The 130,556-nt window shown below is 44.2% G+C and overlaps 3 protein-coding genes across 6 annotated transcripts; 2 read left to right on the top strand and 1 right to left on the bottom strand.

The window, feature by feature from the left end:
* Nucleotides 1–38,684: 38,684 nt before the first annotated feature.
* UPB1 (beta-ureidopropionase 1) lies at nucleotides 38,685–82,856 on the top strand. The gene is made up of 10 exons (XM_030217378.1): nucleotides 38,685–38,809; nucleotides 43,794–43,965; nucleotides 45,640–45,727; nucleotides 56,739–56,833; nucleotides 58,337–58,498; nucleotides 61,343–61,512; nucleotides 66,425–66,506; nucleotides 69,883–69,925; nucleotides 81,468–81,622; nucleotides 82,665–82,856. Exons 1-10 carry the CDS (start codon nucleotides 38,709–38,711, stop codon nucleotides 82,746–82,748), a joined length of 1,152 nt encoding a protein of 383 aa, XP_030073238.1. The 5' UTR covers nucleotides 38,685–38,708; the 3' UTR covers nucleotides 82,749–82,856.
* LOC115479465 (protein GUCD1-like) lies at nucleotides 81,553–100,538 on the bottom strand. 4 transcript variants are annotated; one of them, XM_030217380.1, is made up of 7 exons: nucleotides 100,328–100,538; nucleotides 99,991–100,075; nucleotides 98,731–98,896; nucleotides 98,497–98,588; nucleotides 96,485–96,726; nucleotides 93,622–93,732; nucleotides 81,553–81,630 (listed from the first exon to the last, which is right to left on the bottom strand). In XM_030217380.1, the coding sequence occupies exons 1-6, from the start codon at nucleotides 100,383–100,385 to the stop codon at nucleotides 93,641–93,643; spliced, it is 735 nt and encodes a 244-aa protein (XP_030073240.1). In that variant the 5' UTR covers nucleotides 100,386–100,538; the 3' UTR covers nucleotides 81,553–81,630; nucleotides 93,622–93,640. The 4 variants fall into 4 exon arrangements, with proteins under 4 accessions (XP_030073240.1, XP_030073241.1, XP_030073239.1 ...); XM_030217381.1 differs by having other exon boundaries at nucleotides 81,570–81,638; XM_030217379.1 differs by lacking the exon at nucleotides 81,553–81,630 and having other exon boundaries at nucleotides 93,295–93,732.
* Nucleotides 100,539–118,382: 17,844 nt separating this feature from the next.
* Nucleotides 118,383–128,446, top strand: LOC115480920 (small nuclear ribonucleoprotein Sm D3-like). Its single transcript, XM_030219905.1, has 4 exons — nucleotides 118,383–118,505; nucleotides 120,223–120,378; nucleotides 120,733–120,925; nucleotides 128,382–128,446. The coding sequence occupies exons 2-4, from the start codon at nucleotides 120,253–120,255 to the stop codon at nucleotides 128,444–128,446; spliced, it is 384 nt and encodes a 127-aa protein (XP_030075765.1). The 5' UTR covers nucleotides 118,383–118,505; nucleotides 120,223–120,252.
* The last annotated feature ends 2,110 nt before the right edge of the window (nucleotides 128,447–130,556 follow it).

Genomic DNA, 130,556 nt, shown 5'->3' with positions numbered 1-130,556 from the left:
CAACATCCATTTCCCCTTCCCTTATGTCCTTCACCCAAGCTGCAAAGTTATACCGCTGTCTTTTAGGGTTGTTTTATTATTATTGATTTTCTTTTATTTGAATGCTTTGTATTTCTTTGATGCACATAGTTTTCTGTTTATACAAATGCTGTGAGAACAAGGGACAAACAATAGTCATAAATGAATGAATGAACCTTCACTTCTACTGTAGCTGTAAGCCTGCATATACACCTATGCACCTGAGCATGTGGGTATGTACATTTACAGCTTTGCATGGGATAGAAAGCTTCAGCTTTAATGTCTGGAACAGGTTGCTGTGTGTAAGATACGTCTGTAGTGGGTGAGTGGCTGTCTCTCCTCTTTGGTTTCCTGAGCTCTGTTTTTGGCCGCCCAGGGCCAGTTAAACAAGTAAGCACATAGAATACAATAAATACAATGTAATAACATAAAATCCTACAATATAGCATATAATACCTAATAGATACACTTATAACATAACCCAATAAAACCACTCATTAAAACACAGGTAAGTGCAGGTAATACAAAAAAAACCAACATAATAACATAAAATCCCACCAGTATAGCACATTACATGTGACCAATATGCTTGTAATAAAACTCACGAAAATCTCCCATGACAATCCAAGTAAGCACATAGAATACAATAAATAAAATCTAATAGCACAAATCTTACCAAGACAACATATTATACCTAAGAAATACCAGCTAAATTGTCCCTATTAAATCTACCACTTCCAATTTACATTATAGTTTGTCGACCTGAATGACCATTCAAAATGGACACCTTAACTATAAAACAGAATAAAAACAGAAAGGATAATAGAATAGTACTAAGAAACAATAAATTAAATCCTAAAATTTCACATGATGGTAAAAACATGGCCTGTTGCACAGGTTTAAGGGAAATCATAATATGTCAGAAAGCATAAGCCACTTGTGTGGCATAGAGGTTAGGGCTATGGCCCCTCAATGTACAGGACATGGATTTGATGCCCACTGTGGGCCTTTCTGTTTACACTCATAGTCTGTTATTCAGATAGGTATGGGGGAAGCCATTGTATGGAATGTTGCTATTATTTGGATTTCTGCCAGGTACTTGTGACCTGGAATAGTCACTGTTGGAAGCAGGATACTGGTTTAGATGGACCATTGGTCTGTCACAGTATGGCTTTACTTATGCCTTACAGAGCTAATATGGTAAAATTGGGGGTTAAGACATTTTTCAGATATGTAAGTGACAGGAGAAAGTGCCAAAATAGCATTATGAGACTCAAAGCAGAAAGGGAGGAATACGTGGAAGCTGGTAAGGATAAAGCTGAACTGCTTAACAATCATTTCTGTTCTGTGTTTACAGATGAAAGGCTGGGGGGAGGACTGCAGAAAACAAATGCAAAAGGGGATGGATGTGTAATAGACCAGGACCCATTCTCGGAGGACAGTGTTCATGAGGAGCTAACTAAACTAAAAATAGACAAAGCGATGGGGCCTGATGGGATATATCCGAGGTTGCTCAAGGAACTTGGAGAAGTTCTTGCGGCTCCGCTGACTGACCACTTCAATGCTTCCTTAGAGTCTGGAATGGTCCTGGAGGACTGGAGAAGGGTGGATGTGGTCCCTTTGTACAAGAGTGGAAGTAAGTAGGAGGTTTGGAATTACAGACCTGTCACTCTGACCTCGGTGGCAAGTAAACTAATGGAAATGCTTCTAAAGCGGAGAATTGTGAGTTTTCTTGAACTGAATGGAATGCAGGACCCGAGGCAGGTCATGTCAGATGAATCTGATTGATTTTTTTGACTGGGTGAGCAAACAGTTGGACGTGAGAGGGGCTCTGGATGTGGTGTATTTGGATTTCAGCAAGGCCTTTGACACGGTTCCGCACAGGCGACTCATAAATAAACTGAGTTCCCTTGGTATGGGACCTAGAGTAACTGACTGGGTTAAAAATTGGTTGAACGGAAGAGGACAGAGGGTAGTGGTAAATGGAACTTGCTCTGAAGATAAAGATGTTATCAGTGGAGTACCACAGGGACCGGTCCTAGCGCCAGCTCTTTTTAACATCTTTGTGAATGGTATTGCGGAAGGGCTGTCTGGTAAGGTTTATCTCTTTGCGGATGATACCAAACTCTGCAACAGCGTGGACACCCCGGAGGGTGTGGATGACATGAGGAAGGACATAGCGAAGCTTGAGGAATGGTCCAATATTTGGCAACTAAGATTTAACGCTAAAAAATGCAAGGTCATGCACTTGGGTCACAAGAATCCAAGAGAACGGTACAATATAGGAGGTGAAGTGCTTCTGTGTACAAAGGAAGAAAGGAACTTGGGGATGATTGTGTCTGATGACCTTAAAGTGGCCAAACAGGTAGAAAAAGCGACGGTCTAAGCCAGAACGATGCTTGGGTGCAAAAGGAGAGGGATGACCAGCAGTAAGAAAGAGGTGATTGTGCCCTTGTATAAGTCTGTGGTGAAGCCCCATTTAGAGTACTGTGTGCAATTCAGGAGACTGCACCTATTGAAAGATATAAACAGGATGGAGTCAGTCCAGAGGGCGGCTACAAAATTGGTAAGCGGTCTTGGACATAAAACATATAGGGACAGGCTTATGAACCTCAACATGTATACACTGGAAGAGAGGAGGGAAAGAGGAGATATGATAGAAACATCTAAATATCAGAGGCATTAATGTACAAGAAGAGGGTCTTTTTCAAATGAAGGAAAACTCTGGAATGAGGAGGCATACGATGAAGTTAAGAGAAAATAGGCTTAGAAGGAATCTAAGAAAGTATTAATTTAAGGAAAGGGTGGTGGAAGCATGGAATGGCCTCCATGTGGAGGTTGTGGAGATGAGGACTGTGTCAGAGTTTAAGAAAGCATGGGACAAGCATGTGGGATCCCTTAGGAAAAGGAGGACTTAAGGGTTACGGAGGATGGACAGACTGGATGGACCATTTGGCCTTTATCTACCATCATATACTCATATCACCCCTCTCCTCATGACACTTCACTGGCTTCCAATCAGGTACCGCATACAATTCAAGCTTCTCCTATTAACCTACAAATGCACTCTATCTGCAGCCCCTCCCTACCTCTCTACCCTCATCACCCCTTACGTTCCTACCTGTAACCTCCGCTCTCAAGACAAATCACTCCTCTCAGTACCCTTCTCCTCCACCGCCAACTCCAGGCTCCGCCCTTTCTGCCTCGCCTCACCCCATGCTTGGAATAAACTCCCTGAGCCCATACGCCAGGCCCCCTCCCTGCCCATCTTCAAAGCCTTGCTCAAAGCCCACCTCTTCAATGTCACCTTCGGCACCTAACCACCATACCTCTAATCAGGAAATCTTGACTGCCTCATCTTGACACTTGACATTTCGCCCATTAGATTGTAAGCTCTTTTGAGCAGGGACTGGCCTTTGTTGTTAAACTGTACAGCGCTGCGTAACCCTAGTAGCGCTCTAGAAATGTTAAGTAGTAGTAGTAGTAAGTAGTATCATATTTCTATGTATCTGTTTCCAAAAGAAGAGGCTCGTATACTGCTTTAAGCCACAGAAGGTTGGTGTTCTACACAGGGGTCCTACGATTTCTTTCACATGCCTGTGACCAAGTGGACTGTGGTCCTCAAAAGCTCAGACATCAATGAATTGGACAGTCTTATAAAGTGTTGCCTGCCTCTGTCCTTTCAGTCTCTATTAATCCCGTGGAACTGACAGTAATAATATTGAGAATATTGTAACCATTGTGGTGAGGCACTGAGAGAGGGACCTTAGCAAATTTTACCATTCAAGACCTCAATGGTAAAGAAGATTCAGGAGAAACAGGCAATACATGTTGTGGCTCTTTTTTTGTTACACCTTCAGTACTATATAGATGCTCATGTGTGTTTAAATCATTTAACTCCTGCCTTCTAGGCACTGCAGAGGGTTCTGCGTTTTGTGATCCTTTGACTGGAGTTTGGAAATGGGGAATCCAGTCCTCGGTTATCCCTCAGACTTCTCTGTGCCATAACTATGTGTGTTTGAAAAGTGTCTCAGGACAGACAAATTATGCAGAAAAGGAATCGTGATGCCTTCTGATTCAGACTTTTTTCCCTATTGTACCAAGGAAAAGGAAGGCCAAGCTGTGAGACTTTGAAGGGTCTGCCAGTGACCTGAGGTCACGGCTGCTTTGCTTTGCTGTGGCCTGACCCTGGTGAGCCTCATATCCTGTCTCAGGGACTGACAGAGAATACAAGTGCTGGAAACGTGTTGTACGTGATGTCAGACTGTGGGAGAGAAGTCACTGAGCACCAAAGAGACCAGGCAGGGATATAAAGGCGGAGAGAGCTCAGGAGGGAATGTGTGGACAGACAGAGGACTGACAGTACCTGGCTGTCCAGTACCTTCTTGTAGAGGAGTGGCAGTGCCTGGCTGCCCTGTACTCTCTTATAGGAGGAGTGGTGATACCTAACTCCCCCTGTACCCTCTGAGAGGAGAGATGGCAGTGCCTGGCTAAACTGTACCCTCTGATAGGAGGAGTGGCAGTGTCTGGCTCCCCTGTACCCTCTCGGAGGAGTGGCAGTGCCTGGTTCCCCTGTACCCTCTCGGAGGAGGAGTGGCGGTGCCTTGTTCCCCTGTACCCTCTCGGAGGAGGAGTGGCAGTGTCATTCTCCCCTGTACCCTCTTGTAGGACGAGTGGCGGTGTCAGGCTCCCCTGTACCCTCTCGTAGGAGGCCTGACAGTGTCTGGCTCCCCTGTACCCTCTCGTAGGAGGCGTGGCGGTGTCATTCTCCCCTGTACTCTCTCGTAGGAGGAGTGGCGGTGCCTGGCTCCCCTGTACCCTCTCGTAGGAGGCATGGCAGTGCCTGGCTCCCCTGTACCCTCTCATAGGAGGAGTGGTGGTGTCTGGTTCCCCTGTACCCTCTTGTAGGAGGAGTGGCGGTGTCATTCTCCCCTGTACTCTCTCGTAGGAGGAGTGGCGGTGCCTAGCTCCCCTCTACCCTCTCATAGGAGAAGTGGCGGTGTCAGGCTCCCCTGTACCCTCTTGTAGGAGGAGTGGTGGTGCCTGTTTCCCCTGTACCCTCTCGTAGGAGGAGTAGCGGTGTCAGGCTCCCCTGTACCCTCTCATAGGAGGAGCGGCGGTGCCTGATTCCCGTGTACCCTCTCGTAGGAGGAGCGGCGGTGCCTGGTTCCCCTGTACCCTCTCGTAGGAGGAGTGGCGGTGTAATTCTCCCCTGTACCCTCTCGTAGGAGGAGTGGCAGTGTCAGGCTCCCCTGTACCCTCTCGTAGGAGGCGTGGCGGTGTCATTCTCCCCTGTACTCTCTCGTAGGAGGAGTGGCGGTGCCTGGCTCCCCTCTACCCTCTCATAGGAGAAGTGGCGGTGTCAGGCTCCCCTGTACCCTCTCGTAGGAGAAGTGGTGGTGCCTGGTTCCCCTGTACCCTCTTGTAGGAGGAGTGGCGGTGTCAGGCTCCCTTGTACCCTCTCGTAGGAGGAGCGGCGGTGTCAGGCTCCCCTGTACCCTCTCGTAGGAGGAGTGGTGGTGCCTGGTTCCCCTGTACCCTCTCGTAGGAGGAGTGGCGGTGTCAGGCTCCCCTGTACCCTCTCGTAGGAGGAGCAGCGGTGCCTGATTCCCGTGTACCCTCTCGTAGTAGGAGCGGCGGTGTCAGGCTCCCCTGTACCCTCTCGTAGGAGGAGTGGTGGTGCCTGGTTCCCCTGTACCCTCTCGTAGGAGGAGTGGCAGTGTCAGGCTCCCCTGTACCCTCTCGTAGGAGGCGTGGCGGTGTCATTCTCCCCTGTACTCTCTCGTAGGAGGAGTGGCGGTGCCTAGCTCCCTTCTACCCTCTCATAGGAGAAGTGGCGGTGTCAGGCTCCCCTGTACCCTCTTGTAGGAGGAGTGGTGGTGCCTGTTTCCCCTGTACCCTCTCGTAGGAGGAGTAGCGGTGTCAGGCTCCCCTGTACCCTCTCATAGGAGGAGCGGCGGTGCCTGATTCCCGTGTACCCTCTCGTAGGAGGAGCGGCGGTGCCTGGTTCCCCTGTACCCTCTCGTAGGAGGAGTGGCGGTGTAATTCTTCCCTGTACCCTCTCGTAGGAGGAGTGGCAGTGTCAGGCTCCCCCGTACCCTCTCGTAGGAGGAGTAGCGGTGTCAGGCTCCCCTGTACCCTCTTGTAGGAGGCGTGGCGGTGTCATTCTCCCCTGTACTCTCTCGTAGGAGGAGTGGCGGTGCCTAGCTCCCCTCTACCCTCTCATAGGAGAAGTGGCGGTGTCAGGCTCCCCTGTACCCTCTTGTAGGAGGAGTGGTGGTGCCTGTTCCCCCTGTACCCTCTCGTAGGAGGAGTAGCGGTGTCAGGCTCCCCTGTACCCTCTCATAGGAGGAGCGGCGGTGCCTGATTCCCGTGTACCCTCTCGTAGGAGGAGCGGCGGTGCCTGGTTCCCCTGTACCCTCTCGTAGGAGGAGTGGCGGTGTAATTCTCCCCTGTACCCTCTCGTAGGAGGAGTGGCAGTGTCAGGCTCCCCTGTACCCTCTCGTAGGAGGAGTAGCGGTGTCAGGCTCCCCTGTACCCTCTCGTAGGAGGCGTGGCGGTGTCATTCTCCCCTGTACTCTCTCGTAGGAGGAGTGGCGGTGCCTGGCTCCCCTCTACCCTCTCATAGGAGAAGTGGCGGTGTCAGGCTCCCCTGTACCCTCTCGTAGGAGAAGTGGTGGTGCCTGGTTCCCCTGTACCCTCTTGTAGGAGGAGTGGCGGTGTCAGGCTCTCCTGTATCCTCTTGTAGGAGGAGTGGCGGTGTCAGGCTCCCTTGTACCCTCTCGTAGGAGGAGCGGCGGTGTCAGGCTCCCCTGTACCCTCTCGTAGGAGGAGTGGTGGTGCCTGGTTCCCCTGTACCCTCTCGTAGGAGGAGTGGCGGTGTCAGGCTCCCCTGTACCCTCTCGTAGGAGGAGCGGCGGTGCCTGATTCCCGTGTACCCTCTCATAGTAGGAGCGGCGGTGTCAGGCTCCCCTGTACCCTCTCGTAGGAGGAGTGGTGGTGCCTGGTTCCCCTGTACCCTCTCGTAGGAGGAGTGGCAGTGTCAGGCTCCCCTGTACCCTCTCGTAGGAGGCGTGGCGGTGTCATTCTCCCCTGTACTCTCTCGTAGGAGGAGTGGCGGTGCCTAGCTCCCTTCTACCCTCTCATAGGAGAAGTGGCGGTGTCAGGCTCCCCTGTACCCTCTTGTAGGAGGAGTGGTGGTGCCTGTTTCCCCTGTACCCTCTCGTAGGAGGAGTAGCGGTGTCAGGCTCCCCTGTACCCTCTCATAGGAGGAGCGGCGGTGCCTGATTCCCATGTACCCTCTCGTAGGAGGAGCGGCGGTGCCTGGTTCCCCTGTACCCTCTCGTAGGAGGAGTGGCGGTGTAATTCTCCCCTGTACCCTCTCGTAGGAGGAGTGGCAGTGTCAGGCTCCCCCGTACCCTCTCGTAGGAGGAGTAGCGGTGTCAGGCTCCCCTGTACCCTCTCGTAGGAGGCGTGGCGGTGTCATTCTCCCCTGTACTCTCTCGTAGGAGGAGTGGCGGTGCCTGGCTCCCCTCTACCCTCTCATAGGAGAAGTGGCGGTGTCAGGCTCCCCTGTACTCTCTCGTAGGAGGAGCGGCGGTGTCAGGCTCCCCTGTACCCTCTCGTAGGAGGAGCGGCGGTGCCTGATTCCCGTGTACCCTCTTGTAGGAGGAGTGGCGGTGTAATTCTCCCCTGTACCCTCTCGTAGGAGGAGTGGCGGTGCCTTATTCCCGTGTACCCTCTCGTAGGAGGAGTGGCGGTGTCAGGCTCCCCTGTACCCTCTCGTAGGAGGAGTGGCGGTGTCAGGCTCCCCTGTACCCTCTCGTAGGAGGAGCGGCGGTGCCTTATTCCCGTGTACCCTCTCGTAGGAGAAGAGGCGGTGTCAGGCTCTAAGACCCCTCCTGTGTTTCAGACAGTAAGGTGTGTGCCAGTGAATGAAATGGTGATTAGCTGTTTGGAGCTCATGTATTTAAAACATTTTGGTGAGACAGCTCAGGATGAATAAAATGGTATGTGTGGGCTGTAACGGTCAATAATTGTTAAGAGTAATGTTCTCCCAAATGAAGAAAAACAATCTTTCTGCTTCAGTTGCCACCAGAGTATCTGCTCTCTCTGAATGTAACTTGCTTGAACTAAGTTCAAAAAAAATAAATACAAATGAAATAATGGCATGTTAGTGACTGGTTCTAATTAAGGCACTGGGATTATTCTGAACCAATAATAATTGCAGTGACTCCGGGGGGGGGGGGGGGGGGGGTCTGCAAGACTAGTGTCCGAGGGAAAGCTGTAGTCCAGGATGCATTAATGTGACATGCACATGTGATTTGACACAACTCAGCACTGATTCCTGTGACATACATGTGGTTTGAGACAGCTCAGAGTTCATTCCTGTGGTTTACACAAGGTCTGAGACAGATCTGAACTCATCATTGTGACATGTACACATGATGTGAGACAGCTCAGGACTCATCACAGTGACATGCACAGATGGCTTGAGACAGCTCCAGTCAGTGGGAAAAGTAGTGTGGCCAACACAATCCTTCCAAGAAAATGGGGAGATGATGTAAACTCAAAATTATAGTTATTTCATAAAAAGATTTTTTATACAAGGACTTGACTGGGCACCGTGTTTCGGCTAAGTGCCTGCCTCAGGAGTCTTATGAGATACAATCAGTTTGTTCGATAGCAATGCAATGTATAAAAAGACAAAGGAATGATTGCAGTCTTGAGAAAGACGTGATTTTGTGATGCCAAAATGGCTAAATGAGCAAGTGAAAGATACACAAAGAAGCTGTGCTACCAAAGTGTTAAGTCCTTTTATGAAGAATCTTTGTATGAAATAAATATATTTTTCAGTTTACATCTTCTCCTGTTTTCTTGGAAGGGTTGTGTTGGCTATACTACTTTTCCTGCTGTCTCTTTGCCTGTAGTGTTTCATGTTCCTCCACTTTTGTGGCCTTTCTGCATTGAGACAGCTTCGGACATTGTTGTGACATGTACCTGTGGTTAGAGACAGCTCAGAACTCATCATAGTGACATGCACATGTGGCTTGAGACAGCTCCAGAAATTGCTGTGACATGTACATGTGGTTTGAGACAGCTCAGAACTCATCACTGTGTTTATGTTTATTTGTATTTGCTAAAATTGCCTTGTTTAGAAATCAAATCCAGGCCATTTACAATAAAACCACAAGAGAAAAGTGATAAAGTAACTCAATTATAAAAGGAAAGAAACCCAAGCCGGCTGAGAGCACATTCAGCAAATAACATTGACTGCTCACTGTTCCTTAGATAGATACCATTTGCCTTCAGGCCTGGGGTGGGGGGTACTCTAAAAAGCATTGACGGCTTCATCAATCTTAATGTTTTTAAAAGACGGTTCTGAACAAAGAGAAAGGGGCAGGGCAGGCATTCCAGAGAAAAAGGCTAAAAAAGAAAAAAGTACTTCTAGCTGACTCCCAAGAAGCACGTGAAGGACTAGAATGCACACATGGTTTGAGACAGCTCAGAATTCAGTACTGTGTCATGCACATATAGTTTGAAACAGCTCAGAGGGTATTGCTGCAACATACTGAGAAAGCACCAGGAGTAGCAGCTTAATATTCAGAGCCCCAGGCTGATCACTGCTGCTCCTTGTGATCTTGGGTAAGTCATTTAACTCTCCATTGCCTCAGGTCTAAATTAGATTGTGAGCCCTTCAGGGACAGGGAAATACCCAGTGTACCTGAATGGAAGGTACCTTGAGCTACTACTGAAAAAGGTGTGAGCAAAATCCAAATGAATAAATACACTTAATCCTGAAGCTGCTCCCACCATAGAACATTGACCCCTAATTCTATAAACATCGCCAAAAATTACACATGTTCAATTTGCGCACACAATTTAATTGAACAATGAGCCAATTAGTGCTAAGAACTGGCTTTTTAACAAGCAATCACTGGCACCAATTAGATTTATTTGGAATTTACCTGTGTAAATTTAGGCGTGGGATTGCACCTAAATTTTACACATGAGTTAAAAAAAATACAGTGGTGCAGAATGGGGGCATTCCTGGTATTTATGCACATAGTTATAGAATAACACGGATAAGCGCCTAATTCAGGCATGTTAATTTGCACCGCATTTCAGTTGGTGCAAATGGCTACACCATAAAGGAATCCTGTTCAGAAGAAATGGATCCTCAGGAGCTTAGCCGAGATTGGATAACAGAGCCGGTAGTGGGACGCCAAACGCCTCTGGTGGAAATCTCGGGCCCTTGCTGATTTCTTACACTTTAAGTTCATGCTGACCTCCTTCCAATCTGCTCTTTTACGCGCCAAACAGGATTATTATATCCAACTGACCAACTCTCTTGGCTCTAACTCTCGACTTCTCTTCACCACATTGAACTCTCTCCTCAAGGTGCCCCCTCCCCCAACTCCCCCTTCATTATCTCCTCAGATCCTTGCTGAATTCTTTCACAACAAGGTTCAAAAGATAAACCTTGCATTCTCTACCTCGCCACCTCTCCCTCCACTAGTCCGTTCCCCCCCTCTCCTCCCCCTCATTCCTTTTCCTCCTTTCCTGAAGTTACTATTGAGGAAACTACACTTCTCCTTTCTTCCTCAAAATGTACCACCTGTTCCTCCAATCCCATTCCCACCCATCTTCTTAATGCCATCTCTCCTGCTCTTATTCCTTTTATCTGTCACATTCTCAACCTCTCACTTTCCACTGCGACTGTCCCTGCTGCCTTTAAACACGCTGTGGTCACACCTCTCCTTAAGATGCCTTCAGTCGACCCTACTTGTTCCTCTAATTACCGACCCATCTCTCTCCTTCCCTTTCTCTCCAAATTACTTGAGCGTACTTTTCATCGCTGCTGCCTTGATTTTCTGTCCTCACATGCTATTCTTGACCCACTACAATCTGGTTTTCGCCCTCTCCACTCAACCGAAACTGCGCTTACTAAAGTCTCCAATGACCTATTACTGGCTAAATCCAGAGGTCTATATTCCATCCTCATTCTTCTTGATCTTTCTGCTGCTTTTGACACTGTTTTTTTTTTTTTTACATTGAATCATTTTATTAAATTTTCAAATTTTACAAGCTTAATACTTGAAACAGGAAAAAACAGATTAAATAATAGCAGGAAATAACAAGTAATATTGAATTACAATATACATAGGAAAATCTTTTGCCCTCTTGTATTAGACCACCATACAGAGAAGACTAATCCATATATCTCAGGAGACAATTTTAAACAAAGAAATATGTAAAAGCAATTGCTTAACACTAAATCCACTTAAATTTTTCTTATTTTATAAACCCATGGTCAAGTTGCTTTTCCCAACTAGGTTCGTAATACTTGTTTCTGTTCCATAAATTGCTTTAAATGTTCAGGCTTAAAGAAAATATATTTTATCCCCATATATTTAACATTGCATTTGCAAGGATAGTTTAAATTAAACGTTGCACCCTAAGCTACTGTAGCAGTTCTTAAAGCTAAAAATTCCTTCCTCCTAAGTTGGGTCTGTTTAGTCACATCTGGGAATACCCAGATCTTCCCACCATAGAATGGTACTTGTAAGTTCTTTAACACCATTTTTCTGACTGCTTCTAGATCCTGATGGAAAATAAATGATATTAAAAGTGTTTGTCTTTCCATTATAGCTGTTGATAAGGAAATATCTAATAATTCTGATACATTCAATTCTCCCTGTGGTTGTGCAATCTGTTGTTCTTCCTCTTTATTCTTTTTCATTGGTAAATAATATATCTTGTTCAGGGGTGGTATATTTTCATGCAAAAATTTTAAATTTTCAACCAAATATCTTTTAAAGATTTCTTGAGGCGAATAAACTGATGTTCTTGGAAAATTTAACAACCAGAGGTTCAATCTACGATTATAGTTTTCAAAAGTTTCCAATCTATTGTGTATCAGGGTGTTATCTTTAATAAGTTTCAGTGAAATTTCTCTTAGTTTTATATTTTCTTCCATTATAGAATTTACTTTCTCATTTATCTCTACTTTCATCTTTGCAAATGCATCAGTCAATTCTTGAACATTTTTCGATAAAGTTTCTACTTTACCCGTGGAAGTTTTCACAGCTTGATCCACACTCTGGAGCGTTTCCCAAATAGCTTCCAGAGTAACCTTCGTCAGAGAAGCCTTAGTTGTTCCTGTTCTCGACGCCATTACAGCGGTTACAACCTCAGTTGGAATTGAGGTGTCAGCTGATAGCCCAGCGGTAGAGCCCCGGCACGGCGCTCCTAACTCCGACTTGCGGTTCAGGGAAGCTTCGTCCCCGCTGAATACAGCTGGTTGCGGAAGTGGGGGTCTAACCGGAGGGGACAACGATGTATCCTGCCCCTGAATCTCGGCGTCTCCTTGCACCGTCGAGTCAACGGGGTCTCCGGTCACTATAGAAGTGGATTGCCTCGTTATGAAACCCTCAAGAGTTTGCTGGATCGGCGTTGATGTTAGTGTCGGCGGGGCTCCGACTCTAACGGCTCCCTTCCTCTTATGCGGCATATCAACCAAGAAAATAATAACAGGCAAAACTTTTCGCTACTATAGCAAGAGGAAAAGAGGATATCTCCAGCAGACTGAGTTGAGTCATTCACGAGGGATCGTTCGTGCCGCCATCTTGATCAGCCCTCGTCCTCTGCTTTTGACACTGTTGATCACAGCATACTCCTCGATACCCTGTCCTTACTTGGATTCCAGGGCTGTGCCCTTTCCTGGTTCTCTTCCTACCTCTACCTCCGCACCTTCAGTGTTCACTCTGGTGGATCCTCTTCTACTTCTATCCCTCTGCCCGTCGGCGTACCTCAGGGTTCTGTTCTTGGTCCCCTCCTCTTTTCTATCTACACTTCTTCCCTTGGTTCATTAATCTCATCCCATGGCTTTTCCTACCATCTCTATGCTGATGACTCCCAAATCTACCTTTCTACCCCTGATATCTCACCTTGCATCCAAACCAAACTTTCAGCGTGCTTGTCTGACAATGCTGTCTGGATGTCTCAACGCCACCTGAAATTAAACATGACCAAAACCAAGCTTCTCATTTCCACCCCCCCCCCAAACCCACCTCCCCACTCCCCCCATTTTCTATTTCTGTTGATGGCTCTCTCATTCTCCCTGTCTCCTCAGCTCGAAACCTTGGGGTCATCTTTGACTCTTCTCTCTCCTTCTCTGCTCATATCCAGCAGATCGCCAAGACCTGTCGTTTCTTTCTTTACAACATCCGTAAAATCCGCCCCTTTCTTTCTGAGCACTCTACCAAAACCCTCATCCACACCCTTGTCACTTCTCGTTTAGACTACTGCAATCTGCTTCTTGCTGGCCTCCCACTTAGTCACCTCTCCCCTCTCCAATCGGTTCAAAATTCTGCTGCCCATCTCGTCTTCTGCCAGGGTCGCTTTACTCATACTACCCCTCTCCTCAAGTCGCTTCACTGGCTCCCTATCCGTTTTCGTATCCTGTTCAAACTTCTTCTACTAACCTATAAATGTACTCATTGCTGCTCCCCAGTATCTCTCCACACTCGTCCTTCCCTACACCCCTTCCCGTGCACTCCGCTCCATAGATAAATCCTTCTTATCTGTTCCCTTCTCCACTACTGCCAACTCCAGACTTCGCGCCTTCTGTCTCGCTGCACCCTACGCCTGGAATAAACTTCCTGAGCCCCTACGTCTTGCCCCATCCTTGGCCACCTTCAAATCTAGACTGAAAGCCCACCTCTTTAACATTGCTTTTGACTCGTAACCACTCGCCTCCACCTACCCTCCTCTCCTCCTTCCTGTACACATTAATTGATTTGATTTGCTTACTTTATTTTTTGTCTATTAGATTGTAAGCTCTTTGAGCAGGGACTGTCTTTCTTCTATGTTTGTGCAGAGCTGCGTATGCCTTGTAGCGCTATAGAAATGCTAAATAGTAGTAGTAGTAGGCGGGGCTGGTGGTTGGGAGGCGGGGATAGTGCTGGGCAGACTTGTACGGTCTGTGCCCTGAAAAAGACAGGTACAAATCAAGGTAAGGTATACACAAAAAAGTGGCACATTTCTTGGGCAGACTGGATGGACCGTGCAGGTCTTTTTCTGCCGTCATCTACTATGTTACTATGTAAAGTTAAGCAAAAAGGAGGAGAAAATTGAAAACCTCATGAATGTGTGGACAGCAGGGCTGTTGAGAGGTGGGGCAGGGGGGACAAAATTCCCTGGGCCCGGGCCTCCAAGGGGGGCCCGGCGCCGGGGTCAGGCTGCCGGCGCTGCAGTTCCCGGTCTCACCTGCCTGCCTCCTCAGCTCCGGGCCCCCTGCATGCGAAGCGGCAGTCACAGATCACCTCCCTTTGGGCCTTCCCTCCCTGTGTCCCGCCGTCGCGGAAAACGGAAGTTACATCAGATGAGGGCGGGACACAGGAAGGGAAGGCCAGAAGAGAGGCGATCTGTGACTGCCGCCTTGAATGCAGGAGGCCCAGAGCCGTGGAGGCAGGCAGGTGAGACCCCGGACTGCAGTGGCAGGGGGAGTGATGGGGGCGGCCGTGGTGGGGGGAGCAACAGGGAGCGGTAGCGGCGGGGGGCGGCCTTGCCCCGGGCCCAGCCTAGTCTCTGCGGCCCTGGTGGACAGCAACCAAATAGTGAGGTAAAAGATAACAAGGATTTCCAAAGTTTAAGGATCTTTAATGTAGTCACAAATTCAACACATCTGAGACCCTACACGGCCGTGTTTCAGTGTGTGAGCCTGCTTCAGGGGTCGACAAACCTGTGAGCATGTGTCAGTGTGAACACAGGTAAACATATGTAGAAAGAATCTGCTCCAGTGCTAAATAGTCACAGTGCTCGTGTTGAAATTGTCACAAACATGCACAACACGAGTGCCTTAACACTGGCAGTGCAACTATTTAACACTGGACCAGATTCTTTCTACATATGTTTACCTGTATTCACACTGACATACTCCCAGGTTTGTTGACCCCTGAGGCAGGCTCACACACCGAAACACGGCCGTGTCTGGTCTCAAATGTGTTGAATTTGTGACTACGTTAAAGGCCCTTAAACTTTGGAAATCTTCATTGTCTTTTACTTTACTATGTGGTTGCTGCAACTCAGTGGCGTAGCCAGACCTGACATTTTGGGTGGGCCCAGATACTGGGCTGATACTGGGCTACAGGGATAGATGTGGAGGGGATGGGGTAAGGTAGCAAAGGGAAGGCATTATTTTGTAGTATCCCAAGAAACACTACTCATACTTATATACATAGTGTTTCTTGGGATACTACAAAATAATGCCTTCCCTTTGCTACCTTACCCCATCCCCCCACATCTATCCCTGTAGCCCAGTATCAGCCCTTCCTTTCCCCACCATCCATTCCATAGCTAGGTATCGGCCCTGTCCTACCCCCTACACATCCCCATTAAATATAAGACTTTTTTTTTAATGTCCTGGGCACTGCAGAGCCCATCCCCACCCAAAAACCCACCAACATGAGAAATAGACAACCTTTTTTAAAAATGTTAACCTAGCTAATATTCAAATTTATTGTTGGTGGGTTTCTGGGTGGGGATGAGCTCTTCACTGCCTAGGGCAAAAAAAAGTCATATTTAATGATTACATATAACTTTTTTTTTGCCCTAGGCAGTGAGGAGCTCACGCCCACCCAGAAGCCCACCACCAGCCAGCATTATGATTACACCCTGTACACGTTAAAAAATAAAATTTAAAAATATATTTATTTTACCTGGACAGCTGCTTGCGAATGGTGGCAGGTGGTGCAGAGCACTGTGCAGGCTTATGTGCCTGTTGTGTGGGGCTGCAGGAAAGTGCTGCTGGGGGGGGGGGGGGAATCGATGAGGCTGATCGCATCCAGCGAAGGCAACCATCACCCATGAGCCAGCACAGTGCGGAGGAGCCGCGCCCGTGACACAGCCAGCAGCTGAAACAAACAGCAGGCTGGCAGCGCTTGAACCGGGATGGAGAGAAGAGGAGCGGACGCGGAGCCAGCCACCTGGAGGAAGGCGCACGAGCAGGGCAGAGGCCAGGAGGAAGGTGTTGACGGAGGGGAGTTACAGTCGGGAGTCTCACAAGAAGCCGCGGCGCTAGGAGGAGACGCAGTGACCGAGGACCGATGGAGCAGAACCCCCCCCCCCCCCCCATTGATTGCACCCGGGGCGGTCCGCCACTGCATTTGACAGGCAGGTAGGAGCCTAGGCGGGAGCAGAAGGATTGGGAGAGCTGCCGCTGCCTAAAAGCAGGTGGGAGGTGGCTGAGGCATGGCAGAAAGGCTTTTGTATAATTCAGTGCCTAACTGGGCGGGCCTGAGCCAAGATCGGGTGGGCCTGGGCCCACCCAGGCCCACCCGTAGCTACGCCCCTGCAGTGCAACTAAAGTTAGGCACAAGGTCCTGGAAGTAATTTCCTTATCCCTTATCTGTCCTGTTTGTCTATCCTAGTTAGATTGTAAGCTCTTTCGAGCAGGGACTGTCTCTTTATGTCCAGTGTTCAGCGCTGCGTACATCTAGTAGCACTATAGAAATGAGAAGTAGTAGTAGTATGTAAGTGCTATTCTATAAACAACGCCTAACTTTAAGCGCAGCTTATAGACTAGCGCTTTTTTGGCGTCATATATAGAATTCATCCCTAAAGGGTTAACCTTTTCTGTTTAGAGAATTGTTTTGGCTCTTAACCCTCCAATTCACATTCATTTACCAGATGTGTTCCTGCTACAGGTTGACCTCCTGTTGAATTTTAACTTCTAGGAAGGGGAATGTTTTTGTCTTCTGTGTGACTGGTTAAAAGCCCCAGGACTAGAGATCTCCATTCAGATATTAACCTGCTTCACATGATTCCCTCTCACCACTGAATTATTCTACTCTTTCATTCCTAAAATCCCAGGAAGCTTGCACAATATGACCATGTATATAGCTGCACATTATAATTGCTTATATAAAATGGATTTTTATAACAGAAAAAGGGAAAATCTCTCCTGCAGGTAAGGGTGAACAATCTGCTGTTGCTTATAGAAAGTTACCCAGGCAAATTTTGATGTTTTAATCTCCCCCCAAGGCCAATCACATACATTTTGTCTGGGCAGAATATATTTAGTTATGTTGAGGCAGTGTTAAACATATGTTGCATTCATTTCTACATCATTTCAGGTGTTTTAAACCCCAAATTATGGGACACCCCCCCCCCCCCCCACACACACACACAATTTTTCATTTTTTTCCCATGTCCTCAATACTGTGAACAGATAAAGTGGCCCCACAATGAAAAAAAAAATAAAGGTAAAACACAGAATAAAATGAAAAGTCCTATAAATGGACCACTAAACAAAAGGAAAGTTTTTGGCTTGCGCACATCAATGCCAGGATGCGTTTTAGTTATCCGGAGAGCGCTCTCCTGTTAAACTTAACCAGGTAAGTCAGACCACACAAAGAACCGGCCTGAAGTTATCCCAATATACTTAACCTGGTTTTGTCCCACAGGTTCACTTATCTGATGCCCTCTAGTGGAAGATCCAGATAACTTTACCCAAATTCCTGCCCATAAATCTTCTCCCCTTAGAAGAAAAAATGACCAATTGGCCCATCCAGTCTGTAGTCTGAACACTTGTGGGTTATCGCTCCTCATCCAGTCCATGTTTTATTTTCTTAGAGAATCCCATACTTAATCCATAACCCAGATCTCTCTCATCCCCCCTCCCCCAAGTTTTACATGTAAGTGTTGGAATCATCTAGATAGTTACCCAAACTAGAAAGATAGTGCCCTAGACATCAGGCCTCCTAGGTCCCCCAACCTTACTGGACAGTCTCCACCACTGCTGAACTCCTAGTATCAACACGGTTGGTTTCTGGGGCACCATAGTCTGCTGGTAATAACCTTGCTATCCAATGACCCTGCAGTATCACATCATGATCTTGGTTCTTTTATCATCCTTATCACCTCCACTCCTGAGGCAGTGAAAGATGACTTGTTTGCAGCCCTGTTCCTATGAGAGCAGACGAGGAGCATCACACGCATGCAACTTGCCCTCCCTCCCTGGTGTTGATCCCCTGTTTCCCCCTGACCTCATCATCATAAGGGACTCCCTGTGCTTATCTCAGATTCTCTTGACCACCTGACCTATCTGCCACCTCTACTGGGAGGTGGTTCCGTTTATTTTTATTTGTTTTTATATTTTTGTTGCATTTGTACCCCGCGCTTTCCCACTCATGGCAGGCTCAATGCGGTGGGCAATGGAGGGTTAAGTGACTTGCCCAGAGTCACAAGGAGCTGCCTGTGCCGGGAATCGAACTCAGTTCCTCAGGACCAAAGTCCACCACCCTAACCACTAGGCCACTCCTCCACTCATTCACTACCTTTTCCATGATGAAATATTTCCTAATGTTATTTCTGAGTCGAATCCTTTGCACTTTCATATCATGACTCTTTGCTCTAGAGTGTTTTTTTCCTTTTGTGTTTCTTTTGTATCTTTGGGGTGTTTGAGTGTCTCTTTCCTATCTGCCTTTAGTCTAGGACTTTAGGTTATTATACATACTTTAGGTCCTTCAGTCGTATGTCACATGGCTTTTGATGCAGCCCACATCATTTTGATAGTCCTCTGGAAGCCCTTGGGCTGGAACATGTATGGACTTTCTCAATCAAGATGCCAAAATTTAGCCCAACCACTGCTTTGTTTATGGTTGTTACATTTATCTTCCAAAAAAATCTTAATTTATTTTCCTAAATAAATGTTAGAGGCCAGCCTCACATTTTCTCCCATTCTGGGGCCAATGCTGAAAACTACCGTGGGTAGAAACATGTGATTACAAGTGATCTATATACTTGCTACTGGCAGCATGATGCAGAAAGGGTTTTATCGTTGTAGTTAATTCACATAGTAGACATAAAATGTATGGTAAGGAGGCTATTAGCTTGATGTCTACCATGTGATAATCGTACCATCAAGTTTGAGGTAGTTTAGAAGGGTATGGAATCCCCCCAAACCCCAAAACCCTGCTCCCAACATATAGCTTTCTGTATTGGCCCCACATGCCTGGTAGTTCACATGCCTGGTAGTCTAGCAGCCCCCCTAACTTAAAAATATAAATTCCCTGTTGTACAGCAGTATCTCTCACCCCCAACATGAACCCCCTCGCCACAATTTAAAAATAAAAAATTCTCTGGTGTCTGGCAGCACCATTTAGCACCTCAACTTAAACCCTGGCCCCCCAGATTCTCCAGGCCTCCTACCTCAGGGAGGCAGAAGTGATGCCTACTCACTCCTGACACAGGTTCCAACATCTTGGAAAATGGTGGTGCCTGACCCCGCTTGGTGCATTCCAAGGTGCACCAAGTGGGTCAGACTGCCAAATAAGGAACTATTTCCCTTATTTGGTGTTCTAGGTGTGGGCTACCAAATAAGGGAAAAAATTCCTTATTTGGTACCAAGTAGGGTCAGACACCACCATCTACCAAGATGGTGGCACTGGAGGCAGGAGCGAATGGGGATTGTATATCCTAAGAGATGCACAAAATAAACCAAAGGCCAGAAAAGATAAACAATAATCATCATCAAAGAAACTCTCTTCTGTAAAAACTGACAAGTCTTAAGATTCAACACACAAACAAACTGAACATAGGGAGGAAAAAGCCTCAGAACCCCACCTTCATATTAGTCTTATTAGTGGTAGGATTTCTTGGGTAGTGACCTCATAGGCACCATGCAGGATCAGGAGCCCGGGTGGGATGCAATGGGGGGGGGGGGGGGGGTTCTAATAGTCACTAAGAACCAGTGCATGTTTTCTAGCAAAAAAAGGTGCCTGTACTCAAATGCCAGGCTACCCTTCAGGGGTGGGGTGATCAATGAGGGACCCACCCCACAATAGCCAGGCCCCCTGCAACCAGTCACAGAATCTATGACAAGGCATAATTGGTTTGTAGAGCCTGAGCTCTTTCTTTAAAACTTGGGGACCATGGGTCAATTTTAGCAGACAATGGAAAAGGTGCTGGTACTCAGTACCCCCAAGTACCCCCCTCAAAAAAAGCCCTGCAAAGAACACTTCTGAGGGAAATGGGATTGAGGGTGGGGGTTCACTAGACACACACCAAGGATATTTTCTGGGGAATTGGGGAATCAGGGTGGGGTACTAGAGCATGGGAGGCCTTTCTGGAGTGGGGATCAGGGGATTGGGGGTCTGAGAGACCCAGGGATGGGGGTTATTACATATTCTGTCCCAAAGTAACTGATGCAGAACGACAAGCTAACCCTTCTACTTTCCTCAGATCTGTTGTTCAGATTCTCACATTGTGCTTGCCTTAAAGTGTTCTGCAACAGTTCTCTGCATTGGGAAGAAATACCTAGCTGTCTCCATTTTTATATGCTGTGCACTGATGACTAATGCAAGGTTTTGCTTCTGCACAAAACCTTTTTCTACATTGGGTGTACAGAAAATTGAGCACAGGCATTGATCTAACCATGTGCTTCCATCTATGCTAGCTTAATGCATCAGCCCCTCAGAGAGCAAAAGTTTCACATTAGGTTCACTCAGCCATTGGCACACGGCTCTAACACCTGGCTTTCTGTATCAGAACCAGAGTGTGCTCAAGGAACCAGGAGGAGCAGTTACACCGGCTAAGTCTAAAAGTGCGGGTCTCTATATCAACTTTCTAATCCAAATTGTAATTTGGTTTACAATCATATATTTATTCCAGAAGTCTGGCTAAGCACAGCTGACAGAGTGGTGGTGGGGGACTGGGGAGACAGGTCAGCTGGAACGGGAAGAGAAGCAGAAAGAGATTAAGGAGGATTTCCCTTCCAGACTTCACCAGTGGTCAGATTTTAGTTTCCTAAAGTTTATTGTCCTTTATTTTTAGTTTTCCTCTTACAGAAACTGAGGTCTTAATGTTCAGAAGCTGAGAAAGGCAAAGAGAGCCCCCTACTGGAAGAGAAAGGGAGCAGCTGGGGCTTTCCCTGAAGCTCCGGTGGCTTAAAGGTCCCTTAAGGAAAGCTGAGCTCCAGGAAGGCTGCAAGGTTGTATTTACTTTGAATTTCACATCACCAATTCTCAGCACACATTAGTGATGTTTAAAGTTCCTGAAACCAAGTGTAATGAGTGGCAGAACTGTTTATTATCTATTTATCAGGTAGATTTGATAGATGGACTTGATTAAAGAAAATTTGCAGCTACAATATAAGGTGGAAAACTTGGAAAATCAGCAAAGAGCTAAAACTTTGCATTTGATAAACTTTCCTAAAGTGTTTTCTACTGCTTCTCTTATTACCTTAAAAAAATATCTATCAGAGATACTGAAGATCCCGGAATAAGCTTTTGCTCCAGTCTCCAAGATATACTATTTGTCATTATATACAAAGAAAGATACGAATCAACCTATAGCTGAAGGAGCTGATGTCTCGTTTGATGCTTTAAACCTTACGCAATTCTTGAAGAGGATGAGCTGGGCTCCAAACCAGCAACTCTAATAGTAACTTTTGTATTACAACCAGATCGAGACTGGATATTAAAACAATTTTTCCGGCATAGAGAAGAACTTTTTATGAATTATAAGATTAGTGTGTTTCTGGATATTGTTAGAGTAACTGAAAAGCGAAGGCAACTTTTTCGTAAACTTCACCCTCGGGTCACACAAATGGATGATCTGTTTTGGTTGAATTTCCCTTGTAAATGTATATTGAAAGTAAATTCAGTAAAATATGTTTTTTATGATCCTACACATTTAATTTCCTTTCTAGGCTCCAAGACTGTTGTAACTCCAACTACGCAACCTATTGTAATATCTTCGTCCACTCCATAATTAATTTAATAGTCTGAGTTTCTCTTCTATTTGCTTAACCTAGTTAATATAATTTATATTTCCTAGAATTTGATAAGATATAACACAGCCAGAGACCCCCACTGGAATGGTGGAGGGCTGAGCCATAGAGCTTATTCTCTCTCTCTATTGTGGACTAAAGATTGGATAGATTATATATTACCTGTAATAAATTTGAGTAATATGATGTTTAATATTATTAATTCTTTCTGTATCTTTTCACTGTCAAGTATGTTCTTGATTTAGTTTTTGAAAGTTTAATAAAAAAAAAGGTCTGATAGATGGCCATTCCAAAAACGATATCAAAGCACTTCACAAAACCAACAACTACAAAAAAAGAAAAAAAAATCAATACGGTATATCACAAAAGTTGAATTAAACATTCAAGACCAGACCAACCAGAAAAGGAAGGGGTATATAGTGCACAATAATTACTCCCAAGAAATAAACATGTAGCTGTAAACAAAAAAGGAGTGACTCACGTTCAACTGGAAGATACCCTGATTAAGGCCCCTTTTTACCAAACCATGTTGGCGATTCATGGTGCGGCAATGCTAACAAAGCCCATTCACTTTCAATGGGCTTCATCATCACTGCCGCATGGGAATCGCTAACGTGGTTTGGTAAAAGAGGCCCTAAATTAGAAGCTTGATTAAAAAGCCATGTCTTCTCCAACAACTTTAAATTTCTTCAAAGAACGCTCCAATTTTAAATCTACTGGAAGTGCATTCCAAAGTGAAGCTGCTCTATTTGAATGTACCACACCTTGAGCTACAACTGAAAAGGTGTGAATCAATTCCAAATAAATGCAATATTATTGGATAAGAACATAAGAGTAGCCACACTGGGTCAGGCCAATGGTCCATCTAGCCCAGTATCCTGTTTTCCAAACAGTGGCCAAGCCAGGTCACAGTACCCAAATTGTGGCAACACTCCATACTATAAATCCCAGGGCAAGCAGTTGCTTACCATGTCTGTCTCAACAGCAGATTACGGACTTTTCCTCCAGGAATTTGTCCAAACCTTTTTTTAAACCCAGATACGCTAACCACTGTTATCACATCCTCTGGCAAAGAGTTCCAGAGCTTAACTATTCGTTGACTGAAAAAAATATTTTATCCTATTTGTTTAAAAGAATTCCATGTAACTTCCTCGAGTGTCCCCTAGTCTTTGTACTTTGGAGCGAGTAAAAAAATCGATTTACTTCTACTCGTTCTACACCACTCAGGATTCTGTAGACCTCAATCATATCTTCCCTCACCCGTCTCTTTTCCAAGCTGATGAGCCCTAACCTTGTTAGTCTTTCCCCATACGAGAGGAGTTCCATCCCCTTTATCATTTTGGTCGCTCTTCTTTTAACCTTTTCTAATTCTGCTATATCTTTTTTGAGATACGGTGACCTGAACTGAATGCAATACTGAAGGTGCGGATGCACCATGGAGCGATACAAAGGCATTATAGTATTTTCAGTCTTATTCACCATCCCTTTCCTAATAATTCCCAGCATCCTGTTTGCTTTTTTGGATGCCACAGCACACTGAGCAGAAGATTTCAGCGTATTTATTTATTTAAAAATGTATAGCCCGCCTAAACCTAAGTGGCTCGCATCAAAACATACATAATAAAAACATAATAAATTACATACATATCACATAAAACCATGCAACTCATCCAACATCATTGGTGTGGATCATACATTTGGGATAACAATGCACAAACCCTACATCCCTCACAAAAAGGCCTGTACAGAAAAAAAAAAGTTTTCAATAGCTTTTTAAAATGGGTCTTATTTGCATATAAACGCAACTGCCCTGACAACCTGTTCCAGAGCAGTGGACCAGCCACTGAAAAAGCTGAAGCTTATGTACTCTTGTTGGACTCTTGTTGATTAAAGGAGAGAACACAAATACGTCGCTGCAAGGCGGACAGGCAATGGAACAATGCAAATATGAGAAGGCAGTTGATTGTAGCTAGAAGGAGAGCCAATCGACTTCAATCGACAGAACATGATAAGTGCCTCTTTGATGCTTAGATGCTTAGACCCTTATCAGGTCATTTTTTGATATTAGAGCGATAGAGGATAAGTGGAACAAGAAGTAGAAGTGTGTGTTTTTCACATTTAAAGTTATTTTTGAACACTTATTAGAGCACTTCAGAATGGTGTATATAATATACAAAAAAACCTTGGAGAGGTTCTATGATTGAGAAGCTCAACCACCCCTAGAGACTAATAACACAAGGAGTTTAGCGTCTCATTTGGGTGAGTTAATACTCTGAGAACTCTCAAAAAAATAAAAATAATAATAATATATGTTCCAGCTTTTAATTACATGTGAAAACACCCTTCTACCTTGAGAATATATCCACTTTAAGAACCTCTAGTTTATATTTTGTTGAAGCTTATGTACTAGCATAATGAACTCCGGATAGCGCCTCCACCATAAGCCGCATTGCGGTCTCTGATCTCAATGACCGGGCAGGATGATACACATGCAAAACATTAGTAAATACCAAGGCACTTTCCCATGGAAAACTTGGTGAATAATAGACAAAACCTTGTACTGTATCAAAATTGGGGCCCTGTTTACTAAGTTGCGCTATAGGCGCGCTAGCATTTTTAGCGTGTGCTAGAGACACCCATAGGAATATTTTACCTTATTTTTTTCTTTTCCAAAAGGCGGCAGCAGCAGTGATTCCCATAGGCTGCCCTGCAGCCGGCACCGGCCTCTTCTCCCTACTGCGACCCACCTCGTGACGTAAGTTCCTGTTTCCTCAGAGGTGGGGTGCAGTAGAGCGAAGAAACTGGTGCCAGAGGCCATTTGGAAAAGAATAAAATAAGTTAAATACAGGGAAGAGGGTTGAAGAAAGAAAGGGGGAGATGCCAGACCGGGCGGGGTGGGGGTAGGGCAGGGGCAGCATCTCATCCCTGCCTCTGGTGGCAGATTGCCTTGGGCCGCCCCTGGGGAGGCCATCCCTACTTTTTTGCTTTTAATTAAATACATCGGGTTGTTTTGTCCTCGGTTTTTTTTTTGTCATTTTATAAAGTCATTTAGCACAGATGTGGCAATAAAACTTAGATTGTGAGCCCACTAGGGACAGAGAAAGTACCTGAATGCAATACGTAAACCACTTTGATTGTATCGCAGAAAGGGGGTATACAGATGAATCTAATAAAAAAAAATAAAAGGCCTTTTATAAAATGAGATCAGATGTAAAAGTATGCATGTTGGCATGAATGCAAGTCTGGCTACTGTAGGCCCTGCTGGGGGCACACTCTGGGCATAGCATGGGCAGAGTTGATTATAAAATACACTAATCTGGGTTCTGTCCATGGTAACATTTACATTTGCTCTCCTGCAGGCATAATGTCCGCATCTTCAATGTAGGTGCTATTGCTGCTGGAATTGCACTGGTATCTTATAGACACATCAGCGCCTATGTGCCTCTATAAAATAGGACCAAAATAGGTGCCTTTTTATCTGCTAAACTTAGACCCCTTGTAATAAAATTACTCTCTATCCATAGAATGGGTATAGTATAGGGGGGTGAAGCACTTCTGTGTATGAAAGAAGAACGGGACTTGGGGGTGATCGTATCTGATGATCTTAAGGTGGCCAAACAGGTAGAAAAGGTGAAGATCAATGCCAGAAGGATGCTCGGGTGCTCTCTCTCTCTATCTTTAACCCCTCTCTTTTTCTTCCTCTATCTTTCCTTGTCTCTTTATTTATTTATTTCTCTCTCTCTCTCTCTCTCGTTTCTGATCCTTCAAATAGATGTTTGGTCATATTATCGACCTCTGTCTTTTTCCTGGTTCCATATTCTACATGCAATAGGTTTCATTTGGGATGGGTATGGGGGTGATGCCCCCAAAATGTTGTGGGTGCTAATGCTGAATTGGTCCCCATCCACCCACTGCCAATATAACTTACTTACCCTTTACCTCTGCCCCCCAATGTAAGCATGCACCAATACATACTCCTGTGTTGGCGATTTCTGTCTTACATTTGTATGGGGTATGGTGCAGAATTTTATAGGTTCTTAGAATTTTTAATGTTTAAATCTCTTTATTGAAATGTTTAACAAAACCAGCATCTCAACTGAATACTAAAAATTATGTACGAAAAGAACTGAGCCATATTCTTTTGCAATTCCCTCCTTTCCCCCTCCTCTCATTTCAATACTTTACCAATTATCCAGTGTTCACATTTTTGGTTCCTAGAATTTTAAATGTCAAGGTGCTTATATTTTGGAATTGCGTTAATAGTTTACATTGCTGGGGTCGATAACTCAAAGCGATTTAACCACCCAGGAGAGCTTCGTGCTCAGTTAAATTGCTTCTGCTTGCCTTTCCGCTGATATTCAGTGACACTGTTATCAGCACTAACGGCCTAGGCAAGAGATTTTCAACCTTTTTATTTATGTATTTATTTATTTATTGCATTTGTATCCCACATTTTCCCACCTATTTGCAGGCTCAATGTGGCTTACAGAGTTTTTCATCTCACGGCATATTTACACAGCGCTAAAATTGTCAAGACACACCCCCACACATGGTCCAGCATTTTACCTTCTACCCCACCCCCACACATCCACAAACTCCATTTGGGCACAAATTAAGCTGGCTCTACTAATTAATGACCCTGAACTCCCACGGCACACCTGTGGACTAGCTGTGGTATATCAATGTGTCATGACACACCAGTTAAAAAATGCTGGCCTAGGCACTGCCTGGTTAGTTACTGGTGCAGTCTGCTGACAGAGCTTGGATGGAGCTAGTACTTCACCAGTATTCAGTCTGCTAACTGGTTAGGTGGGTGGATAAAGTTAGGTATCAAACAGGTTGTCTTAACTTTATCCACCAAGCTAACTGCACACTGCTGCTGTAACTGGATATTCATTGCCAGAGCCTGGATATGGCCCAGCATTGAATATCCAGACTTAATTCAACCCACAGCTGTCAGTGGCTTCCTGCCATGGGCTGAATATTATCCTTGTTATTTATTATTGAAGAGCGATCAAAATGATAAAGGAGATAGAACTCCTCTCATATGAGGAAAGGCTAAAGAGGTTAGGGCTCTTCAGCTTGGAAAAGAGACGGCTGGGGGGGGGGGGGGGTATTATTGAGGTATGCAAAATCCTGAGTGGTGTAGAATGAATAGAAGTGAATCAATTTTTTACTCGTTCCAAAAGTACGACTAGGGGACACTCGATGAAGTTACATGGAAATACTTTTAAAGCAAATAGGAGGAAATATCTTTTTCACTCAAAGAATAGTTAAGCTCTGGAACTCTTTGTCGGAGGATGTGTCTTCCCCATGTCTGTCTCAAAAGCAGACTATGGACTTTTCCTCCAGGAACTTGTCCAAACTTTTTTAAAAACCCAGATATGCTAACTGCTGCTACTAGATCCTCCGGCAAAGAATTTCAGAGCTTAACTATTTGTTGAATGAAAAAATATTTCCTCCTATTTGTTATAAAAATATTTCCATGTAACATCCTTGAGTGTCTGCTAGTCTTTTCTTTGTACTTTTTGAAAGAGTAAAAAATTGATTCACTTCTACTCATTCTACACCACTCAGGATTTTGTATACCTCAATCATATCTACAAAATCCTGTTCCTCTGTATTTCAGCTCAGTCAGAACAAGGGCTGAGGTCTGATGCCATAAGCCTTCAACCTCATCTACTGGGGATCTTGCCCCTATCTTAGAACCCCTTCCTCCAGAATTCCCAGTCTGCTCATTGCAGTGATGTTCCTGGTCTGGGGTCATGCGCTAGGTCTCCTTCTGGAATTCTGAGCTCAGGAGCCCCAAATCTAACCATGAGGTGTCACTCTTAACAATAAACAGGATTTCCTTTCTCTCTTCTTTCCCTGCTGTGAAAGCTGCTCCTGCAGTGCTCTAGCCCTGGTGTAGGGATAAAATCCAGGTTTTCCATATGGCAGTGCACACAAAGTCTGCCTCTGAACCATTGGATGTTTATTTTGCAGGGTCCTTGCTCTCTTCATTAAACATGACAAGCACTGCACATGTCTGCCTACTGCCTTAATGTGGTGGTTAGATGAGAATGCAGATTTTTCTCTTCATGGCTCACTGTTTGACTCATAGCTCTTCACGGAACCCCATAAATCTCTTTAGGGAAGAGGGACTGTAAGCAGATGGATTTATGTGATCTGGCTCTACTCAGGAAATAATGGCAGAACAAGTTTTTATTCTGTAAAATTTCTATCATTAATAAACATTTCCAGATCAATATTCAGCCAGTGCTGTAAATATTTTGGTTTTTTTTTAAATCACCAGCTGCGGCATAAAAAGCCGCATGTATTCAGGGCTTCTCTCTGCACAGCGAGCAATGCTGAACACAGAAAGACTGCTGAGCAGCTCTAGCTATGCAGATAGCAGCGATATTCAGCATCTGTCCAGATAGCTCTGTGGTTTCATTCAGCTGGGATAAGGCTGCCAACTGGATCCAGATTTGCAGGACAGGGACGATCCAGTCCTGGGTTTACCTCATTGCATGCTGGGACTTGTAGTCTTGCTTTTCATAGGGAGCGTAACGGGGAAATTAGAACTACAAGTCTCTACATGCAATGGGGTAAACCCAGGCCGGGATCAAGTCTGTCCTATGAATCTGGATCCAGTTGGCAGCCTTGAGCTGGGGCAGCCTTATTTGCTGGCCTAAATTAATCCACTTAGCTATCTGGATAGGTGCTGAATATTGCTGACTCTCCACAGAGTCAGATGCAAAGCCCGTGTTCTGGGTGGTCCGGATAGTGCTGCTGAAAATTCATGAATAAGGCACTGTATAGTGGCCACCTCTGCATGAAGAAGTGCTTTTCATTAACGGTCCTTTCAATATTATCATCATGCAACACATGGATTCCATAATGGTCTATAGTTTTAAAATGAACATACAAACCCTGAGAGCTTGCTAATTAAGATTCATTGCATCTTAACCCCCTGATCCTATACAGGTTGCCAAAAATGGCATGCGCAGATTTAGCTGCGCTCCCGATTTGCACGTGTAATTTAATAGGGTAATGAGCCAATTAGTGCCAATAATTGGCTTTTAAACAAGTAATAATTGGTACTAATTAGATTTAATTGGAAATTAGGTGCATAAATTTAGGTATGGGTTCCACGCCTAAAATTTACGTGTGACCTGAAAAAGAGGATGTGGAAATGGGAATGTCATGGGCATTTTAGAGTGGATCGGGGGTGTGGTTTTGCATTACACATGTAATTTTAGAATAACAGTGGTCCATGTGTAAAAGTAGGCGTAGGCATTTGCGGCACGTTTTTGTTGGTGCAGATGTCGACACCTAAATTTACATGTGACCTCTCTGCTTAAGCGTTAATTCTATAAACTGCGCCAAACTTTAGGCATGGCTTACAGAGTACCGGTTAAGCTTTTTCAGTGTTGATTTTTTAGGCGCTATTTCTAGATTCTACCCTAAGTGCTGGTAATTAATCAATGAACACAGACAATAGCAAAACTACAGTTTGGGATATGCCCACCTTGAACCTCACATGTACAGGCCTATTCAGTCTTCTCAGTAATCTTCAAGTGTCATTGAAAGCAAATGAGTTATTTTACAGAATATTTCTTTAATCCCTTTCCAACGTTTCCCAGACTCATGACTTTATTAGTTATCTGATTTCTTAATTCTTAGGAAAAATAAGCTTTCTATAATTATAGGTCAAAGCAGAAAGGATTAGAGTCTGGGAAATGGTATCAGGGCTTGGGGCCAGGTTCAAGTTTCAGACAAATTAAGGGGGAAAAGGGCATAAAGCCACAAGTTGTTTGCTGCATAATTTCTAAATAATACATCATTTAACTTCCTGGAACTTCCAAAACGAGAAAAAAAATTGCACAGAAAAAATGTGCAAACACATTAGGGGACTTATGCTAGAATCTTGACTGTATCATGCATTTATTTCAAATTCTTTATAATCCAGCTATTATAACATTCAGTGAAAAGGATTATAAACAGAAATAATACACGTACAAGTTAAACAAGGAGTAATCCAACATATTGGTAACTCACTACAAACATTTCAGATTCATCTGGAGAAAACATCTCCAGCCCCAGCAGTCTGTGCAATTTTATTCTGTGGAAATGTTGCAGGAAGTTATACTGTGCTATTTCCAAATTATGAAACAAACTGATTCTTAAATGTGTCCCCTGGGTTGTACTATAAATCCTACAATGTGAGATCATATGACAGGATAGAAACACTAAAATATCTCAGTGATAGAAGATGGGAAATTCTGCAGTTTATCAAATCTGTCCTGCGCTCTGTCCTTTACTTGCCCTTTCCTCAGTCTGCATCCATTTCTCCATCACCATGCAGCTTGTCTCTGTTCTCCCGCAGATGTGGGGGGGGGGGGGGGGGGCAAGATTCCCTGTGCTGGGGTCTGTCTCTCTCCTGCTCCTGTGTGCAAAGACCCAGGTGATTGCCTTAACATGATGACCCAGGTCCCCACACACAGGAGCAGGAAAGTAACAGACTGAGGGAGAAGCAGCCACAAGAAGGTAAGGGGGCAGGAGGCGGCTATGGCCCGAGGGGAGGAGGGCGGCTGCGGGTCCCGGGCCCAGCTCTGTCTCTCAGCGGCTCTGCTCTTCTCCTCTTTCCATATTATGATTTCTTTACTTCTCTGCTCCCTTCAGCCTCTCTCGCACCACAGATGTGAAGATCCATTTTAGGCAGAGCGCAGAAATCAGACTTAGGGTTACCATATGGCTCCAGAAAAAGGAGGACGGATTGAGCCAGCCGGGTTTTACTTCCATTGCTTTGAAAGCAATGGAAGTAAAACCCGGCTGGCTCAATCCATCCTTCTTTTTCCAGAGCCATATGGTAACCCTTTGTACAATTTTAGAAGAGGACCTGCCCACGTAGGGCCTTTTCTATAATACCTGAAGGAGAGCATGCAGATTTGGCAGTACATGTAATGGATCCATTTCACAATTATAAATGTGGAAAAAGGATGGGAGATGACCTTTGCTCAATATGGTGACCTTCCACTGACACCTCCAGCACTTCTGACTTGACGTTCATCTTGATATCATGTATTGTAGGAAACAACTCACATTCAGGGAACCTTCCCCCTTGACAAATCTGTTCTGAAAATTAGGAAGAGTAAGAAACTCAAAAGATATTAAAATAAAAAAACTGAGTTCAGTTGCTTGAAATATAAACTTTTTGCTGAATATCTAAAGTCTTTTATCTGTTGTATTTTTGTACACTGCGTTGAACCCTATTTTAGGGAAAACAGAGATCTAAAAGGACTATATTGATATTGAATGCTGCCAAATAAATACAGAGGCTACACTCATTCTTTTTTTTCTTATTAGAAGGGGAAAATGCATAGAGGCCCTTTTATTAAGTCGTGTAAGCGTCTATGTGCGCCCAACATGTGCCAAAATGGAGTTACCATCCGGTTACCGCGTGGCTCTTGCAGTAATGTAATTTTTGGTGCATGTCCGATACACGTGGCTGAAAAATAATTTTTATTTTTGGACGCATGTATCGGACACGCGCCAAGTGGCATTTAATACGCGTGGGTCATTACCGCCCAGTTACCACGTGAGACTTTACTGCTAGGTCAATAGCTGGCAGTACAGTCACAGACCCAAAATGGACATGCGGAAATTTTGATTTTGCCGCACATACATTTTCGGCAACAATTTTAAAAAGGTCTTTTTTACAGGTGCGCTGAAAAAAGGATTGCCGCTTGCCCAAAACCCACGCCTACACTACCACAAGCCACAAGTAAAAGGACTCCTTAATGAAGGATACCACCCTTAATACCTCCTGTAGCGGTAGTTCCGAGTTGCCACACAGCAACCCTTTAGTAAAAGGGTCCCAAAATTAGTAACACCATTGTCTAAAGTCCACATCTAGAGGAGAAAGCATGAGTTACATGACTTCACTACACTTTTTAATAATAAGAATGACAAGAAAAAATGACCTTAACCTCTATTCTAAGCCTATTTAAATTAAACACCCCTATTTAATTTCCTTGATTTTGACATTGATTTAATAAAAATCTTTCCAAATGGGAAGGATCAAAAAGTATGCATTTTTTTCCCCTGGCAGTGTATAACACACTGACAGGAGAAAGATAAGAAAAACGTTGGCCCTAAAGCCAAAACTTTGAGTTTCAAATCAAGAAAAAATCTTCTTCCGTTGCTGAGAGGCAAATGCCACATATGGAAATAGATGAATAAACCTAAGTCAAAGACTTAAAGAACTGCTACCACTTCTACTCCTAAAGTCAGTGGCCCAGTAGACAATAAACAAGTACTATCTGCTCCACAGACTATTTTGTCTTCTGAGGGAGCCTCTTTGAAGTCTGGTGGCAAAACCCTCTCTGTGATTGAACATTCTTTCTGCAGGTTGGACAGCTTGTTTGAAAGCTGGCCTTCCTGCCGGGGCTGGTGATTTCATTGTTGGCAAGCAGAAGGAGGGTTTAGGCTAAGTAAGTTTATTCAAGGTAGCCATCTCTGAGGAACAGCTTACCCACCCTCCCTCCTTGGCTGGTTGGGTCTACTTACTGTTGCAGTGGACAGACACCTGAGCTACAGGACTTTACCTGAAGAGTGAAAAAAGTAAGGTTCAACGAACTGGAAGTCAGGGTCAGGTGATCTGGGAATAAGTGGCAGGGAGGTCCATGTCATTTTTTGGTGCCTCAGCTGTTATGGCGAGGCAGTTAAGTAGTAGGGGTTATGGTTTCTAAACCAAAGTAACTCGGGTGATGGGTTTTTTTCAGTATGTTAATGTTATTAATATTCAAATGATGTTATCTAATATAATAATTCGCACCTCCAACGTTCTAAAGCTGACTCCGTGGCAGTGTAGCTGTATAGTGTTCGTAGGGTTTCTAATCGCCCCGCCCTCAAGGGAACTCTGTTCAGTTGCCAGGGAAAGAAACGCAACGTCAGGAGAAGGGACCAACCACAGGCCTTGCACTCGGTCTTAGTGCTCCACCCTCGGAGGGAAAGCTGCATATAATATTCACCCACCGGAAGTTCGTTCCCTCCCTCCGAGTTCCAGGGTCATTGTCCATCCCCCCTCCCTCCTTCCCAATTCCAGGGTCCCCCCTCCCTCCCAGTTCCAGGGTCGTCATCCGTCCCCCCTCCCTCCCAGTTCCAGGCCCCCTTCCTCTGAATTTTAAAAGTCATCCTGACTTACCTCGCATGGTAAAAAGCGTGCAGGCTTGGCACTTACTTCTGGTTTCCCTTCTCTGTCTCTCAGCTCTGGTCCCGCCCTTGCGGAAACAGGAAATTGTTAATATATGGCCTAGCTTTAAGGCTACCACTGGAATAGTGATGGCCAAAGCTATGCAGCCTAAAAACAACTGAAAAAGTACTGACTAGGCCAAACAACAAGTAAATGATTTAATATTTGAGAATCTGCAAAAAGCAGGTCTGAATAATGACTTCTGACACAAATTGGTACAATTTTTAAATCAAATATAGCACCTGTAATGAAAGATCAGATGAATAAAATGGAGCTTATTAGTTTTGGTATACAATGATACAGAGGTAATACAGAGTTCATGAGAAAGGTATGAAAAGTATTGCAGCCGGAAGATGTGAAACTGTTATCTCAACGCTTCCCAAAACATGTTGATAATTAGCAGTAGCTGAGAACGGAAGGAGTTGGGTACATCAGATAGCAGATCGCATGGGAAAGTATGATCTCAGAAATTGCGAAATATTAGGAGCTAGGTATCTCACCATTCACTTCTATGGAGAAGATAGAGTATAAAAGAGGGGAGATTTTGGCTCAGTTTGACCCCGACGTGATTCGAACACGCAGCCTTCTGATCTGGAGTTACCAGACACTCCGCCTTCTCCACCTGATTCTCCCCCACCGTCGCCTTTAAATTTAGGTGCACACTTGATCCCTGAACTCCCAGAATATCTAAGACAAATAATTCATCCTCATTGGGACCCTGCTCCAGAAGACGATACAAATTGGGACCCCTTCACCCGATACCACACACTGTGTGAACCTTTGTTTGACAGTTGGACATTAGGTCCTAGCCGTACGGTTACACACACTCAGTTACTGTTTGGAGGAATCTTAGGCTTACAAATTGAACAAACAGACGACCTCCTAATCAGGCCACAAACTGGTGACATTGTAGATTTTTGGGTAATTACATACGCTGTACTGGGCACTGACTGGATTCCCTTCCTGTTTATCAGAGAGGTTGGATCGAGACCTTTGGAAGTATATGGTATTTTCCAAATCCCAGATCCTACTGAAATAGGGGCTATTAGAATTTACCCCCCATACCCAAATACCTGTTGCTAAAACCCTTGGGATAAATTTGTCGCTCTCCTTAATCAGTAGCCGTTACTTACCCTTCATACAATTACAGTGCCTCATTATGAAAACTACCAACATGAAGTGCTTAGCCCTCCTGTTGTGTGTGCTCACCACACCCACGATACATGGAACACAGTACCTAACAAATTTTCAAGAACAATTTACAACCACTTATGAAATAACATTACCCACTACCAAGGACACAATCACTATCACCCTTGATGTATGTGCTTACACAATGTGTGGGGAACATCCTGTGCAGCAATATTTGTCAGCTTTTGAAGTATACCTGTGTCCCTTCCCCAATTGTGGAAGTTGGGCACAAGTATGGTGGTATACAGGTTCATGGGTTCCCTACTCAGGTACTGAGATTCCAGATCTAAAAAGGAGCATTTCCATCATGAAATTGCGAGTCACTGGCCTCTGCCAAATGACCAAATGTAATCCAGTGGCTATCACTTTTAGAGGAGTAACAGATGTTACATACAGAACTTATTCCATAGGAATTGATGCCACAGGTAGAGACCCCATTGGAAAATTCAAGATTGTTCCACCCCCCGCTGTACCAGAAAAGAATAAAACTAATCCCTTAATGCCAACAACGATCCCAGAAATAAAAATTCCCTACCAGATTGTACCAATTAATAATTCTAAAGATTTAGTGGCACTGGAAACAGGATTTGGAGAGACAAACCTATGGCTCGATTGGGCACATTATACAACAAAGAGTCTGAATATCTCTAATTGTTATTTTTGTTCCCATGCAAGAGCAGAACCAACAGTTGTTCCTTTCCCCTTAGATCTCCAAAATGATCCAGATGGATTTTGGTGTATGTTGCAGTTATTGCAGGTTAAAGAGGACATAAATCAGTCTTGTCAACATCTTGACGAGCACTACCCCTACTTACCCCCTCGGATGAGGGTCCCACCTGCATTCAGGATTCCAAATCCTGCTACCAAATATCATACATGTCTGGAACGATATGGGGTGAAAAAGACACGGTTTTTAGGAAACTTAACCAATTGTAACACAACCTTAGGAAATGGGACTCTGAAAAATCTGAACCTAACACGGTTCTCACAAGCTAGAGCAGACATATGGTGGTACTGTGGAACCCGCACTATCCGCCATACACTTCCTAACAATTGGACAGGCAGATGTGCCCTAGTCAAATTGGTCATTCCAATCATTATAGCATCCTTGCCTCCTCCTCATAGCAGCTCTTCCTCACGAGTGAAAAGAAATGCAATGCCTGGATCTTTTGATGATCGGGTCTATATAGATGCTATTGGAGTTCCAAGAGGGGTTCCTGATGAGTTTAAAGCCAGAAACCAGATAGCTGCAGGATTTGAATCAGTTTTCTTTTGGTGGGCGACTATCAATAAGAATCTTGACTGGATCAACTATATATATTACAATCAGCAGAGATTTGTGAATTACACTAGGGATGCAGTTCAAGGAATTGCAACACAATTAGACGCCACTAGCCGGATGACGTTGGAAAATAGATTAGTTCTTGACCAACTTCTAGCAGCGGATGGAGGGGTGTGCCAAAAGATAGGCACCCAGTGTTGCACCTTTATCCCCAACAATACAGCTCCAGATGGATCAATTACCAGAGCTTTAGAAGGCTTAACCTCACTGTCGCAAGAATTGGCAGAGAACTCTGGCGTTGATACATCCTGGACAGGTTGGATGGATAGAGCTTTTGGTAAATGGAAAACATTTATCATTTCAGCAGCCACGACTATAATCATAGTGGTAGCAATTTTGTTTTAGTAGGATGTTGCATAATCCCTTGTGCTAGAGGCTTAGTAGAACGCTTAATTGAAACCGCAATAATGAAAAGGACCACAGCAGGACAATATGCCCTGTACGAAAATCTCCTTCCCAACACCACAGGAGAAAACACATTGGACTATCTCCCTCCGAGAAGTACCAATCGCTATGCAACTGTTAGAGACACTGGAGAGATGTCTGCAACTGTATAATCAGATAATAACGCACAGGGATAGAATGTAACCATATAAAGCTGTATAAGATGATGTGATCAATTGTGCAAATCTATGCAAATGTATAATTAAGATATAATCAGTATATAACCAATGAATTTGTGATTTATAACAATATAAATATATTGACATACATAAGAATAAGATAGAACCTGCATATTAAAAGGTTGAAGAAAAATTATATTGTAGTAACCATAAGTGTTAGTAGGATTGACATAATTGAAGTACTGCCAAGATGATACTTTCAAACCGAAAACGAAACAAATTGTACCAGTTGATCTTAAGACTCAGATAATTTGATGGCCTCATAGAATACCTTCTGGAACGGATGGTACCAAGGTACGTTAACCCTGGTGTCACCCTATGGGATAGGGTGAAGAGGGGAATGTTAATATATGGCCTAGCTTTAAGGCTACCACTGGAATAGTGATGGCCAAAGCTATGCAGCCTAAAAACAACTGAAAAAGTACTGACTAGGCCAAACAACAAGTAAATGATTTAATATTTGAGAATCTGCAAAAAGCAGGTCTGAATAATGACTTCTGACACAAATTGGTACAATTTTTAAATCAAATATAGCACCTGTAATGAAAGATCAGATGAATAAAATGGAGCTTATTAGTTTTGGTATACAATGATACAGAGGTAATACAGAGTTCATGAGAAAGGTATGAAAAGTATTGCAGCCGGAAGATGTGAAACTGTTATCTCAACGCTTCCCAAAACATGTTGATAATTAGCAGTAGCTGAGAACGGAAGGAGTTGGGTACATCAGATAGCAGATCGCATGGGAAAGTATGATCTCAGAAATTGCGAAATATTAGGAGCTAGGTATCTCACCATTCACTTCTATGGAGAAGATAGAGTATAAAAGAGGGGAGATTTTGGCTCAGTTTGAGAGTCTTCTCCAAAGCTTCTGTCAGACGGCGAAGCTCTGTGCGGCTGAAACCAGAATCTGATGTCTGTATTTGTATCAACTTGAAGACCTGTGTTTGGGTAAGAAATAAAATGTACCTATCTATCTAAACCTATCTCTGTCTCTATTTTTATTGATTCTATCTTCTCTTTACCTTACATTTAGCCTAAGGTAGATCACATACAAGTGACACTCAGTTTTGGACAGAAAGCAGTAGTTATGGGAATTAGTTTTCAATTACGGCTCCTAATGCCACCCCAGAACAGACCCCCTTATGATTGGGTGACAATGGAGGTTAGAGAAACTATACAGAACCTGATATATGAACTAAGTACCTTTAGTCCCCCATGTGACGGAGTCAGAAAGAGGTCTATAAGAAGAGGTAAATAAAAACAAAATGAGGGTGGGACCAGAGCTGAGCGACAGAGAAGGGAAAATTGAAGTAAGTGCCGAGCCTGCACGCTTTTTACCTCTGCTGCTGGCTGCCATAACCCCGACGAGGTAAGTCAGGATGACTTTTAAAATTCGGAGGGAGGGGGCCTGGAACTGGGAGGGGTGACGCTGGAACTTCCCTTAAAAACATTAACGGCAGAAGGTTAATAAATAAAAGCTGCAGCCTAATTTTCTCCAATTTGGTGTCTTGTCTATTATTTGCTAGTTATTTAACTTGTTAACTGTATTGTTAAAGTGACTAAGGGCTGAATTAAATACTAATGTTCCAGGACCACAAGTCAAAGGTTGATAAAAGTACACTCTTAAAAGTTGAAGTAAAAAAAATAAAAAGGAGTGATTTACAAAGTGCTGTTTCATTATTTAAAAGATTCCTTATCTTATACTCACTATCTGCCAGATTACAAATTTAAACTGGTAAAATAAAATGAGAGGGGACAAGTCTCAGGCTCTGGTGCTGGTCCATATTGCTCCTGGTCAGATTACTGTTCTATCCTGGTGCCAGGATCCACATATTTAGCTGCTCCACTGCTGATTCTCCTGTTTATACAGCGTGTTTCCCGCTCATTCTTTTGTAGGAAATGCTTGTTTTTCTCTACAGGCTTTGGGAAATGTGCGTCTCTTACTTATCTTTGTATTTTGCACAATGGGTAGGAAGTGTATTTCTGTTTTTCCTGCTCCAGTGGTGCACCCAAGCAGAGTTTGGCCTCTGGGGGTCTCCAGTTCATTTTTTTTTAATCTTCCTCTTTCTATTTCTAGTCTGTGGTCTCTTATTCTGTATTTGGTGAGGGTCTGTCACTGTGTGTCTATGATTTGCATGTGTGACCGAGGTCATTTATTCTGCCGGAGTGTAATTTTTGAGCGGGGATTTCCGTAGCAGTGAGGCTTCTGTTTTTCTACAGGAGGTATATTGGTGTTCTAGGCACATTCTAATGTTTGTATTGCCTGCTTTTCATAGGCCAGGTTGTCTCTGTGTGTTGGTTTGGTAGGGGAAGTACATACGTGTTGATTCATTGTTGAGTGTGTGTTTCCAGCGTGCCAAGTTCTGAAGAAGACCCTCCCAGCATCTACCCCTCCCCTCCCCCACGTGCATTTCTCCTCCCCCAGTACCTCCCCTCCCCTCCCCTCCCCTCCCCTCCGTCCTCATGATCTCTCTCTTGTGTCTTCTTAGTCCAGTCATGGCTGCGCAGCTGGAGTCAGTGGAGCGATGCCTAGAGAAGCACCTCCCGGCTCCCGAACTGCAGGAGGTAAAACGGATCCTGTACGGGAAGGAGCCCAGGTAGGACGGGGCTGAGCTCCCACTTCAGCAAACGCTGGCAGCAAGTCTCCTCCTGTCACTGAACCGGCACTGCTAGAGCCAGATAATGATATGCTCGCTTTATTTCATCCACACTAGGGAAGATCACCTACGAGGCAGACATCGTGCCTGTCAGTAAGCTTGTATTGTGTTCGTCCGTTTGTCCATTTGCCTGTCTGTGTGACCTCGTAGCACTATCACAGGAGACAAATCGACCGGCTGATATCCGCCAGTTTACACGGAGGCGACTTCAACAGTATGATTAAAAATGGTATTCACTTCATTTTGTGGCGTTTCCTTTCTTTGCCATCGGGTCGCTAGAATGCGCATTATTCAGTGTTTACGCTCATAAAAATCCGTGCGTGTGGACTGGGAGGCACAGTCTGGACTTTTAGGTTGGCTGAATGCAAGAGCTGCTCCACCCCCGTCCCCCACACATGCACTTAGTGGAAGCTCACTTTGACTGGTCAGCCATTGGAGGCTGGTAGTGCTGGCACATTCCTGATTCATGTGCCTGCCAAACCGTGAGCTCCAGAGAGCAGGGACTCCGTTATGTGTATTTGTGCAGAAATAAGTAGCAGGGGGAAGAGGGGAAGGAAAGAAAGAAAGAAGAGGGGGCTTGTGTATTTTTTCACAGAGGGTGGTGGATATGTGGAATGCCCTCCCATGGGAGGTGGTGGAGATGAAAATGGTAATGGAATTCAAACATGCGTGGGATAAACACAAAGGAATCCTGTGTAGAAGGAATGGATCCATGGAATCTTAGCGGAGATTAGGTGGCAACGCCGGTAATTGGGAAACAAAACCGGTGCTGGGCAGACTTCTATGGTCTACACCCTGATCGTCACTGAATAGATAGGGATGGGCTGGAGTGTAAATTTTAAGGGACTTCCATGTTAGCTTCAGAACTTAGTACAAGAACAGTGTTGTTTGTATTATCTTTTGAGTCTTTCTTTCTTTTCTTGTCCCTCTTCTTCCCCTCTAGCACTTGGAATATGTCAAAGTATTTCCTATTCTTTATTTTTTTTCTAGTGGATTTGGGTACCAGTCTCCATATGTGTGGCAGTGCTACCATTGGAGGGGGGCGGTCCTCCTTGTTTGCTGCCACTGCTCCTTCTGCGCCCTTTGTTTCATCGTCTTCGTCCGATGATGAGGTAGAGGACGAAGACGATGAATCGGAGCTGATCTCACTGTCTGAGCTGCTATGCCTGCATTTCTTCTTTCCTTTCCTTTTCTTTTTCTCTTTCTTGCCTGGAGGGGGCCCTGCCTTTTTGTCTGTGATGCTGCGCCCCCCACTGCCGCCTTCTCCCTCGGCGTGTGCGCCCTGATCGCCCCCGCTTGTCATGCTACTATCGCCTGCCCTGCTTGTTCCCACCCCCAATTCTGCATTGGCATTTACATTCTCAAGTCCCCAAGCCCTGCTGGTCGTACCTGCGCTCTCCTGTGTTGGGGCACTGGTTGTGGTAGCGTGCTCCGGCCTTGGGGTATTAGTTGTAGAGCACCCGCAACTATGGTTCGGGGTGCTCGGGGCTGTTGCGGGGTTCGGGTGATTTGCTGCATTTGGCATTGGCCATGTATGGCTGGGTGGGGGGCCGAATCCTGGCCATGCCCCAAAATAGGAAGGGGGGTATCCCCAGCCATACGGCCATGCTGTTGGCCCCGCACTGTCCGTCGCGTGTGGAGACGACCATACGCCTGCACACCCAGGTCTCTGTAGGGACTGACGGGTCTCCACACCGCTGGCTGTGGCTTTCTTCTTGTTTCTTTTCTTCAGCACTGGCGTGGCTGCTGCTGCAGGGGCGAGTTGTCCTGTCGCTTTTTTGCCTGCTTGCTTTCTTGCCGTTCGCTTCTTCCTTGTTGTCTCGCTCGTGTCGTTCTCTTGGGCCGTTGTCTCGACCTCCTTCTCTGGTGGCGTGCTGGGCACCTCTTCCGCTCTGCTATCTTGGGTTGGACATTCGTTTGCTGCCTCCGCTTCCATACTGGGTGAAGGAGTGGAGGGTGGTGTGTAATTCGGCAAGGATCTAAGATCGTCTTGTCTCCAATCCGGGGTCGTGGGCGGCAGGGGAATGATCGCCGGCCGCCTCTGCTCGGGATCGGGGCTGGAGCGCTCGCAGGTATGTGGTCCGCACGTGGTCAGCTGTACTCGTACTTGTACTTTGTTGGCCGCGGCGACCGGAAGAGGTCAACCCGGCTCTAAACCTGGGCTTTTAAGCCCTTTTCTGGCTCCTCCCATTGCCCAGCGGGGAGCCGCTGGCGATGGGGGCCTGTCCCTTCCCTCGCCTCGCTCGCCCCCGCTGGGATTGGTGCGCATGCCCGTCGGGGCACGGCGCCATATTATTTTTGGCTCCGTGCACCCTATGGGGCACTGCGCCTTGCATGACTTCTACGGTTTGTGCCCTGAGAATGGCAAGGACAAATCAAACTCGGGTATAAAGTATCACACAGTATGTAAATGAGTTTATCTTGTTGGGCAGACTGGATGGACCATTCGGGTCTTTATCTGCCGTCATTTACTATGCTACTATGTTGTGATACCAGGAGCAGAGGTCGTGAAGGTGGGAAAGTTGAAAGGGTCAATTTTCAAAGGGTTTTAATGGAGCAGGAGAGGCTCCTTCTCGTTAAACCCTAAGGAACTGGCCAGCTGCAGATATTCAGTGGCACTTAACTGGTACTGCTGCTGAATATTGGCTGTAACTGGCTAAGTTAGGGGTGGTCTGAGGACAGAGTTTGGTAGAGCAATATCAGTCCACTAACCTGCTAAGAATGCAGATAAAGATAGGTCAGCAAAATTGCTGTTGTAACTTTATCCGTCGAGTTAACCAGGCATCAGTCTGCATTTTGGCTGGTGCCCACTTAACTTAGTTTTAGGTGACCCCAGATACCAGGATATTCAATGGTGGAAGCCAGACATGGCCTGACATTGAATATCTGGGGTTATTTCAGCCCATAGCTGTGAGCGACTCACAGGCTACTTACTGCCACAGGCTGAATTTTGGGCCCATACCCTGTGTTTCAAGAAAATACCTACCTGGCCCAGTTAATCAGAAGGTGGTGGTGCTATGGAGTACAGAGGAAAGGGGGGTACCACAGTGGGAGGATAGGAGACAGAGCAGGTTGTTGGGGGGTGGGGGGAGAAGCAAGTAGCTAGTGGTGGGCTGGTGTCCTCCAATCCCTTTTCAATGCTTCCTCTCCCCATATAACTAATAAACTTGATGGCTTTGTGACTTAGTGGCACTTCCATGAGGGGGATCAGGTCACAGGCTGGATTTACTCTGTGTAACCAGATCAGGGTCAATAGCACAGTGTGGTCAGTGTGATCTTGAATCTGCCCAAACCTACTCAAGTTCCTGGGCACCCAGTGGCTCAGCCTTGCTCCATAATCTCCATAAGCCCAGGTCTTCTCCATGGTACCCGGTCAAAATAGCCCCGACAAAAAAGCTCCTGACATAATAGCCCCAGACATACCAGCCACTGTCAAAACGGCCTGCCCACAATATATAACTCTTGACAAATTACCCCCCCCCCCCCCGACAAAAGGGCCCAATCAGGTTGCCCAGAATATGGCACTGCATTTTTTTTCCTAATAATCTTACCTTGCCAAACAGGATAAGGTTGGTAAGACTATCAAAATGATGACAATATTGTTTTTTTTTTAATTAGCATGTTGATGGAAGAATAGTTTCTTAAACAGCAGAACAGATCATGAATACCAGTTGGTAGCTATAGAATTTGTTTATTTATATATGCTTTATTCAATGCAGTGCTGGTAGGAGCGTTTATCAGTAAAGATTTCACTTGTAGTTTATCATCTTTTTTTGTGATGTATTATTTTTTTTCTAGGGGGCTATTTTGTCAAGGGTTATTTTGTTACAAGACTGTTTTGTCAGGGCTATTATGTCGGGGTACCCTTATCCACTATCCCATGCTCTGAGCAGAGCAGCCCATCCTCCTGTTTACCCAACTCTCTGCAGCACCATCTTTGTGTTCTTAGCCCATCCTCCTACTCCCCCTTTCCTGCACCTTGAATAGCCCATCCGCCTACCCCATTCCTGCACTTTGAGCAGTCCATCCCTTACTCCCCCATTCCTGTCCCTTGAGCAGGACATACTTCTGTAGCCCACCTTATAAGTACATAAGTAATGCCACACTGGGAAAAGACCAAGGGTCCATCAAGCCCAGCATCCTGTCCACGACAGCGGCCAATCCAGGCCAAGGGAACCTGGTAAGCTTCCCAAACTTACAAACGTTCTATACATGTTATTCCTGGAATTGCGGATTTTTCCCAAGTCCATTTAGTAGTGGTTTATGGACTTGTCCTTTAGGAAACCGTCTAACCCCTTTTTAAACTCTGCTAAGCTAACCGTCTTCACCACGTTCTCCGGCAACGAATTCCAGAGTTTAATTATGCGTTGGGTGAAGAAAAAGTTTCTCCTATTTGTTTTAAATTTACTACACTGTAGTTTCATCGCATGCCCCCTAGTCCTAGTATTTTTGGAAAGCGTGAACAGACGCTTCACATCCACCTGTTCCACTCCACTCATTATTTTATATACCTCTATCATGTCTCCCCTCAGCCGTCTCTTCTCCAAGCTGAAAAGCCCTAGCCTCCTTAGTCTTTTTTCATAGGGAAGTCGTCCCATCCCCTTCTTCCTCCACTCCTCTGTTTCTCTATCCTTATGCTCTAAGCAGCCGGCATCTTCTTCAAAGTGCTGTCTGGTCACAAGTACAAATGATGCCTATTGACCTGCCGTCACCCTAGAGTGCAGATCAATCAGGGCCTCATTTCACTGATTCATTTCTTTGATTTATATTCCAACCATGCAGGCTCCAGTTAACTTACCACAATAAATTCAGCTATGAGCATTACATATACAAAATCACAGCTTATAATCTGCAAATCCATAAAAAAAATGTAAACCAGAATTAAGACAGGACTGCTTACCCCACTTTCTCCATTCTGCTCTAGGAAGCTGGATTTAGCCAGTGCCGTAGTGAAAGCAGCATCACAGCATGAGTTTGAACTTCAGGGCTATGCATTTGAGGCTGCAGCAGAGCAGCTCCGGCAGCCTCGGAAAGTGCGAGTGGGCCTGATCCAGAACCGAATCCCTCTGCCCACCGAGACGGCCGTCACAGAGCAGGTATAAACTGTTCTTCCCTTTTATTGTGTGAATCATGTGAGCCTTCATTGGGCCAGAGAAATTTCTAAAAAAAAATCCATGCTCAATTCATAAAATATTATAGGGCTGATGCATTTTAGCTTATCAAATGCAAAATGTTTGAGATTAAGAAGATGGTGCAAATCTATTTGGGATTTTCTGTGACGTTTATAATTTAATATCTGTGCCTAAACCTGTTGGCTGGAACCTTGGACTCTTAAATAGGTCTGATCCAGACCTATACCTGGTTAATGGTACACTGTCAGCTAATGGTTGAACAACTGATGCCAGGCTTAAATCTTGATGTTTTTGTGGTGAAGGCTTAACCCAAAGTAAATGTACTTCTTGCTAGTTATGCTTTTAAAAGCTTTTACCTTATAAATCCTCAATGTCTAGTCAGCATTGTGCAAACATAGAGCAGTAGTGAAGGTTGCATCCTATCAGTTCTTATCTGCAAAGAACTGATTATTTGCACTTTAAATGGAAGCAAAAAGCAATATATTGTCAGATGTTACTAAAGTGATGTGAGGTCTGCAGCATGAGCCAGATCTTAATTTGTGTTCCCTAGAGGAGAAAAAAGGTGATGACTGTTAAGTGAAAAGAAAAACCAGGGATCAACTGGCATTTATATCATTGCACCAGCAGTAGAAGTGGGCAGACTAGGGGGTCCTTTTACAAAGGCACGCTGAAAAATGGCTTGCGCTAGTGTAGACCAGTGGCGTAGCTATGTGGGGCCACGGGGGCCTGGGCCCCCGTAGATATGGCCCTGAACTCCCCTGCCGACGACCCTCTCGACTCCCCCCCTCCCGCCGCCAACCCTCCCCCGCCGCCGCTTACCTTTGCTGGCGGGGGACCCCAACCCCCACCAGCCGAGGTCTTCTTCTTCCGGCGCAAGGCTTCGCTCTGTTTCTTTGAGTCTGACGTCCTGCACAGGGGAGGGTTGGTGGCGGGGGGTCGAGAGGGTCGTCGGCAGGGGGGGGGGGGTCAAAGTTGATGGTGGTGGTGGCGGGTGGGGGGCTAAAATGTGCCCCCTCCCCTCAGGCTCTGGACCCCCTTCCCGCCGAAGTCTGGCTACGTCCCTGGTGTAGACGTGGGTTTTGGGCATGCGCTGATCCATTTTTTAGCATTCCTATAAAGAAGGCCCTTTTTTCTTTTTGCTGAAAAAGGGCGTGTGGCAAAATCAAAATTGCCACATGTCCATTTTGGGTCTGAGAACTTACTGCCAGCAATTGACCTAGCGGTAAAGAATCCAGGCGGCAATGACCTACGCATGTCAAATGCCACTGAAAATAAAAAATATTTTTCAGATGCATGTAGCGGACACACGCCAAAATTGAAATTATCGCGAGGGCCATGCAGTAACCGGGTGGTAATGACAATTTGGGGCACATAGGCGCCTATGTGGCTTAGTAAAAGGACCCCTAGATGTGCCTAAAGGTCTAGACTTGAGGGGAGGTAGGGAAAATGGAGAAACCCCTGGGGAAATGGCTCTACTTGGGGCCCTTTCAGACTGAGCTGGAACCCAAACCCAAAGGAGACTAGTGCACTGTGATATAAGATCTTGTGGTCTTTCTTTTTCTCCCTGTAAACAGGAGACTCAGGTTCTAAGAATCAAATGCAGAAAGATGATTATATTAATTTCACTCTGTCATACAGGTTGCTGCTCTGCACAAGCGCATAGCAGAGATGGTGGAGGTGGCGGCCATGTGTGGGGTTAACATTGTCTGCTTCCAGGAGGCCTGGAGTGAGTACTTGAACTTCCTGAATCTGGACATTCAATTACAGGTTTTCAGAAGGGTTCATTCCTGCTGGATGGAGATGGGGGAAGGGAGAACAAATTCCGTATTTACCATAAATGCATATAAAAGCCAGACCCTGTTCATGGTGTGGTTCTGACAAATTTATAATGTGAATCCATCCCATAGTGCCTGGGACCCTGAGAGGGCTATTAATGTTAGAGGTTTCTAATTAGGAACGAAGGGATCAAAAGGAGGGACAAATCTTCACACAACGGAGTACAGCAAAAGGAAAAGAGGAGATGACCAAAAAGACCAGTGTACAGCCAAGGATATCTTTAAAAGAAGTCCTTTATTGACAACAGCTACATAAGTACATAAGTGTTGTCATACTGGAACAGACCAAAGGTCCATCAAGCCCAGCATCCTGTTTCCAACAGTGGCCAATCCAGGTTACATAAAATACATGGGAATGCACAAAACTGATTGAGAGACTCAACACGGGCCATGTTTCGGCTATACTGCCTTCATCATAAGAACATAAGTGTTGCCATACTGGGACAGACCGAAGGTCCATCAAGCCCAGAATCTTGTTTTCAACAGTGGCTAATCTAGGTTACAAGTACCTGGCAAGATCCCAAAACAGTAAAAGAAATATTATGCTGCTTATCCTAGAAATAAGTAGTGGATTCTCCCCAAGTCCATTTTAATAATGGTCTATGGACTTTTCTTTTAGAAAGCCATCCAAACCTTTTTTAAACCCTGCTAAGCTAACTGCCTTTACTGCATTCTCTGGCAACAAATTCGATTCATTTTAAATTTACTACTTTGTAGCTTCATTGCATGCCCCCTAGTCCTAGAATTTTTGGAAAGAGGAAACAAGCAATTCACATCTACCTGTTCCATTCCACTCAGTATTTTATAGACCTCTATCATATCTCCCCTCAGCCATCTTTTCTCCAAGCTGAAGAGCCCTTTCTGCTTTAGCCTTTCCTCACGGGGAAGTCATCCCATCCCCTGTATCATTTTTCGTCTCCCTTCTCTGTACCTTTTCTAATTCCACTACATCTTTTTTGAGATTCGGTGACCAGAATTGCACAAAGTATTCGAGGTGCAGTCACACCATGGAGTGATACAAAGGCATTTTAATATTCTCAATAACTCCAAACATTCTGTTTGCTTTCTTAGCCACTGCTGCACACTGAGCAGAGGGTTTCAATGTATAATCAACAATGACACCTAGATCCTTTTCTTGGGCAGTGATTCCTAATGTGGAACTGTGCATCAGTTAGCTGTAGTTCATGTTCCTCTTTCCCACATGCATCAATTTGCACTTACTCACATTTAAACGTCATTTGCCATTTGAATGCCCAGTCTCCCAGTCTCGTAAGGTTCTCTTGCAATTTTTCACAATCCTCTTGCGATTTAACAACTTTGAATAACTTTCTGTCATCAGCAAATTTAATTACCTCACTAGTTAGTTCCATCTCTAGATCATTTATAAATATGTTAAAAAGCAGCGGTCCCAGCACAGACCCCTGAGGAACTCCCACTATCTACCCTTCTCCATTGAAAATACTGACAATTTAACCCTACTCTCTGTTTTCTATCTTTTAACCAGTTTTTAATCCACAATAGGACACTACCTCCTATCCCCTGACTCTCCAGTTTCCTCTGGAGTCTTTCATGCGGTACTTTGTCAGATGCCTTGTGAAAAACCAGATACACAACATCGACCGGCTCACCTTTATCCACATGTTTGTTCACCCCTTCAAAGAAATATAATAGATTGGTGAGGCAAGATTTCCCTTCACTAAATCCATGTTGGCTGTGTCTCATTAATCCATGCTTTTGAATATGCTCTGTAATTTTGTTCTTTATAATAGTCTCTACCATTTTGCCCGGCATTGACGTCAGGCTCACTGGTCTATAATTTCTCGGATCCCCTCTGGAACCTTTTTAAAAAATTGGCATTACTTTGGCCACCCTCCAATCTTCTGGTACAATTCTTGGTTTTAAAGATAAATTACATGTTACTAAAAATAGTTCTGCAAGTTCATTTTTCAATTCTGTCAGTACTCTGGGATGAATACCATCCAGTCCAGGCAATTTGCTACTCTTCAGTTTGTCATATTGCGCCATTATATCCTCCAGGTTTATAGAGATTTCATTCAGTTTCTCAGACTCTTCAGCTTTGAATACCATTTCTGGCACCAGTATCTCTCCCAAATCATCCTTGGTGAAGACTGAAGCAAAGAATTCATTTAATCTCTCCGCTATGGCTTTGTCTTACCTGTGTGCCCCTTTTACCCCTCCGTCATCTAGCAGTCCGACTGATTCTTTTGCCGGCTTCTTGCTTTTAATATACCTAAAAAAATTTTTACTATGAGTTTTTGCCTCCAATGCAGTCTTTTTTTTCAAACTCCCTCTTTACCTTCCTTATCAGCGCTTTGCATTCTGTGAAGAATCATGAATATTATTGTGTGTGGTGGAGAGAGGCGAGGCAGCATACATTTTAACATGCAGTTCCTTGATTTACACATGAGCCTAATTAATGCAGGAAGACAATACTTGAGGTGGAGAGCAATAAAAACTATAACATGGATGATAAATCCAACCCAAACAAATCCCATCAATATTAAATTTCACATTCATATTCCATTTAGACTCCATGTCCAACCTAAACATCAGAATCCATTAATCTTCTGCTTTTCATTTTCAATCTGTTCTTTGTCACTTACTCTCATTCAGACATCTTGTCCTTATACAGATACTACTTTGTCTTAACTGAACATTCAGATACATTTAGGGTTCACATCCTGCGAAGAGCTTACTGCTCTAAGGGCACCTTTTACTAAGTGGCGGTAAGCCCAATGCGGGCTTATCACTTGTTAAACAGGAAGTACCACTGGACTACCGCAGAAGCCCAGCAGTACTTCCCATTCCTAGCGCACCATTATAGCCGGCGCTACAAAAATATATTTATTTTTGTAGCGCCGGAGTGTACCCAGCATTAATTGGGCATCATAAACGAGATAAAAGTTCTATTACCTCAAGATCTTACCAAGTCAAAGGGACTACAAACATATCGTCCCCATGGTCATCTGAATGCGGGGTGCCGCAGAGATCTCCACTTTCCCCGATACTTTTCAACCTCATGATGATCCCTTTAGCACGGCTGCTAGCCAAGCATGGACTCAATCCCTTCATCTACACTGATGATGTCACCATATTTATCCCCTTTAAATCCAATCTATCCAAAATTGCTGATAAAATCAATACTGGCATGACCACCCTAACCTCTTGGGCTAACGCTTTCAAGATGAAATTAAACATAGAGAAAACACATTGCCTAGTCCTTTCATCCCAATACTCTTCACTTCTCCCAACTATTCTTAGCACCCCTGATGTTAACCATCTATCATTTGAAAACCATGCTAAATCCATCTCAAAGAAAATGTTCAACATGATGTGGATTATGAAACGAGTAAAATCTTATCTTCCCTTGAACACCTTTCGAAACCTAGTGCAATCCACAGTACTCACACGCGCAGACTACTGCAACAGTGTCTTCTCTGGATGTAAGACCATAATTTTGAAGAGGCTTCAGACTACCCAGAACACAGCAGCCAGACTTATCTTTGGCAAGTCAAGATTTGACAGCGCAACACCTCTTCGAGAGAAGCTTCACTGGCTCCCAATCAGAGAAAGAGTAAATTTTAAAGTCTTCACTATGATTCATAAGATTATATATGGTGAATCCCCTAACTACATGGACAACCTCATTGACCTCCTAGCCAGAAATAGACCATTGTCGTCTCACACCCACATTAATTTACTTAATTTACTGTGAGGCTTTACTTGCCTCACAGCCATTTCCTGCAGGTAAGAGAGACTTCCCTTTTACCCGCTGCGGTTAAAGGGGGCCTCAGCGTGCGTGAAAAACACGTGCTGCTAACACAGGCCCCCTTTTGCCGCAGCTTGGTAAAAGGGGCCCTAAGTGTAATATGTATGTAGAGACTTCACTTTCAAGCAAAAGCTCTTATCTCATATTCTTCTACGAAAGTCTTTGACCAGTGAAGGCTGGGTTTTTCTGGGCATTTGCAGGCTGTGCCCTCAGGCAAGGTGTTGTGGTCTGGATGGCCATGCAAGAATCTGTCATGTTTCCAAGTTCAAGGTTCCACCTCCTAATCCAGAAACGTCAGCTTCTGAGCAAGAAAAGTGATTGGGTTTTACTTATGAGGCAAGCACAAGCCAAAAAAAAGGGGCAGAAGCCACCAATACCACAAGTCCAAAGATCACAGATTCCAAGGACATCCACTTTTAATGTTCCAAATTGTATATTCATCAACAAGATATACAGGAAAAACCCAACATGGGCCATGTTTTGGCCCGATAGCCTTTGACAGGGGTCTTCATAACAAAAATAACAAATGTATAAGAATATTATAAGGCAAAACATATATACATAAAATATGATGACTATAAAAATAAGTGCACAAAAACACAATACTAATAAGGTGTATATATATGATGGATAATTAAAAACTTTGATATAAATGTGAACCACAAAATACAGATTACTGTTATATATAGAAAAGTTGCATAAAAGTAGTTATGAAAAAAGTATATAATAGAAGAGTCACATATAGTTCAAAACATATTTAAAAGAAACTAAAGAAACTAATAAATATACAAAGAGGATCAAAGATAACTGAATACCTGTATAGGGTTAATGAGTCTACAACAAGCTTTGAACACGCAGCTCCATTGAAAAACAGATACAATATGCTGAAATATAAAAAAATATATATGTATTTACTTATGAGGCAGAATCTGTTGCATCTTTCATGGCTCCCAGCTCACATCAGCAGGTTGTATCTTCACTGCACTTGTGCTAGGTTTCACTGTAGTTGGAAAGCAGGGAGAACAAGGAGAAAATCTTTTGAAGTGAGGAATAAAATAAAGAACAGACATAAGGTTCAAGACAGGATGGATATACCATTTCTCTAAAATTCAGCATTCTTTAAAATACATATTCCTTTCAGCTACCCTCTGGGGCCCTTTTACTAAGCCGCGTAAGTGCCTATGCGTGCCCAATGCATGCCAGTTACGAGTTACCGCCCAGCTGCTGCGTGGCCCTGTCGGTAATTTCATTTTTGGCATGTGTCCAAAAAATAATTTATGTGCTAAATGGCATTTAACACACGTAGGTCATCACTGCCTGGTTACCGCATGAGTCTTTACCGCTAGGTTCATGGCTGGTGGTAAGGTCTCAGACCCAAAATGGACCTGTGTCAATTTTCATTTTGCCACACGTCCATTTTCGGCAAAAATTTAAAAAGGCCTTTTTTACAGGTGCGCTGAAAAATGATTCTGCACGCGCCCAAAACCCACGCCTACACTATCGCAGGCCATTTTTCAGCTCACCTTAGTAAAAGGAAGGACCCCTCTGCCTTTCTTTTAACTTTTACATACTTGATAGTAATTCTGCCAAAACTATACTTAATATGTACTAAAGAAAGTAATAAACTCTTAATATAACAATGAGAAAAACAAACGAAAACAAAAAATCTTAAGTGTCAAGAAAGGCAAATCTCATTAACATTTCATTGTTAAGTCTTATAAGGCTTTGTTGCAGTTGTAGGCAGGTGATCATATGCAGCAATAATGTCCTTAGAATTGTTAGTCGGTTAAAAGTATATCTTCCTGGTAATGAAGTACATTGGTGCAAGTTTGACAGTCCAATTCAAATCCTTGGTATTTTGTACAGAGTAGAATGTTGTTTCCAGCAAGGTTACAGTGGAAATTTGCACTAATGCAGTTTTATATGTACTCCCTCTCCTGTGGGCCGACGCTCAGGACCTAATGCCGGTGCTAGAGCCGATTAGTGCGCCAGCATTAATTTGCGCAGGATGTTCAGAGGGATCTAGCGCAAGAAACAACTAGCATTTTAACGTAGTCAAATGAATGTTAATGAGGTCGTTTCTTATTCTCTCCCCATGCTCGGAGAAGAGCGCACAAAACAAAGCCGCCCTTACCACTGGAAACCTAATGCCAGCTCAGAGCTGATGTTTGGATATTTGAAGAGAGAATTTCCCATGATTTTCTCCTTAAAATTTGCCAGTTTTGTTTGAATTTGGAAGCGGAAAAGAAAATGAAAGCACACATTGGCACTGTTTTCTGCACTTAAATGTAGGCCTTCCAGTGGGGAAAAAAATGTGAAAGGCTTATATTTAAAGGACACAGAAGAATGGCGCTGATGTATGCTTCACTTTCAGGTTTGCCTGGGCATGTGCTCAAGAGCCTCACTTACTGCAAAACTCATGTGCGCATTCGCTAGGCTCCTTCCTCTTCCTTACTTTTGGTCTCATAGCATGCAATTAGTGTTGAGCATTGGGGAACTATTTTTCTGCACTGTTCCTGCGCTATTCCTGGGCGCTGTTCGTCATAGCGCTGGAGTTCTGAGCGTTATCCCACTGGTTATGGGGGCGCCACCATGCTAGCTCTTTGAGGTGGACTGTGAACATAAGGCTTTGGGAGGTAAAATGAGTACCTGTATTAGTAGAAATATTGGCTGGAATTCTTTCTGTACCTACTTACAGATTCTTTCAGTAACTTCTTAGTGACTAGAGAATGACATGGTTACTGACTGTGAATTTACCGCAGTGAACCGTGCATAGACGGTCGGTAGCCCAACTGTTTGGGGAGGCTAAAGGGGGCGGAGCTTACCTCCATACGCTCCGTGGCAGTGACGTCAATGAAGAAAAAGACTACAGGCTCGCCGCCAGCTTCTCCCTTCTCTCTGCACACAGTGTCCCGCCTTCTGCGGTGATGCATTTCCTGTTTCCGCGAGAGCGGGACACTGTGTGCAGAGAGAAGGGAGAAGCTGGCGGCGAGCCTGTAGTCTTTTTCTTCATTGACGTTGCTGCCACGGAAATAAAAGATGAAAATGCGCGGGGCGGGAGGGTGGGCTGCACCACAAGCGGAAGTCGACGATTGGGCTGGGGAGGCTTAGCCTCCCCAAGCCTCTTATATGGGGTGCCTATGGAACCGTGGTAAATCCATGGTAATGGCAACACTCCAATCAGAATTACCATGGATGCAGGAACAAACCTTTTTACCGCCCCATGGAAACAGTAAAAAGCCTTGTTACTGTGGTTAAAAAATCCTTTGTTCCCTTTCCATCCTCCTCCCCGCTGGTCTGTCACTTACATTTTCCTGTGGCCAGCAACAATTCAAATAGGCTGGCTCCATGGTCCTCCTCCTGCCGCGTCCTGTACCCTCTATTTCAACTTCCTGTTTAGTGGTCAAAACAGGAAGTTGCAGTAGAGAGGGTGGGATGCGGCAGAAGGAAGGCCACCGAGTTGGCCTGTGGTGAATCACTGCCGTCCGCAAGAAAATTATAAGCAGCTGGTGGAAAGAAGTTACAGATCTGCAGAGAGGAGCACAGGAAGGGAGAGAGGTGCTCAGGGGACTAGAGGGAAATGAGAAAGGTGCTGGACCCATGTGGTGGTGGTGGGGAGACTGGAGGGAAATGAGAAAGGTGCTGGACCCGCAGTAGGCAAGAAGGAAGGGAGGGGAAAGAGATGCCAGATCAAGGGATGAAGGAAGAGGGAGTCAAATATGGAATCCACAACAGGAAGGAGAAAGGGAAGGAGGGCAGGTAGGTGAGCCAGATGCTGGAACGGGTGGGGAAGAGAGGGAGAGAAGCTGGGTGGGATTGGAGAGGAGAGACATATTGGTATGGAAGAGAAAGAGAGGAGAGAAGCTGGATACAAGGAGGTAACAGAAACAGAGGAGAAATGAAGTGCATAGGGGAGGGGGCAAAGGGACAGGGACACAAAGGAGAGATGCTGAGTAGAGATGGTATATGGACACAGAGGGTTAATGGGAAGATGTTAGACATGGGGGAGAATAGGAAAACAGAAGGGAGATGGGGGCACAGGGATATAGATGAGTGATGTTTGACAAAGGAAGAGAGGATAGGAGATAGAGAGGTGGTGATGGATGCAGGGATAACAAGGGAGATATTGGACAGGGAAGTATAGGGACACAAAGAAGGGAGATGCTGAATATGGGGGACAATAGGGATACAGAGAGAGATGGAAGATGGTGGAAATGGAGAGAGATGAGATGTCAAATGGACAGGAGAACCTAGTGAGTGAGTTAAGAGAAGATAGAGGGAAGCAGAAACCAGAGCCTGAGACCAACATGATTTTAAAAATAAAATGACCAGACAACAAAAGGTAGAAAAATTTATTTTATTTTCTGTTTTGTGATTAGAGTTTTTCAGATTTGAAATGTATATCCTGCCAGAGCTGGTGTTAGACATGGTTGAGGCCCAGGGCATAAATTTGGGAGTGTACCCCAAAGCCCACTATCAGGCTGCACTTTCTTCAGCTTCCAGCAGGCTTGGGGCTCTCCCTAATCAGGGGCCAAGGGCAGTTGCCCTAGTCACACTTCCCTAAGGGGCGTATCTAGACTTCAGCGGTAGGGGGGGCCAGAGCCGAGGTGAGGGGGCATATTTTAGCCCCCCGGCGCCGCCGACCCCCCCCCCCGCCGCCATTGCTGACACCCTCCTGCCGCCATCGCCGACACCCCCCCGCCATTGCCGACACCCCCTACCGCCGCCAGCACCACCGCCAACAATTTTGACCCCCCCCTCGACCCGCCCGCCATCCGTCGCCGTCTGTACCTTTGCTGGCTGGGGACCCAACCCCTGCCAGCTGAAGTCTTCTTCCTGCGTTTGGTTTCTTCTGAGTCTGACGTCCTGCTGCACATACAGTGTGCACTTGCGATCTGCAGGGCTTCATTCTGTTTCTATGAGTCTGACGTCCTGCACGTTGTTCGTGCAGCAGGACGTCAGACTCAGAAGAAACCAAACACAGGAAGAAGACTTCGGCTGGCGGGGTTGGGGTCCCCCGCCAGCATAGGTACAGACGGCAACAGCGGGTTGGCGGGGGGGTTGAGAGGGGCGTCGGCAGGGAGTCCAGGGCCAAATTTACGGGGGCCCAGGCCCCCGTGGCCCCATAGCAGCTACGCCCCTACCTAACACCATCCCTGGCATGTGCCATCTTTATATTTTGTACAGGAGTAAATGCACCTCATTCTATATCTCTAGTGCTATACTAAGTAACTTCGAGGCTTGTGCAGATGGGGTCAGAGCTTGCGGGGATGTTGATGGGGACAGAGCTTATGGGGATGGGGACAAACTATGCCCCTGTATCATTTTCTATTAGTGACATAAGGATAGGCCTAAACGGATACTGAGAGCATATCCACACCGATTAGGATAAATTTGAACTTCTGACATTCCTGCATTTGGACAAAATGGTGTGGTAGCTGTGTTAGTTCACATTTAAAGGTAATAATTAGAAATAAAACAAAACAAAAAAGAAAATAATGTGATAGTTTTTTTTATTGGACTAACAATACATTTTTGATTAGCTTTCAAAGACAATGCCTTCTTCCTCAGATCACAAATGAGCAAATGATGACAGATGTAAGACTATATAAGTGAAATACAAAAACATTCCTATAATAGGTTCATAGGGAAGGGTAGGGGTGGGGGTGGGGGGGAACAGGAAGAGATGGATGGATGATCAGAGAGTGACAAAGCAGTATAATTTTATGGTTTATAATGTGATAGGAAACCCAGACCTTTGTTAAGTCCTATCTGGTGGGTGTCATAATATTTAATTATTTTAATTTCAAATGGTCTTGTTCCTGGATTGTTTTAAAATTTCCTTTTAGTATTCTCACCATAGTCATTGGTGCAGTGCTCTGGTTTTGCAAAGTGCTTTTGCACAGAAGTGTCACTTTGGTTGGCTTCGTGGTATTTAATGTGGTGCTTAGATACATCCCCTTGTGACCCCCTTCTTAAGTTGATCTGGAGTCCCCTTGTGATCCCTTTCCTGAGTCAGTCTCTTTGTGATCCCTTTCCTGAGTCAGTCTGGAGCCCCTTGTGTTCCCTTTCCTGAATCGGTCTAGATTCTCCTTGTGAAGAATCCCCTTGTGATCCTTTTCTTGAATTGATCTGGAGTTCCCTTGTGATTCCTTTCCTGTGTCACTCTGAAGTCTCCTTGTGATCCCTTTCCTGAGTCAGTCTGGAGCCCTTCTGTTCCCTTTCCTAAGGAAGTCTAGATGCTCCTTGTGAAGAATCCCCTTGTGATCCTTTTCTTGAGTTGATCTGGAGTTCCCTTGTGATCCCTTTCCTGAGTCACTCTGGAGTCTCCTTGTGATCCCTTTCCTAAGGAAGTCTAGATGCTCTTTGTGAAGTGTTCCCTTGTATCTCCTTTCTTGAATTGATCTGGAGTCCCCTTGTGATTACTTTCCTGAATTGGTCTAGATGCTCCTTGTGAAGAATCCTCTTGTGATCCTTTTCTTGAGTTGATCTGGAGTTCCCTTGTGATCCCTTTCCTGAGTTGGTCTGGAATCCCATTGTGATCACTTTCCCGAAGCAATCTAGATGCTCTTTGTGAAGTGTCCCCTTGTATCTCCTTTCTGGAATTGATCTGGAGTCCTCTTGTGATCCCTTTCCTGGATCGGTCTAGATGCTTCTTGTGAAGAATCCCCCTTGTGGTCCCTTCCCTGAAGCAGTCTAGATGCCCCTTGTGACGCGACCCCTTGTGACCCTTTTCTTTACTCTTGATCTATTTCCTGAATCGGTCTAGGTGCCCCTTGTGAAGAACCTCCTTGAGTCAGACTGGAATCCCTTTGTGACCCCTTTTCTGATTTGGTTTAGAGCGCTTGCAGTCTGCATTCACAATCCAGTCTGTCAGAGTGATGGGAAGCTGCAGTTTATGATACTCTGTATGTGTCTTTCTTGAATTATAGACATTAATGAAGCTGAGATAACCTCCTAAGGAACTGTAACTGTATCAGTCTAGGCAAGTTCTGTCTTCCCTCTGACTGTTAGCAGAATTTGGAAATTGCATTTAAATGTTCTCGGGGCTCAGTGCAAGCCACCCAGAAATTCTGTAGCCTTGTTCATCCCTCCCATTTTTCTTTTTCTAGCTATGCCCTTTGCTTTTTGCACAAGAGAAAAGCTCCCTTGGACTGAATTTGCTGAATCAGCTGAGGATGGGCCAACAACCAGGTTTTGCCAAGAGGTAGAGTGTTTGTGTGCAAATGTTTAGCTGCTGTAGAGTGAGGGGAGAACCAGGGCTGGCGGAACGCGTTAAGCAGGGTAGGCAGGGCAAGGGGCACCAACATTCAGGGGCATCTGGCTTTAGTTCTCCCCAGCTGCCCTGCTCTTTTTCATTGCCGCCGCTCTGCCTCTAGTCAAATGGTCTGATGTGCTGACACCATGTACTCCTCTGAGTCACAAAATTGACAACCAGAAGTAGTTAATCTGTGGCTCAGAGAAGCACACATTGCTGGCGCACCAGACCCATTTGACTAGGGCAGAGCTGGCGGTGGGAGCTGATCCAGGGGATGGGTGAGAGAATGGAGCTGGAGCTGGGGCTGAAAGAGGGGCGGATGGGAGAAGGAGGGAAGGGAGAAGAGAGAAAGGAGATGCTGAGATGGACTGGGGTGGGGGTGGGGGTGACTGATAGTTTGCAGGGGGGTGTCAGAGACCCTAGCACCAGTCCTGGGGAGAACCTACCATTCCTAGTGGTCTTACTAGTGTATGGGTAAGAGCTGCATCTGTGTTGTATGTGCTTGACTTACTGACAAATATTGGGCCTTGAACCTGTTTTTGTGCCAGTCTGAGCATGAAAAGAAACCATTTCCACCCTGAAATTCAAAGACTGTGGCGTGGCTCATCTGATTAATATGGATTTTCAAGACAGACCTTCCTTACATCTCCATAATACAGTTACACAGAGTATGAACTTAAGTCCTGGTCTGATGTGAGCATTGGCCAGATGACATTACTCTGTGCGTTAGCATCATTTTGTAAGCCACGTGGAAACCAGTACCACTAACGGTGCAGTTTTAGCCACAGTGAAAACAAGTGTTTGGAGGGGCGAGGAAAGCGTTTTCATTTTCAAATTTTCATTTTAATTTTCTCTGAAAGACTACCTGTGCAAATTATTTCAGTTCATCCCCCCCCCCCCCCCACTTTCATAGTAGCAGATGTAGATGTATGTGAATGCGCTTTTTCCTAAGATGATTTTCAACATGACAATACTCTGTAAAGTCCGTAGGTTCCAAAATCACTCCCGATAAGTTTCACTTTATTTTTTTTTTTTACATTTCTGAATCACTGCTACAAAAAAGATCTCATATGAAACATTCAGTATTAGCTGTACAATAACCCCCTCCCCACTCACTGTACATGTACATACACACTGCCAGCAGATGAGCCCTGTGAACCATCAGAGCGACGTGCAATCCCACAACCTCAGTGGAACACGACAATTAGAAACAGACGACATTTGTAATGTGCCTCTCTCTTCCTGTTCTCCGGATACAAATATTCCTATACTAAGGTGGTTGTATTTCTGTTTCTGAAACTCCCAGTTGTAAAGTACTCTTGCTTTGCAATGTGAACTCAGTTTAATGTACGGACATGTAACTTCCCTCTGGTGCTTGCAGAGTTTGTGAGAATTTGGGTTTAGAAATAAGTTTTTCTGTAACCTGATCCTATCACGTTTTTTTTTCCGCAGCTGGCCAGGAAGCACAATATGGTGGTGGTGTCCCCCATCCTGGAACGAGATGAGCCGCACGGAGAGACACTGTGGAATACTGCTGTGATCATTTCAAACTCCGGGGCTGTGCTTGGAAAGAGCAGGAAGACTCACATTCCCAGGGTTGGCGATTTCAATGAGGTCAGAAAAGAAATAGCGAGATGCTTTAGGGTACCTTTTTAGCAGTAAGGCACATTCCAGTGGTTCCCAAACCTTTCCTGGGGGGAACCCCCCCCCCCCAGTCAGTCAGGTTTTCAGGATATCCGCGATGAATATTCACAAGAGAGGTGCATGCAAATCTCTCTCACAAATGTTCAAGGTAGATATCCTGAAAACCTGACAGGCTGGGATTTCCCCCAGGACAAGTTTGGGAGCCACTGGCATTTTCCAACCCGCTCAACTTTCATACACAAGGTGCCCACATACTGTACGCTGCCTTTGAAGATCACTGGCTACGCAGCTGACAGCGTGCAGATACAGAAAAGCGTACTGAGTTATGGCCAACAGTGCTTGTGTACTTTTGGAAACTAACCCCCATCTAAGTGCCCAAAATCCTGAGATCCACGCACAAATGAATTAATTAACAAGCCATTAACAATCTATAATTGGATGTTAAGGGAATGGGACTTCATATACTGCTTTTCTGTGGTTTTTTGCAACTACATTCAAAGTAGTTTACATAGTATATACAGGTACTTAGTTTACCTAGGGCAATGGAGGATTAAGGGGTCCTTTTACTAAGCCACGTAAGCGTCTACGTGCGCCCAACGCACACCAAAATGGAGTTATCACCCGACTATCGTGTGGCTCTTTCAGTAATTTCATTTTTGGCGCGTGTCCGATACACGTGTCTGAAAAATATTTTTTTATTTTCAGCGCGCGAAATGGATGTGTGCCAAGTGGCATTTGGCGCGTAGGTCATTACTGCCTGGTTACCACATGAGTCTTTATCGCTAGGTCAGTGACTGGTGGTAAAACCTCAGAACCAAGAACACGCGACAATTTTCATTTGGCCGCACGTCCATTTTCAGCAAAAAAATTTTAAAAAGCCCTTTTTTACAGGCGCGCTAAAAAATGGATCGGCGCGTGCCCAAAACCCATGCCTACACTACCGCAAGCCATTTTTCAGTGCGCCTTTGTAAAAGGACCCCTCAGTGACTGTGAACAGCTGCAGTGGGAATTAAACCCAGTTCCCCAGGATCAAAGTCTGCTGTACTAACCACAAGGCGGCTCCTCCACTCCACTCTATTTAACAGTTATTGATGTTAATTGGCTCTAATTTGGATTTGTGTGTGGATCTGGCGATTCTGTAAAGATCTGTACTCAAATTCTCTTATGTGCAACCCAAAAGGGGGTGTGGCTATGGGAGGGGCAGAGGCGGGTCAAGGATATTTCAAAGAATTATGTACAGTGTTATAGAATTTGGAGGCTGTGCACCCAAGTTGTGGTCCAGGATTTACAGGAAAACACAGAAGAACTATCCTCCACAAACAAGAAAAACAACAGACACAGCGAAGGTAACGAATGACAATAAACAAAGTTGCAAGGTGTAGTGATCAACTTTATTGATTGGCAGAATCAAGACTCGACACCAGTGGCGTTCCTAGGGAGGGATGACACCCGGGGTGGATCGCCTATGCGCCCCGCCCCCTGGGTGCAGCGCCCCCCCGGATGCAGCACGGACCCCCCCCGGCGAAAGAACACCCCCCCGCGAAAGAACCCCCCGGGTGCACGCCGCTGGGGGGGGTGCTGCGCGCGCCTGTCCTCCGTTCGTTCCATGCTTCTTCTCTGCCCTGGAACAGGGGGCAGAGAAGAAGCATGGAAAGAATGGAGGACAGGCGCGCGCGGCACCCCCCCCCCCAGCGGCGTGCACCCGGGGCGGACCGCACCCACCGCCCCCCCCCCAGGAACGCCACTGCTCAACACTAATCGTGTTTCGGCCAAAAGGCCTCCCTCAGGAGTAGACTCGACACGGACCGTGTTTCGGCGGTAATATTGCCTGCCTCAGGAGTTAAGTATCTGTTGTTATTGTCGAAACACGGCCCTATTTACTGAATCTGGCCCTCAAAGTTTTGGTATACTTTCCACCCCTCTTGCCCCCTCCCCCCCCCACTGTCTCTTCTGTAACTAAGTTCATTATGTGCACGTTTAGTCGAGTAAAAATCTACTCATTTTGATTCTGTAAATCTGTATAACTCCTTATAATTATTCATATTGTCCAAACTAAGTCTTTGAAAACTTGCTCCTCCTTTATGTAAAAGGACAGCAAAGCAGTTAACTTGACCCCTATTTAAAATTTATTTGCAACAGCAGACTGTTCAAATTCTAAATCTGTGCCAGAAAAGCAACACTTTCCTCAGAAAGAAGAGGGAAGTGGAGCTGGCAAAACGGTCCTGTGCCCTCCTGCCTAGTCACTAGGGACTGAACAGCAGGGACATTCTGACTCCGTAGAAGAGCACCAAATGGGGATCTTTTGTTGAGGAGGCCAGGGCTACTGAGCGACATAGTCGGGCCCAGGACAGAACCAGACTACCACAATCTGCCTCCCCCCCCCCACTTGCACTGCCGCTCCCACCTGCCTCCTTACCCTTCTGTGTTTGTCTCCGGGGGGGGGGGGGGGGGGCGGACTTGGCGCCAGCAAGACACTTCCTGCGTGCCTGCTTCCATGACCTGTCCTCTCCTGCTCCTGTCCATGCCAGGAGTCGGAACCTGGATGATTGCATTAACATGACATTGCTCTAATGCAGTCATCCAGATCCTGGGTGGCTCGCAGGAGCAGGCAAGGACAGACCTGGAAACAGGCAGCAAGAAGAAGCTTGCCGGCACCAGCTGGGCCCAGGCCCCTCATTGGAGACTAGGCCCAGGGAATTTTGCCCCCCTGCCCCCCCCCCCTCGGCCCTGGAGGAGACCTGCACTGAAGACACACTGCTGAGATCACATTGTTACTTAAAAGTTACTGAGGACTCTGGGGATGTTCTTTTCTAGTCCACATACTACATGGAAGGAAACACAGGCCACAGGGTGTTCCAGACCGCATTTGGAAGGATTGCTGTGAACATCTGCTATGGCCGCCACCATCCTCTGAACTGGCTCTTGTATAGTTTGAATGGAGCAGAGATTATCTTTAATCCTTCAGCCACCACAGGAGAACTCAGGTAATGAAGCTGACACTTACGTTCTTCTATACATATTAACCTCTTCAGAGCGACGTTCAGCTTATTGCTCAGTTCTTCTATGCATATTAACCTCTTCAGAGCCACGTTCAGCTTATTTCTCAGCCATGAGCTCCAGATGGCGTTTTTCCGAAATCTGTTAAATTACTATGGCTAGTACGTTGATTTCCTTGAAGCGAAGGGCTCCGAGGGGACAGGGCAGCTATGAGGCTTCTCTTCTAGTGTGGCTGGGTTTGCATGCACATTTGAGTGGTGGGGAACACAGTGGCAGGGCAGCCGGGGGGGGGGGGGGGGGGGGGGGGGGGAGGGCGGCGGCAAAATTCCCCAGGGCCTGGCCTCCAAGGGGGGGCCTGGCGCCTGCCCGGCACTAGCATGGCTCTCTTGCTCCTGTGTGCTGCAGAGCAGGGTTATCACGTTAACTTTGCTGTTCTCCATGGAACAGAAGATCAGATAGCCACACAGATGATTCCTGAGGAGTGGAATCTGTGTACCTAGAAGATATTACTGAATGACCAGAACTCGATGGCATCGTAGATGGTGTATGATGCCGATGAGTTTTAAAATGCCTGCTTGTTGAGTGATGAGAGGAATGATGAGACACCGATAGACGCCTATGCTGTCTAGAATGGTGTCTGCTGTGACCTCGAGTATGGGGAGAAGAAGAAGAACTCATCCGACGTCAACGTTTAGATGCCGGTGAGTTAGACCTTGATACCCTACCAGACATCATAGCTAAATTAGGCCCTCATGATCCAAAGCCCCGTGCTGTTCAAAACAGCGCTCTAAAAATAGCGCTGGATGATCAGAGATAATGCATGCAAATTTAAGCAGCGCAATTATCTCTGATCAAGGGGTAGAAGTGCGGGAGAATTGTACCTGAGCATGCGCTCAAAAGCCCAACCCCCCTCTTGGCCCCCCCTAACTTTAGTTGGAGGAGGGTCGCAGCCTGCCTCCCTCCTCTTCCAGTGGATGACATCGCAAAATGGTGGTGCCCAACCCCGCCCATTGCATCATGGGATACGCTGGGCGGGGCTACAAACCATGTAAGGGAATCGCTCCCTTACATGGTCTGTAGCCCCGCCCCGTGCATCCCAGGATGCAATGAGCGGGGCTGGGCGCTGCCATTTTGTGATGTCGTCCACTGGAAGAGGAGGGAGGCAGGCTGTGTTCCTCCTCCAACTAAAGGTAGAAGGGGGCCAAGAGGGGGGTTGTCACTACTTCTAGACCACCAGGGATTGGTATACGCTGGGGCTGGGGGGGAGTTGGGCTGGCTTCGCTCGCTGGGTGGGAGGGTGGGAGAGGGGAGGGGGGTTGTCACTACTCCTACTGGACCACCAGGGATTGGTACAACAATGCGGGGGGGGGGGAGTTGGGGTGGAACTCCAGCCCCCCCCCCATTGCTTGCTTGGGTGGGAGGGTGGGAGAGGGTTTGGCCGGCGGCGGCGGCCACTTGATATTTTCTGGGGGTTCGGGGGGCTGGAGACCCACAGGATCTCCAGCCCTCCCTGAACTTGGGGGGGGGGGTGAGATCGTCGGGGGGACCGGAGATCCACCGGACCTCCAGCCCCCTTGTCCGCGTTTGCTTTGGGGGGGAACAGGGGCCTGCCAGCATGCAACTGCATGCTGGACAGGGCTCACCATTCCTCCCCATTGATCAGCGCAAACCCTAACGCCAGCTCGGAGCTGGCATAGATTTTGCCGCGGCCAGCAACCCAATCTTTGGTGCGCTGGCTGCTGATCATTGGGGATGAATGCATTAAGCACTGATTAGCATGCATTTGCAAGCTACTTGCGCTGAGAGCCCTGTTTAGCATGCATTTGCATGCTACTTGCACTAAGAGCCCTCGAGTGCATTGTTTCACGCTCTTGAGGGTGTGATCATGGGTTGGCAGCAAACTCCGGCGCTAGTATGGCGTTAACAGCCTCTAGCGCCGGAGTTTGCTTTTGATCATGAGGGCCTTAGTGTCAGAGTGAGTTTCAGTTAAGTGCTGCTGCTCGGCATCTAAGAAACCTGATGCCGCTGTCAGCTCCTGCACTATCTTGGGTGCCGAGAATCTCTCCTGCCAGAGTAAATGCTGAAGTCTGATCCCCGGGCACAAAGGCAAGGGGGAGAGCAGACTGTTGAGAAACCTGATCCCTGGGCATATTAGCAAGGGGGAGAGCAGGTATAGACCATGCTTTGATGTTAAATGGATTTGACAGCACCGTAGCAGATAAATGTTTTGGTCTTTGACGTTTCTTCTCTGAACTGGTAGTTGAATTTTCTGACAATGACTCTCTGATATACTGATTTAATTTCAAAGCTCTTATGTCAAGAGTCTTCGGAGACATACTTAGACAGCTGTCATAATTCTTGGCATCATAGTCCTGACCTAAACACCTCAAACATAAAACGTGAGGGTCTGTGACAGAAAGTACATAAGTAATGCCACACTGGGAAAAGACCAAGGGTCCATCAAGCCCAGCATCCTGTCCACGACAGCGGCCAATCCAGGCCAAGGGCACCTGGCAAGCTTCCTTGTACATTTCGTACAAGCTTTGAAACCTGGTTTAGAATAAGACATATCAAAAATCTTTGAAGCTAAATCGAACTCCATGTTAAATAAATAAAACTATAACCCCGTTAGGGGGCAAAAACTGACTCGGGTCATTCCGCGATAGCAGACAGAAGAAAACTGACAGGGGGGCGTGGTTATATGCTATTTCTGTTAAGTGACAGGAGCGGGAAGTTAGGGACATGCGCATTGCAGTGTTGTGTTTTTTCTATTTGTAGCTTGTAGAAGGACCGGGTCGGCCACGTCATCGTGACGTCTATTCATCTGTATGGATATCTGATCATCTGTGTGGCTGTACTGACCTAGCCATGTAGTGCGGTGGTCTTGTTAAAATCACCATCCTCAATCAGCACTTTCTCCTGATCCGCCCTAAGGTTGAATCTTCCCCTGATCAACACCCTGACCCCTCCTCACAAACCTGGCCTCCCAGTCAACAAACCCACCCCCCCTATCACCACAACAACCATTTGATCAACACCCCGATTCCTCAGACATAACATCACACCCACTAACTCCAAACCCTGCCCCCAACATATAAACCCCACCCCCCAATGCCTTACCCTCCCCCCAAGACATACCAAGGGGCAGCATTGGTGTTCAAGTGGGTCCCAAGAGGCAGCAATCTCTCTCTGCTGCTGCCTGGATCAGCCCTGGGACTCAAAATGATGCCGATCACCCCTTGCAGTAGCCTCATGATATGTCCACTAGGGGTCATCGGTGCCATTTTGAATCCCAGAGCAGAAGGAAATTGCTGCCACCCAGGACCCACTTAACACCAATGCTGCCCCCAGGCAGGGCCGCCGAGAGACACAGCTGGGCCTGGGGCAGGACTGGATGGCTGCGCATGTGCCAGCACCCCTGCTCCCCCACACTTGGGCCTCCGCCCCCACACTTTTCTGTCTGCTCCCTCGCTCTGGCCTCTCCTGCGCTGCTCCTGTCTGTGCCAGGAGTTGGGACCCGGACGAATGTATTAACGTGATAGCGCGCTAATGTAATCATCCAGGTCCTGGGCGGCATGCAGGAGCAGGAGAGGACAGAACCGGAAGTAGGCAGGAAGAAGCTTGAGCCTGGGCCCCTCTTTGGAGGTTGGGTCTGGGGAATTTTGCTCCCCCCCCCCCTTGTCCCTCGGCAGCTATGCTTCTAGGTTGGTCTCAGGGGGAGTGCACTGTGGGGGGTGAGATTCGGAATTGGCAGGCTGGGTGTTGTGTGTGTGTGTGTGGGGGGGGGGGGGGGGTTGGGGGGTCAGGAGAATTGGGAGGCCAGGGATTGTGCTGGCCTGGCACTTGACTTTTCACATCTACATTACTGGCCTGTCAGTAGAACATCTGTGTACTTAACCACCTCCTCTTGAGGTGGCGGAAAGTTCAGCTGCACTGTGAGCAGCCGTGGCAGCTAGCATGTGGTAATGACCCATGTGGTAGCTATCGCAGCTAGCAACACTAGCACCTCCCCATGTCACAGCCAGATCCTGTCCACTCCTGCATTAGGCAGCTAACATGAGATTTTCACTGTGAAGTCTGCCTTTTTAGTGCAGGAAGCAGTAGTGCAGGCCTGCAGTACTACCATATGCTAAACCCCACAGTAGCTGCTTAAAGTAGCTTGTATGAGGGCCCCTTAAGTGCAGGAACAGAATCACAACACTGTTATAGAATTAGAGGGATCTGCACATAATTTGCAAGCCAGGATTTGCACGGTGTAAATGTTCGCACCCTAAGTTGGGCGCAGATTCCGGCGCTACGTGCTGTTCTATAAAGGATGCCCTTTACTGTTTAGTTCTGATTTTTTTGCGTCATATGAAAATGGGACTTGATATACTGCCTTTCTGAAGTTTTTGCAACTACATTCAAAGCGGTTTACATATATTCAGGTACTTATTTTGTACCAGGGGCAATGGAGGGTTAAGTGACTTGCCCAGAGTCACAAGGAGCTGCAGTGGGACTCGAATCCAGTTCACCAGGTTCAAAGTCCGCTGCACTAACCACTAGGCTACTCCTCCACTCATATGCGTCATATGCTGAATCTAGCCCAAATTGTGAACTGCTCAGAGTGCCTACTGATTGGGCGGTATAAAAAGCTGAAATAAACATGGAAACTTAGTTGTATCAAATCCATGACCCTCTCAGAAAGCGAAACAAAAGTCTGAGCCCTGCTCGCTCCATGAAAAGGGAGGCCAGACGTGTTCTCAAGGGTCAGTTCCCAACAGTTTGTTCTGTCCCTGGCATCTAGCAAGTTGTAGGCTTGAACACATTTGCCCCTCAAGTCACCGGCGCCTCCTTTTAGCCAGACTTTGTACAGTTTGAATCTCCTGAAGTATCTGTGTTTTTCTTCTGTTTTTACAGCGAGTGTATGTGGCCAGTGGAAGCCAGAAATGCAGCAATTGCCAATCACTGCTTCACGTGTGCCATAAACCGCGTGGGAACGGTAAGCATTGCATGGATAGCAAGACTGACACCTATCTTTTCTAAGCAGCTGATGTGTTTAAAACAGGAGTAAAAAGTCTACTAACTTTTAGGGCACATTTTACTTCACTGGCATGTTAAAAAATTGTATTAGTACTCAGTGCACAGTGCAGTAAGTTAATGACATGCTAAAGCATCAAAAAAAGAACACCAAGAAACTATGCACTAAAATTGGAGCAGAAACGAATGCTAAGCTTGGGGCACAGTTTTACTACTCTTTAAAATACATCTGGCAGATGCAAAGTTAAAAGTGCACCAACTTTCATACTATTTTTAAACTAGGACCTGGAGCCCTAGATTCTTATCCAGCTTTCCAAAAGCAGACAGTTTCTTCTTTTGCACAAGCTTTTGCTGGTGGTTATTATGTTTGAAGATTATACTGTGGTTTTACGTATTGTATTTTATATTTCATAGCCTTTCTAATCATGAAATGACTGCAGTAGAAGTTTGACGTATGCATAGATGGGGCTCCCTGCTTTATGGATGGCTTTTTTTTTTTTTAAATTAATTTCCATTTAGTTTCACAAGTGAATGCAAGTTAAAAAGTGTACTTCAGCTCCAGAGCTATAGTGCCTTCCTAGTGCACGTTTTTTGCACACTAAGGGCCCCTTTTACCAAGCTGCGGCAAAAGGGTGCCTGCATTGGCATCGGCGTGTGTTTTTGACGCATGCCGAGGTCCCCTTATACCGCAGTAAGTAAGAGGTCGTTCTTTCTTTTTGTCAGGAAATGGCCATGTGGCAAGTAAAGCAGTTGCCGCGTGGCCATTCTGGGGGGCGGGGGGGGGGGGGGGGGGGGAGGAAGCCCTTACTGCCACCCCGTAAGGGCTCCCACGCTAACCTGGCGGTAACCAGGCACTGCCTGATTACCGCCAGGTACACAAAAAGAAAAATATGTTTGTAGCGCTGAATATGACACATGCTGGGGGTGGGAACTACTGCCGGGCTGCTGCGGTACTTCATTTTTAGCGAGCGGTAAGCCCACACTAGGTTTATCGACACTTTGTAAAAGGGGTTTCTTAATCCTTCCTGCATCAAAGTAATTTTAGCATGCATGTGAAGGAGTGGCCTAGTGGTTAGGGTGGTGGACCTTTGGTCCTGTGGAACTGAGTTTGATTCCCACTTCAGGCACAGGCAGCTCCTTGTGACTCTGGGCAAGTCACTTAACCCTCCATTGCCCCATGTAAGCCGCATTGAGCCTGCCATGAGTGGGAAAGCGCGGGGTACAAATGTAACAAAAAAAAATGTGCACATGAGCTATAAAGTGTGCTAAGCTTAACATGCCTTATTCCACTAGGCTGTTATCATGTCCTACCTCCACGCTCCCTTCTCCACCATTATGAAAGAATAATCCAAATCATAGTTCCATCCTAGGAGTCAGCACCCAAGAGAATGATCTAGGTATCATTGTGGACAATACACTGAAATCTTCTGCACAGTGTGTGTGGCTGCGGCCAAAAAAGCAAACAGGATGCTAGGAATTACTAGGAAAGGGAGGGTAAATAAGACGGAGAATACTATAATGCCTCTGTATCGCTCTATGGTGCAACCACACCTTGAGTAGTGTGTGCAATTCTGGTCACTGTATCTTAAAAAAAGATATAGCAGAATTAGAAAAGGTTCAAAGAAGGGTGACCAAAATGATTAAGGGGATGGAACTCCTCTCATATGAGAAAAGGCTAAAGAGGTTAGGGCTCTTCAGTTTGGAAAAGAGATGGCTGAAGGGAGATGGAATAGAGAGCTACAAAATACTGAGTGGTGTAGAACGGGTAAATATAAATCGATTTTTTTTTACTCTTTCAGAAAGTACAAAGACCAGGGGACACTCAAGGAAGTTACATGGTACTACTTTTAAAACAGAAGGAAATATTTTTTCACTCAATGAATAGTTAAGATCTGGAACTCGCTGCCAGAGGATGTGGTATCAGCAGTTAGTGTATCTGGGTTTAAAAAAGGTTTGGACAAGTTCCTAGAGGAAAAGTCCATAGTTTGTTATTGACATGGACACTTGGAAAGCCACTGCTTGTCCCTGGGATCAGTAGCATGAATCTTGCTACTATTTGGGATTCTGTCAAGTACCTGTGACCTGAATTGGCCACTGTTGGAAGCAGGATACTGGGCTAGATGGACCATTGGTCTAACCCAGTATGGCTATTGTTATGTTCTTACCATTGATACAGACAAACTAGCAATGATAAACTCTCCACAGAGCCCCTCAAGTTATTGGTTGGTATCTTGGCATTGTTGATATGTTGAAACCCTCTGTTCGGTGTGCTTCGTCAGCTAAGAAAGCAAATAGAATGTTAGGTATTATTAGGAAAGGAATGGAAAACAAAAGTGAGGACGTTATAATGCCTTTGTATTGGTCCATGATGCGACCTCACCTCAAATACTGTGTTCAGTTCTGGTTGCCGCATCTCAAAAAAGATATAGTGGAATTAGAAAAGGTGCAGAGAAGGGCAACGAAAATGATAAAGGGGATGGGACAACTTCCCTATGATGAAAGGCTGAAGCGTCTAGGGCTCTTCAGCTTGGAGAAAAGACGGCTGAGGGGAGATATGATAGAGGTCTATAAAATAATGAGTGGAGTGGAACGGGTAGACCTGAATAGTTTGTTTACTCTTTCCAAAATTACTAGGACTAAGGGGCATGCGATGAAGCTGCAAAGTAGTAAATTTAATATGAATCAGAGAAAAGTTTTCTTCACTCAACGTATAATTAAACTCTGGAATTCATTGCCAGAGAATGTGGTAAAGGCAGTTAGCGGGGTTTAAAAAAGGTCTGGACGGCTTCCTAAAGGAAAAGTCCATAGACCATTATTAAATTGACTTGGGAAAAATCCACTGCTTATATCTGGGATAAGCAGCATAAAATGTATTGAACTTTTTTGGGGATCTTGCCAGGTATTTGTGACCTGGATTGGCCACTGTTGGAAACAAGATGCTGGGCTTGATGGACCTTTGGTCTGTCCCAGTGTGGCAATACAAGGAGGCAAGTGATGCGAATGCGGAGCAGCCGGACATAACATGGCGGCTGCCGCATGCTGGCCCCCTGGCCCAAATCGTCCTGCGCTTCTGGCTTACGTGCCATCCAAGGTGACATTGCGGTTGACCTGCTGCGTCATTGGCGAGGAGGCCGGAAGGGGGCGGGATCGCAGCAGGTGGACTCCCGGGTATGAGATAAAAGCTGCCGGGGGGGGGGGGGGGGGGGGTGCTGTACGAGTCTTTTGGTTGGAAGCAGGCGGTACACTGTTAGGGAGGCTGCTGGAAACCAGTTGTGTGTTCACTTTATTCATGTTCTGCACGAAGAGAAGCATGGTCATTTCCTCCTTTCATTACACAGGAATACTTCAAGAATGAGTTCACATCGGGAGATGGCCAGAAAGGTAAGAAGTGTTCGTCAGACTATGTTCAGCACCTAGGGTGCTTAATAATGGGTGCCAGAAAAGATTGGTACTAAGTGCTTTTCGATAAAGGGCTTGCACCCTTTACAGAATAAGGCTTAGCGCTGGTTCCTGTGCCGTATGCCTGCTGAAACCTGGTGTAAATCCTGGCACCCAGGGTGGGCGCAGAAACCCAGTATTCTATAACACTGTGCACAACGTTTTGCAATACCCATGACCCATCCATGCCCATACCCCCTTTTGGGTTGTATGCAATGGGATGTAGGCACCCAGGGGTCCTTTTTACTAAGCTGAGGTAAAAGGGGGCCTGCTCTAGCATCAGTGCGTGTTTTTGACATGCGCTGAAGCCCCTTTTTTTTGAGGCAATGGAATGGCCGCGCGGTAAGTGAAACACTTACTGTGCGGCCATTTCCGGGGGGGGGGGGGGGGGGGAGAGCCCTTACCAACACACATTGAGACAGTGGTAAGGGCTCCTGTGCTAACCCAGCACTAACCGGGCAGCGCAATACTGCCAATTAAGTTCCGGCACTACAAAATAGGATATATTTTGTAGCGCCAGAAATGGCGCACACTAAGGGTGGGAACTACTGCCGGGCTCGTGCGGTAGCCCAGCGGTAGTTCCAGATTGGAGCATGGTAAGCCTACGGTGGGCTTACTGTCGCTTAGTAAAAGGGCCCCCCAGCTGTGCACACAGATCTTAATTGGTGCTAATTAACATCAATAATTGATTTTTAGCCTCCAATTATTGATGGTTAACAGCTCGTTAGCACAAACACAGTGAGGGAATGGAGTCAGCTTGCAGAACCAGACAGTCTTTATTCCAACCAGCATTAACACCACATAGATGACCTACAAGAATAATGCCTGCGTCAGGGGTCAGTAAACTCTAAAAATACATAGAGAATGTCACATAAATACAAAGCAACAACTTTGTAAAAACAACTTTGTAAAAATTATATCAATGCACAAATAAATTAAAACAGTGAAATAATGTAAATCACTAAAACAATAAACATTTAAATAAATAAGCATATGAATACATAAATTAATAAATAAAATAATTAAAACCGGACAGTGGACATGCCAAAAAATGTAGACATTTTAACATTTAAAATAAAGCGGCACTGTTTACTAAGGCGCATTTTAGGCGTGCAAACTTTTTAGCATGCGCTAAAAATTAGCACGCGCTAATGATAGAGACACCCATAGGAATATAATGGGCGTATCTATCAGCGCGCGCTAATTTTTATCGCACGCTAAAATGTTTGCACACCTACAGTATGGCTAAATGTTTAAAATCGCCAACCATAATAAATTGCAGAAAGGGAAAAAAAAAGAACTCATGATGAACAAATAAAAGTAAAAGTAAATATACAGTTACAGTTTAAACATAAATTGTGTCTTGTATGTGAAATGGAAATTGTATTGAGACCTAAAGCAAATGCAAGAGCTAGAAAGCATACCTCAGGGTGTGGATTTCTGGTTTGATAGAATACCAACATCAAAACACAAAACAGCAAGTAACTAATTATTTGACCCCACTGAGTGTTTTCTTAAAACAGGAGGAAAAGTTACCAGTGCAAATTCATCCACAGTTTCACTGAGGAGCTTCTACACAAGTCTGAAAAACCTGTTTCACTTTATTTTTCTTTCTTTCTTTATATGTTCATTCCTTTTCAGATATTATATTCTCAAAAGAACAGTCATTAATATAGAAGACCACTTCTCTGACTCAAGATGTACTCAGATGTGCTCAATAGAGCGCTGCCATTTCACAAAACAAGTTTTATCAGGAGCAACAACAGTGGACTCCTTGACATCCTTCACAGAAAAAAACAGCCGTAACAATCTTATTTTTCACTCTTCATCAAGTGAACCACAAGCTGCAATGCCATTTTGGGGGGGGGGGGGGGGGGTGCACTAACCACCACCCATTGAGGTGGCGATAAGGGCTCCTGTGGTAACTGGGCAGTGTGCATTGAAATATTTTTGTAGCACCGGAAATGGCGCACGCTGGGGGAGGGAACTACCGCTGGGCTGTTGTGGTAGCCCGGCAGTACTAACCTTTTAGCGAGCAGTAAGCCCGCCTTGGGCTTACCGCCACTTCGTAAAAGGGCCCCTCAGTGACTTCTGATTTCTTCTACTGAGCAGTACTTATGCATTTGAACCTCAGACCAAGAAGATATTGACACCAAAAAAGAAATGTATGAAAAAAAACAGCATATTAGTTCCCTCTATTTTCACCACTGCTTTAAAACACTTTCAAAATGGCACCCACAAAGGACACCATCAAAAAGAGAGACAATCACACATCAGAAAAGAACTGCACTCTTTCCAGTTGGCTAGCGATCTTAACATTGATAATGCTATCAGATGTAATACTTGCAAATCTTCACTCTTGCTAAAATGAAACTGTAATTTTAACACTGGCGTTGATTTGAAATGCAGGCTTTCCAATCTATACTAGCATTAAGTCCTTTGGGAATCAGAGTGTCAAGTCTAAAAAGATATTTTAACCAAGGCTGAGTTTAAATTTTTGAATGTAATGTACCCTTTGATACCTCAGTTTTATACTGTTCCCAAAATACACAAAAATGTATCAAGACTTCCTGTGAGACCTATAGTTTCGTCTTGTAACTCTCTTTTGGAATCATTGTTGAAGTTTATAGATTGGTTCTTAAGACCTTTGGTGCATCAAGGTAAATGTTATATAAGAGATACTACTCAATTTTTGAATAATTTACTGTCTATTCCTGGGACGGATTTCCCATTTCTTTTGGTGACAATGGATGTGACATCATTATACAGTTCTGTACTCCAAGATGCTTGTTTGAAGATTATTGTTCAGGCACTTGATAAAAGACCTTGTCCTCACCAAATTCCCACTTCTTGTTTGGAATCACTAGGAAAAATTGTGCTTTTTAGATTTCAACGTTTTTTATTGATGGCAGAACTGAACAAACAAATAATTTTCCCAAAAGGAAAAAGATAAATGATACAGCTTGAAGAAACACAATAACGTCCCGCATCAACTAATTTTAACAGTAACCCCCCCTCCTTTATCTTCCCCCTTCCCCCCCCCCCCAGACCTGGGCTCTGATAGTCCAGGCGGGAGCCCCCACCCCACCCTTGGAGCTCACCACTATACAAAGAGCACAGAGGAAGGCCTGCCTGATCTCCTGTGGAAAAATTGTGCTTTTTAAACATTTTTCCTTTTCAAAGAACAATTTTATTTGCAAAGAAGTTGCTATGGGAGCAACGTTTGCCCCATCGGTGGCTTGTTTATATATGACTCAATTTGAAAATCAATGGATATATGACAATAAGTGGTCAGTTTATCTGTGCTGTTGCTACAGATATATAGATATTTTCATCTTGTGGACAGGAACTGAAACACAATCGCATCTGTGTAAGCAAGGATAACTTTCAAGCTCTGTGCACTAGCATACAGAATCATCTTCGGTCTGGCTCCGGAATACACGTCGAACCTAATAAACCTGCCGCTACACAACATACACACGGAAACACGAAGCTATCTCACACACCACTTCCCCAACTGCCATGGTGTACGATACAAGACAGCTTACTCATCAGGCTTCACCTACCTATGCACTAAGAGTTAGAATGCATTCCCTAAAGCACTGAGGAACCTAGATACTTACCTGATCTTTCGTAAACGACTCAAAGCCCACTTCTTCAAAAAATCCTTCCATGAATCTCTACTGTGAATCAGCTATGAATTGTCATTACTCTTACTCAGCAACGTCCTCTACATCCCTTGCCTGGTCACGACCCAGCATTAGCTTATAGATTCACCTCCCTACCCTGCTGCCCTTCATATTTCCTCCTGCCTCACTTCTCCCCCTATCCCTCTTCAGGTCACTTCGATTCTATGTAATTCAGATCCCCTATCTTATTGTATTTCTTAGTTCCATGTAAGCCACATTGAAACAATGCTAGCTGGAAAATGTGGGATAGAAATGCTGAAAATAAATAGGAGACAACAACATCAGGTTCACTATGAGGTCATCAGATCGCTGTTTGAATTTCTTGGATGTTTTGATACAACGAGAAACAGATTTTCAAACTTCAGTATATGTGAAAGATACTGATAGAAACGTGTTACTTCAGTTTGAAAGTTGCCATACAAGGTCTTTAAAGAATAGTTTACCTTTTTCTCAGTATTTATTATACCGGAGGATTTGTACAGATATTACAGATTTTAAAGTACAATCAAAAAAACTGACTTCTAAAATTGGTGTAAACATGCTAAATATCGCCATGAACATCTTTTACAGCCAAGAACTAAGTTATCTAATGACGAAAATATTCAGACATATGTGTTAAAATTCTCTCAAGGTACATCTGTTGCAGCATCAATTATATGTAAACTGCTAGTCCGTCTAGTGTTTCAGAACTGTAATGGCTTTCTCTAGATATTGGAATTTTAAAAGAGCTTTTACATACAAGTTTTAGTACACATGGAAGGACCGAGGGGCCATTTTACTACAAGGTTGCGCGCGGCAACCTGGAACTACCGCCAGCCCAACGTGGCTGCTGGCGGTAGTTCTACCTCGAGCACGCACCATTTCCGGTGTTTTTTTCATAATTATTAGCATGGCACTAACCTGGCAGTAATTGGGCAGCGCAGTTACCACCGGGCTACTGCAGGAGCCCTGCCACTTCAGTGGGTGGCGATAAGTGCTCCCCTTCTATGGCCAAGTGGTAATACAATTTTACTGCATGGTGTCACGAAACACCTAGCACCCACCTGGGCTAACCCTGCGGCCACTTAGAGGGTCTATCCCCAGCACAGCTCAGGTCCGCCTACACCTGCCTTCTGTGCTTTACACTAGCACCCTCCTCCTGCTGACTGGGTCTCAATGGCCTGTGGGTGAGTCTCCCACTCTCAAGGTATTCGTCAGTGATTCTAGGTTACTGGGGCCACACTCCCAGTGGTCCCACAGTTCCTAGAAAGTACTCATAGACCTAACACACAAACCACCAGGATTCTTAGTCCATACAAGGAGAGGCAATAAACTATGTTTATTGTCATGAAAAATTAGAACAATGAACAGAAAAGGTGCAAGCAGCAAAACAATAACAGGTAACTGAAATATGGATCAATTATAACACTATCTAAACATTTGTTTACTATCTAAATAGTACCTGGGGAGATCAGGATATATAGCTGCTCACATGTTATCAGATATAACTGTTCACAGGGCCTCAGCAAAGAGATCTTTCTCTCTTTTCTCCCTGGCTAAGACTGGAGAAAAAGCCAGTACATCCTACCAATGAAAATCACCTGGTCAGCTGGTTTTGACACTGAGACGGAGAAGATCAGCTGTTCACTGAATGTAAGCTACAGATAAGAGAACTAAAAACTCAAAACTACAGCCATCTAAAGGGGAGGAAATGTTTTCATTGTTTTAGATTAATATATTTGTGCACTGATCTATTTAGTCGTGACTTGTTATTTAAAAAAAAATCTTTACAATATCTGATTGGTTGTTGCTTTGCATTTATTTGACATTCTCTATGTATGTATTTTAAAGTTTACTGACCCCTGATGCAGGCATTATTCTTGCCGAAACACGACCGTGTTGGGTCATCTTATTTGTGCTGTTATTGCTGGTTGGAATAAAGACTGCCTAGTTCTAGAAGCTGACTCCATTCCCTCACTGTGTTTATGCTGCTCGAGTTTCTTCATGAGGTGTTTTGTCCTTCTTTTTCACTTTACTGTAACAGTTCGTTAGCCAATTAAGCTGCATGTGCATCATGGAAGAACGCCTAAATCTGGGCACCATATATAGAATCCAGAGGCTATGTTTTGGCCTAAACACCTGCCTCAGGAATCAAAAAGTTTGATGAATAAGGTGCTGAAACTAACACGCTGTAAAAAGCCTCAGTGGTGACAACAGGACCACAAAAGTAAACAGCAGCGTTGCTGCCAAAAAATGAGTTCTGTGTCGAATCTATCTGAGCCGATCTGTTCATTTGTGCTGTTAATCTATATCCTGTGGTGGACATTGGATTGTTCATGGCTATAAAGGCTGTGGGCCCCTTTTGGATTTTGCATATTATTTTTATTAAAGATTTTATGATACAGTTTTCTACCTCTGGCGCTCCTTATTTGAGAAACCCTGGGTCCACCCCTACTCCTTGTGTAAGTTCTTGGTTTTTGTTGTAGGTTTTTTTTTCCTTCCTCTTGTGTTTTCGTTGTTTTCATCCTTAGCTGACACAGCAAAATTCAGGTCAGAGGAGAAAAAGGTATAAGGGAGTAGTTGGTATGGTCCAGATAGCTGCATGAAACGGGCCCTAATGTTAGTAAGGGAATGCAGTAAGGGTAGGACAGAACTGCAGCACCACGAAGGAAAGTCCACATTTCAAACAGGAACGAGACAGCACATTAATTTATAGTCTAGAGCTGTATGGTTTCTGCTTAAGTAATATAGACACCTCCCTCACTCAGAAATCAGAGTTCCTGTAGGCTGTCTTCTCTCCTCTCATGCAGAGTTTATGTTATAAGACTGAGAAAGGTGGAAGCATTACTGTGTAACCTTCCTCTCCCACCATGTGGGCCACCCTCAATCACAACAGTACAGAAATAATGTGGGTAATATTGAGCCAGTAGCGGTCAGCATTTCTTTAAAGCCAGATATTCAGTACTGGCTCTGAGCTGGCTCTGGGGCAGGCACCGGGAGCTACCCACATACCACTGATAGGGCAGTACCTGCTAGCTAAGTGGAGGAGTGGCCTAGTGGTTAGAGCACCAGACTTGCAATCCAGAGATGGCCAGTTCAAATCCCACCACTGCTCCTTACAATTGTGGGCAAGTCACAACCCTCCATTGCCTCAGGCACAAACCTAGATTGTGAGCCCTCCTGCAACAGAGAAATATCCAGTGTACCTGAATGTAACTCACCTTGAGCTACTACTGAAAAAGGTGTGAGCAAAATTTAAATAAAGGCAACTTTTTTTTGCTGTCCTAAGTTAACTGGCTAGCTCTCTGGGTAGTGCCACAGAACATTGATGGTGCCCAGATAAAACCTGACTCCATCCTCTGACTACTGGATAGTACTGCGGCAGGCAGGATATTTATTGGCACTATTTGATTATGAGCTACTGAATATCCTGTAGGGACCCAGTCAGTGCTAGTTAACCAGGTAGCAGACTCTCCTACTATGTTAACTAGTGCCGAATACTTAACCCCCCATGGTTAACATATAAACACCCCCCCCCCCCCCACTTATGCACACACCACCAAGCAGAGTAACATAGTAAATGACAGCAGATCCATCCAGTCTGCCCAACAGTCATGCTCATTATCAATTCATGATTAAATCAACAATGAATGTGATATTATATACTTTATCACGAGTCTTTCTTTGGTGTTTTTGGGACAGAGACCGTAGAAGTCCGCCTGGCTCTGTCCTTATGTTTCACCTACTGGAGTTGCCGTCTAAGCTCATTCCATCCTATCCAAATCTGTCTTGTCATTTGCAAGACCCAGACTGTAAAAGCCTACCCAGCACTGTCCTCGTTTCCAGCTATTGAAGTTGTCATCAAAGCCCTTTCCAGCCTATCCTAAACTGGATTGCCATATACAGACACAGACCTACAAAGTCTGCCTGGCACCAACCTTAGTTCTTCACAGCCAGAGTAGCAGTCCAAGTGTCACTCACACATCCACCCCCTGCAGCCATTTAAGGGTTTTTAAAAAAAATGTATTTTTGTTTTCTACCATCTATTTTATATATAAGGTTCCTCTGTGTTCATCCCACGCCTTTTTGAATTCCATCAGTTTTTGTCTCTACCACCTTCCTCGGAAGGGCATTCCAGGCATCGACCACCCTCTCGGTGAAAAAGAATTTCCTGACATTACTCCTGTCTACCACCCAGCAACCTCAGCTCATGTCCTCTAGTTTTATCATTTCCCCTTCTCTGGAAGAGATTTGTTTCTGTACTGATACCTTTCAAGTATTTAAGTGTCTGTATCATATTTCCCCTGTCTCTTCTTTCCTTTAGGCTATACATATTCAGGTCTTCCAGTCTCTTCTCATATGTCTTATGTCGCAAGCCTACCCCAATGATGCAACGTAACTAAAGCCTGCCCACTTGATTCTTACCGATGACTGTTCACAAACTGACCATGTTTCCCATTATCCTTATTACTATCCCATGTCTTTTTCCTCTTCATCTTCCTTACGCCCACCCTTAACGCTTAACTCATACGACATTGTTATTCTTCATATTGTTACGATGTAAGCCGCATTGAGCCTGCCATGTGTGGGAAAGCGAGGGGTACAAATGTAATAATAAATAAATATCATTTTTGTTGCCTTCCTTTGGACTGTTTCTAGTCTTTCTATATCCTTAGCAAGATAGGACCTCCAAAACTGAAGACAATACTCAAGGTGGGGCCTCACCAACAGGGGCATCAAAACCTCCTTTCTTCTGCTAGTTACTCCTCTCTTGATGCAGCCTAGCATCCTTCTGGCTACATCCACCACTTTATCACACTGTGTTTTCGCTTTAAGGTCCTCAGACACCATCACCCCAAGGTCCCTCTCCCTGTCCGTGCATATCAGCCTCTCACCTCCTAGGACATACGGTTTCCCTTGGGCTTCTACTTCCCAAATGCATCACTTTGCACTTTTTTGCATTAAATTTTAATTGCCAAATATTAGACCATTCTTCTAACTTTTGCAGATCCCTTTTCATGTTTTCTACTCTTTCAGGGTGTCCACTCTGTTACAAATCTTGGTATCATCTGCAAAAAGGCAAACCTTACCTTTTAATCATTCGGCAATGTCACTCACAAATATATTTTATTTACTTATTTATTGGGATTTGTTAACCGCCTTTATGAAGAGATTCACCCAAGGTGGAGTACAGTCTAAAACGTATAATTTTAACAGCATAACAATAGTAAAATAACATAAATACAATAAATGAGGTAAACTTGAAAACAGTACATTGAAACTTAATAATAGAATACCGTGAAACAATATAAAAAATATACACATTTAACAGCACTGGAATTCAAATACCAGAGATATAATGCGTTAGCATAATACTAATGATATACCTAATGAGCATGGATTAGAACATTCAAAGAACACAGATATGCTAAAGATTTTCTACAATACAGCTTTTACCATATAGCTGAGGGAGCAAAAGCAGATATTTGATGGGAACAAGATGCGTGGTACAGAATCAGTTGAGATAATTTGATGGTTAGTTAAAATCAAGGCAAGTTCATTGTATAGTTAAGCAAGAGATAAGGAACTGATCTAAGTCACAGTGCGTGTAGCAAGCTGGTCCAGGTGCAGAATTAGTGTATAATCAGTCACCCTATGTATTAAAGGCTTGAGAGAAGAGCCAGGCTTTCACCTGCTTGCTGAAGTAGAGGTAGTCTCGAGTTATACATAGCCCCTCTGGGAGTAAATTCCAGAGCGTGGGGGCTACTCCTGAGAACACTGGGGCCGATCCCTGAGGTACTCCGCTACTCACCTTTGTTAAGGCAATAGCTTTTCACTGGACTAACTTAATACATTTGTGACTTAAGAGAAAAAGGAACTTAAAACTTTGTTGTTTCAGCAGGCATACTTAGGAGTTTGAGATGAGAGGTGGTGCAAGATCTTTCTAATTGTGAAGAGGAAGTGGGAGAGTTGATGTTGAATTTTGTCATGTGTCTTTTAGAAATTATGAGGCTCATTTTCAAAGTACATAGACTACTGTGGGGCTTATTTTGAAAGCACTTTGTAAGTCTAAGTTCCATAGGTTACTATGGAGCTCATTTTCAAAAGAGAAAAATGTCCAAGATGTGTCATAAAGTCCAATTTGGACATTTTTCTTCTCAAAACGTCTAAATCAGTATTTTCAAAACCTATTTTGCACACGTTTATGTATGCAATTCATCTGCCATGTGTCCAAATCACAAGGGGGCATTTCAAAGGTGGGATTAGGGCGTGCCTAACACTTGGACATTTTACAGCCATAATGGAACAAAGCCAAACATTGACCCCCCAGTGGTCACTGACCCCCTTCCCACCCTCGAAAAATGTGAATAAAAAATGACTTACCAACCTCTATGACAGCCTCAGATGTTAAAGTGAGGTCTATTAGAGCAGCACACAGGTTCCTGAAGTAGTGTAGTGGTCGGTGCAGTGTAGTATGGAGTGGGGGACACTGGTCCTTATCTCCCTCTACCTATCACACTTTGGGAGTGGTCACAGTTTCCACCACAAGTCACCAAAACCCTACTGTACCCACATATAGGCACCCCCTTCACCCATAAGGGCTAGTGTGTTTTGGAGGGTTCAGGAGACAAGAGAGGAAAGGTGAGAAGGGCACAGAAGTGCTCTCTAGGGTGCCCCATTGCTCTCCTGGGATGTCTGGGGGACCAGTCTACTAAAAATGCTGGTTCCTCCTACATCCCAATGGCATGAATCTGGTTTCGCACTTATTCAGGGAGGGGGGGGGGGGGGTCGAAAATGGACAAGAAAACAAAATGTCCAAAGCACAAAACCTTGTTCAAAACAGTATGTTCGGAAAAAAAAATATATAGATGTTTTTCTTTTTCAAAAGTGACCTTCTTTCCTATTCAGATTTTGGACATTTTGTGCAAAACATCCAAAGTCGGACTTAGGCATCATATAGAAAATGCCCCTCTATGTAAGTCTAAGCCTAAGTACTTTGAAAATACACCTCTATGTAACTTTGTAAATCTCTGTGCTTCAAAAATGGGCACCTGTGTAAGTTAATGATTGTAATTCGTTTAGAACATTTGTGATTGTGTGGACTATAAATGTTTTAAATAAATAAAATTTGCCATTCTACTTAGAGCTTTATATAGCACCTTCTGTATAGAATGCCGTCTCCAAGGATGCAGTAAGTTTCTGCTAGATTTAGGAAGGAGCTAATCTTTCCCACACTCCCTGCTTTGGAACATTCTCTCATAGTTATGCCCTTTATTTTATTTTGGTGATGGAGTCTGGCATGTGCTGAGTTTTGTTTTATTATTTTAGTGTTACAGCAATGATTAATGGTTAACATTTTTATGGTATTTGAGACTGTAAACTGCTTTAATGTGTTAAAGGAACAGCATTGTAGTGAGTTAAACTAAAAACCTTTCTGACAGAGCTTGCAGATCCTGCACCTCAGATAAGGTAGAGTAAACCTGGTAACCACACTATGAACAGTACAATAATCGTTAAAGCATCACTATCCTACTCAAATGTCCATGTGATCCTAAATGAGTGGTGAATAGTACCACAGACACTTCCCTGCTTCCTCTTCATCTAAAACCCACAATGGTATTAAGTGTCATTTGAAAGTGGGTGTTGAAACTGTCCCAGATGATATCAATCCCTTGCAAAATCATGAGTCTAACATATGTTTTCCATCAGAGCACACAGTGATGTACTGAATGCAGAGTCATAAGACCGCTCCTGAATAAGTAGACTGGATCATTTCCAATATTACAGATTTGACTTTTCCCAAATTTTTTTTAAAGCCCATCATGAATTTGGCTACTTTTACGGCTCAAGTTATGTGGCTGCTCCAGATGGCAGCCGGACACCAGGACTGTCTCGCCTCCAGGATGGGCTGTTGGTGGCTGAACTGGATTTGAACCTCTGCCGACAGGTCAGCGACAAATGGAATTTCAAGGTTGGTACCTATATCACAGCAGAAGAGAGAGGACACATCAGCAAGCATGCCTCCTACCCAGAGGAACATGACTATTTGTGCTTTTCATATCTTGACAAATCCTGGAATTTCTGCAACAATGGGGGGATAATTTTATAGATGTTTTACTGCATATAAAACTCTCCCATCGAAATGAAGACTCGCAGCATCTCTCCCTCTAGATAACTTGGGGGTGGGGGAATCACTTAACTCTATTCCCTGCCCCCCAGTACCTTTAAATCCTTTAGTTCTTCACTGGCAACAACACATTGTCCCTGCTTATGCTGGCCCGAGCCTTCCCTGATGCAACTACCTGTTTGCGAGACCAGGATGTTGCATCCGAGGGAAGACTTGAAGCCGGCGTGAGCAAGGGGAATGAGTTGCTGCTTGCTGCTGCTGAAGACCTAAGGGGTTTAAAAGTACTGGGGGGGGGGGGGGGGGGGGGGAAGGTCAGGGAAGTGGAGTTAAGTGATCCTCCCCTTCAATCACCTGGGAAGCAGGGTTGTCATGCCCACCCAAAACTGGCTGGCTATGCCCTGGGGTGTCAAGACTGCACATACATGCAGGCAATTTTAGTGAGCTGTTTTCTGTGGAACACAGGCAGAGTTATGATTTACACAGGTGCTTTATAAAATACATACAATTCTGTGTAAGGGAAGGGGAACGTTTCTGAAGTTTTTTTTGCAACTACATTCAAAGCAGTTTACATATATTCAGGTACTTATTTTGTACCAGGGGCAATGGAAGGTTAAGTGACTTGCCCAGAGTCACAAGGAGCTGCAGTGGGAATTGAACTCAGTTCCCCAGGATCAAAGTCCACTGCACTAACCACTAGGCTACTCCTCCACTCCAGTACACACATATAGTTACACCTGCTGTCAAGCTAGTGGAACATGTATGCCCGGTCCTTAGAGCCATGATTTGTGCAGGATGTGTAGTAATAGTTTATGAAGACAGTTATCTTTGTATCTTATAAAATAGATGACCAGTTACTAAAATAGCTTCCTTTTGCATTTCTTTGCAGATGACCGGGAGGTATGAAATGTATGCAGAGGAACTTGCTAAGGCTGTGCAGCAGGATTTCCGCCCCAACATCATCAGGGAATGAGCGCTCAGTACTTCATTGGCACCAGCTGAATTTTCAGCAACTCCGTACACAAAGTTCACTATGGAAAACTTCATAGTGTTTTCAATAAAGAGCACAGATTAAAAATCAGCCCCCTCCGAGGCAACTAAGATTCTGCTGTGTAACCACACCCAGCACTCGCCCACGCACACAGTGCAGGTTTCTCAGGAGCAACTGGAGTTTTTAATCCTCTTACCCTAAACCACTACTTCCCATGAACTCAAGGTGAGCAGAACTGGCTGAGAGATATCACTTTTAAGAGTTTCCTCGCATAATCAAGTGGGTGCTTTGCAAAACTTCTGTTTTTTTTTTACATTTAATAATCCTCAAAGCTAATGTCATACTATCACAGCAGTACAGATGTATCCTGTGACCACAGGCTACAGCCACTACCATCAGCCATTTGAGTCCGTGGGAGTGGTGGAATGTTTCTCCTTTTAAGATAAAGTATCTGATAAAAAATCATGTAGATCACTTGGAGGAGTTGCCAAATCGTTAGAGTAACAGACTAAGACCCAGGGAAGCCCAGTTCAAATCCTGCTGCTGCTGCTCCATGTGGTCTTGGACAAGTCACTTAAGGGCCCTTTCACAAAGGTGCACTAAAAAATGGCCTGCGGTAGTGTAGACACATGTTTTGGGTGCATGCAGAATCATTTTTTAGCACACCTGTAAAGAAATGGCTTTTTAAAAATTTTTGCCAAAAATGGACACGTGGCAAAATGAAAATTGCCGTGCGACCATTTTGGATCTGAAACCTTACCGCCAGTCATTGACCTAGCGGTAAAGTATCACACGGTAACTGGACGGTAATAACCTACGCGCCAAATGCCACTTGATGTGCGTCCAATACATGCGGAAGAAATTAAAAATTATTTTTCAGCCGCATGTATCAGACATGCGCCAAAAATGAAATTACCACAAGAGCCATGTGGTAGCTGTGCAGCAACTCCATTTTGGCACGCATAGACGCTTACGTGGCTTAGTAAAAGGGCCGCCTAACCCTCCATTATTTCAACCTGACTGCAAGCCCTCCAGAGACAAGAAAAGAGCTGTTGTACCTTAATGTAATTCACTTTAAGCTATTACTGAAAAAGGAGTGAACTAACTCCCAAGTCCCTATATGACTGCAGATAGGGTTACCATATTTTGTCCCCCAAAAAGGAGGACACATGCCCCGCCCCCTGTCACACACCCCATCACCCCTCCCCTTACTACTGGCCTGGTGGTCTAGTGACCTCTTCAGGGCAGGAAAGAGATCAGCAACAGGAAGGATGCATGTAGGGCAGCGCTCCGGGCACGAAAGAGGGGGCTCTTTCCTGCCCCGAAGGCGGAAGAGGTCGCTAGACCACCAGGGCAGTAGTAAGTAAGGGGAAGGGAGGCTAGCAATCTGCCCGTTTGTCCGCCCACCAGCCTGCCCATTTGTCCATAAATCCGGACAAACGGGCAGATTGGCAAAAACCCGCCCGGTTGCCTGGACATGTCCTCAAAAAGAGGACATGTCCGGGTAAATCCGGACATATGGTAACCCTAGCTGCAGATGCTATTGTGTTGGTTATAACAAGCACAGCGGTTGATATCTGCTTATAGACATGAAACTGAATGAATGCAATAAATACTCTGGACCCAACTGAAACCTCACCCCACTCAGCTATCAATCCGCTTACAAATGATGCTGTAACACTTGACGTTAGAAACCAATAAAAGAATGATTTTATGGAACAGCCAATGTGGAAGGGGGATTTTCATTCTGCTCACACTAGGCTAGGCTGCAGCTAAAAGAACAAGGCCAGACTGCAGAAAAACAAAAACAGGAAGTTCTTGAATCTGCTTTCAGATTAGTGGGGAGTTTTTACAAGCACTTCTTACTTAACTGTGCCCTTCAAAAATCAGGGCCCTGCTGTGCTAATAACCAGAGGTCTATGCAGTTGTCACACTGAAGCCATTTGACTTAGCAGAATTTAAAAAAGGGTTGGACGGCTTCCTGGAGGAAAAGGCCATAGAATGTTATTGAATGGACGTGGGAAAAATCCACTATTTCTGGGATGGGCGGGATAAATTGTTTGTTCTTTTGGCTGCTGTCGGAGACAGGGTGCTGGGCTCGATAGACCCTTGGTCTGTTCCAGCATGGCGATGCTTATGTACTTATGACATATGGAAAGCAGGAGCACTAGTGTACCAGGGGCAGGGCAGTCTGCCCCAACTGTGGGCAGCAAGGGGGTATGTGGCTGTCAGCTCTGCCGGTCCCCTGACCTAGAACAGGAAGCTGACATCAGAAGGGGCAGAGGATCGGCAGCCTCGCACCTCTTTGGTGCACCCACTTGCTTGGAGGAGGGGCAACTAAGCTAGATATGCCATTGAGCAGGAGTACAGCATGAAGAGCTGAAACACAGATCAAAGTCCCACACAGAGCAGGCAGATGTAGGTAAAGCTGGTCTGATTCAGCGTCCAACCTCCAGCTCTCCCAGTTCAGTGCCACATCTACCTTTAATAATGTTTCCACTGGAAACAGGATATTCAAGCATAAATCATTTTTTAATATAAACCATTCTCCCTCCCCTGTGGCCAAAATAAATGAATCCAGGTATAGGAAGAGGCACCTGAAATATAACTATGCCATGCAGAGCTATAAGAAAGCTGATCCAACATCTCTGTATTTAGATATGGGCATGTGCCAGTTCAGAGGCCCTGCGTTGCAGATGCGCAACAAAAATCAGACTTGTGGATTGTAGTAAAGGATAGGCCATGCCTGTTGTTTCAGCACCAACAAGGGCTAATTTGAGTAGACGTAAAATACTGGGGTCAATATTCAAAGCAATTTAACCGGCCAGAAACAGCTCCTGGCCATTTAAATTGCTTATTTGGGGTTAACCAGTCATTGTCAGCAGCACTTAAGCAGTTAGTGCTGTGAAAGTGGCTGGTTAGTGCCTAAAGCAAAACTGGCTATTGTGGATGTGTCCTGGAGGTGGAGTCAGCACTTGGCTGGTTAAGTGGCAATATTCAGCACTTACCCGGGCCAAGATCACTACCTAAATGGCACCGCATAAAAGTCAGACCTAGCTTTATGCCGGTGAAGTGCCAGCTCCAGAAATTTAATGCCAGAACTTGGACAAAGCCTGGTATTGAATTTCCACGCAGTGGGCTAAATATCAACCCACTGGTTTCTTTTCATTGTAAAAGATGCCCATATATCGAATTTAGAAGGAAACCTTTTCCAGTCACAGCCTCAGTTCGAAATTGTGTCCAGAAAAACGGGCCCCCTAACATTTTTCCAAATAACCCAAAAACGCCCTACTGCACCAACCAGGAAAAGGATCTAGGAGTCATCGTTGACGATACTTTGAAACTCTCTGTTCAGTGTGCTGCGGCAGCAAAGAAAGGAAATAGAATGTTAGGTATTATTAGGAAAGGAATAGAAAACAAAAGTGAGGACGTTATAATGCCTTTGTATCAGTCCATGGTGCAACCGCACCTCAAATATTGTGTTCAGTTCTGGTCGCTGCATCTCAAAAAAGATATAGTGGAATTAGAAAAGGTACAGAGAAGGGTGACGAAAATGATAAAGGGGGTGGAATGACTTCCCTATGAGGAAAGGATAAAACAGCTTGGGCTCTTCAGCTTGGAGAAAAGATGGCTGAGGGGAGATATGATAGAGGTGTACAAAATACTGAGTAGAGTGGAATGGGTAGACATGAATCGCTTGTTTACTCTTTCCAAAAATATTAGGACTAGGGGACACGCAATGAAGCTACAAAGTAGTAAATTTAAACAAATCGGAGAAAATATTTCTTCTCTCAACATGTAGTTAAACTCTGGAATTCGTTGCCAGAGAATGCGGTAAAAGCAGTTAGCAGGGTTTAAAAAAGTTTCGGATAGCTTCCTAAAAGAAAAGGCCATAAGCCATTATTAAAATAGACTTCGGAAAAATCCACTGCTTATTTCTATGATAAGCAGCATGAAGTGTATTGTACTTTTTGAGATCATGCAAGGTACTTGGTACCTGGATTGGCCACTGTTGGAAACAGGATACTGGGCTTGATGGACCTTCGGTCTCTTCCAGTATGGCAACACTTATGCAACAGAAACTTCTGCCTGAAATTTGAGACATTTCTGGGTACATAATTTTTTCCATTAACCATAAAATAATCAGTATAACACTAAACCATACATTCACATTCTTACAACAAAAATGATTTAAATCATTAAATATTTGGAAATTTTTAAGGGTGCTCAGTTCACACATCAGTCAAATATACAAACGACTGGCCGAGTCAACAACCATCATTGCACTGCTTATGGTTTTTTTTTTTCTTCAAAAGTGCAGACCTGGCAAAATGTCTGTACTAACCACTAGTAATATACTGCACTGCCCAGTTTCATCTATACCATTATAATTTACATAAACTTGTACAGAAACTGTTTAATATGTTCATGTATCCAAGAATATTTCGCCTATAATCCCTTATTCGAAGGTACTCAAATAGAGCAAAGCACTGTACTTATCTTGCAACTGTAAACGGATTCCAAATATGTCGGTAATCATGCAGTATCAAATAGCTTGCTGGTGCTCATAATCTGATGCCAACAAATTAAGTCTTCAGTCCAGATCCATTATTAAATGCCCATACAATAAAATATTTTAAAATATCACATGATCTGTTCCCTCACTCAGTTCTGAGTTTTGTGAATATTCTTCAGAAGGAAATAACAAAGGGGAACCCCAACTCACAAATGCATTGCGACAATGCATTTGTGGGTTGAGGTTCAGATTATGTGATATTTAAAATATTTTGTTGTATGGGCATTTGTTTGCATCACATTATGAGCAACAGCAAGCTATTTGATACTGCATGATGGTTCTTGACTTAGCCAGTTGTATATTTATTTGACCGATGTCGAACTGAGTACCCTTAAAAATTTCCAACAAAATGTACAAATATTTAATGATTTAAATAATTTTTGTTGTATAAATGTGGATGTATGGTTTAGTGTTATATCAATTACTTAATGGTTAATGGGATAGATATACCTTATTCAGTATGTAATAAATTATGAGGTATTAGGGTATTGATATTTTTCCCTTAAGTACTTGGTACTTCATTTTTCAACAAGATGGAGCTCCAGCACATCAAGCTCTTAATTAATGAAACTCCATTGAGCTAACAGCTCAATGATGATGAAGACTTTGTGAATATATCAAGGTTGAAGGAGGACACGTAGAACAAAGATTTTTGAATTAAGAAAAAAATATGAATGTATTTTCAAATATCATACTAAGGGCCCTGTTTACTAAAGAGTGTTAGCGCGCACGCTATCCGTGTAGGCATGTACAGTTAATGCACCTATAACGCGGCTTAGTAAATAGGGCCTCAAACATTTATGCAATTGCAAAATGGTTTGAAACTATGTAAGGGGTCCCATTTTTTCCAGAAACACTGTGTATAAACATTAGAATGGGTCTTAACTGTGCTGTGGTACCAAAACAAGTTTGTGGACCCAAGGTACAGCCACCAAGGCTCCATTTAGTTACCAATAATTTAGATCAGCAAAGGTTTACAGAAGGCTTGACCCAGTGGCAGTATTGTGAATCAGACTTGGATACAATTCCTGAGTCTGACTTTTCTTCAAGGGTGCTCCAAAGGCCATATTCACAATCTCCAGGAGGGAAGGAATGCATAGGCCTCGTACAGGAGTGGCGCTCCTGGTGGTCTACACAGGGCATATGGTACCAGACTGTTAAGGGAATCAATCTATGGGCCCCCATAGTGATTGCGGGGGGGGGGGGGGGGGGGGGCTGCGTGCTAGACAGAGCTGTGGATAAAGGATTCTGCTATTGTATTATTAGGATTAACAGCAGCAGGAAGATTTAGCACTCATGCATATGTTCACGTTAGCAAGTCCCAAACGTGGCCTGATGACTGAACAAGTAGTTGGGTTTTCCGTTATCCATTAAAAAAAAAAAAACTCGTATGGGATAAATTGGATCTCATTGTGAAAGTCCTGAATATCTGAGCGAATGAGGTCAACAGGACAGGTAATCTGCCTAATTTACATCTAAATTACAGTGTCCTAAATCTCATTTGTGCATCAGCTTTCCTCTTCATATCCAGCAATTGCAACTCTTCTATGCCTAGGCTTTACCTCACCCTACAGCTAAGGCTCCTCTGTACTTACCCAAGACTTCACCCCCTCACTCCTCCCCCACAGCGTTTAAGGATCATCTGTGGTTATAAAATTCCAAATACAGACTTTGCTTCCACACCTCCCCTAGGTGGTCAATACATGGTACAGCCTCCTTTGTGTGGGAAAAAAATTGCTACTTTTGACACCCCCCTTGGAGCCTCCTTTCCAATGTAAATCACTTGCTTCTTGTGCATTTTTAAAAATATCGTTGAGGTACCTGAATCTCTCTATCCTATTCTTCTGTTACCCAAACCATGCATATATTGTTTCATTTGCTAAGGTTTTTAGTGCAGTGGCCTCTTAAAAATGTATTATCTTTAGGAGACTGATATGCTATACTAGGTAGATAAAAACAGTTGGACACAATACACTAGGTAAGGTCTTCACCAGGAGCCTTCTAGTTCTGCCTATGGCTTTATCACACAGTTCCACTCCTTGGGTCAGGGTACCTCAGTTTCTGGCCCTCCTCCCCCATCTGTGGATTTCTTAATTTTTTCTGCACAGTCTTTCTTCCTAAGCACTTAACCACACCTCACGCTTTTTTTTTTGTTACATTTGTACCCCGCGCTTTCCCACTTATAGCAGGTTCAATGCAGCTTACATATTATATACAAGTACTTATTTGTACCTGGGGCAATGGAGGGTTAAGTGACTTGCCCAGAGTCACAAGAAGCTGCCTGTGCCTGCAGTGGGAATCAAACCCAGTTCCCCAGGACCAAAGTCCACCACACTAACCACTAGGCCACTCCTCCATTCCGCTTTCCCTATGTTGCTTCATTTTGTCTCAGAACCTCACTCATTATTTCTATTACTGGACCGTTTATAAATATGTTAATCAGTGCTAGCCCCTAGGCACTCTGTTTACCAGACTCCTTTAGAAAAGCTGTCTATGTCCCACAGTGGATGAAAGTAAGTGGTTAAACATTAGAAAACAGAAGGATTAAATGGTCAGTGTCCTGAATGTTGAATGGTAAATTGCAATATGGCCCAAAGAATCTGTACTGGAACTGGTGTTATTTAAGATTTATAAATGATCTAGCAAGGGGGTAATTCAAATAGACATTAGTATTCCACAAATCTGAATACTGGGGTATAGAAGTCTGATTACAACATAAAAATCAAGTTATATAGGGATTAAAAAAAAATGAACAAGGGGATCACATCTGCAGGATTTCAAGTTGTTAAAACCATGACTCAATTGTCAGAGATTGCAGAAGGACGCTGCAGGACTGGGCATCTAAATGGCAAACTAAATTTAATGTGCAGAAGTGCAAAGTGATGCACATCGGGGAAAAATATTCCCAATTACATGAACAAAATGTTGGCTTCTGAGTTAGGAGCCACCACCCTAGAGAAAAGATTTTGGTAGCCATTAAGAGTTATTCAAAAACAAAATAAAAATAATATTACAATGCCTCTGAATTAAGCCCTTTGGGAAAGGAACTCCCTGTACCTAACACCTTGAGTACTGTATGCAGTTCTGGGCATCCCATCTCTAAAAGTTCAGAGAAAGGAAGTACAAGTGATGAAGGAGATAGAACAGCTTCCCCGAGGTTAGGGCTCTTCAGCTTGGAGAACAGATAGACTAGAGCAGTGGGGTTCCCAAACCTGGTCCTGGAGGCACCCCAGCCAGTCAGGGATATCCATAATGAATAACCATGAGAGCTATTTGGATGCATTGCCTCCACTGCATGCAAATCTCTCATGAATATTCATTGTGGATATCCCAAAAACCTGACTGGCTGAGGTGCCTCCAGGATCTGGTTTGAGAACCACTGACCTAGAGGAAATATGATAGAGGGCTATAAAATCATGAGTGGAGTGGGCCCTGCAATTAGAGAACAGCTGTTTTTCTGCTCTGCTCCAGGCTCACCCCTAGAGTCTGAAACAAAAACAAAAAAAAACAAACAAAAAAAAACAGCAGAACTGAGTTCCAGGCCATTTCTCTAAAACCCTGGGCTTAAAAAGGTGATTAGACAATTTCCTGAAGAGTTACTGCTTAACCATAGGTGTGATTAAAGAATGATTTCTCTAGGATACTGCCAGGTAATCATTACCTACATCCGCCACTGTTGTGACAGGATGCTGGGCTTGATGGATAATATAGTACACTTTAGCTCAGGTGTCTAGTCTACAGAACATACCTTTCTTTTAATCACCATCTTCCTCTGGTAAAAACCATGCTACCTCAGATCCTGCATGTGGCCTGATTCAGTGAAGTAATGTGTACTTTAACGAGTGAAAAAGTATTACTAAAATGTGAAAAAGGAATATTGGTCATAACAAATGTTTTTCTTATGCCTGACAGCATCCCCTCAAGCCCAAAATCTCTTCAGTGCATGAGCATTTGAATTCCACAGGTTGGGGGGGGGGGGGGGGGGTGGTTTGTGTGCCAGGACTGAGAATCCATTATTCCTAGAAAGTCCAGGCTATTTATGGAGTGCACAGTGCTAGCCAGCAGGATATCTACACAGGGTCTGTCATTTGAGTAATCTCATACCCCGAGCAGCTATGCAGACAAACTCCCGTCTCTGAAAGCAGAAAGCCTATGCTTGCTAGATCACTTCAAGTCTCTTAATTAAGCAAAATGTTGATTATTCTTCAGCGTAGCACATCCAAGACAATGGTTTCCCATTTTCAAGTTTTGCTGCATCTTACGATTTCAAGCTTCTGTTAGAAGAGTATAAAGCAAATACATACTGGATTAGATTCTGTAAGTGGCGCACAAATTTCGGTGCCGAAAAAAAATTAAGCGCTATTCTATAAACAGCGCTCTGAGGGCCTCTTTTACAAAGCCGTGTTACCGATTCTCGGTGCAGCAAATGAGAGGAAGCCCATTCAATTCCTATGGGCTTCCTCTCATTTGCCACGCGGCAATCGGCAGTGTGGCTTTGGAAAAGAGGCCCCAAGTTAGGCACCATTTATAGAACAGTGCTTAGCGCCGGGATCTGCGCTTAATTTTGGACATGAAGATTTACACCAACTGAAACCTGGTGCAATTAGGCGTGGATGTCATATTCTATAGTCCTGTGCGTATATTCTCCTGACCCACCCATGGCCACGCCCCCTTTTCAGATCTGCATGTAAGAATTTACATGCGCATCTTTATACAATACCGACTAGGAGGATGCACTTCAATTCAAATTGTTGCCAATTAGCATCAATAATTGACTATTAGTGCCCAATTATTGCCAACTGCTCATTTGTCAATTAAGTTGCGTGCGCAATTATGGAATACGCCTGATGCCGTATTTGGGTGCCATATATAGAATCTGGGGATTATGTGGTATGCTTAGCATGCTCCACTCAGGAGACGGATCTCAGCTCTAGACATTGTGTGGCTTCCCTGATTTTACCTCACCTCATCTTAAGTTTGTTTCCCAAGACACTGTGGCCCCTGTTTACTAAGCCCCGCGCGAGGCACTCTAAATGCTAGAGACGCCCATAGGAATATATGGGTTTCTCTAGTGTTTAGAACGTGCTAATTTGAGGACATGCTAAAAACACTAGCACATCTTAGTAAACAGGGCCCCGAATGTGTTATCCGGATAAAACCCTCAATTTCTCAGCACTGCAACTACAAAGCAAATCCTACATGTGCTGTGGTGGCCATGCCCAGTGCTCATTGGTTAGGATAAATAAATTAGACATGTTCCTAATGTTCCACCCACTCTTCATCTCCCATGTGCGCATACGCAGCTCATTCCACCTTTGGAGCACATGCACCTTTTATTCCTACACCCCCAGGCAGAGTATACCTCTCCCCTCACTGCTAGAGCATCACACACATCAGTCTTCTCCTTACTTCAAACCCGATACCCATGTAACACTGTGCAGGGGCTGAATTCCACAGCACAATGTATTTCAACACCTTTTAAAGGTCTACAAATATTAACTTCCTCCCCAAAAAGCAAGTCCGTACAACTAGATGGAGATCATTCCTGCCTGTGCAATCAGGACACCCTCAGAACCTAGCAAAGTACAAGTCTGGATTTATTAAAAACAAAACAGCAGAAACTGATCCCATTCCCCTGCCTGCTGCACTATATGGTCTGGTGCTCTAATGGGGCCTAGTGGTTAAAGCAGTGGGTTGAGAACAAAAGATCAAATCCTGCATCCCTTACTGACAGCGCCTATGGTGTTGGGCATGTCACAAGCTTCTGTTTCTTCACTTATTATAAGCTCTTTGGGAAAGGGATGTCGTGGATACCACTAAAGCTGTATGCCACCTTCATTCATACTTGGAAAGCAAGTTAAAAATCCAAGATATTGTATTATCTAAGGTATCCAAATATATACGAAGAACTTAAGTTAACATAAGTTAACAGACAACAGCTGATAAGACATCCAACTTTTTCCTGGAATAGTTTTTATATACATATATAAAAAAAATTTTACAGCTTGACCCTTGCATTATAACGGAAAAGAAACAGCGTCTGTAAGGGTAGCAGAATCTCAAGAGGCAATTCTTTCTTCAGCCATTGCTGGTCATTATGCTCAGCCTGAAGCGTTGCTGTTCTGCCAGTGATGAACTTGCTCTGTGTTAATAAGTTACCAAAATGTTTAGCAGTAGGTGATAAAAAGTTTTTCCACTTTACAGATCCCAAAGATGAGAGGAGAAACCGTCCCACATGTCCTGAGATGCACTGCCAGCTGCTGTACCAACTCCACTGACCTGTAAGCAAGCAGCGAGGTCAGCTGTCCACATAGATGAAAAGCACGTCCTCATCTGTGCCATAGCTTTGCCTGGCTTCCTCGAAGTTACTGATGCTGGTGCGACACGTCCCTGAGGAGAAAAAGCATGCAAAGGAGCAGAGACTACATACAAATTCTGGAACAACAGATAAACCTCCTGTACCTCTGCACACACTTCCTGGCTTATTGCTTGCTGCCTCCTCTCTGTCCCCACTTGAAAGTGGGATCGTATCTGCACTCCTCCCCTCAGAACCATCCATCCCACCCTGCTATCTTGAACAACTTTAGAGCTGCGTGTGGGTTTAGTTAATATTGATCTCTTTTAGAATCCGAGGCCGTACCTCATCTGATCCTATGGCCTTATTTACTTAAATAAAAAAAACTCACTCTGATGTATTGCCTCCATTCCCTGCATTAAGAATTATCTTCTGTTCATACCAAGCAAAAATGTTTTTCTGCCTCCTGTTAGCCTTCTTAAAAACTCTACTCTCTCCCTTTGGATTTTCACCCTTCCTCTTAGAATCTAAAAAGATTCCTCCTCTTGTTGTAGAATGAATAACCTGATAACTGTTCCTCTGACTGTATTTATTTATTAATTTTGTCTCACCAAATTTGTTTACCTTCTTGGAGAACTAAAAGCTCCGTTGTTGACCAAAGTTCTCCCAGACCCATCCACTCATTAAACACTTTCTCACCTTGAGCGTTGCCCTCTTGGAATCCAAGGCCTGAGTCTCAGCACGGTTCAGATCGGACTGGCATTTAATACTGAACAGTGAAGTGACCCATAGAGAGCAATTCTATAAGTAACAAACCTATCTATCCCTTCTTGTAGAAATATTTTACAGCTTTATTTTCATATGAGGCCTCTCAAATCTGGAATCTTTTACCAACTTTGGTAAAATCTCAATTGTGCTATTTAGCTTTTCGTAATTTTTTTCTATTCTGAATTGTAATCCATACCTATGTTGAAGGGAATATAACACTAATATCCAATACTAAGATTAACATCATACATATGGGTTTAGGTGGGAACATTTATAACAGTCATAGAGTGTTTAAGATTGCTGAAAACATATACATTACTAGTAAATAAGGCCCGTTTCAGAGACAAATGAAACGGGCACTAGCAAGGTTTTCATGGGAGTGTGTTTGCTTGAGAGAATGTGTGTGAGAGTGACTGTGTGAGTGAGAGAGAGAGAGGGTGAATGTGCGAGTGTGTGTGTGAGGCAGAGAGTGTGTGCGAGTGTGTTTGTGAGACACAGTGACTATGAGAGTGTGTTGCACACAGATACACTGTGTGTGAGAGAGAGAGTGTGCGAGAGTATGTGTGCAATACACAGACTCTCTGTGAGTCCAAGAGAGTGTATTTGAGGGAGTGTGTGAGACCGAGAGTGTGTGAGACCGACTGTGTGACACATAGAGAGTGAATGTGATTCAGTGTGAGACATAGTGTGAGAGACTGTGTGAGAAAGACACTGACTGTGAGAGAGTGTGTGTGACAGAGACAGTGTGTGTGTGACAGATACCTCCCCCCTCCCTCTGTGGTCTGATGACCCCCTCCGAGGTCTGAGGACCCCCTCTCCCCCCCTGTGGTTTCAGGTCTCCTTGCCTCTCCCCCTCTCTGCGTGGTTTGCAGCACCGTGTGAGTGTGTGACTGAGAGAGAGTGTGTCTGTGAGACAGATAGTGTGTGTGTGAGGCAGAGAGTGTGTGCGATTCTGCTGTCTCCCCCTGCAGCCACCCAGCGTTTCTGCTCTCTCTACTGCCCCTCACCCAGCGAATCTGTTCTCTTCCCTGCCCCCCCTACAGCCACCCATCGATTTTGCTGTTTCCCTTGCCCCCCCCAGCGATTCTGCTGTCTCCCCTGCCCCCCTTGCAGCCACCCAGCGAATCTGCTCTCTTCCCTGCCCCCCTTGCAGCCACCCAGCGATTGTGCTGTGCCCCTGCCCCCCCCCCCACATCTTCCTCCTCTGCATCCACCCAGCGATTGTGCTCTCTCCCTTGCCACCAGTTCAGCCACCTATCGGTTTTCCTCATCTCTCTACTCTCTGTTTAAAACGCACCTCCAGCGTTGTTTTGAAGCCTCCAAAAGTTCCAACGTTTGTGTAGTGGTGTAGATCGATGTCTGCCCCGCTCTCGCGTCAAACGTGATGACGTCGAGGGCGTAGCAATGCGATTGGTTGAGTGCCATTGCTCCGCCCTCGACATCATGTTTGACGCGAGGGCAGGGAAAACACTCATGGGCGAATTTTGATCTACACCACCATGGATTTAGAACGTTGTGACTTGTGGAGGCTTCATTAGAACGTTGGAGGTGCGTTTTATATAGAGAGGTAGTATTCTATAATTTACAGGCAGAACTGTGTGCCCTGCCCATCTCACATTATGTGTCAATGCTTTTTTTTGGAAAATTTAATAAACACCTGACCTGTACAAACAGAAACAGAAGAAGGGGGGATGGGGAGGAGTGATTGTAAGTAAAAATGCCATCGCATTTAGACACCATATTATAAAATCGCATGCAAACAGAATATTGACATTTAGGCCCGCATGCAAGTATCATTCAGCATTCTGGTCATATACATGCATTTTTGGCACTAATAGGTCGGTGACTGCTTTATGGAATTACTTCCTTAACATTTCTTTCCTCTGAGATCAATGACAGGTGAAGCAGGCACTATAACCTTAAAAACACTGCAGTCACATCTCTCACACGAATCACCAGGATAGAAATGAAAGCTTTTGGACCAATAAGCTTTTACACTGTCATGAGTAAACTAAACAGGTCTAAGCTATAAGGCTGTTAAAAGGATGAACAAGGGGAACTTTTCAAGCACATACTTACGATCTGCATAAGCAGGATTGTTGTAGAAGATGCTCCCCGAGGATTTGTTGTAGCCGCACAACACAATGAAATGGCCCTGATAGTCTGGACTTCGGCAGAAGCACTTCTGGCCAATGGGAAGGAAGCAGCAGTATTTGACTGGTCTGGAGCAGAGGTCGCACAGCAGCAGCACTGCATTCACCAAGACAATAGCAATATGGCCCTGTGCCAGATGCTGCTGCAGGTCTTGTACTGTCACTGTGCTGCAGAGAAGGAGGCGGAGAGGCAGCAAGTCTACCACTAAGCAAGCACATCTAAGTGAATAACCAGCCAGGAAAGTGTCTCAGTTAAATCCCTCCTGTCTGATCTACTTCTGAATCTACTCCAGTTTTCAATGTTGCAGAACCTGTTACCCACCAAGTCTAATAGAATGCCTTATTACACAAAAATCACCATCAAATTCAACCCAACAGACAAACCTCATATGCAAACTGTCTTCCCTATCTGTGCAGTCACCTCCCCCAAAACCCAACCATAGCTTAACAGGAGACCATGAAGGGTGGTGTGTCATGCTCAAGAACTGGAGAAAGCTGCCAACCAGTGCACCAGTAGCAGACAACCTCTATGGTTCAGCCCTTCAGATTCTTTGTCAATATTATGGAAATACTTTGCAGAAAGGGTAGTGGATGCATGGGAACAGCCTCCAAGTAAAAGTAGTGGAGACAAAAACTGTTCATCTGAATTCAATAAAACATGGGACAAGCACATATGATCTGTAAGAGAGAGGATGGGATCATCAATAAAGATCATATGGTCTATCCAATCTGCCCATCCATATCACCTGCTGTCATTTTCTCGCTCTCTTTTCTTTTTTAACTCTTTATTTATATCTGATGTCACTTTCTTTGTTTCTTTGTATTATTTCAAATGAGAGATGTTGCTAAAGGAGACAGGTATAAGAAGCCATTCTTACAGGAACTCAGCTACTACTAGCTAAAAGCTCAGAGCTGTGCGACTACAATTGCTGAATGGCTGGCTGCCCAATAAGACATCCAAGCTGTATTTTACCACAGAAATCACATGCATCAGCGGCACACTTTAGAGAAGTCACTGCTATCAGTGACACCAGAAGTAAAATAGATTTTCAGTCATCAGAATACTCCAGAAGAGATGGGGATTAAGCACTAATTACGCGTTTCTAGACAGTAGGTCAATGTTCAAAGTCATTCATACAGATTAAGCAGGTTTTACTCCACACAAAAACTGGCTGGCTGCGGCCAATCACGAACAACATGGGAAACCTCAGCTGTACTGAAAGAAGCATTACCAGGCATGCTTAGGTTAGGGAAGAAACAAACTCACATGGATTGTATTTCCAAACCTTCACATATATTGTAACTATACAAAAAGCAGGTTCAAGTGACAGCAGGTTACCCATAGCACTGCACACTTTCATTCTGAAAATGAGTATAAAGCTTGCAGGTAAAAGGTACGTATGGTCTTGTGACAACATGGACCATGAGTATTGTCCCCTTTCTATGCAAATAAGCAATCCAATTTAAGATGGGCTGGAAAGGGCTTTGACGGAAACGTCAGTAATTGAAACGTGAGGACAATGCTAAGTAGACTTTTGCAGTCTGTCTCCCCCAAATGAGAACATGGATTCAGATAGGGCTGAGTGGGCTTTAACGGCAACTCCAGTACTTGGAAACTAAGGACAGTGCTGGACAGACTTCAATGGTCTATGTCTCAGAAACACCAAAGAAAGACAACAATCAAGTATTGTATTTCTCATTCATTGTTGGTTTAATCATGAATTAAAAATGAGTGTGACTTGGGCAGACTGGATGGACTCTTCAAGTCTTATCTACCATCATTTACTATGCTACTATGGGGCTCATTTTCAAAGCACTTACAAAGTTCCATAATAACCTATGGAACTTTGTAAGTCTAAATGCTTTGAAAATATGCCTGTGTCAGGTGTCTGACCCTCAGACCTAGCTAATGGTATGGAGGGAGAAAACACATCTCACCATTTCTCCACTAGCACTCCACGGGCTTTTGCTTGCACAAATAATTGGTTCACTCTGTCCTCCTCACTGTCAAAATGTTTCCTATAGAAAGACTGAGGAAAGAGAATAATGAAAGTTTACCATTATCCATCACCACTGCTGAACACAACTAATTCAGAGTCAGAAATGTGCTCAATAAGTCTGGACAGGAACAGAAGGATGAAAACCAGGAAGAAAACTCAGGCTTTGTCTGACCTGATTCTTGTAGCCTTTGTCCACACCAAGTGTCTGAGTGTACAGTCTGTGCTTTACTCCGAAGTGGCACACCAGGTAGGCCAGGTCAATAGTCCAGATACTTTTATTGAGGTGCAAGTCCTGCAGGGCCTTCTGAAACTTCTCTTCACTTAGCTGATTCAAGTACCTGAGAGAAAGGAAACAGATTAAGAACACTCCTGCAGAGACGCCAAGGATGACCCATCCCAAATCTGGAGATTTACCACAGCTATGCTGGAGATTTAAGGCCAATGAGTGAGATTTCTCTCGCGCTCCCCAGCCATGTCCTAAACCAGTTCCAGCATACGTATATTCCCAAAATTGACATAGTCCAACAAATATAAAATAAAATTCCTTTTCTACCTTTGTTGTCTGATCATTTTATTTTTCTAATTGTATTGGTTTCTGCTTTTCTTTGTCTTTTCTTAACTCTCTTACCAGTGTCCCCTTGTCCATTTGGCATTTCATCTCTCTCATCCATTATTCATGTCTGCCCCACCCTGCAGGTCCAGTGGGTGTCTCTCCCTCTGTCCCCCCTCCCCCCACCTGTGGGTCCAGCATGCTCTGCCTCCTACTTCTGAAGGCACTACATCTTTCACTCTCCTCACTGCTCCTCTCCCTGGTCTAGCTTGTTCAGCCCGGCCCCGCCCAGCATAGTGTCTCTCACCTCCTTCCCTATACAGCCACCAGTATCACAGCCACTCTGTCTTCAGCCGGTTCAGGCACGCTTTTCCCAGCCGTGTCCCTCCTCCTCCTCTAACACAAAATCAGAGGAGGGACATGGTTGAGGGAAAGAGTACCTGCACCAGCTGAAGACAGTGTGGCTGCGACATTTTAGGAAAGTTTTGACTTTGCCGTCCGGGAGAGAAGAGGGATGAGAAACGTCAACGGGGGGGGGGGGGGGGGGGGGGGGGGGGGGTGGGTGGGCAAATTAAATGGAGAGAAAGAGTCCATGAGGTGGATATCAAGCTGGCTATCAATGCTTATGAAAAGAGAGTTTATGCACATGAGCTGGAGAGAGGACCTAAATGCATGCAACTTGGCATGTCTGCTCATATTAACAGTCAGTGCTAAGGAAGTGCTACTAAACCTATTTGGCTCAAACATGTAAAGTACAGCAAACATCACCAAAAAAAAAAAATCAGATCATTCCATCTTTACAGAATATCTCAGGTTAGCTAGGTGTCCCATACTGATGGTGGCTTTACAACAGTTCCGTAATTCCAAAGAAGTGACACTCACTGCAGAACCATCCTTGCACAGGCCAGGCCACAATCCCAGTGATACAGCTGTTGAATCACAGGCACCTTCAACTGGATGTGTTCATCTGTAAAGACAAAACAATGTGACAGGGCAGGAAACTCATCCCTAACAAATGAAAGCCATGCAACAAGTATTGAGGGATCAATACTTGTTGCATGGTCTTATGGCAGGTGCCAGAACTGATGCCTGGTTACTGAATAGGCTCAGAGATCAGTGGTGGCCCCTCCTCCTTATCCCAGTTATCAGTGGGCAGGTTCAGGGGTCGGTGCTTGCTACCCCCTGCTCTCGGGTCTCAGAGACAGGCGCTGTAGCTGACCTGCTGGTCGCTGGCTGGGTAGCTCCTCCTCTGTGTTAGGTTCTCTCGGGCTCTTCATGTCCTCGTGTTCGGTTCGGGTCCAGAAGGTCAGAGAGGCAGCTGCTATTCAGAGACAGTTTGGAGGCTGAGAACGAGACCACAAGCACTCCCTCATGCCCCTCCAGTCAGCCGGCAAAAACCGGTTCCACCTCCCCCAGCCCCAATGTGCCACAGCTACTCTAATTTCGCAGTAAATGCAAATGTAAATAGAAGCACCCACCCGCCCTGCGACCCCTGCCCAATACTGCCGCGCCTGACGTCATGGGAAGGCTCCGCCTGCAGCAGTGCAGTCCTGCGGCCGTTTGACGTCAGTCAGTCGAGGGGCGAGGCAGGACAAACCAATTCAAGGAAGGTTGAATGGAAACAGGACAGGAGACGGCATTAAGTCATAAAGTTGAAGCCATTTAGGTTAATCTATGTTTCCCCTTCCCTGCGCAGCCGTCTTCTGCGTACACTCAAAATAAAGCAAACAAACCTATGAACTGTTGCGTCTCACGTTGTCGTTTCTTATATGTTGGTAGCATTTTATTTAATCTCGCTTGTATTTTCAAACATGCCAGCTGTGCAGCATTACGGATGTACACAGAGGAAGTATAATAACATAATAACTTTTCATAGGGTAGAGTCGTAATTTGTTAGAACTCGTGATCAGTGTGTCATTTGGAGGGGCTGGTTATAGCGACACGCTAGCATGTTAGCATGTGTTATATTCGTTGCAGATTTTTTTCTCCTGATAAAGGGCTACTAAAACAGAAATAATGTTATGACTATGAGAATCAGATGCTCAACCATTCAGAGTATCTATCTATGGCAGTATATTCCACATAAACATGAATTCGGTTGAAACCTCTGAGCATTTCAAATCTTTTTTTTTTCCTGTGCCTAGATCAAAAGAGAAAGGTGGTTTGTGGGAACTTGCTCTTTTTGTTTTGTGGAATGTAGTAGTATATTATAAAAATGCACTTAATATTGTTTATTATTACTATTTAAAGAAAGATATTAAATAATGAGGGCAGAACTACTTTCATGTAGAAGTCGAGTCAGTCTAATGTGCAACATTTTCCAGTTCTGTAATATATATTCATTTCTTCTTCAAGTCAGTTTTCAACAGCATTTTCTCAGTTCTTACCCAAATGTGAACACAATTATAATGTTAATAAGTTTTGGATGTTACCAAATTCTACTATTCTGTCTCACTGTATTTCCAGTTTTTGGCACAGTATACATCACCACAAGGACAAAATATAAGAAAACCAATGGACTGCATTAGGGGCTTATAGCTATTTTGTTAAGCAAATGAGAGATCTGCATGAAAAAAATATTATTTCGACTTATGAAAACCACTTGTTCTTGAAACATGCTCAAAACAGAATAATCTATTTGTAGATGATTGAAGATGTGATTCCATGTGCCCCAATGAAGGAGAGTTTAATTTTACTTCCAATCTTTATAACACCAGGCTTTCCATGGCAGATTACAACAACAGTTAAGATGAACCCATCAGTAAACAGGATATCCTCACTGAAATTTGGCCATGTATTACTGTATTGTATAGAACAATGTAGAAAAATTAGCACAAAATACAGCTTAATTAGTGCTGTTTCCACCAGCTACAATAATTTTTGAAGCTGTTATATCTGTATATGGGACATTTTCAAATAAATTAAAACGCTATCAAATAAGTAAAAAAAAATCTTTTGTCCTCCACCTTTTAAGGCACTGCCTAGCCAGCTGCAACAGCTTTTGACTTTTTACAAATGGACCACGCATAGGCAGTCCATTATCCTATATAATAAAACGCACCTCGAATGTTCTGAAGCTGAGAAAGTGAAGCCTTCAAGCCTTGAAGCATTCCTGCAACATTTCGGAAACTACGACTTCAGAACGCTGGAGGTGCGTTTTATTATATAGGCTGTGCTCGGTGCTTTTCTGTAGCACATGGGGGAATTTAATATATGCTGATTAAAGTGGAGGAGTGGCTGGAGGGGGGGCAGGGGGAGATAGACCAATCACTGGGTGGCTGGAGGGGGGGCAGGGGGACACAGGAGAATCGCTGGGTGGCTGGAGGGGGGGGCAGGAGAGATAGAATCGCTGGGTGGCTGGAGGGGGGGCAGGGGAGAGAGGAGATTCGCTGGGTGGCTGGGAGGGGGGCAAGGGAAAAGGAGAATCGCTGGGTGGCTGGAGGGGGCAGGGGGCAGGTGAATCGCTGGGTGGGTGGAGGGAGGCAGGGGAGATAGGAAAATCGCTGGGTGGCTGGAGGGCGGCAGGGGAGAGAGGAGAATCGCTGGGTGGTTGGAGGAGGGCAGGGAACAGAGGAGACTCGCTGGGTGGCTGGAGGGGGAGCAAGGGACAGGAGAATCACTGGGTGGGTGGAGGGGGGGCAGGGGAGATAGGAAAATCGCTGGGTGGCTGGAGGGGGGCAGGGGAGATAGAATCGCTGGGTGGTTGGAGGAGGGCAGGGAACAGAGGAGACTTGCTGGGTGGCTGGAGGGGGAGGAGGGGACAAAGGAGACTCGCTGGGTGGCTGGAGGGGTTGCAGGGGACAGAGGAGGACTCGCTGGGTGGCTGGAGGGGGGGCAGGGGACAGAAAGAGCATCGGTGGGTGGGTGGCTGGAGGGGGGCAATGGGAAAAAAGTAGAATCGCTGGGTGGCTGGAGGGGGAGCAGGGGAGAGAGAATCACTGGGTGACTGGAGGGGGGACAGAGGAGACACACTCGCACCCAGCAGTCTCACTCTCTCTCTGTCACACACATACACCACACACACCACACACACTCACACATCACTCTCTCTCTCTCACACACAGTCGATCTCACACCTACTCTCTCAAACATACACACTCCAGGAAAACCTTGCTAGCGCCCGTTTCATTTTGTGTCAGAAATGGGCCTGTTTTACTAGTTTCTAATAATCTTTTACTACTGCTTTCAATAGTGTTTGCTATTGTTTTGGGTGTACTTGTGACTCCACCTACTGCCAGCAAGCTATGTCTACTGGCTTAAACCCATATAATGATAGCCTCATACCATCTCCTGTTCTCAATCTAACCTCTTTATATGAAATCAAGGAGGTTGGATGAAAACAGGAAACTGGATGCCGTCAAAAAGTTGAAGCCAATAATATCTGTTTACCTAAAACAAAACAAGGAAAAACCTATGAGCTGCTGCATCCCGTTGTTGTTCTTATTGTTGGTAGCATTTTTATTTAATCTCACTTATATATTCAAAATACCGGCTTGTACAACAGCATATGGAGAAATTTATGTTGTAAGCTTGTTATGTGCATGTCTGTGTTGTGTTTTATGAGAACTCCAAAGCAAGAGATCCTTTGCGGGGACCCTAAGTTTATGCATAAGCATAAGCCAGATACTGTGTTGTATTTAAATAAATGGGAAAAGAAGTTTGTGATTTGATGGTAAATAACTGTTGCATCATGTTAGAAGTTACTACAAGATATAGGAAATTATGAGATCACTAACCCTAAGAAGCCCAAGACTGTTTCCTAGAATCTCATCTCAGTCCCTAGCTCTCCCATCTCACTCCTTTTCCAGCCTCTTATTCCTTCCATCTCCTCCCCATTACCACATTTCTACGTCTGTACTCACTCTCCTCCTCTTACTCATCTTGTTGCTTCTACCCCTTTGACCTCTCCTACATGATTTTACCATGTCCAGTATCCCCTCCCTCTCTCCACTCTTGTTAGCCCACCTCACCCCACCATCATTGTGCCAGACATCTCCCTTTCCCTGTCCATTCTGTCCACCCTAGCATCTCCCTGTCCCACCTCTCTTCCCTCCTGCCCTCCATGGGTCCATCTCTCCTCCTCTTTTGGATTTCATGAATATTATATACATACATACTAGTAAAACAGGCCCGTTTCTGACACAAATGAAACGGGCGCTAGCAAGGTTTTCCTCGGTGTATGGTTGAGAGAGTATGTTTGAGATTGACTGTGTGTGTGTGAGAGAGAGAGAGAGAGAGAGTGAATGTGCAAGTGTGTGTGTGTGTGACAGAGAGTGAGATTGCTGGGTGCGAGTGTGTCTCCTCTGTCTCGTAGTTCCGGAACGTTGCAGGAATGCTTCAAGGCTTGAAGGCTTCACTTTCTCGGCTTCAGAACGTTGGAGGTGCGTTTTATGTAAGGATATTTTTGCTCACTTCTGCTCACTTGAGGCTGTTGTATTATACACTTTAAATTTTTTTTTATTTCTTGTAGATTGGTTGTTCATGCCTTGAGACAGCTGATTATAGCGAAACTCTGGCCACAGTCAGTGTGATTGACTTTATATACACTTTTGAATCTTCAACTAAGTTAAAAGCTAAGGGGCCCTTTTACTGAGGCATGCCTAAAAGTGGCCTGCGCTAGTGTAGGCGGGTATTTTGGACACGCGCAGGTCATTTTCTCAGCACACCTGGAAAAAAAGGCATTATTTTTGTGGCCTAAAATGGACGTGCAGGAAAATTAGAACCAGCGTGTGTTCATTTTCGGCCTGAGACCTTACCGCCATCCATTGACTTAGCGGTAAGGTCTCACACGCTAACTGGGCTGTAAGAGGCCAGCACACGTAAACTGCTGATTATTTATTTATTTGCTGCACTTGTATCCCACATTTTCCCACCTATTTGCAGGCTCAATGTGGCTTACAAAATGTTACGACATATACACATTATAGAATAAGAATTTCAGAATATAGATACAGATAGGTGCATAAGAATATCATAGCAATCATATTAACGGAATAATAATTTTACAATTGTTACAAATAAGAGTGCATAAGTAAATCATGTAGGATTGGAAGTGGATTGATAGATAAACATAACATAATGATATCAGGACAAGCTACAATATTCAGTCATGAGGATTTGGACACATGTCAAAAATGGAATTACCACCCGGGGCACACGGTAGCTGGGCGGTAGTTCCAATTTGGTGCTCGTTGGATGCACATTGACGCCTACATGCCTTAGTAAAAAGGCCCCTAAGTGTTTGCTTTTTTTCTTTTGTTTGCCACATTTTTGGGTGGATCCATTTAAATTGAATATTCTGTGAGTTTAACAATATTTTGTATGAAAGCGTTTTTTTTATGCTGATGAACAGATTTGACCCTTTTAAGTTCTTTGTACCCAGTAAGTGTTTGGGTGGAGGCGTGGGTGCTCAGTCTTTTTCCATTTCATACTGTGATGAGCCCTTCGTAGCCAAGGGCCCACTCCATATAATCTCTGCTCTCCCTAGAGACTCTTTCAGGATGCTGATGACCCTTTTCATCCCCTGAAGCTTTACTATGCATTTTCTGACTCTCCTTGATCTACACTGTGGCCAGTTTATTTGACAGCAAGCTTTCCTTGGGAACTCTATAGGTTAGGGCCCCCTTCTGTTTTTTAATCCTATATCTCAAGCTCAGTTCCAAGGCCCATAAGAGCTTTGCCTCTAAGAAAGATTCAGAGACAAATCCCTTTCTTAGGGCCCTGTAATCGCAGTCTCAATGTTTGGGCTCCGCTTTAAACTTAAGGTGACTGCTCCTCAGTTATCAGCCCTCCTGTTCTTGACCCCCCCCCCTCCTTTTGAGGTTCCCTGGGTAACAGGTTGCAGTTTCCATATACTTGTGCCACAACCTCCTGGCACCTTTCTGGAGAGCACAACGCTTTCCTATCAGGTTCAGCAGAATATGCAAATTAACCACCTTTTAGGCAAATTACAGTCCCTTTAGCACTCCTTACTCACGTAAGCAGGGAATTCTTCTTTCCACAAACAGTTCCTCAAATCACTTGTCAACTGAGCCCACTTAATATGGGACCTGGGTCTCAGTTTAGAACAGCTACCTCCCCTGGACAGGACTTTCAACTCTAACTTTACAGTCCTGCCCTCCACTCCACAGCTGTTAGTCCTGTTCTTATTTAATTTCCTTCAATGTTTTTTCACATTAAAGTTCTAGTACTGCTATTATCCTCATTATTACAATAGCAAGGTGAGTATCTTCTTTGTCTTATTGGAATCCTTCTCCTGCTCCTTGGAGGTCCCCTTTTCTTCTTCACCCAGGCTCCTTTTCCTTCTGGCTTCCTGGAGGTCCCTTTGCCTCCTCTAGCTCCTCCCTGAGGTCTCCTCCTTTTCTCTTTTTGGAGGGTGCTCTCTATAGGGTGGCTAATAATCCTCCACACCTCTTTTGAGCCCAAGGGGAACTCTCTCCACCTTTCCATCTCTTAAAGGGATAGCCTTCCTTCCCCAGCCACCTGGACCTGGCTTGTCTATTCAAGAGCTCCCTCTAGTGAGGCTTTCTGATCACTATAGAAACCTTCTAGTCTGAGAGCTCCCCCTGGTAGCTTCAGGGAAAGGCAGGTCCTATACTATGAGCACCCCCTAGTTGTCCCTTCAGGTTGAGGCAGCCTGGACAGAGAAATCATATTAATTTGTTAATTCTGTTTAACTTTGGTTCAAGTCTTGCAAGTGATAGAATGCCATCTGGTTTGAATTACTCAAATGTCTAGCTTTTGCTAGACTAGAGGTTAGAAAGGTCAGAGAGAAATGAAACTTTCTTTGTCCCTTTTTGAGTGATGGATTGTTAAGGCTAGTTCATAGGAATAAATAAACCACATCTGGATGCCATTCTAAGCAAGGCATACTGCAGTTTTAAAAGATTAGGCTGAATGCTGTTTAGAAGGAGATAGTTTAGATTTAAATAATTCTAGATAATTTAGATTTTGTCTTATAAGGAATTCTGATTTCTGCTTATTTTAAAAATATGTTTTATTCTGTTTAATTAATAAGTTCTATTTCTATGTAATATCTTTTCAATTCAGTGTTACATCTTTGTCTGACTTTCAAGTGAGATTTGTCTGCAGTTTAAGAGGTCATCATCTGGTTTGAATTATCCACAGTCCTAGCTAGTTCTGTGTATGAAGCTAATAGGTGAAAGAGGTCAGGAAAAGTCAATTCTTCTCCTTGATGGATTATAGCTAAGTGTAGGACTGGTCTCCTGAAAGTAATAACAAACCATGTCTGTGTGCCATTAAGTAAGATTGGCCCCTTAATGAACCCAGCTAGTTATGAAGTTAGCTGGGAATCTGAGAATTTAATAATAATAAAATGCAGGAGATAGGTGCCACATTGTCTAGTTTGAGAGGCCCCAGGTCATAGGTCAGTTTAGGAAATATCTCAAACCTATGTAACTGATATTTTGAGTAAATGTGTAGAGATAATTAGTTCAAGACAGGGTAATCAATCTATTCCTTACCATCTGGTGAGAAAGGGGGGCTAGAAGGGTTTAGGACCCTATATAAATGAGAACAGAAGCAGCTTACGTTAGAGACAGGACAGGAGAGCCAAGACACAGAGAGACGAGAGAAAGAGCTAAGACACAGAGACACAAGACACAGAGAGCTGAAGGAGAGAGCTAGCGCTGATGTCCTACTTTGTTTGCTGGCAAATAAAGAAGACTTCTCTCTTATTCTGGTGTGTGGTGTTTGACTCCTGAAGTACCACAGATTCTGCTAACAATAGTGGTAATTCCTGCATCAAGGTCATTACACTGGTGTACCTCTTTGGGCTCCCTCTAGTGACCAGTTCCTGGTATTTACAGGTTTTTCACTAGACGAGCGCCCTCTGGCAGCCTCCTCAGGGTAGGGCATATCCTGTGATTATCACAATATTTTTTTGTACTCCACAGGAATATAGTTTAAATAGTACTTTGCATATTGCACGAGAGAGGTTTTTATTGTGATTTCCATATATATACTCTTTCATCCTCTTTATTACAGAACAAGAGTTATTGTTTTTGAGGAACTATGGCATTTTTCTCATGGCAAAGCGCCGGAATGAGTTTTACATCTCAATTTATATTGTATGTTCTACAGAAACCTTTTATATTGGATATGGGAGAAGCAGAGTTGGTACAATCTGTTCCATAGGATAATTATATGACAGAATCTAAAAGATTGGTTTGGGCTACTTTACATGGAGTCACTATGTTGGACTACTGCAAAATAAATGATACCTAAAGGTCTGAGGGTAGTTAAACCTCCCAAACTTTTTTTGGATCATAAAAAATATCTAAACAAACTCGTTAGACCTTATGGTATTAATTATTGAAAATAACACGAACTGTTGTAGAAGATACACAATAGAATTTGGATTTAAAATTGTCTTAATTTGATAAACAAATGCTTGACTGAAATTTTAAAAATTGAGTTATTCATACAAAATTTATACAAATTTAAGATCAAATATTTAAGAGAAATATAGTTGATTATGCTAAGAAATCCATTTATCAGTGGTTACAAGAAAGACATGTGACTAACAGACTCATTTTCAAAAGAGATAGATGTCCAAAAGTGAAACAAGTCAGCATTTGGACGTTTATCTCACAGAAACATCCAAATCAGTATTATTGAAAACTCTTGTTGGACGTCTTTTTCCGAAGTCCACCTGAAAGACGTCCAGATCTTAAGGGCGGTGTGCCAGGGGCATGTTTAAGGCAGGACTTGGGCGTTCCTAAGACATGTACGTCTTTCAGCAATAATGGAACAAAACAAAGATGTCCAAGAATCAAACTTAGATGTTTTGAGCTAGACCTGTTTTTATAGTGAATAGCTGCAGGGAAGTAAACCCACTTCGCCAGGATCAAGGTCTGCTGCACTAACCACTAGGCTACTCCTCTACTCCACACAAGAGGTGCCCCAAATGACCACTGGAGGAACTCAGGGATCACCTCCCATTACTTCCCCAGTGGTCACTATCCCCCTCCCACTCCAAAAAATGTAATTAAAATATTACTTGCCAGCCTCAGATGTTATACTTAGGTCAATTAGAATAGCATGCAGGTCCCTGGAGTAGTCTAGTAGTGATGCAATGCGCTGCAGACAGGTGGACCCAGGCTTCTACATCCCCGTACTTGTTACACTTGTGGAGGAAACTGTGAACCGTCCAAAACCCACCAGAAGCCCACTGTACCCACATATTGGTGCTCCCTTTACATGTAAGGGCTATTGTAGTGGTGTACAGTTGGGGGTAGTGGGTTTTGGGGGGCTCAGCAGACAAGGTAAGAGAGCAATGGTCAGATGTGTACCTGGGAGCATTTTATGAAGTCCACTGCAGTGCCCCCAAGGATGCCCTTTTGCTTTCTTGGGATGTCACTTTTCCACTGTTCTACCTGATGCCAAACTTTCTATTTTTTTTAATAACATCTGAGCCTTGTGTCTATTGTTTATCATTAGATGTGGGCTTGGAATTCAGATCTATAGATGAAAAGGAGGTCTCATTACATATATCTTAATACCAACCAGAGTGCTATTTTTCCATCCTTCATAGCAAGAGTGTACATTCCCTAATTACCTGTCTCAATGCAACTGAAGCTTTTACCTCCTCAGTGCATGTAAATGGTTTCATCCCTCTGTGGATTCTCTGATGTCATGTGAGGCTTTCTTGCCAACCAAAGTAGAGGAGTAGCCTAGTGGCTAGAGCAACAGTCTTGCAATCCAGAGGTGGCCAGTTCAAATCCCACTACTGCTCCTTGTGATCTTGGGCAAGTCACTTATAACCCTCCATTGACTCAGGTACAAACTTAGATTGTAAGCCCTCCTGGGACAGAGAAATAGCCAATGTACCTGAATGTAACTCACCTTGAGCCACTACTGAAAAAGGTGTGAGCAAAATCTAAATAAATAAAGCTTTTACCACACTCAACATGTAAATGGTTTCACTCCTGTGTGTATTCTCTGGTGCATTGTGAGGTTTACCTTCTGACCAAAGCTTTTACCAGACTCTATACATGCAAATGGTTTCTGTCCCATGTGGACTTTCTGATGCACTTTGAGATTTACATTACAATCAAAGTTTTTACCACACCAGTGGCGAAGGAAGGGGGGGCAGTGGGGCGGTCCACCCCGGGTGCATGCGCTGGGGGGGTGTCGGCTCGCTGGTTCCCTGCTCTTTCTGACCCGGAACAGGTTACTTTCTGTTCCGGGGCAGAGAAAGCAGGGAAGCAGCAGAGCCGACGCAGCTCCCAGTGACGTGCACTGGGGGCGGATCGGCTCTCCTGCCTGCTGAAAGGTAGGGTGCGTTTCGGGGGGGGTGCGCCGTGCCCTGCACCCGGGGGGGGGGGGGGGGTGCGCAGCGGCGACCCGCCCCGGGTGTCAGGCACCCTCGCTACGGCACTGTACCACACTTAGAACATGTGAATGGTTTCACTTTATGGTGGATTTTCTTGTGCATTTTGTACGTTTTGCATTTGGATGTATTTGTTTGAAAATGGACCAAAAAACATCCAAATGACAAAACATTTTTCCAAACAGCATTTTCAAAATGAAAAGATATACATTTTCCAAACAGCATTTTGAAAAGGAAATCCATTTCCTCTAAAGTCATCTGTAGGTTTTTTTCATCTGCGATAGTAACCAGGAACGCATCATTTTCCTATGGTGATTTTTCAGCTGCTCTAGTGTTGCAAAATAACTCTCCTCTCGTGTGTCTGGGCAAAAAACTCTTTATTTGGGAGTCAATCCCCTTCTTATATACTCTATGAATATTCATGGATATTACATGTATTATCATTACTATTGGTTACATTTTGCTTACACAACCATGATCATGCATTGCTTACAAGAACAACTCTACATGAACAGCTCGTGAACCTGCTCAGGAATGTACAAACATCACCTGCTATTCTGCTACTTTCTCAGGAAAGAACAAAAACATCACATGCTAGATTCTCAGGAATGTACAAACATCACCTGCTGCCTGTATCCAAATACATTCTATCTACATCTCCACCTTTTTTTTTTTTTTTTTTTTTTTAATGAAATCTCCGTGGTGTGCCAGCTGGAGATGAGGTGGAGATGTTTGTAATAGCTTATAAACATATTGAGCAGAGTGACGTGTTGGAGCGAATGGACGAGGAAACATAAAGAAAAAAGGTTAGGAATGCATTGTATACAACAGCAAAAAATAGTGAAAACAAAATACCAATGACTAAATACTGGATAATAGGGCGGAGCCAGGTCCAAGGGATCCATTGCCACAATTGATCCCATACATCAGAGAGTAGGTTACATGAATAGTAATATGAGTAGTTAAATTCCGTAGGAAAGCTAATTGTTTGTCAATGGCCTTTGAATTGTCAGATAAATTAAAACAGCACATGTCCTGAAACTCTTCGCAACCATGATGGTTAAGTAATAAAAGATCAATTGGCTGCTCGATTTTGTAAAACTCCATGACGTAATTGCTGTTGCTCAGCATTAAGTAAAATATAGCAGTGGAGGTTGCATTGATTGATTTAATTGCCCAACAGGCTAATTCACGAATATTTTTTGCATTTGCCGCTGCCAATGCAGGGACACCTATTAATGAAATGCAGTGCCAGTATTCAGTTTGACTCAGAAATTTAACATTATCATTGCAATTGGCAGCAAGGGTCATACGCTTGGATCGCATATGTGAGGAGTTAGAAAATAAAATATGTTTACTGGGAAGTACCATAGTGAGTCGACTTAGACAGCATGTAGTACCATCAGATATATTAGCTGGAATATAATTAAAGGTATACATTCCACATGACCAAAACCAGCCAGGGGGTAAATGAGTAAATTTAAATATATGAAACATTTTCGTAGGAGCTACAATTTAACAAAGTTGGTCCAAATTAACACAATTTGATCGGGTACAATTAACCATACGAGCACATGTCATATTGATACTAGCTTTGATTGGTTCTCACATGCATTGCCAAAGTAGGCGGCAACAGGGTTTGTGTTCCCCAATTATGGTATTCATAGAAGCATTTCGATAGGATGAATTAACAGGAAGCTGTGAATAAAACCAAGTATCATTTTGCATATCTTTAGGATCATGACATACTGGAATCAGGCAAGTTGCCAAAACTTCTCCAACTGTTTTGATGAGAAAGACAGAAATCAGTTTGGTTCAGTGAAATTGCAAACGCTTCCCAAATATTTTTTGTGGGAAGTAATTGTGACTGTCCACAAGGTATGTACAAACAACAACACAGTAGAAGCAATGTAATGGAATTAGCATTAAGCGCTGCAATAATAGCCACTACGAAGTTATCATCAGTCTTTTCAATATGAGCTTTTTCTAAAGTCTCTGTAGCTTGTTGACTCAAGGCTTTAATTTGTCCCCAAGTAACAGGAGCATTAGGTTGACGAGTCACTGACCGTTTGTGTGTTTGCATCTGCGGTCCTTGAAGGTGAGTGTTGTGAATTGGGAATTGGGTGAAGACCTTGATGCCACGACATGAGGTTTCACCCACTTTGCTGGAATCCACACCGGGCCAGAATCTGTTTGAACAGCAGCGTAACCACGACCCCAGGTAAGGAGAGGCACAGGGGAACTCCACTGATCAGAAGGTAGTTGTCGGTATATGACCAAAGGACGAGATAAAGGTGGGGCAGGAGTACGAAAATGTTGTTCAATCTGGAAGAAAAAGTGTTTGTAGCAGGATTATTGATGAGATTGAGATGATTCAGTGTGTAAAGGATTTGTGCTAAGCATTCATCAATGCTTACTCTATGACGGAGAATACCGTCTTTTTTTGTAGTCAGATTACTTAAAGCAGTTTTCAGTGTGCGATTAGCACGTTCAACAATAGCTTGACCAGTGGGAGTTATAGGGATACCAAAAAGGTGCTCAATATGCCAGAGGGTCAGGAACTCCTGTAAGGAGGTGGTATAAGCAGGGCATTGTCTGTCTTGAGAGTTTTAGGAACACCCATGACCGCAAAAGCTTGGAGAAGATGAGAGCGGACATGAGATGTAGTTTCCCCTTTTTGTGCAGTGACCCACAAAAATCCAGAATGAGTATCAACAACCACATGAAGCTTAGACCATTGACCAAAAAGGGGGAAAGTGAGTAACGTCCATTTGCCAGAGGCTATTAACTTCCAGACCACGAGGATTAACTCCAGGAAAAAAGGTAGTAGGAGCTGAAAGGAACATTGTGGACAATTTTTGATAATAGCTCTAGCTTCTTCTAAGAAATTTGAAACTGGCGAGCTAGGCTAGGTGCATTTTGATGATGAAGTTCATGACTGCAGTGTGCTGTGGAGAAAAAATGAAGATGGCGATCCGCTCGAGCATTCCCTTCAGACAGACCACCAGGAAAAGGTTGATGACTGCGGATATGACCTATAAAGAGAGAGAAAGGCGATTCTCCAAGTAACCTTGGAGGGTTAACAGTAAAGCATAAAAAGAGGCATCCATTTTGAATGATACATAACTGTCGGCATGCGACGGACAAGATTAGCACAATATTGACTGTCAACAATAAGATTCAGTGGTTGATCTGAAATAAAGAAAGAGCCAGGATGATGGCAGCAAGCTCTGAACGTTGAGCAGAGTTTGTGGAGAGGTAAATTTGACGTGCCATTTGTTCAGATTGTACCAAGTAACCACCCCACGAGTGGGACTACCATCTGTAAAGACGGTGAGAGCAGTAGGGAGTGGACGTAAAGAAATGGATCATGAAGAGTGATTGGCAAAATGGATGTGCCCTGTATGCGAGGGTCTTTAGGATAGTGGCAATCTATAATACCAACATAGTGGCTAAAATAAATTGCAAGTCGTCGGAGAACTGAATCATTTTTTCCCACTGCACAAAGAATGAGGAATGATGAGTTTAAGAAGGTCGAAACCAGTCATGAATGTTGCTCGCTCTCGAGCTTTAGTAATCAGCAAGGCTAGTTGCTGGGGCCTTGTGTAATAGTAGAATGGAGAGTATTCTGTAAATAGACCCATTCTATCAATTTCGGAGGAGTTGTATCTTGATATAAGAACAAACGGTTTGTCGGTGGTGGGGTCTTTGAGAACGCAAAAACAAAAAGGGCAAATGCATCTCGTCTATCTGTCCATTTTGTTTGTAAGATTTGATCCAATTGTGACAGAATTGTTTGTTGCGATGCAGTGAGTGTAATTAATTCAGCAGGTGTTTTATGACCTTTTAATGCGAGAAACAGGGGTTGTAAAATTCTGTAGGAAGTTTCAAGTAGGGACGTAACCAATTGAGATTTCCTAAAATCTCTTGTAATTGATGTATGTCGTGGGAGACTGTAAATTGAGATGAGGAGCGACAGGTTGGCTGCAGCTTTAGTCATACGGAAACCTAGATATAAATAGGGTTCCTTTTCTTGAACCTTCTCTGAGGCAATTGTTAATCCTGAGGAGGCCAAGATAGAAATTAAAGTAGATTTCCAAGAAGGGGAAGAGTATCCCTGCAATTAGTATATCATCCATATAATGATATACCAAAAGTTGAGGGAAATAGGCACGAAATGGGCAAGGCTTGATGAACATAGTATTGACAAATAGTGGGTGAATTTAACATTCCCTGGGGCAAAACTTTCCAACAATACCTAGTAGTAGGGTGTGCATTATTGTAAACAGGTACAGTAAAAGCAAAGTATTTATAATCTTTTTCCTGGAGAGGAATTGAAAAAAAACAATCCTTCAGATCTATAATAGCTAATTGATAATCATAAGGAATCAAATTAGGATTTGGAATACCACATTGTAACGGGCCCATTGGTTCTAAAATCGCATTAATAGCTCGTAGGTCATGTAAAAATCTCCATTTTCCGGATTTTTTCTTGATCACAAATACCGGAGTATTATATGGGAATTGGTAGGCTCAATGTGATTTAATTGTAATTGTTCTTCCACCAATTGATGTAAAATCAACAGTTTTTCTCTGGTAATCGGCCACTGCTCTACCCAAACAGGTTTGTCAGTTTTCCATTCCAAAGGAGAGAAAAAGACATATTTATGAACTGTAATCAGGTAGGATCAATGATGCATCTAATTGTTCCAAAGTCACGACCCCATAAATTAAAGGTACTTGTAAAATACAGGGCTTAATATGTCCTAGAACCTTGGTATCGTTAGGATATGTAATAGAACCATTGAGAACTTTGGGAGGCTGACTGAGTTCCCCCTATTCCTGTCACATGTGAAGTATCTTCAATGGGCCATTCCACAGGCCATTGTTTATAAGCTATGACAGAAACATCCGCCCCGGTATCTAATATACCAACAAAGGGCTTTTGTTGCAATAAAATTGAGCAGTGGGTCGTGCATTAGAAAACCGGTTTTTAAAACTGCACTTACCTGTCGCGTAGATCCAAAGCCCCCTGTACGAGAGACAGTAGAAGGAATAGGTGCTGTAAAATATGGTAAAATAATTAATTGTGCCCACGAGTCCCCGGAGAAATTGTTAAAGGTGATGAGGACCATACTTGAATTTTAACAATGCCTGTGTAATCAGCATCAATAACTCCAGGGATAACATGAATACCTGCCTTCGATGCAGAGGAGCGAGGTAATACTAAACCTACAGTAGCCGCTGGAATGGGTCCTTTAAAGGTAGTATTATATACCAAAACTTCATGAGGTAAGATGGCAGTTTTACATTCCGCTGCAATAAGGTCAATTCCTGCACTACCTTGTGTAGCAGTAGTACTATGAGCAAAAGACCCTTGCACTCCTTTGGACCGAGGTTAGGAGTTAACCCGGAGCAAAGTTTTTTGGGGGTGGCGGTGTGGAATTAATTGGATTAGAGCGACATTGATTGGCCCAATGATATCCTTTTGACATCGAGGACATTTTCGAAGGTCGAGAAGGTCCTTTTGCAAAGTTGGCACCCCTCCTGGGGCTCTACACTGAGCTCGAAAATGTCCTGTTTCTTACAATTAAAACACGTCCCCTGTGGCTTATTACCTTTTGTATAGCTCCTGCTAACAAATTCATAGAATAACCATGAGTCCCCACATCTGCACATGCGCTCAATAAATCTGCTAAAGTAATTCCTGGGCGATGAGCTACAGTCTGCAATGCCTTTTTGCAATCTGAATTTGCATTTTCTTGGGCTATTTAATCAATAACTCTGTTTGCGCATCAAGATTATCAATTTGCCTAGTTACAGCTTCCTGCAATCGATTAACAAATTGAAGGTAAGATTCGGTTGCACCCTGTTTAATTGATGCAAAAGATTTTGTTGGTTTATTCCCTTCTGGTTCTTTTAAATGCTCGCAAGATACAAGTGCCTATGGCTTGAAAACAGGTATCGTTTGTTGAATTTGCATATCGAGGGTTGAAAATGGTCCCGATCCATAAATTTGATCAGGCACCAAATTAGTCCCAGTGATAAGTTTGCTGCTTGCTTATATTCATTATCCCACACTACATATTGCGCAGGAGTTAACAGCATACGGAAAAGGTCTTTCCAATCTTTTGGAGTCATTAAGTAACCGTTACTAATCCCTTCTATCATGCCTTGAACAAATGAACTTTTAAACCTGATTCTACGATAGCTCTACGTAATTCTCTCAAAACTTGATAAGGTAGAGCAGTCCATTCTGCATGATGTTTCGTTCCCTGCCTCTTGTGTTGTCGTTCTAGTAACTGGGTATAAATTAGGATTAGGTTCCGAATTATCCCATAGATCATCGTTCCAAATGAATTCACCATTTTTTCGTGCTTGCTGTATACCTAATTGAATTAAACTAGGTCGTTCTACGTCTTTGGTGTTTTGGTAATAATAACGCTATCATTAGCGTTGTTGTTTTGGATATTTTCAATTGGTTTATTAGGGGTAGTAGTAGTAAAGTCAGAGTTTTGTTTTGCTCTTCCCTTCCCATATCGGTGGCCAGCCGACAAGAAGGGGAGGTGTAGGTCCAAGAGTCGCGGGAGGTAAAAGAGACCAGGTCTTGCCTGGCAATTTGTTGGATATATTTTCGTTAGTAATGCCTGTCAATCCAGAGAGAGAATTACTATAGTAGAATATATCTCTCTCCAAGTCAATAATATAGGAGTCGAAACTCTAGGCTCTAAACGAAACTGCTGCCCTATCTTTTCCCATGTTTGAGGATCGAATGATCCCTTCTCTGGATACCAGGGACATTGACAAACTATTTCCTCAATTAAACGCTCTATATCTTTAAGAGTTATTGGATTTCGGGAGGAACCATATCTTTGCGTTATAGTATATAGCTCCTGTGCATGTTGTTTATGTGATGATGTTAAATTTCCCCCCATACTTACAGTGTTCCGTAGAAGGAATGGCGCGCTGACTGTTCCAGTCGTAGTAAGTACGTCACGTTTTCACCGATCACGTCGGGGATCACCAGATGTTGCAAAATAACTCTCCTCTCTGTGTCTGGGCAAAAACTCTTATTTGGGAGTCAATCCCCTTCTTATATACTCTATGAATATTCATGGATTACATGTATTATCATTACTATTGGTTACATTTTGCTTACACAACCATGATCATGCATTGCTTACAGAACAACTCTACATGAAAGCTCGTGAACCTGCTCAGGAATGTACAAACATCACCTGCTATTCTGCTACTTTCTCAGGAAAGAACAAAAACATCACATGCTAGATTCTCAGGAATATACAAAACATCATCTGCTGCCTGTATCCAAATACATTCTATCTACACTCTAGTGCTATTTTGTCCAGATTGTGCGGCTCTCCTCGTCCCATAGGTTCAGGAAGATGGTCGTGCTGGTCTAACACACAGCTTTGGTGTAACTTGTGCCAGAATTTTGTTATATTAATTAGTTAATTAACCCTATGCTACTATCAGCTATTTATTTTATTTTCCTCAGTGCAAGACTGTCATTGTAATGCTCTTGTGTTTCACTTATATCAGGAGATTTTATAATACCTCCTAACATTTATTTATTTATTTATTGCATTTGTATCTCACATTTTCCCACCTATTTGATATTTGTCTGATCTGAAGAAGGTATTGCCTTTGGAAGCTAAACAATCAAAGACATTTTAAAAAGGTATCTAATTTCTTTGTAATGTTTTGTTTAATTTCTTTATATTACCTTTACCTATTCTAATATTGCCTTTTGACTAAGGCGCAGGCACTTCACCATTCATTCCTACATGTCGGACTAAAGATAGTTAATGCAGGCCGGAACGCTACTGCGTACGACCCGTTTCCCGTCGGCCACCATCTGGTGCACCATCATCGAGAAGAGCAATGTGGAAGCCTATTTCCGTATCCTCTCAGCGGTGCCCTCTGGGATAGGAAAGACGCTAGCACGACGGTGAGCGGGAGGCACATTCCGGAAACGCGAGTGAGAGGGGAAGGCGGCTTGATTTAGTGGATACGCGGTAAGAAGGTTTGTCCGGAGGGGCTGGGTTCTGACTTTTCGCGGTTTCAGCTGTCCTTGTTTTATCCTCTTCCATTTGTGGTCTTACCTCTATCTCCTCTCTTATACCCCTCTTCCATAATCTCATTCCCCTCCTTTTACTTTCCTCTCCTACACCCCATCCTGCAATTCCAGCTCCTCTCCATTTACCGCCTTCTCTCCCTCCTACAATGGCAACTCCTTGTAGTGTTTGTGCTTTCTTTCTCTGTGTACTGCCTTCCCTCCTTTCCTACAATCCCCATAACCCTTCGTAATACTTTCCTCTGATTATTTTCCCCCTGCATTTATTGCTAACTCTCCTCTTCAATGCCTTGCTCTGTAACTCCAGCTTCCTTCTGATCCCTCCTCCATTTACTGTCCTCTTACATAGTAACAGTAGATGACGGCAGAAAAAGACCTGCACGGTCCATCCAGTCTGCCCAACAAGATAACTCATATTTGCTACTTTTTGTGTATACCCTACTTTGATTTGTACCTGTGCTCTTCAGGGCACAGACCGTATAAGTCTGCCCAGCACTATCCCCGCCTCCCAACCACCGGCTCTGGCACAGACCGTATAAGTCTGCCCAGCACTATCCCCGCCTCCCAACCACCGGCTCTGGCACAGACCGTATAAGTCTGCCCAGCACTATCCCCGCCTCCCAACCACCAGCCCCGGCACACTGTACAACCAGCACTATCCCCGCCTTCCAACCACCAGTCCCGCTTCCCACCACCGGCTCTGGCACAGACCGTATAAGTCTGCCCAGCACTATCCCCGCCTCCCAACCACCAGCCCCGCCTCCCGATCTTGACTAAGCTCCTGAGGATCCATTCCTTCGGCACAGGATTCCTTTATGCTTATCCCACGTATGTTTGAATTCCGTTACCGTTTTCATTTCCACCACCTCCTGCGGGAGGGCATTCCAAGCATCCACTACTCTCTTTGTGAAAAAAATACTTCCTGACATTTTTCTTGAGTCTGCCCCCCTTCAATCTCATTTCATGTCCTCGTTCTACCATCTTCCCATCTCTGGAAAAGGTTAGTTTGTGGATTAATACCTTTCAAATATTTGAACGTCTGTATCATATCACCCCTGTTTCTCCTTTCCTCCAGAGTATACATATTTAGTTCAGCAAGTCTCTCCTCATACGTCTTGTAATGCAAATCCCATACCATTCTCGTAGCTTTTCTTTGCACCGCTTCAATTCTTTTTACATCCTTAACAAGATACGACCTCCAAAACTGAACACAATACTCCAGGTGGGGCCTCACCGATGACTTATACAGGGGCATCAACACCCCCTTTCTTCTGCTGGTCACACCTCTCTCTATACAGCCTAACACACCTTCTAGCTACGGCCACCGCCTTGTCACATCCTCCTATTGTAGTTTCAGCTATCTGCTTATTATCCTCCCATCCATTTGTTGCTAGCTCTCATGCTCTCTCTCCTTCTACTATCCTTCTCTGTCTACCTCTGGCTGTTCTTTCCTGCAGTTCCAGTTCCCCTGTTCTCTCCCCCCCCCAATACCGATAGCTGTTTTCCCCAGCCCCCAAATATCTATAGCGCCAACTGTTTTGTTCTACCTATCCATGTAGCTCCAGGTATCTGTGATGAGTGGGGAAAGTCTATAACTAGACACGCACGGTTAAGTCGAATGTTATAGTTTTTTTGTCTTATGATTTATTATTGTATTTTATTACAGGTTTATAACGTTGTCTGCACACTTACGGCTATGTCTATTGGAGTGCCCATCAAAGTTCTGCATGAGGCAGAAGGTCATATTGTAACATGTGAGACCAATACAGGGGAGGTGTACCGGGGCAAGCTTATAGAAGCAGAAGATAACATGAACTGTCAGGTATAGTTCATATTTCTCCATCTACCTTTGAACAAAGCATTGTCAAGTCCTGGTAGGAAAGGGGTGCTCTAATGTAGATTTTAGTGGCGAACAACAATGAAAGTGAAGTCTGCTCTTTGGATAGCAAAGCCAGTGCTTTAAGTGTGTAAATTGTCTGTGGTATCTGTTCTGTTTCCTATCACTTAAAATATATTCTTCCTGCTGTAATTTTATACTGTGATAGAAGTTCAGAAAATCCTTGCTTGATATAGGATGACAGATTTTAGGGAGGGTGTAGTTGAATGGCATGCTTGAATTGGTTTTAACTCTTTATGTACCCATGATGGGTTCTAATGTGGGTTTTCTCTCTGCCAGATGTCTAACATTACAGTGACATACAGAGATGGTCGAGTGGCACAGCTGGAGCAGGTGTACATCAGAGGCAGCAAAATACGCTTTCTTATTTTACCGGACATGTTGAAAAATGCACCAATGTTAAAGAGCATGAAGAACAAAAACCAGGGCTCTGGGGCTGGGAGAGGCAAAGCCGCTATTCTTAAAGCTCAAGGTGGGTACTGGGGGAGTAGCAACTAGCAAAATGTTCTTTAGTCTTCTGAAAGAAGGGTCTGGGGACATTGGATTTTTTTTCCCTTTATATTTCTGATGCAGTTGGGAAGGATTGGCTATAAAATTTCATTCTGCTGTCATAAGTACATGCATAAGTATTGCCTTACTGGGAAACACCAAAGGTCCATCAAGCCCAGCATCCTGTTTCCAACAGTGGCCAATCCAGGTCACAATACCTGGCAAGATCCCAAAAAAGTACAAAACATTCTATACTGCTTATCCCAGAAATAGTGGATTTTCCCCATGTTCATTTAATAATGGTATATGGACTTTTTCTTTAGGAAGCTGTCCAAACCTTTTTGAAACTCCGCTAAGCTAAACGCCTTTGCCACATTCTCTGGCAATGAATTCCAGAGTTTAATTACACGTTGAGTGAAGAAAATTTTCTCCGATTCGTTTAAATTGACAACATTGTAGCTTCATTGCATACCGCCTAGTCGTAGTATTTTTGGAAAGCGTAAACAGACGCTTCACATCTAACCGTTCCACTCCACTCATTATTTATAGACCTCTATCATATCTCCCCTCAGCTGTTTCTCCATGCTGAAGAGCCCTAGCCGCTTTAGTCTTTCCTCATAGGGAAGTCGTCCCATCCCCTTTATCATTTTCGTCACCCTTCTCTGCACGTTTTCTAATTCCACTATATCTTTTTTGAGATACGGCGACCAGAATTGAACACAATATTCGAGGTGTGGTCCGCACCATGGTGCGATACAAAGGCATTATAACATCCTCATTTTTGTTTTCCATTCCTTTCCTAATAATACCTAACATTCTATTTGCTTTCTTAGCCGCAGCAGAACACTGAGCAGAAGGTTTCAACGTATCATCAACAACGACACCTAGATCCCTTTCTTGGTCTGTGACTCCTAATGTTGAACCTTGCATGACGTAGCTATAATTCGGGTTCCTTTCCCACATGCATCACTTTGCACTTGCTCACATTAAACGTCATCTGGCATTTAGACGCCCAGTCTTCCAGTATCGTAAGGTCCTCTCCTCTGCTCTCACTGTGCAAAAGTCTCTCAGTACGTTGCTATTTTTAAATTCTATACGAATAGTCCTTGGCCAGTTTCGTGATAGCAGTATGATTTTTGTGCTTCTGCACAAGATGCTCAGCTTTCTTTACCAGAAATCTGAATACAGAGTGTAGGTGCTGAAACTCTGGAGCTGATAGTTTTGCCTTAATTTTATGTCAGTATGCCAGTGCTGTCCCTACAAGTATGTATGTATGTATTGTGAGTATTTTTTAAAGCATCAAATTGACATCAAGGCAGTTTACTGAACAATAGTGAGGGAATGGGAAAAAACTTCATGTAAAAACAAACTTGACAATAACACACAAAAGGGCCGGATGAATCTCGCACAACATAATAATCCTTGACAGTACGAAAAAAAGAAAGAAAATGGTGTGATGGAGGGGGGAAACTGAAGAACCACGGTGTACCCCTCGATACTGTTCCTTGTGAACTAATTGTTTTGTGAGGGTGAGGGAGTTTAGGGTGGAAGAAGGATTATGGGGGTACCTTTGTCATGTGAATCTTGTATTTGCTTTATTAATAAAAATTTATAGAAACAAAAAAAATGAAAATGAAAGGCAAGGTCTTCAGAGCCACTTTGAAAGCAGAGATCGTGTGGAAGATAGTACATAAGTAGTGCCATACTGGGAAAGACCAAAGGTCCATCTAGCCCAGCATCCTGTCACCGACAGTGGCCAATCCAGGTCAGGGCACCTGGCACGCTCCCCAAACGTAAAAACATTCCAGACAAGTTATACCTAAAAATGCGGAATTTTTCCAAGTCCATTTAATAGCGGTCTATGGACTTGTCCTTTAGGAATCTATCTAACCCCTTTTTAAACTCCGTCAAGCTAACCGCCCGTACCACGTTCTCCGGCAACGAATTCCAGAGTCTAATTACATGTTGGGTGAAGAAAAATTTTCTCCGATTCGTTTTAAATTTACCACACTGTAGCTTCAACTCATGCCCTCTAGTCCTAGTATTTTTGGATAGCGTGAACAGTCGCTTCACATCCACCCGATCCATTCCACTCATTATTTTATACACTTCTATCATATCTCCCCTCAGCCGTCTCTTCTCCAAGCTGAAAAGCCCTAGCCTTCTCAGCCTCTCTTCATAGGAAAGTCGTCCCATCCCCACTATCATTTTCGTCGCCCTTCGCTGTACCTTTTCCAATTCTACTATATCTTTTTTGAGATACGGAGACCAGTACTGAACACAATACTCCAGGTGCGGTCGCACCATGGAGCGATACAACGGCATTATAACATCCGCACACCTGGACTCCATACCCTTCCTAATAACACCCAACATTCTATTCGCTTTCCTAGCCGCAGCAGCACACTGAGCAGAAGGTTTCAGCGTATCATCGACGACGACACCCAGATCCCTTTCTTGATCCGTAACTCCTAACGCGGAACCTTGCAAGACGTAGCTATAATTCGGGTTCCTCTTACCCACATGCATCACTTTGAACTTGTCAACATTGAACTTCATCTGCCACTTGCACGCCCATTCTCCCAGTCTCGCAAGGTCCTCCTGTAATCGTTCACATTCCTCCTGCGACTTGACGACCCTGAATAATTTTGTGTCATCGGCGAATTTAATTACCTCACTAGTTATTCCCATCTCTAGGTCATTTATAAATACATTAAAAAGCAACGGACCCAGCACAGACCCCTGCGGGACCCCACTAACTACCCTCCTCCACTGAGAATACTGGCCACGCAATCCTACTCTCTGCTTCCTATCTTTCAACCAGTTCTTAATCCATAATAATACCCTACCTCCGATTCCATGACTCTGCAATTTCTTCAGGAGTCTTTCGTGCGGCACTTTGTCAAACGCCTTCTGAAAATCCAGATATACAATATCAACCGGCTCCCCATTGTCCACATGTTTGCTTACCCCCTCAAAAAAATGCCAAATTGAGAGGTGTCAAGACACAGCTAGGTAACGGTTGGGATCACCAAAACGTTACAATTAGCTAATCTGATAGGATGTGACATCACCGTCTGGGATGGCTGCCTAATGAGCTAGCTCTGAGCAACCCCGTAGGAGTTTCACTGATACAGCGGTAATCTGGAGCCATCTGATTATTTTGATTAATTATTCTTGTTGTGACCAGCCCTACTGATAGAGATGAGTGCCATCCACTGGCCGGTTGATTTGATAGTTTCCCTGTATGGGAGGCACCATGTGGACGGCACCAGCGGTGTATCCTTATCAGACTTGAAGCTTTTGGCAGAGGTGTTGCAGGTAGATCTTTTCTCGAATGTGGTCTCCCCAGCACATCCCGGCACCGACTCCTTAGCAGAAATTCAAGCTTGGCTGTGTGAGAATCAATCCATTGTGGACACAGTCTCAATACATATTGAAAGGGCACACAGGGCATTGGGTGCACCGTAAACCAAAGGATATTGTAGCCTGCTTTGGCGAATATAACTTTTAAAAAAGATACTACACAAGGCCAGGGCTACTGAGCACTTCCCCTAGGATTCTTATTTGATCGAGATATATCGGGATTTGGCCTCAGCTAGTCTAATTTGGAGATAGAGTTGAGGCCACTTACACAAAAGCTGCGAGCCCAGGGAGAAAATACAAACGCAATATCCCTTTTACTGCTCTTTTATAAAGATGGCAAGTTACACCATGTCTGTACTCTTTCTGAAGCACAAGAGACTTCCAGAAGCAGACCTCTCAGTGCCCGCCCCCCCCCCCCAAGCTGCTGAGGGCCACTTTAAGCTTTAGAGGGGAACTCAGATGGAAACAAGTCGCCGCTGGAAAAGGACATCTGAAATGTCAGCAATCGGATGCCTGTTTGCAGGGTGCAGTGGCAACATAAGACTTGGCTAATTTGATTTGCAACCTTGGTTGATTTGTCCTGGTGGGGCTACATTTGCTGGTGAGATGCTGTTTTCTAAATATTTTCTTGAAGCCTAGTGCAGCTCAGTGATGTTATTTCTAGGTACTTGCCTATAAAGTTGAGTGTTAGATTATTTTCAAACATATTCAATTTCATAAGTTTTATATTTGTTATTTTTTAGTTTAGGGTTGGCAGTAGGGACACACTTCCTCAATCTGGCACATCACTCGGGGGGGGGGGGGGGGAGGGCTTGGCCAGAAATGGTGAATGTAGGGGGTGGTAATTTGGGAATGCCATGGGGCAGCATGCAGAGCTTTTCTCATATAGGCAGGGACGTAGTAATGTGATACAAAAAGGGAAATGGGGCAGGCCTACCTTTTAGGGTTATGTCGATGGACCTTTTAACTTTTAAATTTGAATATCAAGGGCTTAAATTTGCCAGCAAAGTTATGGGATAGGAGGCAAGGTTCTGATGTGGATTAGGAATTGGTTATGGGAGAAAATAGAGGGTAGGGTTAAGTGGTCATTCCTCCTCAGTGGAGGAGGGTGAACAGTGGAGTTCCGCAGGGATCATTACTGGGACTGGTGCTATTTAATATATTATAATTATATGAAATCGAACGACGAGTGAGGTGATTAAATTTGCAGATGACAAAACTATTCAAGGTTGTTAAAACACGTTTGGACTGTGAAATATTGCAGGAAGACCTTAGGAAATTGGAAGACTGGGCATCAAATGGCAGATGAAATTTAATGGACAAATACAACGTGATGCACATTGGAAAGAATAATCCAAATCAGAGATACGTGATGCTAGGGTCCACCTTGGGGGGTCACGGGTGCGTCAAGCACTCAAGAAAAGATCTAGTGTCGTAGATAATACGCTGAAATCTTCTGCTTAATGTGTGGCGGTGGCCAAAAAAGCAAACAGGATTAGGAATTATTAGAAAGGGATGGTGAATACGACTGAAAATACTATAATGCCTGTATCACTCCATGTTGTGACCGCACCTTGAGTATTGCATTCAGTTTCTGGTCGCCATATCTCAAAAAAGGTTTGGCGGAAATAGAAAAGGTTCAAAGAAGAGCGATCAAATGATAAAGGGGATGGAACGCCTCTTGTATGAGGAAGGCTAAATAGGTAGGGCTTTTCAGCTTTGAAAAGAAATGGATGAGGGGAGATAGAATTGAGGTCTAGAAAAAAATCCTGAGTGGTTTAGAACAAGTAGAAGTAAGTCAAATTTTTTTTAACGTGTTTCAAAGTATAAAGATTAGGGGACACTCAATGAAGTTACATTGAAATACTTTTAAATTAAATAGGAGGAATATTTTCACTCAATGAATGGTTAAGCTCATTTTAGGTACAACTTGTCTGGAATGTTTTTACGTTTGGGGAGCGTGCCAGGTGCCCTTGACCTGATTGGCCACTGTCGGTGACAGGATGCTGGGCTAGATGGACCTTTGGTCTTTCCCAGTATGGCACTACTTATGTACTTATGTAAGCTCTGGAACTGAGACAGATATGGGAAGCAACTGCTTGTCCCAGGATTGGTAGTATGGAATGTTGTACTAATTGGGTTCTGCCATGTACTTGTGACCTGGCTTTGCCACTGTTTGGATATATGATACTGGGCTAGATGGACCATTGGTCTGATCCAGTATGGCTACTCTTATGTTCTTATAACTCGTTTAAGAAATTGGTGTGCTTGAGGGCTGATGTGTATTTTAGTCAGGAGATACATCTTTTGCCCTTCTATGAACAGCTATGTCAACATGGGAAATATCCTACCTTATACCTTGCTTCCAATCACTGGCAGAAGAAAATTCAGGGGGGGTCTTAATTGCATTATCCTCTTCTCAACCTTGGCAGGTTAAAAAGGTAGAGATAAGGGAGGGAGATATGTTCTGTTTATAGTTCTTTAGGTACTGAGGTGTTTACCCTTCAGTGTCTTGTACCCAGTGAGGAAACAGGTGCCCTTCTGTGAGAAGCTTAGCTGTCTCTTGTGGAAGGTAGTCTGTTGTTGGGTGCGGATTTTAATTTGACATTTAATGATGGGAGGCGATATTACATGACAGGTATGGGAAACAATCCACAAACTCACTCCCACCTAACTCCTCACAGTCTACTAGGGACAAGTGCCACCTCTATAGCACAAAAAATATATATTGAACTCCCTGTGTCGTAGTACTCGAGTTAAAAGCCTCTGAAGTAACAAATCGAAAGTGTGACCAGCCTGGGGAGCGAGGCAAAATCTGGAAAGATTCCAATGCCTATTCAGGTTGCACTGTTGACATTGTCTCAAGTAATAGCAATGGAAAAAAATTAGGAGTCTGGTCAACATACTACAGTCACCTACAACCAAAAGAGAAAGGCAATTGATAGAAGTCTTTAAAAATAAAATCTTCCTACAATTTGAGGATGTGATTGCCCAACCATAAACCAGTTTATTTGCTCCCTTTGTATGAAAATATTCAGTGCCTATGGAATTGCTGTAGATTGATTGATTGTTAGGAAAGGGTGTCAGTGTAGACTGTCCCAGCTCCCTCCTCCCACTTTGTTCAATTGAGGCTGATGTTGACCATTTCAACAGCCTTCAACTAAGTTGTGTATCTCAGTATGAGAGAAGAGGTGTTATTTCCACTGGCTAACTGCACATTAAGCAGACCCATGTGTAATGGAGAGTAATGGAGTAGCCACATGGTTTGGGCAGAGGGCTGGAATCAGGGAAGCTAGGGTTCAAATTTTACTGTGGCTTCTTGAGGTCTTGGGCAACATTAACCCTTTATTACCTCAGGTACAAACTTAGGGACCCTTTACAGTGGCGGAAAGCCCAACCTGAGCTGCTCGATCATTCGGGACTACCGCCGGTCCAACGTGACCTCTAGCGGTAGTCCTGCCCCGAGCGGTGCCATTTCCAGAGGAAAAGACCCCCCCCCCCCCCCCCAAAATGGCTAGTGCGGCGGTAACCTGGCAGTAATCAGGTATTGCTGTGCGCTACCTGGTGGCACCAGAGCACTTATCGTCACTTCAGTGGGTGGGTGGTAAGGGCTCCCCGCCGCATGGCCATGGTGGTGAGAGTTATTTCACTGCGTGGCCATTTCTTTTTTTCTTGTTTTACTGGCTGCGGGAAAAATGACCCTGTCGCCAGCACAGGGCCCTTTTTCCGCAGCTTATTAAAAGGACCCTTAGATTGTGAGTCCTCTGGTGATAGAGAAATACTTAACCGTATTTGAATGTAGCCAATGAAAAGGTGCAAACTAAATCCACAAAAAAATTCAGTTTGAGGCTTCAAAGGGGCAACTGAGGTTTTCATCACTGGGAGAGGACCCAGCTAGCCCTCGACTGTAGATTCTAGTCTGACTTTGATTTCAAAGATTAATGGTGCATAAGAGACCCATCCCTACCCCTTGGTATGCTGCCATCTCTTTACAGCCTGTTGCCCACTGAAGCTGTAGAAGTGTAAAGGGATATACCAGACATGCAACTTACTCTTTTTTTTTTAACCTTCAGTGGCGGCAAGAGGAAGAGGTCGTGGAATGGGACGTGGCAACATTTCCAGAAACGAAGATAAATAAAATTACTTGTGTTTTTCTTTTGTTTTTTACATTTTCATTATGTTTGTTAGCTAATGTCTGTCTATAAATAGAGTTGGGATTTATTGCTTTAAAACATCCACATAAAGACATTGTTTTGTGATGGTTTTGTAGGGAATTTGGTATGGATTGGGCTTGCCGATTTTTTTTTTTTAATGAGGGTGGGTGGAGCGGTACGGAGATGATGAAACCATTGAGAATCTAATACTATTACATACTGTAATAAATCAAGGGACTTATGAAGGTATCTTATTGTTTCTCAGTGCAGTTCAAAAGGAATCTCACTTTCGCTGCAGAATTAGCTCACCTGCTAATTAACTTATTTACTCTGATCCTGCTAACTACTACTACTATTTAACATTTCTAGAGTGCTACAAAGTGTACGCAGCGCTGTACAAACACAGAAGAAAGACAGTCCCTGCTCAAAGAGCTTACAATCTAATAGACAAAAAGTAAAGCATTTAAATTTAAAATATTTAAGCAGTCAAGCACAAGAGAACAGTCACAGAAGGACTGAAGATGTTGAAGGGTGGTCAGTGGATTAGGTGTAACTCTGGTTGGAGTGGGAGAAGGTGATAGAAGAATAGAAATGGGTGAGGTAAAAGTAGGGAGGTTATATAAGACATGTCACTCTAGGGGTGGGTGGGTAGAGGGGTGGGGTGGGTGGGTGGGTAGAGGGGTAGGGTGGGCGGGACTAAGTCTAAAGCAGGAGAAGGTATTCTCTGCAGCCTATCTGTGAGATGGAAAATGCTCTCTGAAGCTGCTGCTATAAGTTGTTAGTTTCTCTCCCTGAAAGAGATCCAAGCTACACCCACGAAGTTCAAACTGACTGTGGGAGGGGAGGGGAGGAAATAGCAGTGCTTGATGAAAAAGAGAGCGAGTACGCCACCTCTTCCCAAGACCACTCTTTAGAAATATGGTACAATCATTGGTGCTTGTCACACGGACTACTGCAATATACATTAGCAGGGTGTAAGGGCACTGTCTTGAGAAAACTACGGACTGTCCAAAATTCAGCAGCGAGACTTGTCTTCAATAAAGCCCGGTTCGATAGCGCGACGCCTCTTCTTGCTAAACTTCACTGGCTTCCGATCAAGGAGCGCATTGAATTCAAGGTTTGCACCATGGTTCACAAAATCGTCAACGGGGATGTCCCCAGTTACATGCTGAATATGATTGACTTGCCAACCAGAAATGCTGACCCGTCCTTAAAATTATATCTCACCTTGCACTATCCCAGCTGGAAAGGCTGTAAGCACGGATCTATTCAGGCGTCAAGCTTTCCCTTCATCAGTGCGCACTATGGAATGCACTTCCTAGAGACATCACCAGAGAGACTACCTTACCTTTCGCAAGGCACTAAAAACGCATCTGTTTAGCAAAGCATTTTCTCCAGGAACAATATAGGACTATCGCCTCTGCCAGCTGGCATACGTGGATCCTGTTTAGTCCTATTCTTTTGTACTGTTATGTGTAAAGTATCTTTTCTTTCTTGCCCTTCTACTCTACTATTCTCATTTGTATCTGATATCAGCCGGAGTTCTCTCCGGTTTATGTAAGCCCATTGAGCCTGCATGTCTGTGGGATAAGTGGGGTATAAATACATTAAATGAATACAGGGTGTCCTGCAGGCGGACTTTGCTATCTAGTGGCGGTGGTAGATAATGGATTGTGCAGTTTCTTTTCAGTACCGAAGGCTCTAGAGAGTCCACAAATTATGGCCTCACTGAATGCAGACACAAATCTTTGGAAGCATTAAGACCAAATCTTCTGCAAGATAGTCTGGTATGGTGCTTAAACGCCTGAGTGTATGCAGTTTAGACGGAGCAGCAGCAGCATTTCTGTAGGTTTAATTCTGGTAAATTCAAAGGACGCAGAAGACTGTCAGGACCTCTGTGATCTTGTGCATAAATGATAGAGGTGGATTCTTCTTGCCTGCTTTTGTGAGAGAGAAGAAAATTAAAATTCCCAGTTCAGTAAAGTGAACCCTGGGAAGTAGCATGGCATGTGAGAGGTAAGCTGTTCACATGCTGATCATTGTGTCACCACCTTAAAACATTACTTAAGGTAATTATTCCAAAGCAGTGCTGAT

Source organism: Microcaecilia unicolor, chromosome 11, assembly GCF_901765095.1.
Source record: "Microcaecilia unicolor chromosome 11, aMicUni1.1, whole genome shotgun sequence".
NCBI lineage: Eukaryota > Metazoa > Chordata > Amphibia > Gymnophiona > Siphonopidae > Microcaecilia > Microcaecilia unicolor.
This window is presented reverse-complemented; position numbering and strand designations above follow the sequence as displayed.

Bases quoted from the DNA above. Each gene is read 5' to 3' on its own strand.
- UPB1 (XM_030217378.1), top strand. From the start codon at position 38,709: ATGGCTGCGCAGCTGGAGTCAGTGGAGCGATGCCTAGAGAAGCACCTC. The intron at 43,966-45,639 runs GTATAAACTGTT...TCTGTCATACAG, and splicing joins AGACGGCCGTCACAGAGCAG to GTTGCTGCTCTGCACAAGCG. The intron at 66,507-69,882 runs GTAAGCATTGCA...TTCATTACACAG, and splicing joins CCATAAACCGCGTGGGAACG to GAATACTTCAAGAATGAGTT.
- LOC115479465 (XM_030217380.1), bottom strand. From the start codon at position 100,385: ATGAAGAGCCCGAGAGAACCTAACACAGAGGAGGAGCTACCCAGCCAG. The intron at 100,076-100,327 runs GTCAGCTACAGC...TTGTCTTTACAG, and splicing joins ACCCAGCCAGCGACCAGCAG to ATGAACACATCCAGTTGAAG. The intron at 96,727-98,496 runs GTGAGATGTGTT...CCTTCTCTGCAG, and splicing joins GGAGTGCTAGTGGAGAAATG to CACAGTGACAGTACAAGACC.
- LOC115480920 (XM_030219905.1), top strand. From the start codon at position 120,253: ATGTCTATTGGAGTGCCCATCAAAGTTCTGCATGAGGCAGAAGGTCAT. The intron at 120,379-120,732 runs GTATAGTTCATA...TCTCTCTGCCAG, and splicing joins AAGATAACATGAACTGTCAG to ATGTCTAACATTACAGTGAC. The intron at 120,926-128,381 runs GTGGGTACTGGG...TTTAACCTTCAG, and splicing joins CGCTATTCTTAAAGCTCAAG to TGGCGGCAAGAGGAAGAGGT.